The sequence below is a fragment of the Phacochoerus africanus genome, chromosome 10 (genome assembly GCF_016906955.1).
Source record: "Phacochoerus africanus isolate WHEZ1 chromosome 10, ROS_Pafr_v1, whole genome shotgun sequence".
Classification (NCBI taxonomy): Eukaryota; Metazoa; Chordata; class Mammalia; order Artiodactyla; family Suidae; genus Phacochoerus; species Phacochoerus africanus.
In genome coordinates this window covers 40,674,014-40,818,192 of record NC_062553.1, presented here as the reverse complement: position 1 = coordinate 40,818,192, position 144,179 = coordinate 40,674,014, and the positions used below count along the sequence as shown (strand labels likewise).

The following is a 144,179-nucleotide window of genomic DNA, read 5'->3' as shown; positions in this document are numbered from 1 at the left end:
CTCTTCCCCTTCGTCCACCGCCAACTCCCCCTTCTTCTTTCCTCCCCCTGCCTGGACCAACTAGCCAGTACTGCCCGGAGCGGGGCGGAGGGAACTGTCCCAGGCGGCGTCTGGCGTGGGAGTTTCAGCCGGGTTTCTGCCCGTTTAACTTGCAAACGTGAAGCCAAGCGTTGTCGATCTGACCAAAGAGACACTCTTTGGGCGTAACTTGCATTGTGGCCATCAAAAGCCCGCCAGCTTTGGATGAACCGAGACGTGCATTCAGCAGAAATGGGGCGCTCGCTCTCTTTTCAGGAGCCGGAGAGGCGATTGTTCAGAGGATATGTAGCCAGGGTGGAAAACGAAGGTCCCCAGATAAGGCTGTAACCTGCAAACAGGCTTGGGGGAGTTAAAAGAATCTCATTAAAGTCGAGGCTGCAATTAGCAAATACACACTCTCAGAGAACCCAAGCTCCTCTTGAAAAGCCGAGAGTCGGGATGAAAAAGGGCCTTTGGGAGTCAGCCCCCACATTCCCGCGCTGGCTGAGTGGCGAGGGGCTCAGCTGCCCCTTAGGGCTGCCCCAATACTGTTACTTTGAATGCACCGCCAGGAGAGGCTGGTCCCTGGAGAGGGCCTTGTGCTGCTCACCCAGCACCAAAAAATGATCTTGCCTTTCCCCAGTGTTTATTCAGAACGGATGGGCCTTTGAGAAACCTGAATTCGCCTTTGTGCTCACCGCAGGCGCAAGAGTTCAATTCGGCCCTTGGAGAAGGGGGTGGGGGAGGTTCTGGGAAAGAAGTGAGGAGTTTGGCTGAGAATTTCAGGAACAGCCTTCCGAACAGAACAGAGTTTTGACGGCGCCCAATCCCCTCTACTCCATAGCCTCTCTGCTTCCCGCTGCACCTTAATTAATATTCGTCCACCCCAAATCCAGAAGCCCAACGAGGCATCCCTCCCCCATCCTTAAAGCGCTCCTCTGTCATCGGAAAAAAATTTATTGAGCGCCAACTCCGTGCCCAGCGTGTGCTAGACGCCGCGGGGAGCAAGCCTGAAAAGGCCGAGACTGCATCCAATAGAATATTGTTTCATTTTAGTAACAATGGTTTGAGGTGGGGAACAATTATCCGGATAATTGAAGCAAATGCTGCACCTCCCTCCTTCCCTCTCCAGTTCTCGGCGCTTGCCATTTTTTTTTTTTTAAACTACGTTTTGCAAAGTTGGCTTTTTTTTTTTTTTCTTTTGGTTGGAAGCTAGGAGACGGGAGCGTAAGGGGAGGGCTGAGTTAGCGTCAGTTCTCCACTTCCCTTGGCCTAAAGCTGCTGAAAGCGTTAGGCCTAAATAGCTGCTTAGTGATGGGATTCGAGACAGTTGTTTTGTTTTTTGTTACCAAAAATAGAATGAACCTTTCTAACTTTTCAGCAATCTGGCCTATCTGGTGTTCCATCTTGGTCACCTACAAAAATCAACCGGAGACTACAAATGCTCTAGAGATTTTGATTTAAAGATGTGGCCAGAAGGCTGAAATTAAAAACAAACCATAGCCAACTTTCTACATGGTTCTGAGGCAGGTGAGGGTTGAGAAATAATGACTAAGTAAAACCTACCCTCAGTTATCCGCGATAATAGCAACCACTTTGAGCCTCATTCAGCAATTAATAGTTGTTGAAAGTGTGTCCTGAGCGCCTACTATCCACCAGGCTTGGTGCTCCGGGATTCCTTTGCACAAGGTGGGTCCCCAGGAGTTTCCAGTATGTCAAATCGACAAATCATCTCAGAGTTGGTGAATTACAAAAGGCCGCGTGAATATGAAAGTAAAGCCCTCACAGCTTTGGGGAGTGGATAAACCCCAAGTCTGAAGTGACCTGCCTGACAAGTGGGTATCAGCCTGGGACCAGGGGGTGGTGGGAGGAGGGGTGGGTGGTGTCGGGCTGCCGATGGGTGCACACAAAAGCCGGGAAGAGTTTCTTTTGACTAATTGCAGGAACTGAAAGGAGGCCAGGGAGATTGATAGAAGAATCTGTTTCGACCTCTGTGAAATAAGAAAAATGCACGCCGCTTTCTAGTCTTTGTTCGGCACTAAGGACAGCCTAGCACCGGCCCTGGTGATAGGTAAGAACTTGCAGCGTAACTAGTTTTTGTTATTATCAGCAACCTGCAGCTCCATGGGTCCTAAGGCTTGGGAATGAGGTAGTGAGAAGCCAGGAAGCAGAAGCCTACGCCCAATCGCCTCCCGGCCCCAGCACGCCTTTTCCAGGCTGTGGTTTGCCTGCTAAGGCGCCTCTGCAGCCTGTGTCTGCGCCCTAAAGGCGTCCAGCCCGGAGTTTCTCTAGCCCTCGGTTTCCAGGGATACCATTCAACCATCCTGTCAACCTGGCCCTGCCTGGAGAACCTTGCCACGCCACGTCCCATTCCTCACCCCCAGTCAAAGGCCTGTCCTGGCAGCCCCTATTTGGGACCACGACCGACCCAAATTTCAAGGCTCCTTTGGCCTGAAGAAACTTCCAGCTCTGCTGACTTATTTTACAGTAGAGGAAACAGCTGCCATTAGAGGGTATGGCAATCTCTGTAGCCATCACATCTCCATCTCTCACTGTGTGCCTTGCCCTAAATCAAGAGCCTTGCCCACAAGACCTCATTTAACTTGTGAAACTGCCCTGCTGGATAAAGCTCCGTTTTTATGGTTGTTTCTCCAATGAGAATCCTGAGTCTTATTAAAGTTCAAAGGCTTATCCAAGATAATACAGCTAAAGATGACACAGACAGGATTCCGACTGTCTGCAGAATGTAGAAGCCTGGAATTGTAGGCACTCAGCAATACTATTTCCTAATATCTAGCAATTATTGAGCACCTACTATATGCCCAGCTATGAGTTAAGCCTTTAATGCATTATTTCATTTTTCATGACCCTGAGGTAGGCATTTTTATTATTTCTCATTTGTTTATTGTCCACTCCTGGGTTAATGTTACAACAGCTAGTCTAATGTGGCTTATGTGACAGAAGGGGCACAGACTGGAATTGGGATGAGAGGGAATGTGATTATTTTTATTCACTTGCTCCCAGAACATAGAAAGTGCTGAAAGACATTTGAACAAGCAAAAGCAACATCTTACTCATTTACCTCAAAGGCCTTCATCATAGTCAATACAAATGTCTGCAGGCTTATTTCAGTCCTGGTTGATTACCTCCCCTCGTTGATTACTTCCCCTGCAAGAAGGGTCTGTTCATTTGCTAGTGTATACAAAACGTTCAGTATATATTAGAAGTGGAATAAATATTTGTTGAGTGACTAATCCCTCATTTTACAGATATGAAAAATGAGGTTCAGAGAGGCTATGCAACTTGTCCAAGACCACACAGCTCAGAAATGGCAGAAGGATTCAAACTGAGGACTTTCTAAGACCCTCCCCCTTTTCACCTTAGCCCACAACTGCTCGCGCTGTGTCCTCGGGGTGACAGGGACGGAGCCTGGGAACCAATCTGCGCGGCCAGGGTCTGTCCGAAGTCCGAGCTCAGTCCCTCCGCTCTCCAGGTCTGGGCGAAGCCGAGGGAGGCAGAGTGTGTACAAGGCCCTCAAGGCAGCGCCCCAGTTTTGGGTAAATAGGCTCTGAGACGGTGCGCGTGCGTCCGCTCCTCCCCAGCTCTCCGGCTGCCACTACGGGAGAACCACAACCTACTCCCCGGTGTCTGTCTCCCTCTCCCTGGCTAACTTATTTCTCTGTGAAAAACGAAGCGATTCTAAGAGATTACATTGAACCCACTGCCTGAAAACACTTCCGTGGGCAACAGCCCCCAAACTCCAAGCACACCAGCTTCCAAGCTACGCACAGCAGCCTCGCCTCCTGGCTTGGGCAATTGCGCATGCGCGAGCGGCTGAGCGAGCCCCGAGTGTGATTCCGTGTTTGCGCAAGCGCGAGTGAGGCGTGGGTGAGAAGGTGACGGGGTGAGCGGGCATGAGCGTGAGAATGGGTGTGTGCGGGAGGGTGTGTGTCAAGTGAATGTGCATGTCAGCAAGTGTGTGAAGAGCTGTGGAGTGTGAATATGAGCAGCGTGGGTGTAAGTGTAAAAGTGAAGAGTGTAGGTGTTTTAGGAGCTTGGGTGGAGAGGTTGTAAGCCTAAGTGTGCCTGTGAATATAGGAGTGTGTGGCTATAAGAATGTGAGGGTTAGACTGAGGGTGTGAGGATGTATGTGCTGGCGAGGGTGTATGAGTGGGCATATGAGTGTGAGAAAAGTGTAGGGTCCCATGAGCATGTGCCAGGGTGTGTGCGTTCGTGGAAGCACGTGTGTGAGCGCTCCAGAGTATATGTGAAGAGTAGGAGTGGTGAGTGTGAGCGTTTGAGTTTGTGGATGTGGAAGAGAATGTTTGGAGGGTGGGGGGCGGGACGCGCGGCTCATTCTACCCGCTTCGCTTCTCGGCTGCTCACTCCCTCCCACCTTTTGGCAGCTCCACAGCCTGGCCATCATCTCTCACTGCCAGGCCCTCTTGGAAACTGCTCAGCCAGAGGAGGAGGGGGGCAGGGACGGGAACCTCATTTTGAAGCCCGGGCGTGCTAAGTGGGAGGGCCTCTGGGAGCACCGCCTCCTGGGGATCCCCTCTTTTCTTCACTCCCTTCTGGATCATCTCTCCATCCATTTACTCAATGAGCCTTTATGGAGTGCCTGCAGTGTGACAGGCTCTGCCTTAGGTGCTGGGCAACCAGGAGAACAAGATAGCCTGTCTCACTCAAAGTGGAGTTTCCACAGGGCTTTCTGTTTGTGTGTAATTGCTCTGCCTAATGCTGATGATACAAATATAAATTTTGGTCTCTGCCCTCAAGCAGAGGGGTATGGAGGGCTTAATAAGACGGGAAATATGTTTCCTGAATTAGCCATGTACCTCCCTGGAACAAGATACTGTATAAACACCTGCAGGACATAATTTTTTTTTTTTTTAAGAAGGCTGTTTTATTAAGTTTCTTCTTTTGAAGTTGTAACTAGGATCACAAAATAATTTTACTTTCAACCAAAAAGGACATGTTCAAAGATTGAATTTCCTTATTGAGATTTTTTTTTTTTTAAGAACAAATAAATCAAAAAAATCTTGGGAGTTCCTGTTGGGTCTCAGCAGTAACAAACCTGACTAGTATCCATGAGGATGTGGGTTCAATCCCTGGCCTCTGTCAGTGGGTTAAGGATCTGGCATTGCCGTGAGCTGTGGCATAGGTTGCAGATGCAGCTTGTATCTGGCGTTGGTGTGGCTGTGGTGTAGGCCAGCTGCAGCTCTGATGGGACCCCTAGCCTGGGAACTTCCATGTAACAAAGGTGTGGCCCTAAAAAGACAAAAAAAGAAAGGAAGGAGGAAAAGGAAGGAAAGGAAGGATGAAATAAATCTTGAAAAGTGTGATAGCTGGTTGCTGCATCTATGTTTTGTTTTGTTTTTCTCTCTTTCTGGCTGTGCCTGTGGCACGTGGACAGTTCCAGGCCAGGGACGGAACCTGCACCACAGCCATGACTGGAGCCGCTGCAGTGACAATGCCAAATACTTAAACTGCTGCATCACAAGGGAACTCCCACATCTAGGTCCTTGCATTTAGCAGATGAAAGGGAAATTTGCCATTACCGAGCTGACCCTTCTCACCTTACAAGAGAAACTGCCGTCCAGGGAAATGAAGTAGTGTGAATGGTCAGCCCCTCTAGCAGTCACCAAGTAGACCATCTTACTTTTGTTCCTCTTTCCAGTTTTACATTTGCAGGAAGATGCCCTGCAACTCCGAGGAAAAAAAGGGGGAGGAGTTCCAGCTTCCTTACGCAAAAGCACGTCTCTATTGCTTGTACCTCTATTTTCTGGAGGGTCAGACCCAAACTCTTGGACTCTTTCTTGACTCCTTTCTTTCTCTCTGTACACTTAATCCATTGGGAAGTTCCAAGGGCTCTACCTTTCAAGGTATCCAGGACCTGATTGCTCTCAACCTTCCCCTCCTCTGGTCTATATCACACTCTAGCCTCCTGACCAGGGTTTGCCTCTACAGTCTGTTCTCAACCCAGCAACCAGATGATCCTCTAAAAATAGTCAAATCAGATCAGAGAAAGAACCAAAGATGTTACAATGGCTAAGAGCCCCCCATCTAACCCTGTCTTTTTCTTTGATCTGCTATTGGTCTCCTTGCTTGCTCCACTTTCCTTGCTTGTCTGGCCATTTCTTGCCCTGGCCTTCACCTCTGCTGAGAGTTCTTCCCCACAAGCTCACTTCCTCCCCTTCCAGTCTTCCCTCTAATGTCATTTCTCACTATTTAAAAAATACCAGGACAGTTCCCATCATGACACAAGGGAAACGAATCCAACTAGGAACCATGAGGTTGAGGGTTCTATCCCTGGCCTTGATCAGTGGGTTAAGGATCTGGTGTTGCCATGAGCAGTGGTGTTGGTCCAGACACAGCTCGGATCTGGTGTTGCCGTGGCTGTGGTGTAGGCTGACAGCTACAGCTCTGATTCCACCTCTAGCTTGGGAACCTCCATATGCTGCAGGTACACTCCTAAAACAAAAAAAGAAAAAAAATACCAAAGCTCCTGTTGTGTCCTCTGTACTTTCACCCCCTTTGCCACACTCTATTTTGTTCTCCATTGGTACTTATCACTTTCCAACATACTGTATACTGTACTGTGTCTATTGTCTGAATCTCCCTGCTAGAATGAAAGCTCCTAGAAGATATTTATGTCCATTGGCGTCACTGAGAACAGTGCTTGGCATGGTAGATGCTCAGTCAATACGTCTCGTGTCTCACACAATTGAAAGAAGAATGCCAGTGTTCTAGGTAGATGCCTAACAGCAACTCTTTCTTACCTCTGCGCAGCACTTTAGAGTTTACAAAGACTCTTAAATATGTTGTGATATTGGATCTGCACAATTTTAGAAGCTAGATAGGACTCCCCCCACCCCCCACCCCATAACTGTTATTTCCACAAGGATGTATTCAGAGGTTAAAGGATTTGCCCACATCAGATCTAGGACTAGGATCTAAATCAGTGTCTCTTGGGGTGAGAGACACTTGGCTCAATAAGGATAACTAGTAGGTTACTGGGTTCACTGTGGAGCCTTTTAAATCTTGGCCCCAGAATGAAGGCTGGGGTTCTCCCTCCACTGTCTGCCCTTAGTATTATGTAGCTGCTCAAGCCCCAGCTAAATGAGCGGGGTTTGGGGGAACATAACATAATGGCCACATCCTCTTGTGTTTATAATTTGCACAGGGTTGAAAACAAGAGATATTGTCTTGTTAGCTCAGGCTCATTTGGAGTCTGCCCTGAATCTCTGGACTTGGCTGGATGCCCTGCCTTGTCTGACTGCTCTGGGCAAACCACCATACTCTCTTAGTGTGTTACAGTTCCTTCCTCATGTTTGGGTTTTCTGTCAGTCCATCAGATTTAGCTGATGAGCTCATTGACTACAAACTGATTTAGCAAGACAATGTCCCTCATTCTCTAGGCATACACAGCACCATTATCTTCCACAGATACTAGTAATAATTGACATCTTTCAAGAACATGGATCTCTCAATGGTCATTCATCAATAACTGTTGTTAGAGCAACAGTGTCTTGTATTGAACTACAGAAGTAGTAAAAAAAAATGTAATGTGATTCAGAAAATAGATGTAAATATAAAATTACCAATTCTGAACAAATTTTTCAAGATAATACTTTTTCCTCAAAGATGTTCGCATGTAATAAAATAAATGACAGTTGCTTCTTTGTTATCCCTCGAATGGCATAAATTGTTACTTTTTTATCTGAATGGGGAAAATTTAAACATTTCGAGACAAGAAAGGGAAAAGAACAATTTAATTGTTTATTGAAATATTAATTCAATGTTTGGTTATTCACAGTTATCTCCATGCCATCTCCATTTAGAAGTTAATCCCTGTCTCAGTTATACACTATTTTTCAGTTCCAGGTGCTCTAAAGCAACAGAGATGTTAATTATGAATGCGGAAGGCATAGTTCAGAAAGGAACAATGGCAGCCAAAGTTAACTGCATCAGTGCCATTCTAAAGGGGGCTTTTCACCTGTGCTTTTTTCTGAGATCAGGCAAGTTCATGGAGTTCCAAACAATGGACCTAATAATGGTCACAATACTATTTATGTTGCCCGAGAATGACCCCTGTCCAGACAGGACTCTTGGTGTATTTAGTTGGAAACACAAGACACAACCTATCAGAATAATGGCCAATTTAAAATATGAGGTCTTGGAGTTCCTGTTGTGGTGCAGCGGAAACAAATCCAACTAGGAACCATGAGGTTGAGGGTTCAATCCTTGGCCTTGCTCAGTGGGTTAAGGATCTGGCGTTGCTGTGAGCTGTAGTGTGGGTTGCAGACACGGCTCGGATCTCGAGTTGCTGTGGCTGTGGTGTAGGCCGGCAGCTGTAGCTCTGATTTGACCCCTAGCCTGGGAACCTCCATATGCCACGGGAGTGGCCCTAGAAAAGGCAAAAAGACAAAAAATAAAATAAAACAAAACAAAATAAAATAAAATAAAATAAAATATAAGGTCTTGGAGTTCTCATCGTGGTGCAGCAGAAACGAATCTGACTAGGAACCATGAGGTTTCCGGTTCAATCCCTGGCCTCACACAGTGGGTTAAGGATCTGGTGTTGCCGTGAGCTGTGGTGTAGGTCACAGATGCAGCTCAATCCTGCATTGCTGTGGCTGTGGTGTAGGCCAGCAGCTGTAAATCCACTTGGACCCCTAGCCTGGGGACTTCCATATGCCTCAGGTGCAGCACTAAAAATTAAAAAAAAAAAAAAAAAGGTCTGGGCCATATTGCTAGAGGAACTTCTGGAAACAGAGCTATAGTTGCTATTGAAATTCATTTCAGTTTAATTCACGATCATTTGCTGAATGCCTTCTTGTGCTTGCTTGGTGCTCGGGTTAGAAAGATGGCTAGAACCTAACCACAGCCCTGGATGAATTGTAACAGAATGTAACCTATGAACTCATGGAGAAGAGAGTCATCCCTTCTTCTAGCTGGCATCAGATACTCTGGGATTGGGCCTTGAAGTGTTTCTAGAATATGCTCACCTCCAAAACAACACAGCGCTAACAACATCACTGTAACAGTGAAAGAAAGGACTTCTAGGCTGGAGGTCTGCCTAGAAGATGGCTGTGCAATACCTGGAGTGGAATAGCTGCCTGGAGCAGGGAGAAACACCAAGGGCTGCTTACCAGCAGGAAGCGAAGGGTCTGGGAATTCCCTGGTGGCTCAGCAGGTTAAGGAGCCAGCCTTGTCACTGCTGCGGCATGGGTTCAATCCCTGGCCTGGGAACTTCTGCGTTAAAAAAATAAAATAAAATAAAATAAAATAAAATAAAATAAATGGAAGGGTCTGGGTGGCAGGTGAAGTACTATGAGATGGCTTTATATCAGATGGGCAGTCTTGGAAGGGTGCTAAGCAGAAAACTGAAATGATTATATGGTGGTCATTGTAAAAGATGGGCTGGGAGAGAGAGAAACCAAAGGCAGTTAAAGTCAAGGGCAGTCCTGAGATGATGAGGATCATGTTAATCCGTGGTGGCAGGAAAAGAGAGGAGAGGATAAATTCAAGAGTCATTTGGAAGGGAGCACCCGCAGTCCTTGGCTACTAACTAGATGGGATGCGGGCAGAGCAAGAGAAATGAGTCAGGGGGAAATTTGGATTTTGAGCTCAGGTGTCTGTGTTGGTGATGACGGTGTTAACCAACAAAGTGGTTAGAGATGGAAGATAAGCAGTTTTCCATTACTTCAGATGGGCTTGTGGATAGAGTGGGCGGAAGAGGAAGAAGAAAAAGTATTCAGTTTTAAACATTTCAAGTTGTAAGTACGGCCAGAACAGCCAAGGAGAAATGTCATATGTATCATATGTATCGTAGTTATTGGAAATATGGATCTGATCTTAAGAGAAACTGCGCATCACTCTGTAACATTTAAAATGTATTTTTTTTTGTCTTTTTAGGGCCACACCCACGGCATATGGAGGCTCCCAGGCTAGGGGTCTAATTGGAGCTGTTGCTGCCGGCCTACACCACAGCCACAGCAAGGCCAGATCCGAGCCATGTCTGTGATCACAGCTCATGGCAACGCCAGATCCTTAACCCACTGAGCAAGGCCAGGGATCGAACCCACAACCTCATGGTTCCTAGCTGGATTCATTTCCGCTGTGCCACGACAGGAACTCCTAAACTGTATTTGTATAAGAGTTGCAGCATTAAGATGAAATTACTGGGGGTTGAGGTGATGGTTAGGATGGTGGTGACGAAAGGTTTCAAGGTCATTGTTTTAACATAGTACCCATCAGACTAATTGGCACATAGTATTTGACATAATTGTTGCAAGTTGGCTTTGTTCCAGAGTCTCACTTCCTTGCTTTCAGGAACTGTCTAATCTCTTGGACATTCTGTCTAAGGGTAATCAAGTTCTTGCCACTTGACAATGGGACTAGAATATGGTAGATTTGGAAACCAACCAAGGTTTTATGGTGGCCTGGTGGGAATACAGGATTGGAGTTCAAAATAGCCTCCTTTATCCTGAGATAACCAACTATAGTGGAGAGACTCAGATAAGGTTCTTTGGCTGAGAATAGCTTATTAAAATGTCCAGAGGAGAATCAGCTTCCATGTCAGACACCCTTATATTTACTGTGAAATATTTTATAAACTCCTTGGACATTAAAAAAAAAAAAAAAAGCCTCCTTTAACCTAATAGGGGTCTTAGAAATTTGGCCTGCATGCTCTTTTCTCATCCCAACCCATGTAATGGAAACAGAGTGGAGTAGGGAAATCCTAAGGTAGTATTCAAATACCCCGCCTTTTTTTTTTCTTTCCAAAAGACTTCCTTTTCCACGCAGACCTTAGATGTTTTCTGATTGACATGTTTAATCTCCATAGGACCTATTGACAATTTAGCATGCTAAGGACCCATCAAGTAGGGCAGCCAGATGTTTATAGCCTTGTCCTGAACAACAGCGTTGCTCAGTTTCCCAGTGTGAGTCAGAATCCTAAGTGACTGCTCCAGGTTACAAGATATTTGTGTTTCTCAAAGGACTTACAGTGATTGCAAAATGATCTCTCATATCCACTTCCAGAAAAGGTTGCTTATCGTTGAGATCCTAGGTAGATGGAAAAAGCAAGGAGAAATGGCACATCAGTGCATGAAATCATATACATTATCATCATTTATCATCAGCTACTGTAACTTTCTATTTATTTTCCATCAGTCACCTCGTTACCTATCTAACTGCCCTCATCTTAATACATTCTGAACCAACCTTTATTTATTTATTTATTTATTTATTTATTTATTTTTAGGGCCAAACCTGTGGCATATGGAAGTTCCCAGGCTAGGGGTGGAATCAGAGCTACAGCTGCCAGCCTATGCCACGCTATAGCCACAGCCCCTCGAGACAGAGTCTACACCACAGCTCATGGCAACACCAGATCCTTAACCCACTGAGTAAGGCCAGGGATCGAAGAACCCGCATCCTCATGGATATTAGTTGGGTTCGTTAACTTCTGAGCCACAAAGGGAACTCCCTGGACCAACCTTTCTGCTTTAACCGGGTAGGCCTGTTTGTGGTCCATAGCACACAAACCTTCCTACTGACATCTTTTTTTTTTCCATCATACTCATGGCATGCAGAAGTTCCCAGGCCAGGAATCGAAACTGTGCCACAGTAGTGACAACCCTGGCTCCTTAACCTACTGAGCCACCAGGGAACTCCAAAACTGTAGCTTTTTCATAGAGCTTTTTCCCTTCCTAATGGTGAAAACTCAAACCATCTAAAAATCCTCAGCGTTTACATATATGGTAACTATAAGTTTATATATGGTAACTATTAAGTTTATCTCTACATAGTATATCATGGGGCATAGTTTCTCAGGATCTTTTTATGCAGACACAGTCTTTCAAGAGCAATATCTTGGGAGTTCCCGTCATGGCTCAGTGGTTAACGAATCCAACTAGGAACCATGAGGTTGTGGGTTCGATCCCTGGCCTTGACTAGTGGGTTAAGGATCTGGCGTTGCTGTGAGCTGTGGTGTAGGTCGCAGACGAGGTTTGGATCCCACATTGCGTGGCTGTGGCTGTGGTGTAGGCCAGTGGTTACAGCTCCAATTAGACCCCTAGCCTGGGAACCTCCACATGCCGAGGGTTCGGCCCTAGAAAACACACACACACATACACACAAAAGAGCAATATCTTATAGAATAGCCCTCAGCAACACCTAGTGAGATGGTTGAGTTAAATGAACTAACTATTCAAGTCAAGTAGCCAATGAAAATAATTATATTAGTAATGTCTACTATGCCAGATTAAGCATTTTTCTACATTATTACATTTGATCACCAAAGTCAAGAGTAAGGAGGATATCATCCTCATTTTACAGATGAGGAAACTGAAGTTCAGAGAAGTTTATTTGAGGTCACATGATTAGTAAAAAGTAGAACCTGGATTCAAACCCATGTCTTTGAGTTTATAATCTTGCCAAAGCATCATATTTTAGAGCTTTTTTTTTTTTTTTTTTTTTAATGGCTATTCTTGCAGCATATAGGAGTTCCCAGGCTAAGGGCTGAATCAGAGCTACGGCTGCTGGCCTACCCCACAGGCCCAGCAAGGCCAGATTCAAGCCACATCTGAGACCTGTGCTGCAGCTTGTGGCAATGCTGGATTCTTAACCCACTGAATGAGCCCAGGGATCAAACCCACATCCTCTTGGATACTTGTAGGTGTCTTTATCCGATGAGTCACAATGAGGACTCCAAGTGTTCGGGTTTTTTTTTGTTTTTGTTTTTGTTTTTTTACTCTTTTTAGGGCCACACCCAAGGCATACAGAGGTTCCCAGGCTAGGGGTCTAATTGGAGCTGTAGCCACCGGCTGGATCTGAACCTCATCTGCGACCTACACCACAGCTCATGGCAATGCCGAATCCTTATCCCAGTGAGGGAGGCCAGGGATCGAACCCAAGTCCTCATGAATACTAGTCCAGTTTGTTAACCATTGAGCCATGATGGGAGCTCCCAAGTGTTTGTTTTTTTAAAGGGCAAAAATAGTTTCTGATAATTTTCTTTATCACTTTCCATTCCTCTTCCTACAGGGCTGTGTCCTGAATGCTGTAATTACATGGGCTTTTTTCAGGTTGCAGGAACACATGGATGCTTGGTTCTTTTTCTTATTTTTCAGGTTTTTTTGGCTGTGCCCATAGCATGTGAAAATTCCTGGGCCAGGGAGCAAAGCCACATCACAGCAACAGCCTGAATCACAGTGGTAACAATGCTGGATCCTTAACCCGCTGAGCTACCAGGGAGCTCCTGGATGCTCGATTTCCCTCAACAGGTTGAGTGTTTTTGGTAAGAATAGACCTGGAAGTAAAGGAAAGTAGGATATGTCTCAGCAACCACAAACCAGACCTCCTGGAGAATTGGAAAAATCTCTCTTCCTTATACCCACTTCCTCAGAAGGGGCTTACTTAGAGATTTAAGGATCTTCCTCCCTCTGACAATCAAGTTTGCTCATGGTCGTATAAAAGGCCCTTCATTAGAAATCTGTTCTTTCATTAATTCAACAAATAGTTATTGGTGCTTTTCTGTCAAACAGTCTTCATGACACTAGGGAAAAGAACAGGTCAAGTTTTCTCTTAATGGGGCTTATATTCTAACTGTTACTTATATTAAGTTTTAGGGATATGCAATAAATCTCTTGGGGCTGGTCTCCTCTTTTTTGTTTTTTGTTTTTATTTTTTTTTGCTTTTTAGGGCCCCACCCCCGGCATATGAAGTTTCCCAGGGTAGAGGTTGAATCAGAGCTGCAGCTGCCGGCCTACACCACAGCCACAGCAACTCAGGATCTGAACCGCATCTGTGACCTACACCACAGCTCATGGAAATGCCAGATCCTTAACCAGCTGAGCAAGGCCAGGGATCGAACCCCAAACCTCATGGTTCCTGGTTGGATTTGTTTCTGATGCACCACAATGGGTACTCCAAAGCTGGTCTCTTAATGCTTATATTCCAGGTTTGAAGTCTTCTTGATTTTCAAGACTGTACTTGAATTAAGAAACAGGTATGGAGTTCCCATTGTGGAACAGCAGAAACGCATCTGACTAGGAACCATGAGGTTGTGGGTTCGATCCCTGGCCTCGCACAGTGGGTTAAGGATCTGGCATTGCTGTGGCTGTGGTGTAGGCTGGCAGTTACAGCTCTGATTCGACCCCTAGCCTGGGAACCTCCATATGCTTGGGTGCAGCCCTAAAAAGCAAAAAGCAAAAAAAAAAAAAAAAAAAGAAAGAAAAAAAAAGAAAAGAAATAGGTATAAGTCAATATTTCCCAAATTTACCTACAGTGGATACCAGTTAGTTATTTCTATGGCACTCATGATGTTTTGTTTCAGCCTTGGAATTTCAGGGAAGCTGACACCATCTATGGTTCCAAACAGAAAAATGTGATCTAGGTTAAGCTATTCAGTATATGTTATCCCTCCTATAATGACTGGTTGGTACACAGCCTGTGACCCAAGAGGATCCAATAAAAGCAAATCTCAGAAATTTGGTGGGGGTGGAGTTTAAGAACACTAATCCTCTCTTGTGCTCTGGAGAGTGTGATGAGTGGCTATGAGAGCTGGATCTGCTGCAGTCATTTTGCAGAGAAGAGGAAGAATCTAATATACAGATATAAATAGAGTCCAGAAATGGAGCTGGAGGCCTGATCAAATTGTACTTTGCCTGCCCCATCTCTAGACTTTAATCATCAGTAACATCTACAAATGTCTACCTTTTGAATTCAGTTTTGTTAATTGCAACTAAAGCATAGCTAAACAATAATGATGACAAAAAGGAAAGAAGGAAGGGAAACGAAAGAAAGAAAAAACACATACTGGAGTTTTTTCTCTTTTTTCTTTTTATGGCCACACCTGTGGCATATAGAAGTTCCCAGGCCAGGAGTCCAATTGGAACTACAGCTGCCAGTCTATGCCACAGCCACAGCAACACCAGATCCAAGCCACATCTGTGACTTATGCCAAAGCTTGTGGCAACGCCAGATCCTTAATCCACAGAGTGTGGCCAGGGATTGAACTTGTATCCTCACAGAGAAAACTGTTGAGTCCTTAACCCACTGAGCCACAACAGAAACTCATGTAGGACTATTCCTTAATGGTATGAACCTAATCTGACTCAATTAAATCAGATTCAACAGCTCTTTTCAACATAACCCTCGAAATGTTGTTTTCAATCATTTTAGAAATGAGAACAGGAGTTCCCGTCGTGACGCAGCAGAAACAAGTCCAACTAGGAACCATGAGGTTGCAGGTTCCACCCCTGGCCTCACTCAGTGGGTTAAGGATCCAGTGTTGCCATGAGCTGTGATGTAGATCTCAGACGTGGCTCAGATCTGGCATTGCTGTGGCTGTGACAGCTACTGTTCCAATTTGACCCCTAGCCTGGGGACTTCCATGTGCCATGGGTGGCTGTGCTGTGGCTGTGGTGTAGCTCGGATTCGACCCCTGGCCTGGGAACCTCCATATGCCCCAGGTGCAGGCCTAAAAAGCCAAAAAAAAAAAAAAAAAAAGAAAGGAATGAGAGAACCGAAAATAGTATCTGACCCATTGCCAATGACATTTATCAAAATTGCATTCAATGCATATGTGATGGTAGGGTCCTAGGCTACCTAAAGTTTGTAAACTCAGTCAGTAACCTGAAAAAACCTATATTAGTGGGTATTAATTATACAATCAACATGTATTAGAGACCACTGTGTTGACTGGTGTCATTCATTGTTGAACTGAGATTATCATCTAAAGAGCTTTTGAGAGTTCCCATTGTGGCGCAGCAGAAACGAATCTGACTAGGAACCATGAGGTTTCGGGTTCAATCCCTGGCCTCACTCAGTGGGTTAAGGATCCAGTGTTGCCATGAGCTGTGATGTATGTCGTAGAAGTGGCTCAGATCTGGCATTGCTGTGGTTGTGGCAGACAAAAAAAAAAAGAGCTTTTTTTTTTTTTTTTTTTGTCTTTTGTCTTTTTAGGCCTGCACCTGGGGCATATGGAGGTTCCCAGGCTAGGGGTCCAATCAGAGCTGTTGCCGCTGGCCTAGGCCAGAGCCACACAGCAACGCCAGATCCGAGCTGCATCTGTGACCTACACCACAGCTCATGGCAATGCTGGATCCTTAACCCACTGAGCAAGGCCAGGGATCGAACCCACAACCTCATGGTTCCTCGTTGGATTCATTTCCGATGCGCCACGACGGGAACTACAAGAGCTTTTGATTTTGGATTCATTTGCCAAGTTACGTCATTCATAAAGCATCTGAAATCAGGCGGGACAGGATAGCACCACATGCTGATGCCATAGAGTATAAATGGGTCTGAAGGGGCTCTGATTTAGTCAACAGTTATGCTCTAATCATGAGTGATCAGCTTCTCTGTGATACTAACAAGAATGATCATCTCCTCATGTGACACGCTCTTAAACAACAGGTCCTCATGGTTGGCAGTGGGTGGCAGGAGGGCTGCTCCAAGAACAAACTTTAAGGGACCTGACAGATGGAGGGCAGAGTGAAACTACTTGTAAGATGAGCAGCAGTCACCCCATCTCTGCAAGGACATTTGGAGGAAGCATGTCCTTGTGGACAAACCTCTCACAGGCTAATCACTATGCTAATCCACAGTGAAATAATTTGTCCATTCCTTAGATGCTCTTTGCATTGCCACCTCAATGAGCCTCATATCACAGCAATGCCAGATATGAGCCGCATCTGTGACCTACACCCCAGCTCATGGCAACACCGGATCCTTAACCCATTGAGCAGGGCCGGGGAATTGAACCTGCATCTTCATGGATACTAGTCAGATTTGTTTCCACTGAGCCACAACAGGAACTCCTCGGTGAGCCTCTTACAGATAATGGGAGCTGTTCTCTAAACCTCAGAAAATAATAAAGTCAAGGTGATTGTTCTTTCCAGTTCAGCCATTGAATCTTAAGTTGCCAGGCAACCGTGTAGGTCTGAACGGATAAGTACTCAGAAAACCCTCCACTGTCCCACAGTGTGGCTTTACCCAGAATGGCAAAGAGGGAAAGACTGGAAGAGAGAAATGGTTTTCAGTATTTCTTATATTTCTACAAGGCTTTACAGGTGCCCAGAATATGATCCAGCATGGTAAATTGTTTCTGTAGAGGCAGCTAGGAAGAAATGTCTTCATTCTCTAGATAAGGGGATTGAAGGAATGTAATTTAGAGTAGGTTTGACTGCAATGCAGCATGCAAATGCATATCTACTATTCTTTAGTATTCCCTCCACCCTGATTACAATAACATCATCATTAATCATAACAACTAATGCTTACTGAGTACTTACTATTCTTAACATGTATCATCTCATTTAACCCTCCCAGCAATGCTGTGCAGTCAGTACTATAATTAGCTCTGCTGCACAAATAAGGCTAATATGTATTGAGTCAACCCAGTTTCCTGGTTCTTAAATATTGTCCTGGAATTGCTAAGTGTATGAAGAGCTAAAGAGCTTTTTAATAACCACTCAGCAATTCCTTCCCTATGTTGCGTAAAAATGGTGAGCCTTGTCTTCTCATTGTCTTTGTTTGATTCCTTCTTATTTATCTTCCCTTCCTTGTGGTGGAAACTTACCCACAGAAACAAAAGGAGCCTTAGGTCTTCATTTATCTCCGCCTTTTGGAGCCAGTTGAACTTGAGTAACTCATTTAACTGGGTTTATTTCAGAGGAAACTCATTCAGTTTCCTCTGAAATCTATAGAATGGGAATAATATTCCTCTGTTTATTTCATTGGAGTGTTCCTAGGGTCAGATGAGACATTCTAAAGGAAAATGTTTATAAAGTGATAAGTACTATGTAAACACAGATATAAATATTGTTTCTACTTACAGATGATCTTTTTTCTTCCTTGTTTTTCCCCTTATTGTTCTGAAGACTTTGCATTCTTTTACATGTTCATATCCAAATGACTTCCAAATGGTGCAGTTAACTACAGCATAAAAGACAATATCAAGACTTCTGAAGACGTGCACTTAGAACTATTTTGTTCTCCCGCGTCTAAAGTTATTCCAATGGAAATAACATGTCTTTTAAATTTTTAGAACCTCCAGATTGCCTCACAGTGCATTACATCTTCAAAGGACACATGGGTATCTTTAAATATATCAAGTGCAGAGTTACTAGATAACTTCCCAAAGCCTAAAATTAGTTATGAACCCCCTTAAATGTTTAACATCACCAGGAGCAACATAACGTCTTGGGTATTAAAGTCCTAAAGATAACTTACTTGAGAGAATGTGTTCTTTACCATTTTAGTTCTTTTCTTCTTTATGCTTTTTAGGGCCACAACCACAGCATATGGAGGTTCCCGGGCTAGAGATCAAATCAGAGCTGTGCCCACCAGCCTATGCCACAGCCGCGACAATGCCAAATCCGAGCCGCGTCTGCAAACTCCACCAGAGCTCACAGCAACACCAGATCCTTAACCCACTGAGTGAGGCCAGGGATCGAACCCAAAACTTCATGGATCCTAGTCAGATTTGTTTCTGCTGAGCCACAATGGGAATTCCCATTTTAGTTCTCTATAAATGTAACTCAGGTTTTAAGAAGAGGTTGAATCACACTAGCCAATAAAAGTAGGAAAAGAAAGAAATATCAGGAGTTCCCGCTGTGGCACAACGGGATCAGTGGTGTCTCTGAAACGCTGGGGCGAAGGTTAGTACCCTGGCCCAGCACAGCAGGTTAAGGATCCAGTGTTGCCATTGCCACAACTGTGGCACTGGATCTGATCCCTGGCCTGGGAATTCCATATGCCACGGGGGTGGCCAAAAAAGGGGAAAAAATGTATGAATGTAAAAAGCAGACATTTGAAAAGAAAATAATATGGGAAAATACTATAAGAAAAAAGTAGATATGAGTTATCTACTGGCAGTGCGAGGCCATTGTATATGTGCTGGGGGTTGGGGTGAGCTATGTGTGTGTGTGTGTGTGTGTGTGAGTGAGAGAGAGACAGAGACAGAGACAGAGACAGAGACAGCACACAGAAGCAAGTTCTCTCCTAAGTTCCCATGTGAAGCCGGGTGCTGCTTAACTCAATCACTGAGAAGTCTGGCAGGACTAGAACTATTAAATCCAACTCTTCCCTGTACCATGTTCAAACAAGTGTAGAAACATCTCAACATTGGTGAGTAGGAAGGCCATTGGCTCCCAGCGAGAGTTCTAGAAGGGTAAGAATAGATTTCACCACATCTAATTCGGGAGCAAAGACTGGTTGTGCCCCTCACATCTTAAAGATGAAACTCAATAGTTCAAAAGTTGTATATTGAGTGTCTCTACAAGTTGAGTATGGCACTATGGCAATATACAGAGGCATAAAACCACTAGAAAAAAAATACCAAACTTTTACACATGGATGTGTACACACATGCGCATATACACACACACACAAATCTCCCCTAAATTTTAAAAATGAATAGTTTAACCAAGCTATTGAATCTAGATGTTCCCTTCATGGCTCAGGGGTTAACAATCCCAACAAGGATCCATGAGAACATGAGTTTGATCCCTGGCCTCGATCAGTGTGTTAAGGATTCAGCATTGCTGTGAGCTGTGTGTAGGTCTCAGACAGTCGCTCGGATCCAGTGTTGCTGTGGCTGTGGTGTAGGCTGGCAGCTATAGCTCCGATTAGACCTCTAGCCTGGGAACCTCCATATGCTGTGGGCGGGGACCTAAAAAGACAAAAACAAAACAAAACAAAAATAAACTATTGAATCTATTTTTTTTTTTTTTTGTCTTTCTACTGTTCCTATTAGGGTCAAGAAAGAAGTGTTAGTCCCTTTATCTTTGGACTTGGCTGTAATAATCATCTATTGCAACGTAACATATCACCCAAAACTTAGTGGCTTAAAACAGCAATAGACATTTGTTACTTCTGACCATTTCTGTGGGTTAGGAGTCGGTGGTCTGGCACTAGGCTCTCTCATAATGTTTCAGTCAACCTGTTATCTGGGGCTGCAGTCAACTGAAGGCCTGATTGGGGTTGCTTTTAGGATGCCCACTCACATGAGCGGTGGGAGGCCTCCTTTTCTCTCTTTATGAGTCTCCCTGCAGAGTTGTTTGAGCATCCTCATGACAAGGCAGCTGGCTTCCCCCAGAGCAAGTGACTTAAGAGAATAAGATGGATGCTGTCCTGCCTCTTATAACCTAGCCTCAGAGAGTTTCCTTAGTGGCTCAGCAGTAATGAACTCAACTAGTGTCCATGAGGACTCAGGTTTGATCCCTGGCCTCATTCAGTGGGTTAAGGATCTGGCATTGCCAAGGCTCGGATCCTGTGTTGCTGTGGCTGTGGTGTAGACTGGCAGCTGCAGCTCCAGTTCAACCCCTAACCTGGGAACTTCCATATGCTGCAGGTGCGGCCCTAAAGTGACAAACGAACAACAACAAAAAAAACCCTAGCCTCAGAGATCACATACTGTCACTTTCACAAATCCTATTGGTCACACAGGTCCTCTCTGTTCTGTGGGAGGGGACTTCAGAAGGGCATGGACACCCAAGGATGGGGCTCATTAGGGATCATCTTAGATAGAGGCTGGCTGTCACACTGGTCAAATCACACTGTGTCTGGTTCTGAGCCCTAAATAATTACATGGCTATTGACCCGACCAAGTTGATAAATCAGATACAATCTCTGAAGAGTCAGGAACTTGAAACTACCTTCTTGGAGGAAAAAATCAATGAGGTAAATGGGCATGTTTAGCTCAAAGAACAAAGATTTTGGGTGGAGATATCTACTTATTTGAAGGACTGTCACATAGAAGAAAGCATAAACTGAATGTATGGCTCCCCAGAGACTGCAGAGAGAATTAACAGAGGAAGATACAGTGATGACTCTTGAATTCCTGGCAATATTAAAGGGCTTGGAATAAAAAAAAAAAAAAAGAGCTCCAGTCCTAGACTTAAAAAATTCAGCCATTAAGAACTGGGGAAGGGAATTCCTGTTGTGGTTCAATGGGTTACAAACCCGACTAGTATCCATGAGGCCATGGGTTCAATCCCTGCCCTCACTCAGGATCTGGCATTGCCATGAGCTATAGTATAGATCATAGATGAGGCTCAGATCTGGTGTTGCTGTGGCTGTGGAGCAGGGCAGCAGCTATAGCTCCGATTCAACCCCTAGCCTGGGAACATCCATATGCTCAGTATGCTACAGATAATTAATATAATTATTGAAAATGTTCACATAGAGAAGGAGGAAGCACATGATTTAGATTGAAGCATGACTTTGGTGGCCAGTGTAGACAAGATGCCTTCTGGGCTTCATTCTGGTTTTATGGGCCTGTGATTTTAGGGGTAGTGTCCAGACATTTGCGAATTTAACAGATGGCAGTGAGGGAAACACAGAAACAACTTTTTGTCATATTTACAGCATTGGTTTAAATCAGATAAGCAGCTGTAGATATTATTCTAGGGTAATCTAAGAGAATTCATATGGATTTTACAGATTTATTATAAAATATTTGGAGATAAACATTGAGTTAAATATGTACTTACAGTGTGAGATGATCAAAAGAGAAATGAAAACAATGTTTTCATATGTGTAGTCATTGTTTATTTTTATTTTTATTCTTGGTTTTTAGGGCTGCATCCGAGGCATATGGAGTTTCCCAGGCTAGGGGTTGAGTCAGAGCTGCAGCTGCCGACCTACACTACAGTCACAGCAACTTGGAATCCAAGCCATGTCTGTGACCTATACCACTACTCATGGCAACACTGGATCCTTAACCCACTGAGCGAGGCCAGGGATAGAACCCAAATCCTCATGGATACTAGTCAGATGCGTTTCCACTGAGCCACAACAGGAACTCCGGTTTAATATTTTTAAAGCACTATGTACGAGGCTCTGTTGTAGGTGTTGGGAAGATGTAAGTAATCTGAATATATCTCTGTCAGTGTTTAAGATTGCAGGGAGTTCCCTTTGTGGCTCAGTGGATATGAATCCGACTAGTATCCAAGAGGATGCAGGTTTGATCCCTGGCCTTGCTTAGTGGGTGGGGGATCTGGTGTTGCCATGGGCTGTGGTGTAGGCTGGCAGATGTAGCTGCGATTCAACTCCTAGCCTGGGAACCTCCATATGCTGCAGGTGCAGCTCTAAAAAGCAAAATAAAAAAAATATATATATATATATATATATATATATATATATACACACACACACACACATATAATGTGTGTGTGTGTGTATTGCAGAGCATAGTGGAAGATTGTGGGGTGAGGAACCAATGTTTAGGCTCAAATCCTGGTTCTCCTATTTCCTAATTGTGTGACCTCGGGCCACATTACCGTATTTCCTTTTGCCTCCGTTTTCATGTGTGTAAAGTAGGCATGGAACCTCCCTATAGCATAGGGACGCTTGTAAGGCTGAATGGGTTAACATACGCAAAGTGCTCAGAACAGTGTCTGGAATATATTTCTTTGCTCAAATAAGAGTCCCGCTCTCAGGAAGCTTGCAGTCTAGTTTAGATCGCCTTCTTTCCCTCACCCTCAGTCAGCACAGTTGTTAAGATGACTGTGGAAGCAGAAGACAATGATTGTTGCTCCTCAAAGGCCTTTCACATCCTTATATTGCACACGACCTTTCCTTAATCTTAGGGCACTGGAGCAGCAGTGCTATTTTTCATTAGTTATATTCTGAGCACCGCCATCTTGAACATTGGGACACATCCTGCCAATTTTATGTTAAAAAGGATTTTAAAAGTGATCAGTGTGGGTTGAGAGGATTCATTTCTTTTTTTGGCTTTTTTTTTTTTTTTTTAATATTTAGGGCCAGGCCAGTGGCATATAGAGGTTCCCAGGCTAGGGATTGAATTGGAGCTGTACCTGCTGGCCTCCGCCATAGACACAGCAATGCCAGATCCGTGCCATATCTATGACCTACACCACGGCTCACGGCAATGCTGGGTCCTTAACCCATTGAGTGAGGCCAGGGATCGAATCTCCGTCCTCAGGGATACTTGTCAGATTCATTTCTGCTGAGCCACAACAGGAACGCCAAATTTCATTTTTTGGAATTACACTTATGATTTTATTTATTTTCCCAGAAGGAAGAAAGAAACTCTCCTGATGCAATTTATTTATGTCTATGGCTGCACCTGTGGCACATGGAAATTCCCAGGCCAGGGATTGAATTTAGGGGCTGAATCAGAGCTGCAGCTGCAGGCCTACAGCACTGCCTCAGCAATGCCAGATCCAAGCTGAATCTGTGAGCTATGCCTCAACCTAATGGACTGATCAAAGCCAGGGATTGAACCCTTACCCTCACAGAGAATATATTGGGTTCTTAGCAACTATGTGTCGCTGAGCCACAGTGGGAACTCTCATGATGTGATTTAAAATTCTTCCTCTCACCTGGGAAAATGGGACTCATGGCTGGCACCAAGTATTTCTGCTCCTAAGGCCATGTTCCCTAATACTGCAACTACCCTATCCACATCAATTAGGCTCAAGAATATACAAAATCATAGGTTATTATTGGTATTACTGCCTCTATCACTCTAGACAGAGTAATATAAAAAGAAATAGTTAACATCTTCTGCATGATTACCAGATTCCAGGCACCGTATTCCAGATCCTGTTCCATTTGCCTTTTGTAGAAATTATGTGCTAGATATGATTCCTCCCTCAACTAATTTCTTAGGTTGGCCAACCCAATACTACAGGTTTGGTGTAAATTGAGACAGGTTTTCAAGCAGGTGCAGGCCTGGGGCTTTGATTTTTCTGCAGAGACCATTGTTTTCCCAACCCTGAATTCTAGGGGAAAAATTTTCCACATTGCTTGCTTGGCCCATGGGCAGAGTTTTTCTGGTTTCTTTCTTGCAGCCCTTCCTGGTTGGATGCCACGGTCCTGCCTTGAACCTGCCCAGGGCCAAGGTTCCTTTCACAGCATGTTAAAACTCCTGCCTTTAGCTGCTGGGACCTACTTGTGGTCCAGTAACTCCCCCCATTCCTTCCCCTCCCAGCCCTATGATGTCATCTAAGAGTCTATCCTTCAAGCTCTAAGCTTTATCTTTGCTTCTGGCACTAAAACATTTCTCCTTCTCTCTTCTGAATTCAGTATTTGCTGAATGACTAATTTTGAAAAGTTAGGCTTCATTTTTTCACAGCTGTTGTAGACTTTAAGGAAAAATTGAGAAGACAGTACAGAGAGTTCCCTATAATACTACATGCATTTTCTCTATTATTAATATCTGTTTGCTAAACTTAATGAACCAACATTGATGCTCTATTGTTAACTAAAGTCCAGAATTTATTCAGAGTTCCTTAGTTTCTATCTAATTTCCTTCTTCTCTTCCAGAATCCCATCCAGGATACACGTTACATTTAGTTGTCCTGCTTCCTTAGGCTCCTCTTGGCTGTGACAGTTTCTCATACTTGCCTTGTTTTTAATGACTTTGGCAGTCTTCGGGAGTACTGTTCAGGTCCTTTGTAGGATGTGTCACTATTAGAATTTGTCCAGTGTTTTTATCATGATTGGAAGGGGATTATGGGTTTGGGGGCAGAAGATTAGAAAGGTTAAGTGCCATTTTCATTATATCATAACAAAAGTACATACAATCAGGAATTCCCTTCGTGGCTCAGTGGTTAATGAATCTGACTAGGAACCACGAGGTTGTGGGTTCGATCCCTGGCCTTGCTCAGTGGGTTAAGGATCTGGCGTTACTGTGAACTGTGGTGTAGGTGGCAGACGCACCTCAGATCCCGCGTTGCTGTGGCTCTGGCGTAGGCTGGTGGCTACAGCTCTGATTTGACCCCTAGCCTGGGAACCTCCATATGCCACGGGAGCGGTCCAAGAAAATGGCAAAAAGACAAAAAAAAAAAAAAGTACATGCAATCAACATGACTTACGGCTGTGGATGTTGACCTTGATTAGCTGGCTACAGCAGTGTTGGTCAGGTATCGCCACTGTAAAGTCAGTCTTCTCCCCTTTCCCTTGGAGGGAAGTCTATGTATAGTCCACCGTTAAGGAGGGGAGATAGTTATGCTCCCTTTCATTACTGATTTTAGTGGTTATATTTCATTAAGGGGTTCAGCGTGGCTCTGTCAAATTACTGGTTGTAGACATTGAGTCCTTCCCCAGGATTTGCTGTGCTTCTCAATGCAGCAGACACCAGTTCCTATCTTACATCATCTCTGCATCATCTCACCTAAACCTTCACTGCCTCCTTCTTTTATGTTTCCCCTCCTTTATTTATAACACCAGCCTCTCTCTGTTTGCCTCTCACCACTTTGGCTTCTCTCTCCATTTCCTTTGCCTGTCCTTCCTCCTCTTCCCATCTCTGCTCTCTGACATTCCTTCATCCTGCATGCTTCCATCGTCTCCTTCTCTCCCTGGCCACCTCATCTCTTGGCTTTTGAGCCAAGATACTTCTACCATCTAGGAACTTATGGATCCCAAGTGTATTTATTTCCTGCCAAGACATTATTTTTTTTATTTAAAAAATTTTTTTTGTCTTTTTTGCTATTTCTTGGGCCGTTCCTACGGCATATGGAGGTTCCCAGGCTAGTGGTCTAATCGGAGCTGTAGCCACCAGCCTATGCCAGAGCCACAGCAACACAGGATCTGAGCTGCGTCTGCCACTTACACCACAGCTCACGGCAACACCGGATCGTTAACCCACTGAGCAAGGGCAGGGATCGAACCCGCAACCTCATGGTTCCTAGTCGGATTCGTTAACCACTGCGCCACGACGGGAACTCCAAGACTTATTTTTTGAGCCTCTCCCCTGACTCAGTCTCTCTCTTTCTCCATCCTTGTCTTATCTATCTATTCATTCATCTACCTACACATCCATCCATCTGTATCTAATATCTCTGTGTATCTATCTATGTTCTCCTGGGCACCTCCATTGGGTATCTTACATTCCACCAACTAAATCCATTATCCTCTGCTACAAACCTGAGAGATTTTTATGTGTAGCTGAACTCAGGGGACTCAGGACAAAGTCATCAGGACATGGTCATGTTTGCTTCATCCTTTGGATCTTCTCTTCTCAGTGCTGGCATCATTCTTAGACTGTTTCTACCATTGTAAAAACATCATGGCTCCTAGCAGATTCATAGAAAAAGAGATCCCCCTCTTCCCAATAGTTCTGTTAAAAGTCCTAGTATTGAGGAGTTCCCGTTGTGGCTCAGCATGTTAAGAACTGGACTAGTATCCATGAGCATGTAGGTTTAATCCCTGGCCTCACTCAGTGGGTAAAGGATCTGGCGTTGTCACAAGCTGTGGCGTAGGTCACAGATGCAGCTCACATCTGGTATTGCTGTGACTGTGGTGTCAGCCAGCAGCTGCAGCTCTGATTCAGTCCCTAGCTTGGGAACTTCCATATGCCATGGGTATGGCCCTAAAAAAAAAAAAAAGTCCTGGTATTGAATGTCATTGGTTCTGTATGAATCATGTATCCATTCAAACCAATCACTGTGCCCCAGGGTAATCTCATTCTCTCTGATTTGCCAACTTAGGTCATATGCTCACTCTTGGAACTGGGGATGTAATCAGCTTAACCCAATCACATTTCCTGAGAATAGGGGAGATATGGTTACCACAAATTGTCTGGGAAGGGGAGAGAGGTGCTGTTTTCAGAAGTGGGGGCTACATACTGGATAGGGTGGACTATTGGTCTCCCGTTTGGGGATTTAAAAATGTACATCTGTATGTCATGGCTTGCCTTCACATCTTCACTTTTAGGATGAATTTCGGGCTCTTTATCAAGGGCTTCAAGTTTCTATCAACCTCTCTGACCCTATTGCAGTTTGGCTCTGGCTTCCTTGCTGTGGTCCGATCACACTGGTTTTGTTTGTCACTGATTTGGGCCATGCTCTTTGCCGCTTCAAGTCTTTTTTTTTTTTTTTTTTGGCTGTGCCCAAAGCATAGGGAAATTCCCAGCCTGGGGATCGAATCTGTGCCACAGGAGTAATCAGAGCCACAGCAGCAACTACTCCAGATCCTTAACCAGCTGAGCCACCAGGGAACACCTCAGTCTCAGAATCTTTAAATATTGCTATAGACTGAACGTTTGTGTTACTCCCAGTTCCCTATATTGAAATCTTACCCCCCAATGTGATGGTATCATGAGGTGTGGATTTTGGTAGATGATTCGGTCATGAGGACAGATAAATGACAGATAAATAAATTTTGGTCGTTTATAAGCTGCCTAGTCTATGGTATTCTGTTACAGCAGCCCAAACTAAGACAAACGTGCTATTTTCACTGCCTAGAACTTTCTCCTCTCCTACTGCTCCACCCTCATACTTTTGCTTAGCTCATCAACTTAAATGTTGCCTCCCCAGAGAAGAATTACTGATTTCACAGAGTGCGTTGGGATAACTCTCATGGTCCCCTGTACTTCTCCACAGGATTGATCAAAATTCTAATAGTTAATTATTTTTATAATTATAGGACCCTTCCCCCGGGGGGTTTATGCTTCATGAAGGCAGATACTGCATTTCATTTACTACTGCTAACCCCTAAGTTCCTGATGCAGAGTATGGCACATGGGAGTAATTCAATGCATACTTGTTTAATGAGTGAATGAGCAAACAAATAAGGGTTTATATGCCATCTTAGTCAGCCTGGGAGGCCATAACAAACTACCATAGACTGAGTGGCTTAAACAATAGAAACTTGTTTCTTTCTTTCTTTTTTTTTTTCTTGGGCTGCTCCCGCGGCATATGGAGGTTCCCAGGCTAGGGGTCTAATTGGAGCTGTAGCTGCCGGCCTATGCCAGAGACACAGCAATGCCAGATCCGAGCCGCGTCTGCAACCCACACCACAGCTCACGGCAATACCAGATCCTTAACTCACTGAGGGAGGCCAGGGATGGAACCTGCGTCTTCATGGATACTAGTCAGATTCATTTCTGCCGTGCCACACGGGAACTCCTCTTGTCTCTTCTTATAAGGATACCAATCCTATCTTGAAGATCCCACCCTCATGACTTCATCTAAACCTAGTTACTTCCCAAAGGCTTTATCTTTAAATACCGTCGTCTTGGGGGTTAGAGCTTCTACATACACATTTTGGGGACACAGTTCAGCCCATAGCACATGCATCACCTTGTTTGACCCTTCATAACCCCATGACATAGATTCCCCCTTCAGGATGAAGAGAAGGAAGCTTACAAAGTTGAATCTGCCCACGGCCACTCAGCTAAGTAATGCCAGAATTTGAAAGTTTTCAAATCTAGGAATGTTTGCCTTAACAGCAACTCCAGATTTGTTGCCTCCTGTGGTCCTTAAGGCATTATGCTGTTTGGTTTTGTGCCACTCACTGGGTATGAAGGTGAATGTGAAAGTGTGTAGAGCAGGAATGTGAAGAGGCCCTTAAATGGAAAGGAAGCCAGACTGCAGGGCACAGGAGAGCACCTGGGAGCTGAGCCGAAAGACCTGGATGGGAGATTTGTGCCCAGGAAGAGAATGGGAAAGGCCTTTGACAGGAAGTTGGACCCTGGAGGGCCGGAGGTGGAGGTTGGCCCCAAAGTCATCAGGGGAATGTTCGACTCATCTTCCATCACCCTCTTGGCCTTGTTCCTCTTCCGTTACCCTCTCGGCCTTGTTCCCAGGTCCTACACACATTTGCTGGCTCTGACAGCTTTTTCAGAACAGGAAAAAGAAGTGCAAAATAGGAAGGGCAAAAATAAGGTAGTCCCCACCTTACACCGAGGTAGTGGGAGTTACAAAGTTTTCTCTGTTGAATAGATCTGAGAACATCTCTCCCACACGAAACCAAAGTTAAGGGTGAGGTTCTCACAGTCCTCAGAAGCTGCATGAACTCATGATGGTCTGGAAATAGCACCAGTCACAGTACATCTCAACTCAGATAACATTCATCAAGCTCCCTCTCTGAAGCAGGGTGTGTGGAAAGAGCTGGAGACTTAAAGTGACTTCCTCTGTTCTTGGGAAGTTGTCAGCTATATGAAGATTTACGTGCTTTGGGGCCCCAGTCCCTCATCTTGGCCACTATTTCCATAAAAAGGTGAATTCTCAGTAAAAGCACACAGGGTGTGGGCCATGCCTGGAACATGCTCACCTTCACTCCCGTGGTTCCCTTTTCTCGTCCTCCCACTTGCAGCTGTTCCTTTGACTGAGTACAGCCACTTGGCCTCCTAGCTCCTGCCAAGAAGGAAATTCAGGCAGGAGCTTGGCCTACCCAGTGCCCTGAATTGAAACCCCTGAGTTTTTTAAAATTTATTTATTTTTATTTTTTGTCTTTTGTAGGGCCACACCCATGGCATATGGAGGTTCCCAGGCTAGGGGTCAAATCAGAAATCCAGCTGCCAGTCTATACCACAGCCACAGCAAGGTGGGATCCCAGATGCATCTGCAAACTACACCACAGCTTATGGCAATGCCAGATCCTCAACTCGCTGAGCCAGGCCAGGGATTGAACCCGTGTCCTCATGGATACTAGTCAGGTTTGTTCAACCACTGAGCCAGGATGGGAACTCCTCCTTCATCTTTTCTTGACTAACTGTGCTCATTTTCTTGAACCATTACCAGTAGGAGGTTTTTGTTGTTTCCCCCTGTCCTAATTGCCCCACTTTGTACTTTCTCAGCTACTGCAATCTGCAATGACCCATCTAAACTGGTGGGAAGTGAACACTACATTTGGTGAACATTATGGCCAGCACTGAGTCAGGTATGACCATCCTTACCAGCTCTCACAGTGTATGCTCCTTATCCTGAACTCTCTCAGGAGCCACTCCTGCCCCTGATCTATTTGTATGCCTGGGCGGCTTATTGATTATGAAGCCAAGTACCCAGCGTGACCCTTACTTAGGCCTTTGTTGGTGGCCTAGACCATTAAGCAGAATCCATTAAACTCTTCCTCTGCTTCCCTCCTTCTTCCTTTCATTTCCTGGGAGGAGCTTAAGGAAGGGAAAGGTAGGCCCTAAGGTCTTAGGGGAGAAGAGGTTATGGTTGATGAAGAAGCTGGGGCAGGAAACTGCATCTTCTAATCCAGAATCCAGAGACATTATCAATTTTGTTTCACGGCATGACTACAATGAGCTTTCTTGTAAGGAAAAACAAAACAAAACAAAACATTAGCATCACTGGCGTCACATATTGGACTATTTTTAAGGTGGTGATGGGACAAGGTGTTTGAATTTGGACAGTTTTGAAAAATCTTGTATTATAGCGGACAAAAACATTTGCAGTCTGTGTGTTGGGTTCCTCAAATTGGAAAAGTAAAGACTCTGGTACTCATCACAGACTAAAAAATACTGACGAAAAGTGAGATTTGCTTTTTAGATAAACTGGCAACCGCATGCACAATAAATTCTCTATTCCGGCCAGGGTTTTCATTCTTAGTTGTTCTGGTTAGAGAGTACTTTGGGGAACTAAGGGCCCCTCTGGACACTCAGCTCTCTTTCTGAGTCAGGGTCAATGGCACCAGCCCTTAGGCACAGTCCTCTAGCGGGTCGGCGACCCCTCTTCTGGAGGGCGGGACCGCGTCGGGGGGCGGGGGGAGCGCGAGCCCAAGACACCCTCGTTGGGTGGAAGTGGGGGAAGGCGACCTTTGGGAGCGCGCGAGGCCTCACGTGCGCGCTCCCGCGCCGCCTGCCTGCGCGCTCGCGCGCCCACGCGTCCGCCCGCCCGCCCTCCCGGGAAGTCTCGCGATGTCGTAGCCGGGTGCTCCCGCTGCGGGTGGCTCTGGCTGTTGCTGTGGTTGCCTGAGTTGCTGCTGCTGCGGCGGCGGCGGCGGCGGCGGCGGTACTGGTGGAGGTGTCGGCCCTTGGGCGGATGTTGACATTGTGTTGTTGTTGTTGCTGACGGTAATGGCGGCGGCGGCGGCGACGGCCGGGACCCCATCTCCTCTGTAGCCGAAGCCAAGACAATCCAGAGCGAACTCCGCGGCCTCGGAGCCCGCGGCAGCGACTCCCCTCAGCCTCGGCTGCCTCGCCAGCCCGTATCCCGGCCGCAGCCCCCGGAGTCAGGCCCCTTCGGGCGGGGGGCCGCGGAGGCTTAGGATGGCGGATTTCGACGAGATCTACGAGGAGGAAGAGGATGAGGAGCGGGCCCTGGAGGAGCAGCTGCTCAAATACTCGCCGGACCCGGTGGTGGTCCGCGGCTCCGGTCACGTCACCGTGTAAGGCCCGGAGGAGGGCGAGGGCGAGGGCGGGAGGTGCAGGGCTGGGGCGGCCCCCGTGCTCCGTGGGGGCTCTTTCTCCCTGGGGTCTGTCTGGTGTCGGAGGCCTGCGGGAGGAGTAGGCGAGCAGGAAGTGAGAACTTGTTTTATTTTCATTTGTTGCGGTCTCCAGAGTGGGGCCAGACACTGCCCTGCCTCCCCCCGCTGCCTTCTTAGCAGGCCCTCCGGGCCTGGGCGCTGTGTCGGATCCCAGGAGGGAAGGTTATTCCTTAGGGTCTGCCCTTTCGGCCACCCTTTCGGCCTCGGGGTGGAAATCCACGTATTTCTGAGGCGCCTCCCCCTTGTTTTCTCATCCTGTTACCCTGTGGTTCTCTGTCTCCTCGTCTGTGCGGTTGAGCATAGTGACATATGGCTCAGAGGCCGGATCTGGGCCAGGTGAGACCCGAGTGACAGTGTGGGTCATGAGTAGTTCGTTGTCCCTGTGTTTGTATTTCACACACACCCACAGGTCTTCCCAGTCTCTTGCAGAGTCAGTTTCTGCGGATCGAATGCAAGTTCCTGTAATTGTAGATGATAAAAAAATGTATAGATGAGCATATATTTTTAAGATGCAGAATGATTAGGTTTACAGATAATTTTTTAAAAAAATCTACGTGATGGGCACACAGTGCCCAGTGAGGGTTTCTGTTATCTAAGTCCTTCTTTTGGGCAAGAGCTCCTGAGTGGCTTCTTCTTTTGATAAGGGTTCCCGTAAAGTCCCATTGGCAACCTATAAAAGGCTGATATTGTTCAAACAATAAGGAAGGAGAGCTTTCTGAAAGGTCATGACTAATAAAGGAATGTGAAGACTTGAACCAAATAATGAGCTGTCCGGAAGCAGGAAGTTTTGTAATGTTTCTCTGAGAAGTCCAGAGTTTTGTACAACTTGAAGTATTTATACTTTTTCATTTTAGGTCTCTTGTTCAAATCCTAGATCAAACTTCACACTTGTCAGATATCTCCACACTCCACCTTTTTAGTAAAACTAAAGGGCCAGTATGTCTAAGACTGCCTGGAACACTTTTCATTATATTTTTGGTTTAGGGTGAGTGGGGTGTGCAGTGAATAACTTTTGGTGAAACAGTAAGACTTCTCATTGAAGACTGTCAGCAAAATCCTGGCATTTCTCAATACATGATGTGACCAGCCATGCTGTTGTTTGGGTGTGCTTATGTAATGCTTTGATTTCTTTAGCACCTGTTAGTTTATATTCAGATGACTTAACAGGGTAAAAACACTGCACAATCACTGTCACAGAGCCATGAAAGGACAATGGAATTTATGGCCACAATAACTGTTACTTAGTTTTTTAACTGTCATCAGCAGCCACATTAAGAAATAGAACCACATATTTGGATATTAAATCTTTCTTTAACAGATATCATAGCCCACCATTTAATTTTTATTTCTTTAGGACCTTTTTACATTGTTTTAAACCTAAGGAGTTGTAGGGGTGCTTAAAGAAGGGCTTTTCAAATTTTATCATATGTGCCCACTCCTCCTCTTACATTCCTCATGTCAAAGAAGAGCCAGAAAAATTTTATTTAAAAAGGTGCAGCTATAGATGTAATGTTTCCGCTGTTGAAGGAAAAAAGCTAAGTACTTGTTGGGCATAATGGAAAATATAATAGGTGAGGTGCTCAGAACCAATGGATGATTTGATTTTGGTTGGCTGCTGAGAGGGGTTAACAGAGTGGGAGAGAATAATAACCACTAATTAAGTGGTTTTCAATCTCATTTGTCCATTAGAATCACCTGGGGAGATTTAAACGCACACCCTTGCCTTTGCCACAGGTCAGGCTACTTGAAAGCCAAGTATCTGAGTGAAAGTTCTAGGCTTGGTTAGTTTTTTTAAAAAGTTCCACAGGTGATTCAAATATGTATCCAGGATTGAAACCCACTATTCCAGAGCATAAGAGGAACTATATGCCAACGCTGAACAGTATGCCTTTCTACGTGGGGACTTAATGTTTCTATGAGCTCCCTCCTCAACTTCTCTTTTTTTCCTGTTACTTTGGCGCTAGGCTCTGGGTTCAGATGGACCCTTTGCCACTTCTTGGGTAAATTATTTATCTACGCCTCTTCATTTAAGATGGAGATAGTTACAGTTTCTAGCTTTTAAGATTATTAAGGATTGATGTTCCCTGGTGGCCTGGCGTTTAAGGGTTTGGTGTTGTCATTGCTGTGGCTTGGGTTCGATCTGTGGGTCCAGGAGCTTCCATATGCCTCGGATGTGGCAAAAAAAAAAAAAAAAGATTATTGAGGATTAAGTGAGATAATACATGCAAAAAATTCATCACATTGTACGGTACTTTGTGCAATAAATATTAGCCGTTATTGACTACTGTCTACACAGCGTGTTCCACTTTGAGAAACTTAGGTGTAAAGCACAGTACTGAGAAATCTGAACTGCCATTTTCAAACCTAATAGTGATTCACCTTAGTCTTATCTTTCCATTTCTAGATGATTTGTATGAGGCTAAATTATTGTGTGAAGTCTTTGGATGAGAATACTATGATTCTTTTGAAAACCTAAGCCTGTTTTGTAGTGACATAGATAAGTATAGTAATAGTAATACAAAACTCCTTTTTACGTGATTCTGTCATGTATAATTCACAGGCATACCGAGGTGCTTGGAGCCCAGTTAACACCTGTAAAGGATTTTGAAATTGGTGCTTTTGGGTTGCTATGACTGTTGAGCATGTTCAATTTTTTTTTTTTTTGTTAGGTATAAATGGGAAGACCTATTAAAACAGTTATAAAAAGACTGGTTAAGTTTATCATTGCCTCTGCCCTACGTTCTCCCTCTTTTTTAAAACTAAAGAGCTGTTCAGAGTAGTTTTCCCTTGCTAATTTAAAAATAAATTATAAAGTATAGAATCATCTATAATCCAGATAAATCTGAAAAGATATAGATCCATCCATGTGTTTTTCATAGATTTCACTTTTGAGTAGATCTTCATAGTTGAATATTTCCACTCTTCCCCTCCACTTTAATATATCATAGTATTACTCTTATTTTAAAAGTCACTATATTCTCACATGACATAATTTGGCATATCATTATAGTGATATAAGGAAGTAAGTTATCTCCCATTTTCAATTACGCAGTCAGGTTTTGGTTAGTTTTGGGGCCTACCCAGACTTTTGGGACATGAGGATTTAAAATGTGTAATTTGCCTAAATGAAGTGTGCTTTAATGTGGTTTTAATAAAATATTTTCATATCGACCCCAAATCAAACTTAAACTTTGTCCTTACATTAAGATCAGTATTCTTTCTTGATATTCTTCTAGATGAGTATAATTCCTTCAGTGTTAGAGTGGCCTGTAGCAATATGGATCAAGATCGTAGCTCCAACAGGGAGAAATCTTGTGCAGAAGCGTATTTTGAGGAAGAATGGTATTTGAAGGGAGAGAGGGAAATGATAAATCTCTGTTATTGCATAATATTTATGTACATGTAAGTTAAAGGGCTTGAGATCGTAGTTCAATTAAAAGCAGATTTCCTGGGAGTTTCTTGGTGGCTCAGTGGGTTAAGGATCTGGCATTGTCACTGCTGTGGCTGTGGTTACTGCTCAGGTACAGGTTTGATCCCTGGCCTGGGAACTCCCATATGCCATGAGTAGCTTAAAAAAAAAAAAAAAAAAAAGATTGCCTTTGTGTGTGACAGGGGGAGGAGGGATTGTGCTTAACATGAAGATGAGGGAAAAAGTGATTAACATATTTGGGGGTATTGGCAAAATTGGTCAATATGTTAAAATTATGGCATTCTTTGCCCCTTAAAATAAATTTGTGTAAAATATAGAGAACATTTGTTGAAGACTGATTTTCCACAATGATTATAGTGATATGTTAATCTAAAAATTAGAATTTAAAACTCGTTTTAGGTCATTATTTCCTAGTTAATCTTTCATTATAACTGACATTATTTGCTCCCATCTTATTTCATGCCCTCCTATATCAGAAGCAAACTTGGAGTTTTCCTAGGGCACTGGAATCTTTGACTTCTAACATAAGCCAACTTATTTTACTGAGGTTTATTTCTAATATATTCTCTTCACTAAATTACTGTGTCTTCAGGTACTTTCTTCTGAGGTATAATCTTCCTACCATCTCCACAAATAATTCCTCATCTTTTACCAGTTTTTATCAGTGGCTGTGGGAGATTACTCTTTTTGTTTGTCTTCATTGCAAGTATGCATTGGAAAATGGAAAGATTTGGAAATGTGACTTGAAGAAATATGGAAACGTTTTGGGATACAATAGGATCTCTGCGTAGGAGACATCACAAGAACGCTTTAGTATCTATTGACCTTTCAAATGGAGGAGTTGAAAAGAATTGTCTATCTTAAATGGTATTAATATTTCAAGATTGCTGCTAGATGCTGTGGTTAGCAACAAGAGACTTGAACATGATTTGCCCAGATAACAAAATCACTTTAATTAAAACATTTTTTAAACTTTGTTAAGTCCCATCTCCTTTCCTCTACCCAGAAAAATTATTTCATTTTTAAAGATTAAGTTTTTTGTTTGAAATTTTTGAAGACTTTATTGATATTTCTCCACAAAGCTGTATATAATTCTTTGATGCCAGGAGTTAGGCTTAGTGGTCTTTATTTCTCCACTACTTAATATAGCATCTGGAATATTATTGGTCCGGAAATGTTCTCTAAATAAGTGAGGTAATTGCATATATCTTTGGATCTTGTCAGATTTATCAAAGGAATAACTGTTTTCTTCCGTTTCTGTATCTCCTAATTAAGGCAAACAATATTTTACAAAAAAACTATAAAATTCCATTCAAATGATAAATGGCCTTTTTTTAAAAAAAAATAAAATTTGGTGATTTTGAGGAAATTGTTAAGTTAAAGTAGATATTTTTTTCCCAGTGATTTTTCTTACTCTATAATTTGAAAGAAAAATTAGTTTGATTTAAAACATAGCATTGGACATATCTTTGATAACATGAGGAGAAAATGCTAACCATTTTAACTGGACCGACTGCTAAAACTTCTCAATGGGTAAACTTTCTTGAAGAAATGAGAAATATGGTAGAAAACTGAAGTTTCAAAATTTTTACTGGCGTTCCCGTTGTGGCTCAGTGGTTAACGAATCCGACTAGGAACCATGAGGTTGCGGGTTCCATCCCTGGCCTTGCTCAGTGGGTTAAGTATCCGATGTTGCCATGAGCTGTGGTGTGTTGTTGTGGCTGTGGCCTAGGCCAGTGGCTACAGCTTCGTTTAGACCCCTAGCCTGGGAACCTCCATATGCCACAGGAGAGGCCCTAGAAAAGGCAAAAAGACAAAAAAAGTAAAAATAAAAATAAATTAAAAAAACAAAACACAAAATTTTTACTTTATTTGAATTTGATATTTATGGAATGTTCCAGTCCAGACAGTTTAATGTGGGATTTCTGCCTGCTCACATAACGGGAAATTAAGTAGTACTTTGTGACTTGCTAAGTGGAATATAGAAACTAAATGGTAGATAATTAAATTTACTATGATTATTCTAAATAACATTAAATAATAATACTACTCCAAAGAATATTTTTGAGAGCTGCTCTTGAATTCCAGCTTGAGTTTATATCCTAACAGGTTAAACACCCAGGTTTTTAGACCAACTGTATGCTTGGAAGGGAATCTTTTTAAGTCTCTAGTATCCATGTCTGGTTTAGCTTTCTAATCTACTCTAAAGCTTAAGATTTCATTCTCAATAAAATTAAGCTTTAAAATATAACATGTAACAACAGATGCTGTAAGGTGTCCTAACTCTAGTTTCTTCTGTGTAAGATTTGTTGGTTACTTTTTATAATTTGTTTCAGAGTGCATTTATAAAATCAGATCTTGTATCAGTGTTCCATGTTCATGCAGTCTGCTTAATCCAATTCAGTATTTCTTAAACTTACCTGATTGACATAAACCACAAAGAGCATTTAAAAAAAATATATGCATTTCAGGTTCTCAGCCAAGACATCCCCAAGAGTCTAGGAATTTTTATTTTTTATAAGAGTTTAGGTAATTCATATGTGAGACACATTTGCCAAGCAGTGGGTGGTACTATGGAAAGAGTGTGGTCTTTGATGTCAAGCAGATTGATTTCAGTTCTCAGGAACTTCCTGACTGTAACCATTAACCTTCCTGAACTATAGTTTTCTCATCTACCTCAGAGATTATGGGTGAGAGGCAGAAATAATTTATCTCGTGACCTGGACCCATAGTAGGCATTCAGCAAATTATTGCCACATATTTTGATATTTATCCTTTCATGCATATTTTTTGGTTAATCCTTATTACTGTTTTCTTGGAAATCAGTCTAAAAGGTGATATATGCTTTCCTGCTTTAAAACAAGATTCTGAGTATAAATCAGAATTATCTGATTGAGTAGAGGAAACATTTAATCAAAAGAAGATATTATCAGATTGATACACAGTGATGAAGGCTGTGGAAGTATTTTGGGGTTTGAGGATCTTCTCTGGATGATACTTTCTTTTCAATTTCACGTATAGGGGGGCTTTTGCTTTCCTTTACCTTTCTTTCTTTCTAATTAATCAGCTGTAGATTGGGAATAGACAACCAACCTTATTAGAACTTTGTATAAAGTAAGAGAAGCTTGTTTTGGGGGCTGGATTTAGATGTTTGAATTATAGTACTTTGGTTTTAAGATACTTATTTCCTCAAAGTACTTTTGATTATTCCTTCATTATCAACTGTTTTATTGAGGTTTCCTGATAAATCACCTAGGAAGTATGAATTTTTTTGGGAGGGGGTGGTGCATGCCTGAGGCATGTGGAAGTTCCTGGGCCCGGGATCAAGCCCATACCACAGCAGCGCCCCAAGCCTCTGCAGTGACAGTGCTGGATGCTTAACCTGCTGTGCCATGAGGGGACTCCAAAAGTTTATTAAATTTTATGCTGAGTATTATGTGAGGCTCTTGAGTGTATGGTTATGAGTGAAACATGCATAGTTCCTCTGCTCCCTTGGAGCTTACAGCTAATAGACAAATTACATCAGAAAATTGCTGGGAAGGAGACAGTTTTAGAAAGTAATGTGATCAGGGAGAACTTCTTTCTGAGAAGGGAGAACTTCTTTCTGAGAAGGTAACAGTTAGGAAGGATGAAAAAGTCCTATGAGGAGCTCTGGCAGCTCTGGAGAAGAGCAAAATAAGTTTGGCTTGCTTGAGAAAACGAAAGGATACTACCGCTGTATTGTGGCTAGAATGCTGTAAAAAAAGGAGATAGTGCCTTAATGGGGTTGGTAAACTCAGAGGAGCCAGCCAGGACTGGAGGGGGATTAGAATGAAACTGGGAAAAGTAGTTAGGAGCTATTGGAACAGTATAGAGAGATGATAGTGGCTGGGTCCTGGGTGATGGATTTCAGATAAAGGTGGTATTGCTGTTCTGGTTGTACGCCATCAAATTTATCAGACTTTCCTGTGAGGTATGGTGAAACACTGCATTGGCCTCTTTTGCCATCTCACTCCCCACTTGTGGTATCTTTTGTTTTGCTTTGTTTTTGGTTTTTGTTTTAGCTTTGTGGAGGGTGAGGTCAAAGAACTGTGGCGCTGTCCTTACTGTTGGCTGGAGACTGTCTTGATGACATACCTGCATTTCCTGTTCTGTTGCCACAGGGCAACTAGAATGCCAGGAGAACTGCATGTGCCGGAAGTGGGGAGGGGCTTTCCCACAAGATCATAGATTTTAGAGTGAGGGAAGACCTTTGTACCTTTTAGCCACAGCATGTGTGAAGTTTGATAGTGGTCTGTGTTCATTAGATTTGAGGAAACGACTGTGCTTTTTACATTTTTATACTTTAAACTGTGTAAAAGGGCTGAAATTTTCTCAAAAAATCTGGAAAAACGACTTTCTTCTTCTTAAGCTCTTTTCCATCTTACATATAGTAAATGAAGTTTACCTAGGGTAGAGTTGGTTGGACTTTGGGTTAACTTGTCTTTGTCTTTGTTTTTGTTTTTGATTTATAAGTGAATGTGGGGAGTTCCCTCGTGGCTCAGTGGGTTAAGGATCTGGCATTTTTATAGCTCTGGCCCAAGTTTGACCCTGGCCCAGGAACTTCAGCATGCTGTGGATGTGACCAAGAAAAGGGGAAGTGAATATATATGTATTTCTATCTGTCTGCCTATCTGTATGCTTCCCATGAGAGCACCTTATTTTATTCTCTTTGGTCTTGCATTGTAATTACAATGAAGTCCTTGATTAGTCCAGTGAAGGAGCTCCTATGTATCTGGCTTTCTTTCTCTGCCCTTTCTAAACTATTCAATGATAAAAGTTTCTTGAAATTGATATTTTGGTGATCTATACTATTAACCAATTCATCCATATATTATTTCTTTCTTTTGATGGGGAATGGACAAAGGAAAAAAATTAGCTTTATTGCTTTGCCAGGCAAAGGGGGCTACAGTAGGCTAATGCCCTAAAGACTGTGTCCTCCTATATATTGTTTCTTAAATTAACCTAATTTATCTTCATTGTGCCGCTCATAATATTTATATAAGTATGAAAAGTGTTCTAGGATATGTATAAATTAGTGACATAAAATCTTTTTCCTTAGTCTGGTACAGATAATTTAAAGTAGTTGAGTTGGATTAGTTGAATCCCTGTATCATTAGAAGTTAATACCATGATGTTTAATCTGTATACATTTATATAACTTTCACTGCTTAACACCATATTTAATTATCTGTTAATATTTCAAAATTTACTAGTATTTGAAAATTAGTAAATTCGAATGTCAGAATATTATAGAACTATGTATAATGGTGAGGTTTTTGATAGAGTAAATATAGTTAATGACTTAAGTTTTTGATAATCCTAGTTTATGAATGAGATTTAACTCACACAGTTAAAATTTTTGGAATTGTGTTAGGAGACTCTATGTCTCCAGCTCCAGGGGTTCTTGAAATTGATATTTTGGTAATCTGTGCTATAAACATAGTTCATTTGCAGTTCTATCCTTTCATGAGCCACGTTGATATTCAGATGTATATTAAGGCAGCCAGATGAATTTAAAGTGTGGTTTTTTTTTTTAAGCATTAATTTCTTCTGTGGTTATAACTTCATCTCAAAATAGCTAAAAAGCTGATTCCATTAAAAGGTCAGAGTTAAACATTAGGAAATAAGTGGTGTCTTCACTTGCCATCTGCATAACCCATGTGTTTAGATTAAATCTGAAATTTCTAATTCTTATGTCCACATACGTTGTCATTACCTATAGGATGATAAAATTCTCTGAGTCTAAAATATCCAAAACTGAATTTATAATTTTTCCTCCAAATCAGCTTCAATTGCAGCCTTCCCATTTTCGGTTGATGGTAGATCTGGCATCCTGTTTGCTTAGACTAAAAAAATCTTAGACACATCCTCGATGTCCCTTTTTCTCTTTCACTGTATCAGATCTGTCAAGGAATTACTCTATTGGCTTTCATCAAAATATATTCAGAATCTGGCCACTTTTTACCATCTGTACTGCTGAGTGAGTTATTGTTTCTCTTGTGCCTTGTACTTGATACGTTTCTTCTCCCTGCTCCCACCTTTGTCTCTCAATCTTAATAGTCTTTTTGGTACATCTGCCACAGTGAATCTTTTAAAAGGTAAGTCAGATCATGTCTCTTTTCTGTATCAAGACTGCCCAAGGTCCCCATCTTCATAGTTAAAGTTCCTTTGGATGGCCTACAAGACCTCATTGTTATTTCTCTGACTTCTTTTCTACCATTCTTTCACTTGTTTACCCCAGTCTGCAAGCATCCTTTCCATTCCCTGAATTATTCAAGATACATTCCTGGCTTAGGACTTTGCACTGGTTGGTCCCGCTTTCTGAAATAGTCCCCCCAGATATCCAAATGGTTAGCTAGCTCCTTCACCGTCTTCAAATCTTTTCATACTTAATGAGTCCTTCTCTTCTTTGTACTTGAAATTAAAACTCATCTACTTCCTCATACTCAGTGCTATCTTTTTCTTTTTTTCATAGTGCTTCCTCTGTCAGAACGTGAGATGAGCCAGACTTGACAAAGAGTACAAACTTTAGACAACCTTCTCTTGCAAGGAGAAAAACTCTCAAAACTTTTTTGGCAAGAATAAAGTTTTATCCTGCTGCATAGCACAGGGAACCATTTCGAACTCTTGTTATAGAACGTGGTGGAAGATAATATGAGAAAAAGAATGTGTATATATGTATGACTGGGTCAGTTTGCTGTACATAGGAATTGACACAACATTGTAAATCAACTATAATAAAAAATTTTAAAAAAGAATAGGAGTTCCCGTCGTGGCGCAGTGGTTAACGAATCCAACTAGGAACCATGAGGTTGCAGGTTCAATCCCTGCCCTGGCTCAGTGGGTTAACGATCCGGCGTTGCTGTGAGCTGTGGTGTAGGTTGCAGATGCGGCTCGGATCCTGTGCTGCTGTGGCTGTGGCTGTGGCTGTGGCCGCAGCTACAGCTCCGATTTGACCCCTAGCCTGGGAACCTCCATATGCCGTGGGAGCGGCCCAAGAAATGGCAAAATAAAAATAAAAATAAAAAAGAATAAAATTTTAAAAGTTTCTTGCTGTTCTCTAGCAGCTGACCCATGAATAAAAGGTGAACCCAGAAAAGCTTGCTACTTTTTTTTCTTAAAGTTTGGTAATGCATTTGACCTTTGAACCATAAATGACCCTGAGAAGCAGGTTGTTTTACCTGAGAAAGTAGGTTTAGTTAGATAATATACCTAGTTGATATCTGAACCAGGATTAGAATTCAGGCATTGTGTCTCAACATCCTGTTGTTCTTTTGCCTTCACCACAATAACTTCTAGGTGCTTTTCAACCTTTGTCTCACCTGTCTAGATTCCTAGCCTCATGCTTGTCTGTATTAGCTATGACTGTTTAATTTTGCCTGGCTTTCCTGAACCCAGCATCTCTATGTGTACCCTGTTTCCTCCATATTACCCCTGACCTTGAAGAGGTTGGCATAAAGTTTGAATATCTTTGACAGTTAACATTAACCAGTTTTATCATTAGCTGTTCTATTGGCTAAGCTGCTTGAGGATATTTGTGGAGTCATTGAGATTTAGACGTTATCTAATTTATAGTTATCTATAGTGGGTATTAAATGATGATATTGCCCACTTTATTAGAAGGGTGATAACGCAATATAAACATAGCATACATTTACATTATCTTATAATAATAAAAGCAGTTAAACATACACAGTTGAATATACAGGGTTTATGCTATGTACTCTTGGTGCTTTATGTATATGAACTCATTTAATGAGTTAGGGGTTGTTTTTATCCTTGGCCTGTAAATAGAGAAACTGATGGCTCAGAAAAGGTAACTAATTTGCTCAGAGTAACACATCTAGAAAATGGCAGTGTCAAGATTTTAGTATAGGCAGTCTGGCCTCAGAGTCTTGTTTGTTTAATTGTTCTTATTTTATTGAACCAAAGCAGCAAATTTAAGTGTTCTATATATTATTCATCATCAGAAACATTGGTAACAAAATCATGTATATTTTGGGATTTTAGATAGAAATGTGAAAAACTCAAAACTAGATTTTTTTTTCTTAGATCCATATGAGAATGTTAACATTTGTTATGTATTACTTTTAATTTTATAATTTCTCTTTGATGGAAAAAATTTTTTCCCTCCAATTCTCAAATATTTTCTCAATTTAAAGTTTCTAGTTCAAGAAGATAAACATTTTCTATGCTTACAGAAAAAGTTATTAGAGGCATTGTCCTGTAGTAGAAATTGCCTCAGGTGTGGGTTCAGGAGAATAAGGATAATAGCCTAAATCCTGCATATTAATTAGCCGTGAGACCCAAGCTACTTGCCTTTTATGCATCAATTTCTTCTCTGTAAGAATAAATATTTGGATTAAATGATGGTTGTGGTTCTTTCTAGCTCTGAGATTCTGTTGTTATGGAATGAGAAATTATTTTTTTCTATTTAATTTTAAAATTCTTTACAGTATACTTAATATTTAAACATACTTTTAAAATCCTTAAACTCTAAAAATACACTTTAAAACTGGTAGAATTATCTTGAAATCAAGACATGTCAAATGTACATATATTTCTTTAGGCTTTCTTAAAAATAAAAACAAAACCCCTTTAATCATGTACTTTTTCTTCAGGCTTAATCCTTTTTCTAATTATAATGAAAAACATAAAGGTTATTAAAAAATTGGGAAGTAGTACTTCCCAGTGAAGCAGAAAATAAACCATCTATAATCACCAAGAGGAAAAGGTCATTTAATATTTTGATATATTTGTTCCTAGTCCTTATTAAAATATTTTGTTTAGTTTAAAATAGTAATATATGTAATTCATGAAATTTTGGAAAACATGAAATTATGAAAATGAAATATCACTCATAATATTGTTGCCCAGGGTTAACCACTGTTAATATTTTGATGGATAAACTTTTTCTGTTTTTCTGTGTATATATAACTTTTTATTAAAAAAATTGAGACCTGGAGTTCCCTTCATGGCTCAGTGGAAACGAATCTGACTAGCATCCATGAGGATGCAGGTTCGATCCCTGGCCTTGCTCAGTGCGTTAAGGATCCGGCGTTGCTGTGAGCTGTGGTGTAGGTCGCATATGCAGTTCAGATCCCAAGTTGCTGTGACTGTGGTGTAGGTCAGTGGCTACAGCTCCGATTGGACCCCTAGCCTGGGAACCTCCATATGCTGCAGGTGCAGCCCTAAAAAGCAAAAAAAAAAAAAAAAAAAGACCATACTTCTAAAGTATTTTGTACTTTATATTTTTCATTTAAGATGTTGGGAACATTTGCCGATATCTTTATAGGTTCTTACATAGCCTGAAACATTAGGCACTGTTAGATTTCAAAGAACAGAACCACTGAGGGGGTCTTAAGCAGTGCAAGTTTTTTGTAAGACTGCATGGAGACCAAGAAGACAGGAAACTTGGCCATTGTGTAGACAGGCTTCAAGGAGACAGGAATATTATTATTATTATTATTTTTTTTATAATGATTTTTATTTTTCCCATTATAGTTGGTTTACAGTGTTCTGTTATTTGGACTGAAATAATATTGTTTTGGATACTCAAGTGTGGCTCTGTGACGAAGTTGTTCTGTCATTTTTCTGAGCAGCATGTGTCCTTTGATCAAGTGGTCTGTCACAGTTACTTACCTTCTTTCATTTTTAGCTTTTGCTGTTGCAGAGTGAGCTGGCAGACAGCTTTTTCCCTCTATCCCATAGTTTCTGCTTATTATTGGTTTCAGCTTATTCTTCTATTTATTCATGACTTTACTGTATCTTGGCTTCAGTTTAGCTTCATGTTACCAACCATTGCCTCTTATTCAGATACCTCAAGAAAGAGGATCAGCTTGAGTTAGTAAATGTTGTGCAAATTGGGTAGGACTCTGCCTTCCCATATGTTACTAGCCAGCCCAGGGATTAGCTCTTCTTAAAGCAGATGCCCATTTGTGGTCTAATTCATCGGAGTTTAGGGAGCTCCTAGTCAGACACACAGGGTTAGCAGGCTGCTCTCAGGTGTGCAGAGTTTTGAGCTGCGTAATATTTTTCAAATTAATGTGGTCATAATTAATTTCATACAGTTGTAGTCTTTGTATTGTTTTAAGACTTTCTTTGTTAAAAATAGCACCGCAATTTAGAAGCAAGGAAAATAAACAGAACAAAACAAAGTTGAAATCAGATTCTTGTAACTAAATATTTAAAGGGCAAAATTCACCATGAGTTCAAAATGTATCTTTTTTTTTTGTCTTTTTGTCTTTTTTGTTGTTGTTGCTATTTCTTGGGCCGCTCCTGCGGCATATGGAGGTTCCCAGGCTAGGGGTTGAATCAGGAGCTGCAGCCACCGGCCTACGCCAGAGCCACAGCAACGCGGGATCCGAGCCACGTCTGCAACCTACACCACAGCTCACGGCAATGCCAGATCCTTAACCCACTGAGCAAGGGCAGGGACCGAACCTGCAACCTCATGGTTCCTAGTCGGATTCGTTAACCACTGTGCCACGACGGGAACTCCTCAAAATGTATCTTAATTCAAAATAACAATGCATTAGTGAATTCTAAGAGACATTAATATGAGGAGATACAAGCAGCATAGAAGAATTACAAATTGAAGATTAAAAAGAGGATTGGGGATTATAGGAACTAGAACTGAAGAAAAGGTTGAAGTGCATTCAAGAAAGCTATTAATTAGTGAACCCCAAACTCCTTTTTTACCTACAATAACATAACTAGTTAATACTAAATAAAAGAATAGAGAAAATTATGTAGATATTACTATACATTATAAAATACTTTTAATGTATTTACTTAGCTATTACTATACATTTATTGAAAAATACTTCCTGTTTTAAGAAACAAGTGAAACAAAATGTCTAATACTCCCTCAACAAATTAGCATTGCAGAATACTTGATTATTCATGAGCACATCTGTGCCACTGAATTATATTCTTCTGATACATTTCTAGAAGTAGAATTGCTAGGTCAAAGGGTACACATTTTTTTTTTAAGGGCTGCACCTGTGGCATGTGAACGTTCCCAGGCTAGGGGTGGGATCGGAGCTGCAGCTGTACCCACACAGCAACATCAGATCTGAGCTGTGTCTGCAACTTACACTGCAGGTCAAGGCAATGCGGGATCCTTAACCCACTGAGCGGGGCCAGGGATTGAATTGGTGTCCTCATGGCTACTAGTTGAGTTCGTTACCATGAGCCACAGTGGGAACTTCCAGTATGAGTCTTTTTGTTTTTTTAAAGGAAGCAAAATTTTTATTATAGGAAAGCAGATAGCTCCCAGGGCTGCTGGGAGGTGGGAGAAGGGACCCCCCCCCCACAATTGTCCTATAGGGGTTTTTTATCCCTTAAAGATGGGGGTGGGGGGTACCATCATGGGTCCAGAAAGATGTGGTTTCTCCCACTGGCCTTGTCCAGTTACCTATGTCAGTCCTTGTCTGATAGGGGTCTTAGGGATGGAAATGTCCCATGTCCCATAAGTCTCATAGTTTCTCTGCCCTTTTCTTTCCGTAAACTGAGTCACAGTGGTTAGGGATTAATGTCCATCTGGGTGTAGGTACACTCCCTATGGTAAACAGGGCCTGTGGGGATGTTACTCCCTATAGTAAACAAGGCCTGTGGGGAATTACTCTCTTGGAGCCCTTGAACCACAAATGTTAATGATTTTTTTTTTTTTTGTCTTTTTGCCATTTCTTGGGCCACTCCCGAGGCATATGGAGGTTCCCAGGCTAGGGGTTGAATCGGAGCTGTAGCTGCCAGCCTATACCAGAGCCACAGCAACGTGGGATCTGAGCCGTGTCTGCGACCTACACCACAGCTCACGGCAATGCCAGATCCTTAACCCACTGAGCAAGGGCAGGGATCGAACCTGCAACGTCATGGTTCCTTGTCGGATTCGTTAACCACTGTGCCATGACAGGAACTCCAATGATTTTTTTTTTTTTTAAGACTTTTTACTTATCATCAAATGGTATGCTTGAAGGGTCTATCATTTTGTGTTTTTCCTTTACCTTCTAGATCGTATGTTATATGTATATTTTTGTATTTTCTTTTTACTTAACAGCGTATGTACTTTCCATGTTATTTGTAATCTTCATTTTTGTCTAATATTCTGTTATGCTGAGATACTGTAATTTACTTAACATTCCCATAATTTTTTAAAATTTTAAATAAAAATATTTTATCTTATTTTGTCTTTTTAGGGCCACACCCATGGCATACAGAGGTTCCCAGGCCAGGGCTCGAATCAGAGCTGCGGCTGCCAACCTGTGCCATGCCCACAGCAATACCAGATACAATCCATGTCTTTGACCTATACCACAGCTCACAGCATTGCCAGATCCTTAACCCACTGAGCAAGGCCAGGGAATTGAACCCAAGTTCTCATGGATACTAGTCAGATTCGTTACCACTGAGCCACCACAGGAACTCGTCCCATAATTTTTTAATTTTGTTTATTTTTCTCTATTGTGATTACAGTTTCATGGGAACTTGTTTATGCATATATTTTTATGCAAACTTCAGACTTTTTAGGCAAGATCCTTAAAGGAGAAATTACTGGGACAAAGGTATATATATAGTTATTTTTTGCTTTTTGGGGCTGCACTGCGGCACGTGGAGGTTCTCCGGGGGTCAGATTGGAGCTATAGCTGCCGGCCTATGCCACAGCCACAGCCATGCCATGTTCGAGCTGCATCTGTGACCTACACCACAGCTCATGGCAATGCTAGATCCTTAACCCACTGATCAAGGCAAGGGATCGAACCCTTGACCTCATGGTTCCTGGTCGGACTCGTTTTTGCTGTGCCATGATGGGAACTCCAAGGTATGAATGTTTTTAATGCCAAATTGATTTCTGGAATGGAGTTCCACTGACATACATGATATTTTCCATCTTAAGATTTTCTTGCCATCATACAATGTTTTTCAGCTTTATTTAATTTATTAGTCTTTGTAGATAACTAAATTGAGATGCTACCAACCTTGAATAATATCTTTTAAAATTTTTAAGTGCTACTCCCAGCTTTTTTGGATTAATAGAATGTTAGGTTATTAGGTTTGAAGGGAGTTTAGCTTCCTACCCATTGCTCTTCTTTCATGCTGTAGCCTATACTAAATAAGACATTCCCCACCCTGGTACTCAAGCTCTCTGTTATTGCTGGCAGAAAATATGCTGTATGAAGTAGGACTTAGTGGAAAAAAATTGTTTCCAACTACTGTGTTGAGCATAGCTTCGTCAGTAAAGAAATGTGGATTAAATTCTGGATTGTAGTAGTTTGAAAAGTGAATGAGAGGTGAGATAAAGAAATGAATGTAGGAGTTCCTGTCGTGGCGCAGTGGTTAACGAATCCGACTAGGAACCATGAGGTTGCGGGTTCGGTCCCTGCCCTTGCTCAGTGGGTTAACGATCCGGCATTGCCGTGAGCTGTGGTGTAGGTTGCAGACGTGGCTCGGATCCCGCGTTGCTGTGGCTCTGGCGTAGGCCGGTGGCTGCAGCTCCGATTCAACCCCTAGCCTGGGAACCTCCATATGCCTCGGGAGCGGCCCAAGAAATAGCAACAACAACAACAACAATAATAACAACAAAAGACAAAAAAAAAAAAAAAGAAATGAATGTAGAGGACTCTTTCAAGGTCCTGGATGAGGAAGGAAAAGAGATGGATGCCGTTATACACTGAGGGAAAAGAAAATAGGGGTTCAGATTTTAGGGCTGGGTGAATTTATGCAGATTTGTAGTCTATGTGTAAGGAGCCAGAAGAGAGGGAAAATGAGTGGATTGTAAAGAGATGCAACCAGGAGCAAAGGGTTAGTTTGCTTCCATTGAGAAAGATGGTAAAGATACTGAAGACATTGGTAGATCTAAAAATGAAAGGGAGAGAAGGCTAAGCAGTATGTTCATTGGTGTTTTTTCCTCTGGTTGGAGTTAATGAACTATGATTATCTGCAAAAAAGTGGATTGTGAGGATAAGGGTAATAAGCACATGTAAGCACATATGAAGTTGGAAAAGGGAGTTGATTAGGAATGAATAAAGATTACTATAACATTATGTTTAATTGAAGTTAGAAATTTATGTGGTTTTTCTGTTGTAGCTCCAGGCCATGGTAATTGAAGTGAAGAAAATAAACATTTCAGCTGAATTGAATTGACAAGAGACAGTAGAGATACAAAAAATAAAAAGTTTTGTTGGAGTATGGTTAAATGATTGACTAGATCTGACAGATAAGGAAGAAAATAGAGTCATAGGAAGCTGATTTGTAGTGGAAAAGCAAGGAGGAGTGGTTAAGAGTAGGTTACAACCAGAGACTAAAGAAAAAAAAAATTGAGGGAGTTTCTGCTGTTGCAGTGGGTTACAGATCCAACTGCAGCATCTTAGGTTGCTGGGGAGGTGCAGGTTCAATCCTCCACCTAGTACATTTGCCTCAGCTGCAGCTCGGATTCAGTCCCTGTCCTGGGAACTTCCATATGCCCCAAGTGTGGCCATTAAAAAAAAAAAAAAAAAAGGTAAGGGTAGGAGATGAAATTATTGATGGTAGTGTTAAGAGGAGAACTTTACACTTCAGAATTTCAGAGGTGATATAGTTCCAAATGATGACTTGGGTTGCTGAGTTAAATAGAGGTGAATTTCCTCAGAATAGGTGAGGTCAGTTAATTAATTAGGTTTTAGCACTAGATATTGAATTAATTGGGATGACGAAAAGAGTTCCTGTAGAGAGGAAAAACTGTGATGTGATTATCTGTATCCTAAATAAAGAGTGTGAAATTGTGCAGAAAAAGCATAGCAGACTTGAAACTGCCATCCTTAGAAAGTCTTACTTTCACTGTCAGTTCTTGGTTGATACCTGGGAATTTGGACTTTGGGAGGGTTCCCAGGATTCCCAGAATTGATAAGAATGGTTCACTGGGCCTAAACTGTCCAAACATTGTGGTCTATACTGAACACCTACTTTCTTTCTGGGATTTTGGAATTTTGGTGCATGGCAAGTTGATGGGGCCTTTGTGACCAGTCCCTGGTAAAAGCTTTGGGCACTGACTCTCTAATGAGCTTTCCTGGTAGACATTGTATACATGTTGTCAAAACTAACTGCTGGAGGAATTAAGAACATTCTGTGTATCTTCACTGAGAAGAGACTCTTGCAAGCTTGCTTGTTCCTGATTTCCTTTGGACTTTGCTCCATATGTCTTTTCCCTTTGCTGATTTTGCTTTGCATCCTTTCCCTGTAATAAGTCTAGTCGTGAGTACCACTGTATGTTGAGTCTTTTGAGTCCTCTTAGTGAATCATCAAACCTGAGGTTGGTCCTGGGGACCCCCAGTACAAAAGTAGTGAGCTGGAAGACTGAAAAAACTGCTCTTGGGGCTTGGAACAGTGTGGAAGTCATTCACATCAAAGAAAGAACAGTGGTGTGGAAGTTTGCAAAGAGGAGTTAGTGGAATGTAGACATTTCTTCTGGCTTGAAAGTTACTTTATTTAGCAAATATTGAGTATTTGTCAGGCATTGAGCCAGACATTTAGGGTATAAAGATAATTAAGATACCATGCCTACCTATAAATAACTCATTGGTTATTAGGGTAACATGTTAGACTTATGACATAGTTATAGTGAGATATGATAAGGATTATACAAGAGATATAAATAGTCAAGCATTGTGAGAATATCGAAGATGGAGTCTGGCAGATGGACTCTAAGGAATGAGCTATAGTTGAGAATTTCTATGGAAAAAGTGGCATTTCAACAGGATTTTTGGTTAAAGGGAAGAAAAAACAATTTTTAAAGAGAAGATGTAGACAGATATCCAGGTAGCAGATCCACAGACTAGAGGTTCCAAAGTTAAATATTAAAAGAATTTGGAAGAGAGAGGATTTGTCAGGAAAGGGGGAGTTGTAAATTGGATGAAGATGAGAAGGGAGGGTAACAGATTAGAGTAGCTTACTCTGAGTTTTGGCTGTAGGTTTAGAAATGAGGTGACAGTGAAATGGAAGTAGATGGGATATGAGTAAAACAAGCCTATTTCAAGATTCCATTTAGGAGTAAGTTGCAGTCCCTTTCCAGGGCTTTATCACGTATATTATAAGAACTTTCAAAATTACCTCAAATTATCTAAAAATAAAAATTGGCCTTGTGCATGCTTTCTTAAAAACATTTCCTTCCCTCCCTCCCTTCTCTCTCTCTCCCTTCCCTCCCTCTCTCCTTCCCTTCCTTTCGCCACAGGTGTGGCATATGGAAGTTCCCAGGCTAGGCAGGGGTCGACCTGGAGCTGCAGCTGCTGGCCCACCCCACAGCCACAGCCAAGCCAGATCCAAGCCTAATCTGTGACCAACACCGCAGGTCATGGCAACGCTGAATCCTTGACCCACTGAGTGAGGCCAGGAATCAAACCTGCATCCTCATGGATGCTAATCAGGTTTGTTTCCACTGAGCCATGACAGGACTCCAAAAAATTTTGTATAAACCTTTTGCTGTAGGACCTTGTGATCATGAAGCATTACATAAAAGTTGTTCAGTAGTTTGATTCGAATGAATTCTCTTTTTCTCCAAATATTAGTAGACTTGTAAACTTATACTAGGTTAACAGTAAAATAGGTTAAGTTTAATGTGTTTTATCTTGTTATATTTGCTATTCTTTGAAAATAGTTTAAATCTTTTATCAATTCCAAAGCCACGAATATTTTAACAGTGATTTGGGACAAGAGCTTTTAGGTAACAGGAAGAGAGATAGATGTAGCACGTGTCTACATTTTCTTTCAGATATTGAATGGACTGACAATAGGTATTGAGTGGTAACCAGATAGGACAGTTGTTGGTAGTACTTTGCCAATCCTTACTTTTTTTTTTCTTCCATTTCTTCTCTCCTTGTTTTCTCTACTCTTTTTCAACTTTGCCCTACATTTTTTTCTTCTCCTGCTTTTATTGCTTAGGTGTACCAAGGACACTTGTTCAAATTCACAACCATTGCCTATCTCCATCAATAACATTTAAGGCTAGGAATAAAGTCATCTTTTAAAATAATATGCTTTGAAGTTAGTTTTTAAGGTATAGGCAGTAGCTCAAATTAAATCAACCGCTTTTTCTTTTTTGGCCACCCTGAGGCAAACCTCCTGCGGCATATGGAGGTTCCCAGGCTAGGGGTCTAATTGGAGCTGTAGCTGCCAGCCTATGCCAGAGCCACAGCAACGCAGGATCCGAGCCGTCTCTGCGACCTACACCACAGCTCACAGCAATGCCAGGTCCCCAACCCACTGAGCAAGGCCAGAGATCGAACCCACAATCTCATGGTCCCTAGTCGGATTCGTTAACCACTGAGCCATGACGGGAACTCCTGAAAGAATCTTAGTAATTTTGACAAAATTGGGCAGTTGTGTTGTTTTCTATTACATTAATATTTGGCTTACAAAGATAGTTCCGAAGAAGTCATATTTTTCTGCAGTCTTAGCCTCTTATATAAAAGCTTTGGTTCAGCTGCTAAAATTGCTTGTTACATTTCATAAATTGCTAATTAAGTTTATGTCTCAAACTTTGTTACTCTGTATATAAAGTTGCACTCTATTTACTTGACCTTTGACTAAGATAGTCTATCTTTGCAACAATGACATGTAATAATAACATTTTTCTTCTTTTTTTAAAAACAGATTTGGACTGAGCAACAAATTTGAATCAGAATTCCCTTCTTCTTTAACTGGAAAAGTGAGTATCTGTTGGTTATTTAGGTATTGTTTTTATGCCTTAGAACTAAAGTCTTTTCCTAACAAATTAGAAAAAATTATGCTAATGAGACATATTTATTCACATTAATATTGCAGTGTTATTTCTTAAAATTCTTCTTTAGGTAGCTCCTGAAGAATTTAAAGCCAGCATCAACAGAGTTAACAGTTGTCTTAAGAAGAACCTTCCTGTTAATGTACGTTGGCTACTTTGTGGCTGCCTTTGTTGCTGCTGCACATTAGGTTGCAGTATGTGGCCAGTTATTTGCCTCAGTAAAAGAGTAAGTTGAATTATATATTTTAATTTAAATTTAGAAGTAGACATGTCAGATCTTGCACTTACCTGGTTTTTATTTTTTTGTTTTGAATGAGTCACACTATTCTGAATACCATAGAAAAATAATTTAATCCAGTAGAGGAATGATTAAGTAAATTATGTCCACATGATGCTATATGAAATAGCTATCTAAAAATTATAGTTATGATTCTTATGATACAGCACATTATGTCAGGATGGAATACAGCATGCTCTCTATACATTATGGTATAATTAGTGATTGAAAATGTTGGGCTCAGGTATACCGCTTACCTCTGTGATCATAGGCAGGTTTCTTAACCTCTTTCAACTAGTTAACATATCTGTAAAATGACAGTATTTACCTCCCTACTTGAATAGGACTGTTGTAAGGATAAGATCAAATAGTTTGTAAAGCTTTTAGCTAAATAGTTCAAAGTAAGAACCTAATGCATATTGATTAAAACGTTATTACTGATATTTCAGTACCAATGGAAGAAATAAAATCTGGTAATTGTTATTTGTAATTGGTGAGATTGTGGAGAATTCTGTTTTCTTAAAGAATTTTTTTTTTTTGTATTTTACAAGTTTTGCTGAATACATACTAATCCTGTAATCATAAAAATGATCTAAAGAGTAATAATTTTGACTTTTTATAGTAGGAAATTTCCAAGATCTGGGTAAAGGTATGGCAAATTAGTATAGATTGAATGTGTTATATTTTTGTTAAAAAGCTTTAAAAATTAAATGGTAGTTATATGTATAAAAATGAACTACCATTATGTTGAAATTGAGTGAATAGTTTGTGTGACTACATTTCATTTTATCATCCAGTAATAACAGGAAATATGGAAAAGCAAAGCTTATGTTTGTTCTTTGTTATAAAACAGGATATATATTTCTACTGGAAACAAATTTTAACTAGTGCATTTTATTGATAGGAAGTAGATAATTGCCTCTGTAATATAATTTTGTAATATTTATTGTAATATTTGTAATATTTACTTTTTTATATTCCAAGAATATTTCTTTTTTCCCATAGTTCTCAGCAGATGATCTTCCTACCATAGTTTTTTTTAAAATCTGGTTTCTGTTGCATTTGTAGCTCTTTGTAGTTTAGGTCCCTTCACTCGCTTCTACTGTTCAGGCATTTCCATTGTTTAAATGATTGCTGAGTCTCACTTGCTTGGCAGCTTACTATTATTTAACCCAAAGAATCAGAGTTTTATTACTGTAGAAACCTTTGCGATATAGTTATTTTTGTTTCTGAAGGTTTTGAGATCCTGTTTTTTTACTTTTTATTTTTTTATTTTTATTTTTTTTATTTATTTTTTGGTCTTTTTGGCATTTCTTGGGCCACTCCCGAGGCATATGGAGGTTCCCAGGCTAGGGGTCGAATCGGAGCTGTAGCCACCAGCCTATGCCAGAGCCATAGCAACGCAGGATCCGAGCCGCGTCTGCAACCTACACCACAGCTCACGGCAATGCCGGATCGTTAACCCACTGACCAAGGGCAGGGATCAAACCCGCAACCTCATGGTTCCTAGTCGGATTCGTTAACCACTGCGCCACGACGGGAACTCCTTTTTTTACTTTTTAAATGAGTAAACAAGATGTTGAAATGTGTGCACAGTGTTGGATGTAGAAAACAAAAATAAACTTCCTGCCCTTCTCCACACTTTCTTGGTAATAAGATCATTTTCCAGATGCTTTCATTAAATTCCTTTTTGAGACATAAAGTATATTGACTTTTTTTAGCTTATTTCAGTCTGTGGTTTCAGAAAGTACATTTCATTCAACTTTGTAATATTACACTAAAGTCTCTCTTTGTGTGTGTGTGTGTGTATATATATGATTTAATTTTATATAGACTACCATCCAGCGAGCGTAAACAAATGCAGTTACTGCTTAAAAAGCTGCCTTTACCTGTCGTGGATGTAAACTATTAAATCATTGGAGAGAGTGACTCTACATGCAGGTATGAAGGGCATTAGAGGCCCTGAAAAAAGGAGTGCTTTGTAAGATGGGGCAGGATAATTTAGAGCAGGGTTGACCTTTTATTTGTTGTAGACCCTTCGATAGTCTGGGGAAGCCTATGAACCCTTTCTTAGAATAATGTTTTTTATTTGATTTGGAGAGGTTTAGTATATATTAAATTTGTAAAATCAAATACATAGGATTATAAAGGAAATCAATTATATAGTTATCAAAATTCTAACACCCCTCAAATATATGATTTATAAATATTTTTTTCTTTCTTTTTTTTTTTAATGGCTGTACCCACGGAAAATGGAAAATCCCAGGCCAGGGACTGAATCTAAGCCACAGTTGTGACCTATGCTGCAGCTGCTGCAACCCTGGAGTCTATAACCCCCTGTCCTGGGCTCAGGGATTGAACCTGAGCTGCTGCAGTCAGATTCCTAACCCACTGTGGTGCAGCGGGAACTCCCTAGATAATTCTTTATCAATGCATGCAGGGGATTGCATGGTAATATGATGTGATAGGAAAAATCTATGATTTCTATGAATGTTAAAGATACAGGTCCTGTTTATTGGTTAGTTGCATACATTCATAATCTAAGGAAATATACAACATTTCAGTTAGAGGTTAGTGAAATTAAAGATGAATTTTTATTCTCTCCATTTTCCCGGACTCCTAGAATTCTACCTAGATATTTCATGTTAAGAACCCTTGATTTAGAGGTAGTGGGATAAATAAAAGCTAAAACCCTGCCAGATTGCAAGCTTCTGAACGTCTCTTTTGTCCTCATTTGTGATGTGGAATCCTCTTATACAGTTAGAATTGTCTCAGACTCTAAGGCAAATCAGGACCAAAGGCAAACTCGCAGCTTAGCATTTTCACCTTCCTAACAGTATTCAGTAGTTTGGATAACTAGATTATCTGCCTTGCCTTTGAAACCAATCCCCGACTGAGTGATCCTTTTTATGAACTGGTCTTGTTCTGGAAAACTTATTTTTAATCTGTTCTATTACTGTTTTTAGCCCTTCTAAATTGCCTTAGTTACTGCAGTCTATTTTTGAAAATTATTTAACATACAAGAAAATTCACTCTTTTTGATATTCAGTTTTATGATTTTTGGCAAACACATGGAGTTGTGTAATCAAGATACATTACATTTCTTTCACTCCAAAGAACTTCCCTTTTCTGTCCCTTCAACTCTGAAATCCTGGCAACATCGATCTGTTCTCTATCCCTATGGTTCTGCTTTTTTTAGAATGTTCTATAAATGGAATTATACAGTGTATACGCATTTTGAGTATGGCTTCTTTCATTCAGGTAGTGCATATGGAATCATCTGTTTTGTTTCATTTATCAATAGTTTACTTTTTTATATTGATGAGTAGTAGCCCATTGCATGGTTGTATCACAATGTGTTTACTCATTCACCAACTGAAAATCATTGGGTTGTTTCCAGGTTTGGTGATTTTGAATAAAGCTGCTGTAAATATTCACATGCAAACTTTTGTGAATGTGAATTTTAATTTTTATGGGTGGGATTGCTGAGTCTTACAGTAAGTGTATGCTTAATTTTAGGAGAGACTTCCAAACAGTTTTCCAGAGTAGTTATATCATTTTATATTCCAAGCAGCAATTTATGAGAGTTGCTCAGCATCCTTTCCAGTACTTGGTATTGTTAGTTTTAGAAATTTTAGTCATTCTGATAGATGTGATGGCATCTCATTGTGGTCTTAATTTGCATTACTCTCATGACTGATGAGAGTAATGCAAACACCTTTTAATGTGCTCATTTGCCACTCATTCTTTTCTAAAGTATTTATTCATATATTTTGTCTATTTTTAAGTTATTATTTCTTACTGTTGCTTTTTGAGAGTTCTTTATATGTTCAGATTAAGTCCCTTGTCAGATATGTAACTTGGCAAATATATTTTTCCAGTCTGTAGTTTGTTTTTTCATTCTCATTCTATCTTTGGCAGAGCAAAAGTTTATTTTGAATGAGTCCAGTTTACCAATTTTTAAGAAATTGATTGTCCATTTGGTGTCATATCTTTTTTTTTTTGTCTTTTTTTGAGGGCCGCACCCACGGCATGTGGAGGTTCCCAGGTTAGGGGTCTAATCAGAGCTGTAGCAGCCAGCCTACACCAGAGTCACAGCAACGTGGGATCCAAACTGCGTCTTCGACCTACACCACAGCTCATGGCGACACCGGATCCCTAACGTACTGAGCGAGGCCGGGGATCAAACCTGCAACCTCATGGTTCGTAGTCGGATTCATTTCCACTGCGCCATGATGGGAACTCCTTTTTTTTAAAAAAAACCCTCCACACTTGCAGCATATGGAAGGTCCCAGGCTAGGGGTCAAATCAGAACTGCAGCTGCAGGCCTGTGCCACAGCCACAGCAAACTGGGTCCAAGCCGCATCTGTGACCCACACTACAGCTTGTGGCAAAGCAGATTCCTTAACGCACTGAGCAAGGCCAGGGATTGAATCTGCATCCTCATGGACCCTATGTCAGTTTCTTAACCCACAGAGCCACAATGGTGTTACATCTAAGAATTCTTTGCCTAAATTAGAATCACAACATTTTTCTCCTATGATCTCTTCTGTGTTTTACTTTTAGATCTATGGCCCATTTATTTTAATTAATTTATTTATTGTTTTGTTTTTTGCCTTTATTTTTTATGTATTTCTTTTATCACATCTGTAGTTGTGTAATGATCATCACAATCCAATTTCACAGGATTTCCATCCCACAACCCAAGCACATCCCCCCACCCCCCAAACTGTCTCCTCCAGAGACCAAAAGTTTTTCAATGTCTGTGAGTCAGCATCTGTTCTGCAAAGAAGTTCAGTCTGTCCTTTTTTCAGATTCCACATGCAAGTGATAGCATTTGATTTGGTGTCTCATTGTCTGACTGACTTCACTTAGCATGATAATTTCTAGGTCCATCCATGTTGCTAAAAATGCCATGATTTCTTTCCTTTGAATGGCTGAGTAATATTCCATTGTGTATATATACCACATCTTCTTGATCCACTCCTCTGTCGATGGACATTGAGGTTGTCTCCATGTCTTGGCTATTGTATCTAGTGCTGCAGTGAACATTGGAGTACACGTGTATTTTTGAGTCATGGTTCTGTCTGGATAGGTGCCCAGGAGTGGGATTGCTGGATCAAATGGTAGTTCTATTTGTAGTTTTCTGAGGACTCTCCATCCTGTTTTCCACAGTGGTTGCACCAATGATTTACAATCTCACCAACAGTGTAACGGGGTTCCTTTTTCTCCACACCCTCTGCAGCACTTCTTGTTTGTAAGACGTTTTGATGATGGCCATTCTGGCTGGTGTAAGGTGGTACCTGATGGTGTTTTGATTTGCATTTCTCTCATAATGAGTGATGTTGGAACATCTTTACATGTGTTTTTTTGCCATTTGTATGTCTTCTTTGGAGAACTGTCTATTTAGATCTTCTGCCCATTTTTGGATGGGGTTGGTTGTTTTTTTGGTATTGAGCTGTAGGAGGAGGTTATAAATTTTGGAGATTAATCCCTTGTCAGTCGATTCATTTGCAAAGATTTTCTCCCATTCTGTGGGTTGTCTCTTCATTTTGTTTAGGGTTTCTTTTGTTGTGCAGAAGCTTTTAAGTTTAATTATTAAAGTCCCATTTGTTTATTTTTGTTTTTACTGTCATTACTCTAAGAGATGGATCTGAGAAGATGTTGCTGTGGTTTATGTTGGAGAGTGTTTGGTCTTTGTTTTCTTCTTAAGAGTTTTATAGTATCTGGTCTTATATCTAGGTCTTTAATCCATTTGGAGTTTATTTTTGTGTAAGGTGTTAGGGAGTGTTCTAATTTCATTCTTTTCCATGTGGCTGTCCAGTTTTCCCAGCACCACTTATTAAACAGGCTGTCTTTTCTCCATTGTATATTCTTACCTCCTTTGTCATAGATGAGTTGGCTGTAGGTGCATGGGTTTAATTCTGGGCTTTCTCTCCTGTTCCACTCATTTGTATGTCTGTCTTTGTGCCAGTACCACATGGTTTTGATGATTGTTGCTTTGTAGTATAGTCTGAAGTCCGGTAGCCTGATTCCTCCAGCTCCATTTTTCTTTTTCAGGATGTCTTTGGCTCTTCTGGGTCTTTTGTGCTTCCAAAGAAACTTTAAAATATTTTGCTCCAGTTCTGTGACAAATGTCCTTGGTAAATTGCCTTAGGTAGTATAGTCATTTTGATACTATTGACTCTTCCAGTCCAAGAGCATGGAATATCTTTCCATCTATTTGTGTCATCATCTTTGACTTCTTTTGTCAGTGGCTTATAGTTTTCAGAGTACAGGTCTTTTGCCTCTTTAGGTAGGTTTAGTCCTAGGTATTTTATTCTTTTGGATGCGATGGTAAACAGGATTGCTTCCCTAATTTCTCTTTCTGCTCTTTCATTGTTAGTCTATAGAAATGCCATTGACTTCTGTGTATTAGTTTTGTATCCTGCGACTTTGCCAAATTCATGGATGAGCTCTAACAGTTTTCTGGTAGCGTCTTTAGGATTCTCTAGGTATAGTATCCTGTCATCTGCAAATAGGGATAGTTTTACTTCTTCCTTTCCAATTTGGATTCCTTTTATCTCTTTTACTTCTCTGATTGCTGTGGCTAGGACTTCCAAAACTATGTTCAAGAGTAGTGGCGAGAGCCCGGACGTCCTTGTCTTGTTCCTGAGCTCAGCGGGAATTCTTTCAGCTTTTCACCATTGAGAATGATGCTAGCTGTGGGTTTGTCATCTGTGGCCTTTATTATGTTGAGGTAGTTTCCCTCTGTGCCCACTTTCTGAAGGGTTTTTATCAGAAATGGGTGTTGGATTTTGTCAAAGGCTTTTTCTTCATCTCTTGAGAGGATCATATGGTTTTTATTCTTCAGTTTGTTAATGTGGAGCTTTACACTGATTGATTTGTGGATGTTGCAGAACCCTTGCATCCCTGGGATATATCCCACTTGATGATGGTGTACAATCTTTTAAATGTATTGTTGGATGCGGTTTGCTAGTATTTTGTTGAGGATTTTTGCATCTATGTTTGTCATTGAAATTGGCCTGTAGTTTTCTTTTTTTGTGGTATCTTTGTCTGGTTTTGATATCAGGGTGATGGTGGTTTTGGGTTTGGGAGTATCCCTTCCTCTGCAATTTTTTGGAATAGTTTCAGAAGGATAGGTATTAGCTCTTTTCTAAATGTTCTATAGAATTCGCCTGTGAAGCCATCTGGTCCTGGACTTTTGTTTGTTGGACGTTTCTTGGGTTTTTTTTTTGTTTGTTTTTGTTTTTGTTTTTGTCTTTTTGACTTTTTTAGCGCTGTTCCCGCAGCCTGTGGAGGTTCCCACGCTTGGGGTCAAATTGGAGCTGTTGCCACCAGCCTCCACCAGAGCCACAGCAACGTGGGATCTGAGCCACGTCTGTGACCTACACCACAGTTCACGGTAACACCGGATCCTTAACCCACTGAGCAAAGCCAGGTGTCAAACCCGCAACCTCACGGTTCCTACTTGGATTTGTTAACCACTGCGCCATGACATGAACTCCTTTTGGAAGTTTTTTATTTTATTTTATTTTATTTTATTTTATTTTTTTGTCTTTTTGCCATTTCTTGGGCCGCTCCCGGGGCATATGGAGTTTCCCAGGCTAGGGGTCGAATTGGAGCTCTAGCCGCCGGCCTACACCAGAGCCACAGCAACACAGGATCCGAGCCGCGTCTGCGACCTACACCACAGCTCATGGCAACACCATGATCCTTAACCCACTGAGTGAGGCCAGGGATCGAACCCTCAACCTCATGGTTCCTAGTCGGATTCATTAACCACTGCACTACAACGGGAACTCCTGGAAGTTTTTTAATCACTGTTTCAATTTAAGTGCTTGTGATTGGTCCATTCATGTTTTCTATTTCATCTTGGTTTAGTCTTGGAAGTTTGTAGCTTTCTAAGAATTTGTCCATTTCTTCTAGGTTTTCTGTTTTATTGGCGTACGGTTGCATATAGTAGTCTCTTATGATCCTTTGTATTTCTGGTATGTCCGTTGTTACTTCTCCTTTTTCATTTCTAATTTTATTGATTTGAATCCTGTCTCTCTTTTTCTTGATAAGTCTGGCTAAGGGCTTATTACTTTTGTTGACCTTTTCAAAGAACCACCTTTTCATTTCATTGATCTTTTCTATGGTTTTCTTTGTTTCTATTTCATTGATTTCTGCTCTGATCTTTATGATTTCTTTCCTTCTACTAACTTTAGGTCTTGTCTCTTCTCTCTCTTGCTGCTTTAGATGTAAAGTTAGGTTGTTTATTTGAGCCTTTTCTTGTTTCCTGAGGTGGGCCTCTATTGTTGTAACCTTTCCTCTTAGAACGGCTTTTGCTGCATCCCATAGGTTTTGGAGTGTCATATATTTGTTGTCATTTGCTTCTAGGTATTTTTTAATTTCCTCTTTGATTTCCTCAGTGATCCATTGGTTGTTTGGCAGCATGTTTAGTGTCTATCTGTTTGTGTTTTTTGCAGTTTTTTCCTTTTTGTTGATTTCCAGTCATATAGTGTTTTGGTCGGAAAAGATGCTTGATATGATTTCAAGTTTCTTAAAGTTACCGAGGTTTGATTTGTAGCCCAGGATGCGGTCAATCTTAGAGAATGTTCCATGTGCACTGAAGAATGTGTATTCTGTTGCTTTTGGATGGGATGTCGTATAAATATCTGTTAAGTCCATCTGGTCAAATGCTTCATTCAGGGCCTGTGTTTCCTTATTGATTTTCTGTCTGGATGATCTGTCCATTGCTGTAAATGGGATGTTAATGTCCCCCACTATTATTGTGTTATTGTTGCTTTCTCTTTTTAAGATTGTTAGCAGTTGCCTTATCTATTGTGGTGAACCTATGTTGGGTGTGTGGATATTTAAAATTGTTAATCTTCTTCTTGGATTGATCCTTTGATCATTAGATAGTGACCTTCCTTGTCCCTTAAACTAGTCTTCATTTTAAAGTCTATTTTGTCTGATATGATATGAGTATTGCTACTCCAGCTTTCTTTTGATTCCTGTTGGCATGGAAATTTTCTTCTATCCTCTCACTTTCAATTTCTATGTGTCCCTAGAAGTGAAGTGGGTCTCTTGAAGACAGCATATATATGGATCTTGTCTTTGTATCCATTCAGCCAGTCTACGTCTTTTGGTTGGGGAGTTTATTCCATTCACATTTAAGGTAATTATTGATATGTATGTTCTTATTGCCATTTCATTAATTGCTTTGGATTTGTTTTTGTTGCTCTTTTTTCTTCCCTTCGTCTCTTGCTCTCTCCTCTTGTGGTTTGATGACTGTCTTTAGCATTGTATTTGAGTTGATTTTTCTTATGTGTTTGTGTATCAATAGTAGATTTTTGGTTTGCAGTTACTCTGAGGTTTTAATATAAGAGTCTGTATAGAATACAAGATTGTTTTAAGTTGTTGGTCTCTTAATTGCAAGTGCATCTCCAGTGTCTTGCATTTATGCCCTCCTCATGATTTCTGATTTTGGTGCCATAATTGTGCATGGATGATTTCATATCTTTACTGTATATATACCTTTACTGGTGAGCCCTGTCATTTGTTGTATTTTTGTTTCTGGTTGCGGCCTTTTCTTTTCTGTTTGGAGAAGTTCCTTTAGTATTTGTTGTAAGCCTGGTTTAGTGTGTCTGAATTCTCTTAGCTTTTGCTTATCTGTGAAGCTTTTGTTTTCTCCTTCAAATCTGAATGAGAGCCTTGCTGAGTAAAGTCATCTTGGTTGGAGGTTTTTTCCTTTCATCATGTGAAGTATATCATGCCACTCCCTTCTGGCCTGCAGAGTTTCTGCCGAAAAGTCTGCTGATAACTGTTTCCTTGTATGTTATTTGTTTCTTTTCCCTAGCTGCTTTCAAGATTTTCTCTTTGTCTTTAATTTTGGTCAGTTTGATTAATACCTGTCTCGGGGTGTTCCTCCTTGGGTTTATTTTAAGTGGTACTTGTTACGCTTCCTGGATTTGAGTGAATGGTTTCTTTCCCATGTTAGGGAAGTTTTTGACTATTATCTCTTGGAATATTTTTTCTGTCCCCTTCTCTCTCTTTTCTCCTTCTGGCATCCCTGTAATACAGATTTGGTGTGTTTAACGTTGTCCCAGAGTTCTCTGAGACTTTTCATTTGTTTTCAATGTTTTTTCTCTTTTCTGTTCCACATCAGTGATTTCCACTAGTCTCTCCTCCACCTTGCTTTTGCCTCCTGTATTCTGCTGTTGGATGCTTCTAATGAAATATTTATTTCAGTTATTGTATTTTGCATCTCTTCTTGCTTAAGTTTTATATCCTGTATTTCTTTGCTCAGTGTTTTCTGTAACCTATCCATCTTTATCTCCAGTTTATTTCCAATGTCTTGCATCATCTTTAGCATCAACAGTATAAAGTTTTTTTCCTGGAGGCTGAGAATCTCCTGATCACTTAGTTGTTATTCTGGGGTTGTTTTCTTTCTCCCGTACCTGAGTTATAGTTCTCTGTCTTTTCCTTTGCATAGGTTTTTGGTTTGGTGACCTTTTTACAGATAATAGAGTTGTAGCCTCTCTCACTTCTGGTGTCTTGCCCCCCTTGGGACTGAAGTTGGTAAGGGGGCTTGTTGTAGGCTTCCTGATAGGAGGGACTGATGCCTGCCCACTGGTAGGTGGAGCTGATTCCTATTGCTCTGGTGGGTGGGGCTTTGTCTTTGGATGAGATTAGAGGCAGCTGTGTGCTTGGGTGGTCTTTAGGCAGCCTGGGTGGGGCTGTGATCCCACCTGGATTGTTGTTTGCCCTGGGGCTTCTCAGTGCTGATGGGTGGGGCCAGATTTTCCCAAAATGGCCACCTCCAGAGAAAGGCAGACTGATGAACATTCCCAAGAGCTTTGCTTCCAATGTCCTTCCCCCACAACAAGCCACATTCACCCCTGTTTTCCCAGGAGGTCCTCTAAGAACTGCAGTCAGGTCTGACCCAGATTCCTATGGAGACCATGCTTTGCCCTGGGACCCCAATACATGTGAAAGTCTGTGTGCGCCTTTTAAGAATGGGGTCTCTGTTTCTCCCAGTCACGTGGAACTTCTGCATACAAGCCCCACTGGCCTTCAGTGCCAGAAGCTCCAGGGGCTCTTTCTTCCAATACCAGATCCCCACGTGTGGGATTTTGGTATGGGGCTCAGAACTCTCACTTCTGTAGGTGAGTCTCTGTGATACACTTACTTTCCAGTCTGTGGGGCTTCCCACCCAGGAGGTATGGGGTTGCTTATATTGTGTAATCACCCCTCGCCTACCTCTTGATGTGGCCTCTCTTCTTTGTCTTCTGGAGTAGGATATCTTTTCAAAGGTTCCAGTCCATTTGGTTGAAGTTTGCTCAGCATTTGGTTGTAATTTTGTTGTTTTTAGAAGCGAAGTTGAGCTCCAGTCCTTCTGTTCCATGATCTTAATCCTGTCTCTCTGTAGATGTCCTTTTATCTTCATTTTTTTTAAGGGCTGTAGGTGCAGCATATAGTTATACTTTTTAATATCGCTTTAGTTTCTTTGAACATAAATACACTTAATTAAAAATTATTTTATTATAGTTGATTTACAATGTTCTGTCAATTTCTGCTGTACTACACTTAATTGATTAATTAATTTTTTGCTTTTTAGGGCTGCTCCTGCTGCATATGGAGGTTCCCATGCTAGGAGTCCAGTCAGAGCTGCAGCTGCCAGCCTATACCAGATCCAGGCTGTGTCTGTGACCTACACTGCAGCTTGTGGCAACACCATGTCCTTAACCAGCTGAGCAGAGCCAGGGATTGAACCTGCACCCTTATGGATACTAGTTGGCTTCGTTTCTGCTGAGCCACAATGGGAACTCTTCCTTTTATAATCTTGAGGAAGTTTTATTCTGATAGTTTGTAGAGGGTTTTTATCAAATAGTTTGTGTTAAATTTTGTCAAATACCTTTTTTGCTTCTGTTTTTGTTTATTTGTTTTTAATTTATAAATATGAGGAATTGATTGAATTTTTGGCTATTAAACCAATCTTACATTCCTAGAACGAACCTCACTTTGTCATGTCTATTTTTCTTTTAATATTTTTGTTGTACTTGATAGACTGTAATTTTGTTTAGAAGTTTTACAGATGTGTTCATGAGTGATATTTTTCTATAGTCTTCTTGTACTGTCTGATTTTGGCACTAGGGTAGTGATAGCCTCACAAAATGAATTGGAAAGTATTTACTCCTCTTCAGTTTTTTGGAAACGTTTATGCATTATTTCTTCCTATATTTTAGAATAATTCACCCGTGAAGCCATCAGGATCTGGAGTTTTCTTTGTTGAAATTATTTAAACTACAAATTCAATTTCTTTAATATATATGGGGCTTTTCAGGTTGCACGTTTTATCTTTGTCTTTTTAGGGCCACACCTGCGCCATATGGAGGTTCCCAGGCTAGGGGTCCAATCGGAGCTGTTGCTGCCAGCCTACGCTAGAGCCATAGCAGTGCCAGATCCGAGCCGCGTCTGCGACCTACACCACAGCTCACGGCAACGCCATGATCCTTAACCCACTGAGTGAGGCTAGGGATCGAACCTGCAACCTCATGGCTCCTATTTGGATTCATTTCCACTGTGCCACAAAGGGAACTCTGAATATTTAATCTTGCTTGAGCTTCATAGTCTCTGTTTTTCAAGGGATTTGTCCATTTTATCTAAGTTGTCGAATTTTTATACAGTTCATAATACTCTATTCTTTTATTATTTGTAACATTTCTTGTGATATCACCTCTCGCATTGCTAAAATTGTTTTTTCCCTTTTCTTTCTCTCTTTTTTTTTCAGACCATTCTGGCTAGAGTTTTATTACTTTTATTAATTTAGCAATCACCTTTTGATTTTATTATTTCCATTGATTTAATGATTAATATTTCAGAAGTTTCACTCTATTACTCTTTTCCTTTCTTCTTACTCTGGGTTTAATTTATTCTTTTTCTAGTTTTTTAAGGTAGAATCAAAGGCTGTTGATTTGAGATCCTTCTGGTCATTATGTTACAAATTCCCTTTCTGAGTACTGCTCTAGTTGTATTGCCCCAAACTTAATACTCGATAGGGACTATCTGCAGATTTTTGGAGTTCTTTGCAGCACTTTTCTTTCTGGTTACTGTCTGTGGCTACTAGGTGCCTTGTTCTCCTCAAATCCTTAGCTCTGTGTCCTTAACTCAGTGAGTCACCTGGCTTTGTGCTCTTCCTCCATTTGCTGTGGCCTGGAAGCTCTCTTATATCAATCTTGGGAAATTGTAGGGCCTTTCTCATTCGTTTCTGGTCTCTCAGGAATTCTGGTCTTTTGTTGTCTTGTCCATTGTCTTGAAAACAGTTTCATATGTTTTGGGTTTTTTTGTTGCTGTTGTTTCTTTGTCTTGGGTGGTTTCAGGCCAGAGGGTACATATGGTGCCTATTGGTAATCTTTGCTGAAAATGAAAGTCTGAATGACCTGTTCTTATAGAAGCTTTTTGACATATAAGTACTTTGCTGAGAATAGAAAGACATATTAATGCTATACTCAAAAGAGCATATGGATATTTGGCTAGGTAAGTACAGAGAGAGTTTAGGTTTTTAAGTACTTGTTGTATTTCTCATGAAGTAGCTCTAATAACAGAAGACAATAAATATGTGTCTTTAGGGTCTAGAAATATGAAGTAGCTACCTACAGTTACGAATTATATTTCAGTCTTAAAAAACGCTATGTGCAGACATTCATTTGATTTTCACATTCTATATAACATTTATTTTAATAGGCAGTGTTTAAAAGGATTTATTGAATAAAGTTGATATTCTTGGAATATAAGCATATTTGTCTTATGAAATTGCTGGTTGTAACTGCCATTTCTTTTTGCTGCTAGTATGCCATTCTCTGGAAATTACTTATTCATGAATTCAATTAATATTTCTAAAGCTGCACTGTGGGCTTGGTACTGTTTTAGATGCCATTTAGATACCATTTAGAGGTTATGTGTTTCTTAAAAGACAAAAGGCAATGAGGTAATGACAAATAGTGATAAATGCTTGGAAAATAAGACAGGAAACCCCAATCTTTTAGTAGGTTCTTTCTAAGAGCATGTGGCACTTACAAGCAAATGAAATGCTTCAGCTTCATTAAATACATTTTATGGCATGTACTTTGCAAAAGCTTATTTTTGTTTATACTTTGCTTCTTATTTGTGTATTAATTGTTTTATTATAGTTTCAAAAATTGATGTCTAAGTAAATGAACTACTTATGACTTGTATTGCTTTCAGCCTGGCTCATTTATTGAGGAAACAAGTTTCATAATTTCATTCTGTTGTGTTCTAGCATGTTTTGGTTTGTTTTGGTTTGTTTTCCATCCTAAAGTAACTATTAGTTTCAGTCTTCTGAAATTTTGCATATGTGTGTGTGCATATATATGTGTGTGTGTGTATGTATATATAATTTCCCAACTTTAGTGATTTTATGGACTTTGTTTATATATATGCCTTCAGCCATATCCTTTCTGACTAAAAAACCTTAAGTTTGATAGTGTTTAAACACCAACTTCTTAATCTTGTGAGTTGTCTTTCCTCTGTTTTAGCGCTTTAATCTGTCTCTTACATATCATGACCAAAATTGCAGGGCTTTCTAGAAGTGCTCCTGTATGGATTTGTTGTAAATAGTGTATATTTTCATTTCCTTTATACTATATTGTATTTAGTCCTATATCAGGGAATTATTTCTTTAGGAATAGGTGAGTAGGTGGCAATGTGTGGTAGCTGGGACCTGCATTTTGGTGCAAGAAAACTGGTTTGGAAAAACTAAAACTCCATTTTTTTCTTTCTAAAATTGGGTTAATCTCTTCCTTGTAGTGTTGTTTTAAAAATTAGAGCAAGTGCATGTAGAGTATGTAGTATAGTATTTTGGCTATAGTTGTGCTTAGTTGCTATTAATATCATTATTTAATTATTATTCTTCCCAGTGACTGTCTTGTTAATTGCTATGTCCTCAGGGCCTCTCATGGTGTCTCTCATCTACTTTGTGTTCAATAACTATTTGCTGGGTGAATGTACTTTTCGGCTTTTGAAGTTCTTGAAGAGTAAGATCATAATATTTTAGAAGATATGGTCCTCACCATTCAAAACAAGATTCCCAAGTAAATAAAAGCATCTTGTCTTTTTTTTTTTTTTTTTTTTAATGGCCACACTAACAGCATATGGAAGTTCCCAGGTCAGGGATTGAATCCAAGCCACAGCTTCGACCTATGCCGGATCCTTTAACCCACTTTGCTGGGCTGGGGATTGAACCTGCATCTGTGCAGTGACCCAAGCTGCTGCAGTTGGATTCTTAACCCACTGCACCACAGCTGGAACTCCAAGCATCTTGTCTTTTAGAGTAAATAACAGACTTTTTCTGCAGAGGCATTGTGATAAAGTTTAAAAGATAGCAAATCACTGTTTAAGCTGAGTGACCTCAAGAAAGTCACTTAAAACCTCTCTGAGCCTGGATTTTCACCACCCCACTTTCTTTTTCTCTTCTCAAAAAATGCGAGGCTGGCTGATCTCTCCAGATACTCTCTAGCCCTGAAAAATCTGTAATTCTTTGAAAACTGAGCTGTGTAGGTCTATAAAAGATCTATTTCCAAGCTCTAAGTAAAGAAGTTTTCAATATTGATTTTTATTTCAAATCTAAAGAATTAACATTTTAGTAAAAAAATTTTTTTAGTTTTTCTTTTGCTATTTTAGCTTCTCTGAGGGTTTTTAGATAATTGCTATTTAGTTTTGAAATTTTGATTTTAATAAAGGCTACTGTATTTTAAGTTGTAGCATGCTTAGATTTACTTCCATACCTTTTCTCTCAACCTCAGGTTTAGTTATCCAATAATTTTGAGTTACTTTGGTTGGGGTATAGTAGGAGTGGAGAATCCAAATGGGAGAGGTCAGGAATAGAGAGTTTTGATGGAGAATGTAGCCTCTTAAGACTTAAAGGAATTCAAGGGAAAGTGAACCTGAAGAATCATAACCAGAAAGCTACAAATATTTGTATGTGTGAGGAATTTGAAATATACTTACTAAGTGATACTGACAGTATTAGAAGTTACCTAGAACTTTCAGAACTCTAATTTACTCTGTGTTTGGGATTTGAGCATTTGTAGTCAGTAGCTCTGAATCTTAAGATGAGAATGGTAGTGAACATTTGGATGAAGAATTACATAAGAAAAATGCTTCTAATATATTGTAGCTAATGAAAGCAGAACAAGCATATTCATGAACTTTTTGTGAAGGGGGGTCTTGAAGAGTTTCTGGCAAACAAGGGAAGATCAATAAGTGTGGCAGTCATTATTGATTGAAGATAGAGGAGAATCAATGATAACTTTTTAACAAGGAATGCTATCCAATTGCTTTATTTCTATAAATATAACATTTATAAGGGCTTGCTTATGTTCAAGATGAGTAGTTACCTATGAAACTTATTATAAACAATGCCATAAACCCAATCATAGCTTCCAAAAATTTACTCCTTTCCTCCCATTCTTTTTTGTGTAAGTGTGTGATAAGAACATTTAACAAAGGAGCTACCCTGTGCATTTTCCCCCCAGCTTTATTAAGATGCAGTTGATATATAACATTGTGTAAATTTAAGGTGTACAACATGATGATTTGATATTGCAAAACCTACGCATTCATTCTCTTTTAAGTTTTACAACAATCCTTTATGGTAAATGTCATGATAACATCTAATACTTATTGCGTTTTTTTTTTTTTTTTAAACATTTGTCCCTAATACTTTATTGGTAACCAAAAGGCCTGCACCCAGCTATGTGCATTCCAGGGAAGGGGGACACCATTCACCAGCTCCCAGCTAGGAGCTTGAGAAGGCCTTGACCTAGCCCTCTAGGGTTATGGACTGTGGAGTCTTAAGGGGCCGGTCTGGCCTCACCTGGGTCGGTACAGGGCACCGAGGCAGGGGCACAGATAGAGGCCAGAAGCCCAAGCTTGCCATCCATCTGCCAGCCTAGTTGTGTTTGGAGAAATATTTCTTGCTGTCGCCCATGTTGGGCTTGATGGTGTCACTGCCTGGCTTCCAGCCAGTAGGACAGACTTGAAGGCTTGGATCAGCCACAGAGCTTCAGAGCTTCATCCACGGAGTGTCCCACAGGCAAATCATTGACCATGATCTGGCAAAGGACACCCTTGAGGTGGATGATAAAAAGGCCCCTGTAGGCGATATCTTCATCGTCCTTTGGCACTCCATAATCAGGGGACAAGTTTCTGGTTACATCAGCCAGCAGGGGGATGTTCAGGGGGCCCAAGCCTCCCTCCTCCCTGGGGGTGTTGATCCAAGGCAGGTGGGTAAACTGAGAGTCGACGGAGACACCCAGCACCTCGCAGCCTAGATTGTGGAACTCCTCAGCTCGATTCCTGAAAGTGATATGTGTGGGGCATACAAAGATGAAATCCAGTGGGTAAGAAAAGAGGACCAAGTACTCCCTTTGGAGTCAGAAAGCTTCTCCTCCTTGAAGGCGCCATTCCCCACAGCAGTGGCCTGGAATTCCAGGGTGGGCTTTCCTATGTGCTGGTTGCCAGACCCATGACAGAAAGCTGCGTGGACAAGGGTGGGACACACCTACAGCGAGACTCGAGTACTCCATTTCTCCAGGCCTCATCTAATAACTATTAAGTGTTCACTATGGCAGCTATTGAGTTAATTGATTTACTTGTACTGTCGTTCATTCTTCTCCAAATTCCATGAATAGGCATTCATGTTTAGGGCTGCCCCCGTGCCATATAGAAGTTCCCAGACCAGGGGTCAAATTAAAGCTGCAGCTTCTGGCCTGTGTCACAGCCACAGCAACGCCAGATCCGAGCTGCATCTGTGACCTACACCACAGCTCATGGCAACACCAGATCCATAACCCACTGAGCGGGGACAGGATTTGAACCCACATCCTCATGGATACTAGTTGGGTTCGTTACTGTTGAACTATCAGGGGAACTCCATATTATTCCTATTTTAAGAATGAGAAAACTGAGGTTCTGAAGTTAAATAGTCTATTTGAGATCCCACAGTCTATAAAGCTAAGCCATATTAGAACCTCAAGCATGCTACAAATCTCATGCTTTTTTTTCAATTATTTGATAAGAATATAAAATCATGCTATTTTTTAATGACTTATAATTCAGTTTTATACCTAGAAGCAAGGGATTTTAGAGGTTTGGAAGAAACTTAAAAGATCATTACTTCACAAATTAGGAAATTTGTCCATAGGATGTTGTTTATCCATTTGATTTATAAATGATAACAATGTTCAAGCATTTTATGTCAGCTTTTGCAATATTTTATTTTTTTCAGCAGATTTTTAGCTTTCCAGTTATTTTTCCCTAATATTTAAACAAATTCATATTTCTTAAAAATACAAACTCACAGTAAAGAAAGGAGGTTATAAAAGAGGTAAAGATGCAGGAAAACAGAATATTTTATTCATAATTTGTTACGAAATTCCAGTTGGTAACCTTCTGCTTTATAACAACAAAAATCAACATCTCTGTCTTTGAAAAATCATCAGGTTCTCACTTCCTAATAAATAAGTACACATTCCTGGTAGGGTTTTTTTTTTTTTTTTTTTAATGTTATTATACACTTCCTTGAAACTTGTATATTTACTCTTAGAGAGATTGAGCATGTCATGTATTGAGTTAATGCAGTGTAGGAAGGACAGGGGACTCTAACTGAAGGTAGAGTTGGATTTTCTACATTTACCCCTAGGTGTTCAGTTTGTAGTTTCTTGCCCCTTCTTCAGTATCTCTCACATTATAAAATACAGGATAAGGAAATAGGTTTAATCTCTTTGAAGTCTTATTTCCATTGCTGTGGAAAAGGGATTGCTCTGGTTTTCTATTTCTTGGGTATGATCTTGTTGATGTTCGATTGAGGCCCTGTCTCCTCTCCTCAAAAGGCTGTGTCCTTAGGATATTTTGAGTTGAACTTTTGAGCCTTCATCTAATGTAGGTTTAAGTGTTTTGAAGGGAAGACCAATCATGAGTTTGTTGCCAGTCCTTCTCCCACTCACAGCATTTTTGTCTCTTAAGTACTGGGGAGACTAGGAGTAATATTTCTCTGCTTTTTTTGGCTTGGTGCCCCACTTTTCCATACAGCCCTAGAATTCAGTAATGTCTCTAGGGGAAACTGGCTTTTCACTTTAGGATACATCTCATTTCCAGTCCATTGGGCCAGCCTGTACAATCTATGAAAGCTCTCTTGATTTCCCTTTTCCCCAAAAGAGTAGCACTGGTTGTGCCAAGCCTGATTCTTAACTGACCCCTTGAATCACAAAGACAGAAAATGGCCAGTATATAATCATCAAATGATTTAGAAAGGACTCTTTCTTTTCTAAAGAAATTCCTTTCTGGATTTTATTTCATCTAGCCTTTATTGCTTCCACTGATTTCTGATATTTTAAAAAATAATTCTTTTCTTTTTCAATTTATCCATTTCTCTTTGTGATGGGAATGTTGGCTTGAATGTTGATATGCTACCCAGAAATATGTCTCCAATTGCCTTTACATAAAGATTTATGTTGTTTTGCATGTTGGGAGGGAAAGAATGGTGTTATTGTTACTATCTTGTTCTTTAACTTAAAAAAAATTGTTTTTCATATTTGGAATTGAAGAAATTGTATTTTAAGGACATTGTATTCATCTTATGTTTTTGCCATGAGTGGAAGGATTTACAAATTGATGTCACTTAATTAAGTAAAGATACATATGCTCACTGATCCCAAGTAGAAAGAGCATTAGATTTAAAGTTTAGAGATCGAAACTTGAAAGTCCTGTCATTACCCTTACTAGTTGTGTGACCTTGGACAAACCATTTAATTTCTATAAGTCTGTGTACTTAGTCTGTAAAATGGAAATACATCTCAATTCATGTTTTATTGAACAAAGCGAGGTATAAACAAAAACAAAATATATTTTGGATATATCTCATTAAGATTTAATAGAGTAAAATGACTATTTGCTAGACCTTTGAACCAGAGAGTATTCGAGCTGGAGAAAATTTTGTTTTGGATTACGTTGGCTGTTCAAGGCTGATAACCTAGTTAGTAGCTTAAGATACCTTGAATGTCATAGCATGTTATTCTACAAGTTACAAATTCTTGGAGCGATCATGATGTTGAAGGCCATACAATCCTGGTTTCAAATCCCATCTCCACCATTTCCTAGAGTGGCTTTAAATTTCTCAACCTCACTAAGATGCAATTTTCATATGTAAAATAAATTATACAAGCTGCCTTATAGGTTGATTATGAAGATTAAATAATGTAACAGAAGGAAGACACATAGCATAGGGTCAGATCCAAAATGAGGACCAACTGATACTATTTGTGTGTGTGTGTGTGTGTGTGTGTGTGTCTTTTTATGGCCTGTGGTGGCAGGCTAGGGGTTGAATTGGAGCTGCAGCTGCCAGCCTCTAGCAATGCAGGATTTGAGCTGCATCTGTGACCTAGGTTGCACCTTGCAGCAAGGCCAAATCCTTAACCCACTGAGTGAGGTCAGGGGTTGAATCTGCATCCTCATGGATACTAGTCAGGTTCTTAAACCACTGAGCCACAATGGGAATTCCAACAGATATTTTTTACTCCTTTTTGTTTCTCTAGTTGTCCATTGTAATCAATCAGCAGGTAGGAGTTCCCTCTGTGGCACATTGGGTTTAGGATTTGGCATTGCCACAGCTGCTGCATAGGTCAAAGCTGCTGCTTGGATTTGATTCCTGGCCTGGGAATTTCCATATGCTGTGAGTGCGGTTGGTCCTAGCCAGTGATTCTTCCTTGTGTAATTAATATAGGTTTTTAAAACCCCTAGTAGTAATAGGTTTGATTGCATTTGCTTAGGGAAATTCACTTGTCTTTATGAATAATTTTTCTAATTTTCTGCTGTAATCGAACTCAGTTTTAGTATTTTGAGATATTATCAGTATTTTTTGAAATATTCTCAGAGGTTTGTGGATAACCCCTTAAAATTGTGTGCAGCACTGTATATATTGGTACATAAATGCTTTTTTCATCATTCACAAAGTAGTCAGAGTAACCTTAAAAAGTTAAGAACCATTAGCATATGTCATAAATTCTTGATTAAATTTGTATTCAAACTTACCTCATTTAAGATTAGTACCTGTAAGTCACTGCTCAGTACTATATTCAGAGGACATTTTTGATACACAAAATCCACAGTGGTTTAGCTTATCTTCATCTATAGATAGTACTTGTAACAAATAGTATGAAAAGGATTGTTTTAAATACATTTTGGTGGATTTTTAGTTTATCTAGATTACTTAAGATTACTTAAAAGCTAATATTACGTGAAATTTTTAAAAGGGCGCTTTAAGTACAGGAAGGGAATTTGTTTAAAAATCCTTTTGAGTAATCTAATCATATTCTAGTTTGTCTTTTGGTGAACCTAGATTTTTTTTTTTATGTATCATAATACCGAGATATGCCATTTAATTTTCTGTATATAACTATAAGATTTATATAAATCTGGAACAGAAGTGAATCAAGTAGTTTTTTAAGTTTATATTTAAAATTTTATGATTTCCTTCTAATGACTTATAACTAAGAACATTTCGTTTCACTCATTTTAATGATTTTAATTTGCACAGATGTCAAAAGGGAAGCATAGTTCTTATTTAAAAAATACTTAAAAAAAATACGTACAAAGCATTATTCTAGTTAAAGCTTAAAGCTTAATTAAAGCATTATAAATGTAGTTAAAAATTAAAACTTGTTTTAAATGAGAAACTGAACATTTGAAATTGCACTTTGGTCTTCTGTGATGTTATGAATAAGTCCTTTTCAAAAAAGCTTTACTGAACTTTTACAAATAGTTATTAGTGAGATTCTATTTATACATTTTGTTAACATATTTTAGCATCTTTACGTTATAAAGACTGGCAAGAGTGTTATTTCTTTGGGGAAAATTCAGAGAAATACTATTACAGCATCCATTTAACATTTTTCCTTTGGTTTTGAGTCCTGTAAAATCCTTGAGATTTCTGTAGATTTTGTAAGGAACTTCTAGAAAACCTCTTCTTTGAAAAACCACTTTTTCAGACAATTGATTGTGAGTAAATGAATCATTGGTAATGAGCATACTGTTAAGTACTAGTGGTAGCAAAGTAGGGAAGTGATACATTGAAGATTTTCTGAATGATTCTTATTGATCTGAAAGATTTGTATCTAGTGGCAGATAATTTGTTTATAGGGAATAATAATTTATTCCTTATAAAGTTATGATATTTATAAAAAATTACAAAAATGCTTATTAGTCAAATTTGAATTTTCAGGATACCCTGAATTTCAATTGCAGTAGCTTGCTAGGTGTTTCATATGTATTTGACTATTGTAAGCTTACTTTAGATGCTTTTTTGGAAATTTATAGTGATACATCATTACTAATGTTGATTATTTATTGATTAGCTATTTTGTGAATTGTCCAGGCTATTTTACCTCTTGCAGTTTTCATATCTTGACTTAATTTCCAAAATTCTACCAGAAATTTAAAAGGAACCAGAGAAAGCCAAATTTCCTATCCTGCTGTTACTGTACTTGTTACTCAAGTTGTCTATTTAATACATAAGTTTTTTATAATTGAAATGAAATTTTTGAATCTCTTATTTTCACTTAACATTGCTGAATGGCTATATTAGACATAGTTTACCAGTGAGAAAAATATAATTAGCAAATGGGGAAAAGTGTGAATAAAAAAATTAAAGGGAGGTCTGTGATCAGGGTAGAAGTCCAGATGCTTAGAACAATCCTTTTCCCAAGTTAGTTGACATGATGTTATTCTTATAAAAAAACTTATTTTGACTACATGATGTGGATTGGTGATCTTGGTCCTTTTAATTAAGGATAAGAATCCATGATAAAAATTAGATTTTTCAATGATCATCGTATACAGAAGGACTGAGGATTCATTGGTTAAGAACCGCTAACCTGTCCTCTAGCCCCTAGGGTGTGAGCACTGAAAGGGATTAAGGCCCACTGTAGGGAAGCTTGCACGGAAGCCTGCACTGCCCTTTCCCCTGTTCTTTCAGTTAAATAGAAGATTTTCAGTTCCCATGACTATCAATCTGGTGCTTTTCACAAGCACCAAATTCTTTTAAGAAAATTAAGATGACTTATTTTTAGAAATCCATTGGCCTAGGATACTGCAAGATGATTCTTTTGGTATTTCATCTTGACAGATCCTATACATACTGTTTTTTTCTGATGGATATTAGTTTGTTTTAATTTATGTTAAATTTGTTGATAAATATAAACTTTTAAAAATCAAGGACACATTTTTATGTGGTTAGTTTTTTTTTTGTCCATTAGTAATTATAGAGTTTGGCAGTGTTGAATCTTATATTTCATTAGAAGTAGCTATCTGACAACCATGTGGACATAAACTCTTAACTTTTCTTTCTAGATTATTGCGATAATAAGGTGCTTTCTCTTAAAGTTTAAAGGCCTTTAAATAGCTTTTGTAAATGCTAAAGTGTTGTGTATTTTTTCAATATGCCAAATTGGTACTGTATTTAATCTGAAAATATCTTTTGATTTTGTTAACTAAAAATAATTGCAAAGTAAGTATTAAACATTCTCAGTAGTTAAAGCTTTTTTTTTTTTTCCATTTAATTTGAGCTTTTGTTATTACTAACAAATAATTTGTGGCACAGTTTCTTTTCTTTTCTTTCTTTCTTTCTTTCTTTCTTTCTTTCTTTCTTTCTTTCTTTCTTTCTTTCTTTCTTTCTTTCTTTCTTTCTTTCTATGACTGTTACAATCTATATACTTGTCACCTTAGTGTGCTAGAAATGTTCCACTCAGATCAAGGGTTCCTTTCTGGTTTTGTATGTTCTCACCTGCTCCTCACTGTAAATCATTGAGATGTCAAGTGCAATGATTAATTAAGCTGCACGTGCAAGTGCTTTTTTTTCCTTCACCTGTCAAGCAGGAAAGAAGTCTTATAGCAAGATTAGATGATGCTAATTCGCAGCTATTACTCCAGATTGTCAAGTGCGAGGAAATATTTTATATTTACATGCTTATTTAGAATATGGCATACTACAGTTTTGTTTGGTTTAGAATTCTTAAATATTGTAAGATACAATTATTCTATCAAACCCTATCATTAAACTCCCAATTAGAGGCAAAGGAAAAAGCCTAAATTTCTGCATAAATATTTTGGAATTTAAGGTTCACACTTTATAATTAACATTACCTTTTATTCAAGTCCTAGTAGTTGATTTGAATTATTTATAGTAAATATTTTAAGTGTCTAAATTGATGTGTATGTGTCATATACACCATTAAATCCATTCATAATAATATTTGTTAATATAGTATGGGATTAAATTTGTAATGATGATTGTGGTACATATACTTTTTTCTTTGACTAATGAATGTAATGTAAAACTTTTAATTTTCATACATTAATATGAAACAACAGACATGGAGAGCTTGTTCTCCCCACCCTAGTTCTTTCATACCCCCTGCCCCCTTTTTAAACCATCAGTAAAAGTAAAACCTTAAATTGTATAGTAATCTTAATCTATTATTAAAAGGTCCTAGAAAGGAAGATTACAAGGTAGATTCAGGTTTTGAATCAGTTTTGCCATTGGTTTAGCAGCGGGTGGGCAGGCAGATGCCTGCTCAGAGTAGAACCTATTGCCATTTTTCACCATTGATAGAGTAGCCTTTCAGAGTCAATGAGCTCTGTCAATGTGAGCTTGTCAAGGCTACAACTTCATAGACCTGAGAGGCGGTTTGAGAGGTCAGCCCTTTTCAGGTTCGCTGTGATGCAAATGAACTTTAATGCTTAAACAACTATTGGAATTTTTATGTCTGCTCCTTGTTCTTTTTTCTTCACAAAGTCATTGACGAGACATTCAGTGCTTTTTAAATTGGAAGTTGCATTGTGCTAAAGACCTAGTACAGATTTACGGAGGGCTGAAAGCAGTTAGATCATGTTCTTTTCATGGTGCGATTAGAATCAAATCGATTTCCCTACAGCCTTCAGCATTCAGATGGCAATTTTAACAAAGCTTGGGGGCTAGACAAGGGACAAAACGACTGAACTGAATGTTAATTACACTCTGCAGCCTTATTTTCTTTTGATTTGGGGCTGACTGGCAACTAAATTAACAAAAAGTGTGACCATAACTGCTGCCCTATTTTCATTTAAAAGGAGAGCTGCCTCTAAAAGGCTATCTTTACAAAGAAACAAGTGAGGTCTGCTGATCATTGTTAACAAGGGCACTTTTTTCCCTTTAAAATTCTTGCCCAAAAAACTGTTCAAAAAAAGTAGTGTAATAAATTAGTCATTGGCATATTATTACCCAGAGAGTTAGTTGATTTTCTGATTTTTATGACATAAGTTTGGAAAATGTAAGGCAGTAGTAGTAGTTATGAATTATAATTGGCACCTCTGTGACTGTGGTGTGTCTCTAGCATGTTCAGCATGCTAAAAGGTAACATGGTAACTAGATTACAGTAGATACTTTAAATATTAACACATTTTATAACACTAAGCTATTCAAAACTAGCTGATCGTAACAATTTTCACCTAGCTCATCCTTGCTTGACATGCACATTTTCATATTTGATGATTAATACTTACTTAGTTGTGCCACATTAATAGAGCTAGATGCTTTTTCCCTTTCCTTGCAAGGAAGCTGCAGCTGCAGCAAGTTGCAGTTGATTCTTGTGGCAAAACTGTCCTGTTTGCACCTGCAGCTGTGTTGGTCTCATCCTAACACCTGGCACCATGAATTATGCTCCCTTTTATTCCTCCCAAGGAAGAAGCATTTCATGCTTCATATATATTGCAAAAATCAAGTGATCCTAAACATAAATTTCTTAGTTGATTCCTTTAACAGTAATATTTAGTAAAGAGATTTTTCAATAAAACTCATTGTTTGAAAACCACAAAAATGATTGGTTTAAATGCAGTTTTGCCTCTGCTTGAAAGTAGTTACCTATGGAATAATAAACCAGCTTTTAAATTTGGTCATCATTCTTATAATGTAAAAATTAGTTTGATTCGATAGCAAATTGATTTTAAATTAACTTTCAATTATTTCCTTCTTGAATTTATTCTAAAAGCCTTTTGCATCTTGTTACCTAATGTTTAACCTTTGTTTTAAAATATATATTAAAAAATAGAAGATGTATAAGGAAATCTTATTACTATTTAAGCATTACAAAAATATTTCTGAAAGAAATTGGGATTAAATTTGTATCATATGGTGAAAATTAGCTTTTTAGACTTTGCTGGTTTTAAATCAGAGCATAGTGTGTTTGAAACAGTTAAGAAACGCAATGGCGAAAAACCAAAACCATGTCTTAATCAAAATAGTGTTCTGTTTCTGTTCAGGCAGCTATTTAGTGCTCGAATGTTGATAGTGTTTATAGACCACCCTATACTCAGTCACTGTCTTATACCTCACTCCTTTTCACACAAAAAGCAGCTGCAAAACAAAGTTTTTCTAAAACCAGTCAAGAGTAAACTTTTTCCTCATTTGTCTTCCAGACACGAAGATCGATTGAGAAGTTATTAGAATGGGAAAACAATAGGTTATACCACAAGGTGAGTACCACAGGGAGCAGCTTCGTACTGTTGGGGTCTGAATTGCACAGTATGGAAACAGATGCTTTTGTTGAACTAAAAATATGAAAGGTGGATAAATGGGTTAGTCTGTGTGCTGCAATAAAATAGAGCTCATTTTTCTTCTTTTACTCTCCTACTTGTCTAGCTGTGCTTGCACTGGAGACTGAGCAAAAGGAAATGTGAAACGAATAACATGATGGAATATGTAAGTTAAAGGGCTGTTTTGTGAGTTTCTCTATTAAATGATCATTTATTTTGCTTCTGATCTTATTCTTTCCATGATTATTAATCAGCAAAGGTGTCAGGAGCTTAATCTCCTGAGCGCAAGGATTTTCTACGGTTCACAGATGCATGGTTTCATGTGCAAGACTGATTTATAAAGTTATGAATGACTTGAAAACAAGGCTTCACTGTGTTCTGAAAAATAATAAATTAATTGCCAAGATAAAATAGCCTGAACATGTGTTGATGGAGTGTGAAATTTTAGATGCTGTATAAAGAATAACCACAACTTTGGTTACGCAGCAAGTCAGATATGGCTTTTTTATATAATGCTAATCAGGTTTCCAAGTATGGAAGAAAACCTTTCAGCCAAGCCACTGGAGCTTAAGAAACCTTTAGCCTTTATAGATTTTAACTGCCCATACCTCCGTGGCCTTTAGAGAATCTTTCAAAGTGTCATTGGAATATTATTCTGTAAAAAGTATCTTAAAAGTAAACGGGAGATGAGATGGTGCTTATCCTGTGTTTATTCGTTAAGTTATCTAAATGGGCATGTATATTCAATGGATTTTAGAATGGGATTTAATTTGCTGACTACTTGATTTACTTTATTTTTCTCCTTTTGAAAAGTTCAGAATGCTATAGAAAATTGTGACTCTTTATTCTCCCTTGAGTTTGGGTGTTTCATTTTAAATATGGAAAGGTTATTATATTAAAAGAAAAAGATCTGAGGAAGAGTTAAGTACCTGGAACATCATTTCTAACAAATTTCATCTATTCTTTGAAACAATATAGCCATCATAAGTAGTATATATGTATGTGTATATATAAAAGATTGATTAAAAGAGTGCTTAAATAGTTGGAAATTATCATACAATCATTTTTCTCTGTAGCATTTTCTCTTTCATTATCACACAGTAAAATCCCATTTCTAGCCTTGAACATAAAAGATGTCTTAAAGATGTCTCTTTTTTTTTTTTATAGAATAGCTCTATTCAGTGAACCAAGTAATGAAGATTTTATCATTATTACATCAAACATGTTAATTTATGATGATAAAAAGGCACTTGATACCTCTTTATATAATAAAAGCACATTCAAATAACTTATTTTGAGATAGACCTCTGAAAATGCTGGATTTGAATTTTCATCATAGATGATGAGAAAGTTTATGTATTTTGTGAGGAGGGATGGATATCTAAGAGATTTAAAGGCTTTTGTGAAAAAATACTGACTATAAACCCAAACACTAAGCTCAAAATTGAGGCTTTTGTTTATTTACTTATTTTTTATTTACTTATTTTGCACATTTCTAAATTTACTTTGAAAAGGAGAACAACTTATTCCCAATTTCTAGATAGAACTGGAAGAATGTCATTCATTTATAAAATATGCTCATTATATTCATGTTTATTTTTTATTGTTATTCATTTACATAATTTACTTCCAAAACATTCTGAACTATGTGCTCTGTGTATAAAATAGTTTCCTTTAATTTATCATAAATTTTTAGATAAACACTTTTCCTAGGGCCATTATATTTTTCACATCATCATAGAAGATATCCAGAAGAGTAGCTTTAAAACATTTGCTTTAAAAATGTATTTTTTCTAAATTTTCACAGAGTATATATGTGTGTGTGTGTGTGTGTGTGTGTGTGAGAAAGAGAGAGTTGAATGAAGGGAAAACATAATTTTTAAAGCTTCCAAAAATAATTCTGAAAACTTAAGATAGTAAATGATCTATCAGGTATATATATATATATATATATATATATTTGACCTAAACTTTTCTTTGTTAAAGGGAAATAATTCTTTGTTAAATAATTCTTTGTTAAAGGGAAATAATTTTCCTCTATTATATTTGAAATATTGGAGTCAATCTAAGAACGTGCAAACTTGATACTAACTTTATTTTTATATGTGGCTTCTAAAGAGAAAAGTTTGTAGGATACATTCTTTAAAAACTAGTAATAATTCAAATATAGTCAAAGATAGCTTTTATTATTCATTATATAGTATACACTATAAAATATAATTTAATCAAATTTTAGAGCTGCAATGAGTCTTGTCATCTAGTCCAACCCTCTTATTTTATAGATGAGGAAACTGAGGAACAGGAGAATCTAGCTCAAATGAGGAAGCTGGATAGGAAGCTAGTAAACATTTTGTCGGCAAATAACAGGTCAAAAGAGTGGCACAGGGGGCACCTGATAGTAAATCAACTAAGAAGGGGATATTTTTGAGCCATGTGTAGAAATACCTTCTTTATTGAGATAGATCAAAGCCCAGGAAAACTGAAGAGTGAAAATGAAGGTTTCTGGCCCAGATGACTAAATGTGGAAGAGTATCCAAACCTGGAGGTCATATCAAGACACCAGTTCTGAAAAAGAATGAAGAGTTGGAAACTGTTCAAATCAAATAATTTTTTTGTTTAGCATCTATTCCATACAGAGTTTGAACAAAGGGAAGAATCAATTACAATTTAGGATAGTTTCAAGTTTGGAGTGAAAATTAGTTCTGGTCAACTAGTGTCTTTCTGTGTTACTATGTTTTGTTTTTGTTGATTTCCTGTAGTTTCCTAGTGAAAAGTTCTCTGCAACAAATTTTAACCTTTAATTTTGCTAACCCTAAGAAGAATAGGATATTAAAAAAAAATTAAAGAGGTAAAGGACCAGTAGTCTTTGTCTAGCGATCCCATATCCTGGTACTGTAAAATGAGAGCAACTCTAGAACCCTAAAGACCCATGGAATTGGGCGTTAGATAAAATGAGAAAGCCTGAGGAACTGGGTCAGCTGCAGCTACATAGGGCAGTAGAAAGAGCAGAGCTCTGGAGTTAAGCTAGACCTTTGTTCAAATGCAATCCATGGTGTGACACTTCTCAGACCATTGGTTTTCTCATCTGTAAAATGAGGATGGTAGTGTTTGAATCGTCGAAAGTTGTTGTGATTAAATAGATCTATGTAGAATGAAACACTTTATCAAGTTTAGGTAGTTCTCAGTAAATGCTAGCTCCTTTTTTCATTCATGCATGCATGCATTTTCCTGTTTGTCAGAGGCACTATTAAAATTGTTTGTAAGTGATGGAATGTAACTGAAGTTTTTCTGAGATAAAAATCTTTTAAAGTCTTTTTAAAACTTTTTTTTCTCCTCCTACAGGTCATCCTCATAGAATTTTTACCAAAGACACCGATTTTTCGACCAGATTAGCATTTGCTTTATTTATAGAGACTTTCCAAGTATGTTGTCTTTCCAATGGTGCCTTGCTTGGTGCTCTCCTGGTGGTGACATAGCATTGGTTCTACAGAATCGTGTGGTGTTTTTTTGTTTTGTTTGTTTGTTTTGTTTTTTAATAACCGCATGTTCTAAGTGTGCATTTTTGTTAAACTTTGCAACAGTTATTTCATACAGATGTTTAATACTTAAGTTATTGTGCTCTTTTCTGTTATGTATTCTGATTTTCAAGGATTACTTTTTTGTATTATCAAAAAAAAATACATTTGAACTTAGCATAAAGAGTGGCCAGCCTTTTTTATTTTACCACCAAGGTACATACAATCCTTTATTTATTAATTCCTTAATATAGAAAAAGACCTTTATAAGGCTCTACTTATCTCTCTAGCAAGCACACACTTTTTATTATTTTTCTTGTTTTTTAAATTTATTGTAGTCATTGTTATAAAATAGTAAATTTTCTTTGATAGCTTTTTGAACCCTAATATATTCTTTCTCATACAATTCCTAATGCTCTGTTTACAGCAGAAATACCTGTAACATTATGAAGACCTATTAAAAAGTTTTGAAAGTATTTCTGTCTTCAAAAGTCATAAGGCAAGAGTAAATTATTTTCATTAGAATAGACAAATCAATGAATGGTATGCATGCATCTAATGGTTACTAGAGCTCAGGATCACAAAATATAGTAGCATTACAATCTGTATATTTTTGATCAAGATGATTAAAATGGCCTTATTTGTGTTATTTTTTTATTGTTTATCAAATATTATATACAAAACTGTAGAGATACTCCTTTTAAAAATTTCTAAGGAAAATATTTCTCCAGTCTAACCCAATTATAGAATGGATCTATGTTTCCAAAAAGTTTTTGAAAGAAAGCAAAAGTTCTAGCATTAAAGTAAGCTGATATGTAAATACCCCATTGATATTTAAAGCAGATGATTACTAAGAAAGGGAGGACATATATAGTACTGTTTTAATCTACTAGTTTGCTTTCAGGTCAGTTATGTATACTTTTTTGATTGAGGGTGTGACCTGTAGGTTTGAGTTAGATCAGTTTTGTTTCTTTAAAATACATACAAACATACTTTTTTTTTTCTCCTTTCGGTTGTACATAGCTCCATGCATTTTTAAACTTGCTAAATTTCTGAAAAGCCTATGTATAAATTTTCATTTTTATAAACCAGAAATTATACAAATTTTGTGTGTGTCAAGAACTTGTTCCATACAACTGTGGTATCGAGCAATAATGTGAATAACTTTTGAAATTATATAAACTATGCTTAATTTGTATTTAGAATTGGTACCACTCTCTAATACCCTTTTTCCTTGTATTAAATCTTTTAAGTACAAATTTCATTAATTTATATACATGTATTTTTAAAAAGTATTTCTTTGTACTTCCCCAAAGTACTGTAAGTCTATAAAAATTTGAGTAGTTGAATGCCGATATCTTACATCCTATATCGAACATTAGGAACTATCTTAAAATCTAGGATTTTTTTTTCTTTTGTTTGAGATATGTTTTCATTGCGCCTCCTCCCCCCATAAAAGACCAACTTGAATTTATAAAACACTTTTTCCTGTGAAAAGCTCAAAGTACAAAGAATTCATACTTTTCTCATTTTTACTTACCTGGTGTCTTGGGTGTGACTGTCACCTTAAAGTAGTGCAATTAAAAGGCTGTGCCGTTCATAAACTCTAGTGTTCCTTGGTGGTTTCCCTGTGACAGAGTGTTGCACGGAGAATGCCAGTTCTGCCTCAGGATTCAGAAAGAACAGAAAAATATGAAGACCATGTAGACCATGCAACACAATTTTCCAAATCTAAAATTTTATAAATTTGTAGAGCATTGTATTAATCAGCTTTATAGGAAGAACCATGACTATTTAGGCATAATTTTTTTCTCCTATTATTCTTCTATAATATATAATATAATGTAATTTTAACACTATTATGTTCCCATAAGAATATTTTAACAGTCAGGTAGTTTTCATGCTTGATAATGTTAAGGATAGGATTTTTAGAAGCTTTTCTAATTTTATTGAGAAGTATGTCAGTTGTTTAAAGATCCCCTAGAAATGGGCACTCTTACAATTCTAATGAATATATAGAAAAGAGCTATCTACGGTGCTTAAAAAGTGGCGTTACCATAAGCCAATTATGCTTTGAGCAGTTAGTTTTCCTTACTTGGGTTTTCATTATCAGCCCCCAGTGTAAGGCCTCTGGTTATCCTTTCTTGAATCAGGAATTTAAGTGCCCATGTTACTAGAAATTAGAAATGTCGGAGATGGCTATGTGTTATTTGAACATTAGTCCAAAGGAAATGTTTAAAATGATGACTGTTTTTCAGTTTCTGTTTGTGAGATATGAACCATAGTACTTGGCCAGGAAAAGGTATTATTGGCAGAAAATTAGTATAGATTTTATGTAGACTAAGTGAATAACTCATGATCTTTGTTCATATGATTACTAGCATTTTATAATTAGTCCAGCATTCCTGTGTACGAACATTCCTTTATCAAATAATGTACTTTGCAAACCATACTATATTTTAGTACATGACTATTTTATACCTAAGTTAAAATATATACCCCAAAACCTTATATATTGTAGTAAAACTGAAGTGACACATTCAGTTTTTAAGGTAGATATGCCCCTCTCTCACAAGAAAGTTACCTTCCTTATATAAAATGATCTTCAGATGCTTTATTAGTACACTCTTTAATGACTAGATTTCATCCATTTAAAACATAAACATGTGGACTTCCTGTCATGGCTCAGTGGTAATGAACCCAAGTAGGATCCATGAGGACATGGGTTCAATCCCTGGCCTCGCTCAGTGGGTTAAGGATCCAGCGTTGCAGTGAGCTGTGGTGTACGTTGCAGACGCGGCTTATCCCTCGTTCCTGTGGCTGTGGTGTAGGCTGGCAGCTGTAGCTCTGATTCAGCCCCTAGCCTGGGAACTTCCATATGCCATGGGTGTGGCCCTAAAAAAGTAAAAACAAAATAAAATGTAAACATGTATTTGGGCCTAAAATCAAGAAGTGTTCAAACAATGAATAGTAGGAATCAACAATTCCTTTTCTTACTAGAGAAACCAGTTTTGTAATTGAATAATTTTAAATTAGGAAAAACCACAACTTTCTCCATGGTTGTATTTTCAGTGTTACTTGTAGAGAGCTTCCGATTGCTTCTTTGTATCAGCAGACACAGGGCAACCATATAAAACCTTGACAACATTCCACATCAATCTTTGGTTATAAAAAATGATATTAAATAGTAACATGTACAGTTAGTTGGATCCATAGTTGCATGAGTTCAGACTCTACTAGTTTTAGTTAATATTCTGTACATATAGACTATTTCAACTTTTATGGTATTTTCTTCGCAGTTATAACCATTAGTTGCTTACCTGATGTTTCACTGTAAATATTTGCTTTGGCTCAACTGTTGGTCAGAAGTACATAGAGTTTAAAATTGTCTTTGACTAAATTTCAGCATCTAGTCCTGGACTCTCTTTCCTTCTCCTATCGCACTGAAGTGCTCTGGGTCCTTTTGCTGCCCTCTTGATGTCCAGAGTCTTCACCTAGCATGGACATAGTTCAGAATTGCCTTTGTGTCTTCTTCCTTCCCCTAAGCTACCAGTAAGAATGTTAATTTTTTTGCACTCTTAGCTAAGTGTTTAGAAGGACAGTTAAAGCAAGTCAGTCACATTAAATGATGAATGGCTGACACTCTGAATTCTGCTACTTACATTTTTATTTTTATTTTTTTATTTTTTTGTCTTTTTGCTATTTCTTTGGGCCACTCCCGCGGCATATGGAGGTTCCCAGGCTAGGGGTCGAATCGGAGCTGTAGCCACTGGCCTACGCCAGAGCCACAGCAACGCGGGATCCGAGCCTCGCGTCTGCAACCTACGCCACAGCTCACGGCAAGGCCAGATCGTTAACCCACTGAGCAAGGGCAGGGACCGAACCCGCAACCTCATGGTTCCTAGTCGGATTCGTTAACCACTGCGCCACAATGGGAACTCCTTACTTACATTTTTAAAAGGGAATTTCTTAATGTAAATTTCCAATTAGTGCAGTGGTACAATTGGTGTTTTCCTTTTCAGCAGACCCTATCGATAAGTCTAGACCTTTGAGGAAGGGAGTAATAGAATGGTTGCATATGGGGCTTCTCAAGCCGCTATTTCTGAAGAAAGCTGATTTATGTTTCGTATCAGGGCAGAAAGAATAGGCTCAAGATCAATCCCAAACCAAACTGTTAGTTATCCCATAATAGTTTGTGTTTAAGTAAATACCCTTTTAAAAAAAAAATAAAACAACTCTTAATTTTCTGTAGATAAAATAGCCAACTTTAGGTTGTGTTTAGGAACATACCTTTTATATAAATCGAGATTTGAAGATTTGTTTTTAAATTTTAAATTATCTTTTCTGTACTTTTACAAAGATTTTTAGATGGTAATTTTAGAGAATCATAAAGATATTGTTTATATTATTAGTCATAATTCTGTTTACTTGTTTCTGTTCTAGGAAGCAATACTTATCCCTACCCCCACCACAACCCCATGGTAAATTAAAACAACAGAGATGGTTTATAGCCTTAATAAACAGTTCTGAAAATAGAAATTCAGATTGCTAATCCTGATTTTGAATTAAGATAATCAAATTGTTGGCCTCTTTGCTTTTCATTTCTATGAAAGGATACTATGACTACCTCATATTTTTTAATTATGTTGCTGTTATTTATTAATCCTATATGGAAGTAAGTAGCTAGATGTTTAATAGTAATGATTGAATAGCTTTTTTGACTTATTTACAGTATCAGCAGAAACTTGAGTTATCAAATTTTGCATTAAAAAGTAGAGTTAAGTACTCCCTATATGTAGAGTAATGCTTTGCTTGTTTAAAAGTCAGGTAAACATTAAATATAATATATGAGAAGGGTTTCTAATAAGACTTTTAAAATATAGTTACATGTAACTCTGATATTTAAGCAAAATCACGCTCTTTTGGGGGGTTTGTTTTTAGCATTTACTTCATAAACATGGTGCTCTGAATTTGAGAATTGACTGGTTTTTTTCTTTTCATGAAAAATAGTATATTGCCTTCCTTGTTCTGTATCTCAGAAATATTTCAATGACTAATAACTAGGGTAATTCTTAATTTGAGCAGATGAGCTGTCTTTTTTTTTTTTTTTTTTTTTAAGAAATATCAACCAACCTTTAACAGAAGGTAAGTGTTTTGGCTACTCTGCTCTATTGGACCATAGTGTACCTCAAACTGCAGATTTTTCTCTTCTGTTGTTTCTCCTACTGGTTCTTAATAAAGCTAGTTTTGATTCTTTCTTTCTCAATATAAATGCTATAGATTTTTTTTTTTTTTTTTTGCCACCACTTGCTGTGACTTGGTGTGGGATCTCAGTTGCCAGACCAGGTATTGAACCCAGGCCATGGTGAAAATGCCAAATCCTAGCTACTAGACCACCAGGGAACTCCCAGTGCTATTAGATTTAAACTGTTTTAGAAGAAAAGCACATTCTAGTTCCTCAAGAAATCTTTTGTACTAAGTAAAAGATCACTTTTTCTTCCTTCTTCTAATAGCAGCTTATTAGGTAGTTACTACAATCTCATTGCATTGCCATGAAGTATTCATAAAAAGAGTTTAACTCAAGTTTTCAAAGCCTTTTTAAAGTCTCTATTTCTTTTTATGTTTTTTAGAGCTAATGACATTTTGACCTCTCAGAAGAGTTAAGCATTGTGAAACTGGCAGGGGAAGCAAGAAGGTAGATAGACATGGTTGGAAAGCAATATGCTGAAATCTACTGGCTGAGAGAAATAATTGTATTGTTATCATACACTTTGACTTACAAAGGGGAAAGTTACACAGTGGCCAGGAATTGTACACAGCTTTATGCTCCCTTTATAGATGTCTTCTGTATTGCAATGGATATTATTTTTAAAAAGTATTAGTCTAGATAGAGTTTTTCTCTGCTATGTAATGTCCTTTGAGAAGATAGTGGAAGGTTACCTTGAATACAGTATTCTTCTATTTATCTTTTGTAATTTAAGTGTGATAAACAATTTAAAAAGAACCAAATAAAGGATTTTAGGCATTTGTTCCTAAATAGTTTAGGAATAGTTTTCAAATAAAATAACTCATTAGAAATTTTTGATCGGTAAGCATTTATGCAGACCCAAGATCAGGGTCCCTATATATGCTTTTAGGTAATTCTAATTACCTCCAACCAACTTTAGTAACATTAACAAAAATGAAAATAATTTTGATAAAATATACAGTTGAATTTTTAAATTATGTATTTTTTTTCTTTCATTATTAAGAAATTAGAGCCATTGGCAAACAAATGTCTCCTGTTTCTGTTAAGATGAGATTTTTCTTTTGGTTAGGTAAAAACTTAGTGGCTTTTATAATGTGAAGAAATATGTACTCAAGGTGGCTTGGTTTTTGTTCCAGTGTTGGTTGCAGTGTATTTTGTTATTTTTATTTTTAAATTTTTTGGCTGCACCCACAGCGTGTGGAAGTTTCAAACCTGCACCACAGCAGCAACTTGAGCAGCTGCGGTGACAGGCATAGATCCTTAACCTACTGAGCCACAAGAGAACTCCAGTTGCAGTGTATTTAAAGGCAAGTCTTCATTGACATGGTTTTTTGTTTTTTTTTTTCGGGTTTTTTTTTGTTTTTCTAGTAAACAAATCAAGAGGATTTTTTTTTTTTTTTAATTTGGCTTCTTTGCTTTGCCTAACTGAGTTTTTGTTGTTCTTAAGTGAGTTCGTTGTAACATATGACTTCAAACATGATTCCATACTCAGAACTGAGATACAGGCTAATTCATTTGATCTCTAAAGACTATATAAAATTTTAAGCCAATTTAGGTGAAGTCGGGAAAGGGATTCTGGAATTTAGTAATCAAATCACTTTAAAGGAAAATGACCAAACTTAATGTCTGTTGAAATGACCATGTGAATGAACACGCGCGCGCGCACGCACGCACGCACGCACACACACACACACATTTCTTCTGTAGCCATGACCTGTACACATATCTAGGGGAGTTCCTGATGTAGCGCAGTGGGTTAAGAATCCTACTGCAGCACCTCTGGTTGCTTTGGAAATGCAGGTTCTATTTCTGGCCCAGCCCAGTGGGTTAAAGGATCTGGTGTTGTCACTGCAGTGTCTTGGGTCATTGCTGTGGCATGGGTTCAGTCTCTGGCTCCAGAACTTCTGCATGCTGTGGGTGTGGCAAAAAAAATAGTAACAAGTGGGAATAAAATATTTGAAATTGTTAATATTATTTAGGAAGTATTAGCAATAAACTTATTAAAGAAAATTTTTTATTATTGTGTTCATGAACTTGCTTTATAATTGGACTACCTTTTTTTCCCTCCAAAAATTTTGTTTGTTTGTTTTGCCTTTTTCTAGGGTCGCTCCCATGGCCTATGGAGATTCCCAGGCAAGGGGTCTAATCGGAGCTGTAGCCGCTGGCCTACGCTAGAGCCACAGCAACACAGGATCTGAGCCATGTCTTCAACCTACGCCACAGCTCACGGCAACGCCGGATCCTTAATCCACTGAGCAAGGCCAGGGATCGAACCTGCAATCTCATGATTCCCAGTCGGATTCATTAACCACTGAGCTATGACGGGAATTCCTTTTTTTAAAAAATATTTTAAAAAACTTCTATGGCCACACCTGCAGCACATGGCAGTTCTCTGGCCAGGGACTGAATCTGAGCTATTGTAGTCAGATTCTTAACCCACTGTGACACGGCAGGAACTCCCAAAGGTCTTACTTAAGTTGTCCCTAAGTTTTTAAAGCCAGTACAGTTATTAAGGTCTAACATTTGTTTTTAAGTTTTTAGGGGGGAGGGGGGAGCAGAAATAATTCTAATCACTCCTGTAAATCCACATATTTAGCATTTAGCTAAGGTTTATCTGTCACATTATATCAAATAACTGTTATACAAACTTTTATTTTTTCATTTTACTTTATTGATTCAGATGCCAGTGCAGACCTTAAAAAAATAGTTACATATATATGAAAAAAAGTGTATTCACATATACACACATACATGCATACTTCTAAGATAAAGTAATTATAGCTCAGTTCACTGAGACATCTATCTCTGCAATAGGCAGTAAAGATGCTTTTACACTGTCACTTGGAGTTTTTAGTTAAAATGCAGAATAACAATTGATGCTATTTGAAACATTTAAAAACTTGAGGGAAATTTTGTATTTATGGATTTTTATGTTTCCTTTGAATCATCTCATTATTACAGTCTTAATTGATTTCTTATTTTCTGAATTTCTGTTCTTTTAATCTTTTTTTTTTTTTTTTCTTTTCATCCTGACAGGAAAAAATGTGAGAATTCTCAGAACTATATTAAGTTTCCCTTTCCACACATGGAGACTTATGCAAAAATGCCATTACCGCTTGTGGTAGTTACTATCTTAGAATCCATCACAGAAAGCCCAAAAGATAGCCCAACCTTTTGTACCTATAGTTTCAGATATTGTTAGGTAGCCATTCAGTTTTCTTTACATTGTGTGTGAGATGAATATTTCTTGAGACTTTTTTGTTTGCTTTACTAAAGAAATCAAGGAAAGGAAGAAAAAAAAAAAACACCAAAACAAAACAAACAAAAAACACCCTGTAACTCATGTGAAGCATGCAGGGTGTTGTAATTTCAGTTTGCAAAGCAGTGTGATACAATGTTGCTGAGCCAAAAGCATACCATAGATTTAATGTAGCCAATTGTGTACTTTTGAAAAAAAGAGTAACTGTTCCCTGTGAGTTAATTTTGGATTTTTTCAAAATCTCTCTTTTAGGCTTTGTGCCGGATTCTTCCAGACAAATGCGTATTCCATGTGGGCCACTGTTCTGCTAAATGCTCTCAGTTCTCCTTTTGCAATCAAGATTATGTTGCTAAGGAGATTTTGCTTTTATTGGTGCCATTGATTTGTGTTAATACGTTTTGAATACCTCTCCGTATTCTTCCGTAGACAAGGCCAAAAGAAAAACTTCCCCGAGTTTCCCAATTTACATTACAAATGGAGCGGTGGTGTAATGAAGCCGATATAAAGTGGGCAGTTGAAAGGGAACTAAAGAAGGGCACTCAAGTGAGAAATGAAGAAATGTGCCGAGTGTAGTCTATGGGCTGCCTTCGGTCCAGCTGCAGGAACTGGCTCTGGCCAGAGGTAGAGTGAGTGAGCACCTCCCTTTGCAAAGACCACCCACTTTTTGGAACTCAGGCTGGCATACTATAGATTACCTCATTGACGAATATAGGGCCATTAAAAAAATAAGAAATTCTTCTTCCCACTCACACCTAAATCTCTTTTAAATCCTTCCTTGAGTATGACCGAGTCTAGACTTTGTATACCTTATGACCTTAAGTTGTCCATTAAAGGAAGCCCTATGGATGATTATGAGGATTAGGATATTCAGATACTGTCTCTCAGTGAGAAGGATGTTAACTGGATTAAGTTGAAGGTTTTAGTTATATACTCCTTACTTTGTATCATATTTTAGACTCCAAAGACGTCCTCTTGCTAAAAAAACTCATATGTTCTGCTGTGAATGGAAGGAGAATCCAACTTGGCATGTCTTGAATCAGTGATTTACTTACATTATAGTATCCAAAAGTGCTAAAGAATACCTGCTTTATGGCACAGCCATACCCCTTTAGTGGGCTACATTGTTCAGTCAGGCTGGTGTTAACCTTTATGCTTTTGTTTGTTTTTTTAATCAAAGCATAAATACTGCATTGATAGAACCTGAAGAATTTTTAGTCACTTTAATAGAAATGTCAAAAATGATATATTAAAAATTATGAAAAAAATTTCTGCACTTACCTGAGGAAATAAGCATCTCAAGTGTTAAAAGAACAAGCCTGCATTATTTGGAGATGAAAATGACTCTGTCAAAATAACTTATTAATTACTCAGCAAAAGAAAGTCTAAATTATCAGTCCTTTAATGTTGTATGATCTGGGCAAGAAGCATAAATTGCAGAGGCATTCCCTTATCATAGGGAAATAAAAACATAAAACATAAAAACATCTGAAAAGAAAATCTATCATTCCTATATTTAGTGTCTCAGAGTTTTTTCCCCAAAAGATGCTTGTCAAATACTGTGCTTCATGGTTAAAATCCCAGTTTCCAGACTAAATGTGGTAAGAAATTTGTCTTATATCCCAAAATCTTGGTATACTTGTACTTCTGGGGTTTTATTTCCCTGTAATTTTTTAAAGCTTTTAAAAGTTCTTAACTACAGCTGAAAGACTGAAGTCAAAACATACAGGTAGGCATTTATATTTCAACTTGGTATTTTGGAGGTGTGTTTGTCAATGATTTCTATATTAATAATATAATTCTTTCATGCTATAATGTTAAATTTAAAAAATTGTATTATAGGTAAAAGGTAATATAACATCAAATATTTTTGTACTCTATATTGAGAGCTTTTTTTTTTTTTTTTTTCCAAATTGGAATTAATCTATTGAAACCTAAGAGGTAGGCAAATGTCTTCTGTTGATGTACATAAAAATAGGCAATAAGTTTGGTGCTCATGAGCATCAAACTTCTAACAAAAGCTAATTAAACTGTTTTCCAAAGATAGGTAAAATTTATCAGAGGTATTTAAGATTTATAAACTCTGAAAAGCCAGCTCTTCCTAGTCTTCTGTTTGTAACTTACTCTACCTACTGCAAGGTATTTTTGTAAGAGAATGCCAGTGTAAGAAATCAACCATTCTTCCCAGATGGTCTGATCAGTATTTCTTTTATCTACTGCTGAGAGAAAAGATGAGTTAGGTAATCTATAAATATATAGTCTGCATTTAAATACTGTCAAAACCATCAATAATTAGGCTGTACCAGGAAACAGAGCTTTGCAGAAAGTATGTGTGTAGGAAAGCACTATCTTTTCCAGTTCTGCCAGCACTAGTCTTGCTCTTTAGCCATATAGCACAAGGCCATTTTTAAAAAAGACTCTCAGAGCCGGAAGAAACCCCAGTGCCTAGTGGGGCCGTGCCTTGAAGTCACCTTGGCAGCTTTTGCTTTTGTTTTTTTCAAATGCGCTTGACTGTGCCCCCCTCCCCAGTTGTAATTGGAAGGAGAACATATATATATGTAGAAAGATTTTTCTCAATTATAATATCATCCCTCCCACCTCTAACCTTATAATGACCTAAGGAGTTTCTCGTTTATTTATGCTCATATTGTTAGTGACAGAGTCATGTGAGGTCTTTTTTGCAGTAAATACTATAAGTAGAATCTTCTGTTTTACATACTTAGCTATTAAAAAAAATCCTAAAACTATCATTTGAAATCCAGAAAGCATTATGAAAATCGATTCTTTGCAACTGAAAGATTATCCCCTGTGCCTAGAGTATCTAAAGGTAAAAAAATTTACAAAATTGCTTATCTCCCTCAGTGATGAAATTCTAGCTCTATCTGCTGCCCAACCTGAGAACTGTGACTTAAACATTTAATTATTTATTGTTGGTCCGTGTGAAAACATTTAGAATGGCTGGCAGCCTACCAGACCCTGAGTTAAACATTCTACAGCCTGACTAGACTGCTGGGTAGCCAACTTCACATCAGATTAAACACATTCTCTTCATGATGAATAGCTTGGAACCCAAAAACTTGATTTTGTTACAAAAAAAAAAAAACACACCCAAGGGGTGTGTTGTTTTCTGAATTAAAATTATTTTATGTTTTACTGCCACCATTCTAATTGTGATTGTCAAAAGTATTTTCTCTGGTGGTGGTGAGATGGAGAAGAAATGGACAGTGAGGGACTTTTGGTACTAATAAAATTTTAAAAGGACTCCAACAAGGTTGGACACAATGCAGCCTAGAGATGAACATTCATGAATTTTGTACAGAAAAAATTTACATTTCATTAACATTTTAAATTACAAAGGCAGGTCTACAAATACTGATTTGTGTGTGTGTGTTCCCATTGCATTTTCCAAGCGAATGGTGAATAATGTAATGCTAACTGTATTGTTTTCTTACTATTAGTTTCTCTTTTTATTTTGAAGTGTAAGCTAACTGTAATGTGTTAATTCCAGCGAGGCATACATGACATTATCTATGAATTTATGCATGTAAACTTTATCATGTTCCCTTATGTAATAAATGCTTCAGGGTAATGAAGGGTACTGTGAGCATCATTACTCAGCTATGTAGTAAACCAGTTCTTCACAGACTTGCCATTCTAGTTCTTCAGCCCATAGATAGAAATCACCTGTCTTGATAATGAATGACAATATGAAAATGTAATCATTGATGATTAACATTCACTAGACTAAGAAAGAATTCAATTCTTTGCCATTCTTTCAAATATGTTCTACTTTGGGAAATTCTGTGAAATTACAAACAATCTGAAAGGGTTTTGGAGGAGATGGTGGCTGACTGTAATGAATTGAAATGTTGGAACTAAGAACTCTGTGCTCAAGGGAGCTGTCTGTCCAGCCGGCTGCCAGTTGATGGTAATTGATGAGCAGGTGCTTGAAAAAAATGACAGGAAAGACCCTATTTTTAGTTATTGGCATCAGTGATAATGACATTATGGCTTTAGGCCATGATTGAAGAAGATACTTTCTGAGAGTAGAGTAGTATATCTTGAATTTAAAGTGTGTTGATTTTCAACTGCAGGAAATTAATAGTGTCTAAAAATTTTTTAATGACCAAAAGAAAGCCTTTTGACCAGAATATCTCATTTAAGACCCTGTTCTTGTGCAATTTGAAATTTACCTGCTTTAGATACATTTTTGATCAAGGAAAACTATAAAGTATACTTTGAAAATCACAGAATGTTTAAGACTTGGAGTTCCCGTCGTGGCTCAGTGGTTAATGAATCCGACTAGGAACTATGAGGTTGTGGGTTCGATCCCTGGCCTTGCTCAGTGGGTTAAGGATCCGGTGTTGCCGTGAGCTGTGGTGTAGGTTGCAGACGTGGCTTGGATCCCGCGTTGCTGTGGCTCTGGTGTAGGATGACAGCTACAGCTCCGATTCGACCCCTAGCCTGGGAACCTCCATATGCCTCAGGAGTGGCCCAAGAAATGGCAAAAAGACAAAAAAAAAAAAAAAAAAAGACTTGTATGATGTGCTTTTTCTTGTACTGAACATCTGGAGCGCGCTCAGAAACTTAACATGGTTTTGGACTTCTCTTCTTGAGGAATCAACCCTTAGTAAAGAATACTGATATTGCAGGATTACTGAACTCTCACAGTTGTCTGTCTTGACATTATCCTCTAGCAGTGTGGAGTCTTTATGCTTCAGATGTGCTATGGTTTCTCAAGGCCACATTTTCAAACATGAAAGGGTAAACATGAACAATTTCTTGAATATCTCCTTTTTTTCCCCTTGAACTACCCTGATTTACTCATCAAAATTGCATTCTTGGAATGAATTTGTATCATGATCACAAATGAAATTCATTAAATAATTCAAAATCAACTGGCGAATGTTTTTAAGTAGGAAGATAAAAGTGCAGGAGCTGGCAATGTTGAAACCTAGATTCTTAAATAGTATGTTAAAATTGATATAAAGTATGCTTGGGGGTAATATTTTTAAATAGCTTAAAAACAAAAGGAAAAAAATGATTTTTATTTTTAAGTAATTCAAAATATTGGCCAGAGATAGGAAGTCAAGGCTAGTCCTACCTTGAAATAATGTTTAGAAGGTTCCATTGTGGCCCCGTGGTAACCAGCCTAACTAGTATACATGAGGATGCAGGTTTGATCACTGGCCTTGCTCAGTGGGTTAAGGATCTGGTGTTGCTTGTGAGCCGTGGTGTAGGTCACAAACGTGGCTTGGAGCCTGCATTGCTGTGGAAGAAAAAAAGAGAAAGAAGGATGGAAGGAAGGAAGGGAGGGACAAAGAAAGAAAGTTTAGATTTCAGAATTTGAATTTTATTTATTTATTTGCTTTATAGGGCCACACCTGAGACATGGAAGTTTCCAGTCTAGGGGTTGAATCAGAGCTACACTCTCCAGCCTAAATCTCAGCCACAGCAACGCCAGATCCCGATCTGCGTCTACAACCTACACAGAGTTCACCACAATGCCGGATCCTTAACCCACTGATCAGGCCAGGGATCAAACCCAGATCTCATGGGTACTAGTCGGATTCGTTTCCATGCACCACAACAGGAACTCCCTTGAGTTTTATGTTTGTTTTAATGAAAAGATTATTTTGCTTTCTTCAACAAGAGAGGGTTTAAGGCTTTGCACTTTGTGAAACCGCTAGATGTAATTAAGTTTTTAAAACAAATCCTATAGAAATAGAGAATGTCAAATCTATTTCAAACAGGATAGAATTTATTATTACAGCAGATCTATTTATTCACAAAATTACCTTCCAAAGATACCTATGCTCAAAAACAAAAGGGAGAAACAAATTTTTAAATACTATTGTTACTTTAGTGCTACTTTAATCATATGTTTTGACCTCAATTTTATTCTTAACAATTAAAAAATAGATGATTGGGTAATCTTTTTCTTGAAACACAAAGGAATCCAGCTCAACTTTTAAAATCTGCTCTGTCAATGCACTTTTCTTCATAGGACCATCCATTACATTTAAGTAGATAATTAAGTTGCCTAAAAATGTAGATAATTAAGTTGCCTCTTAATTATTTTCACACTAGCTATATGACTTTATTTTTGTTACTTGCAATAATTGGAACGTCGGCTGAAATTGAAGAGAACACTATGTCAATACTTTATAAAAAGTATTTTAAATAATACTTTTAATAATTTTTGCATCAATTCAAATATTCAGAAAGTACTGAAGAGTAGTAGCTAGTTTTTATTCTCTTCAGTTTGCTTCCACAGAGTAATTCTATTGCGAGTTTTATTATTTTTTATTTTCCTATTAGTTATCAAAGAGATTTATTACTGCACTGTGTCCCCAAGTCATGTAAATAGTGTCCTGGAATAGTAGATGAAAACTTTCTTTAAAATATATGTTTAGTTCCAAGAGATGACACTGCTGTAATGTAAAGACCTGTTGAGAAAAATAATCCAGTTAATAAGTTATTTTCCAATCCGCAGTAGATCTTTAGGAAAATAATCTGAATACCAGTTGTTTGCCACTATGGCTAATGCACAGATTACTGAATCATTAATGTAGTTTTCTTGAGTACTAGGTAACAGAACTAAAAATAATGTTACTAATGAAATTGGAGACATTTTGACTTTATCTCCTTAATACAGCCATTCTCTCACTGGTTCCTGTCGTGGCACAGTGGAATCCGACTAGTATCCATGAGGATGTGGGTTTGATCCCTAGCTTCACTCAGTGGGTCAGGGATCCTGCGTTGCCTTGAGCTGTGGTGTAGGTTGCAGACATGGCTCAGATCCTGTGTGGCTGTGGCTGTGACTTAGGCCAGCAGCTGTAGCTCCCATTAGACCCCTAACCTGGGAACTTCCATGTGCCACAGGTTCAGCCCTAAAAAGCAAAAAATAAATAAATAAATAAATAAATAAATAAATAAATACTCTGAATTGGTTTGGTGAGGGAATCATTTAAAGAATATGTGTTAAGCTTGGTTCATTCCCAGGCATTGTGCCAAGTGCAAGGGATAGCAAGGGAATTAACATTACATCTGAAGTAATTGAGGCTGGAGGAATAATGTGGTATAATAATTGCCAGTAATCAAGGGAATTGGATTGTGCAGTGGGAGCACAAATGAGCAATAAATTTTATATTTGGAGAGACGGTCAATGAAGTTCTCAGAGGAGACAGTCAAGGTGACTTTGAAGGATCGGTTTGAAAATGGGTAGATGCAGAGGCACAGAGAGTGATATAAATATGTCACATTTAAAAATGTTTTTTGCATGACTGGAAAATAGGGAAAGATTATTTGGTACATAGTAGTTATCTCAAATTAATGGATTATGGGGAAACATTAAGAGATAAGGCCAGAAAAGGGAGAAGGAACATGTGTATCATGCTGAAATTTTAACTCTAACCTGAAACTATTGAAGCTTTTTAGAAGGTCTGTGGACTTGCTCGGATCTCTCACTGAAGAATTTACTATTTTAGCAGTAAGACCAAATAATAGGTAAGATGGGAAGTATAGTGGTATAGAAAAACAGTTTTGGCCTTTGTTTAACTGAAAGACTATCCTAACAATTCTGGCTGTTATCTGGAACAGTATCAAGGAATCTCTTGAGTCAAACCTGGACTCTTCTGACTGCCACTTTCTGGCTGTGTGACCTTGGAAGTGTTACTCAACAGTTCTGTTCCTCTGTTTTCTGATTTATAAAATAGACTTATAGTAGCACTTGTTTCAAGAAATAGCTGTGAGTATTAAATAATGTAATGCATGTATTCTATTAGCAGTGCCACCCAATGTAAGACTACTAGGAACACAAGGGAGTTGAACAAAAGTGGGTTTATTTTTTGCTGAAACTAGAGCACACATGGTAGGGTTTATCAGTGGAGGTGTTCTGCAAGAGGGTGCTCAAAAGGTCTTATTGCATTGGGGCTTGTGTTAAGTGACTTAGAAGTTCAAGGAAAGAAGAGTTTGCTCTGGATTGCATTCTCTCAGGCAGGGGGGTAATTTTATGATTGGGTATCTTAATAGAGCTTGTTCAGAAGGTGGAAAAAATGAAGGGGAGTTAAAGCTGTAATTGGTAAAGAAGCAGTAGTCACTTAGGTGGGCAGGGGACATTTGGTATTTTGTGCTCTGTGTTGTAACATGGTTTTTATCTGTACTTAGACAAAATTATGAAGAGATCTTGTCTGTCTTATTTCATCAGGGTCATAGAGTGACCCTGCCTAATACTGATGTTCTGTGGAATTAAATTTATGTTCTGCAAGAGAACAGCAAGACCTCACTGATAGTCACAAGCCACTTCCCAGATGCCAGGGGCTGCTTTTCTCCTCTCATTGTAATGCTTGTCATAAACTTAACACCTAAAAAATACTTCCTGAGGAGTTCCCGTTGGGGCACAGTGGAAATGGTCCAACTAGGAACCATGGCGCTGCGGGTTCGATTCCCTGGCCTTGCTCAGTGGGTTAAGGATCCAGCATTGCCGTGAGCTGCCCTGTAGGTTGCAGACGAGCATCAGATCTGGCCTTGCTGTGGCTGTGGCGTAGGCCGGCAGCTACAGCTCCGATTCGACCCCTAGCCTGGGAGCCTCCATATGCTGCAGATGGGGACCTAAAAAGACAAAAAAAAAAAAAAAAACTTCCTGAGGAATTGTAATATTGAGCCCAACATTACAGGATCAAATATATTTCAGTCCAAGTTTATGGACAGTTTGGTCTGTTTTCAACCTACCCTATCGGCCTGCACCTTCTTACTCCTTTTCTATGTGAGAAGATTTTTCTTATGTTTTAGATTTTTACTCTGAGTTAGTATTTCTCACACACAAAAAGAATAAATCAGAATGGTAAACTTCGAAACCACAGGTTCTTTAAACATTTTTATGAAGGTTTTAAAATTTAAAAACATAATCATTCCAACATCTGCATTTTATGTTGGTGTAACACTGGTCAATCCTTACAGTGTTTCTCACGACTGAACTTAAATGCTCACTAAGTGTAGTTATTTGTATACTATCTGTGTTCCCTAATATTACCATAAAACCTGTTAGCCTTGTCTTATCTCTAGTGTTAAGTGCAGTGCCTGGCACAGTAAGTGTTGAAGAAATGGTTGTTGAATAACAGAGGAGGAAAAGAAAAAAAAATTGTGCTTAGGAAGCAGTACTGCAACTAAATTATATTGAGCAATTACTCAATGCCAGGTACTATTTTTAGCACGTTACAAAAGTTATAAGGAAATGACCTAAAGTTTAGTATTTATCTTCTGTGAAGGAAATTTTGACTTAAGCTGACGGTGTGTAACTTGCTGTTCTAGGAGGTGATAAAGCTCCATTCCAGACTTGTGTCATGCATCAAACATTTAATAAAAACACTCATATTGCGCTGGGAATTGAATTTATCAAAGCCAGTCATTAGCAATTGCTGCTTTGTAATTAAATGGACTCCTTCAGCTACCCTCCCTCTGTTATAATCACCTGGGAGTCTCAAATTGGTTTAAACACAGCACCCCCCCCCCACCCCACCCCCACCCCCACCCCCACCCCCGACCCTGTGCTGGCACCTAACAGCTGAATGGGGCTGGAGAAAAACCTACAACTGGTGCTAATTTCCTTTTCGGTTTGTTGTCCCAAATGTCAAATAGGTACTATGCAAAGATCTTGCCATACTTCACAAATAATCTTGTTCTCTTACTCTCCAAAATTACTTTGTCATACCTTCATTTCCCACGTCGGCACCACCATTCTCTTACTACTGGATCTTTCATCAGCATATGAATATTCTCTTTTGTCTTCTATCTTTAAACAAGATAAAACCCTTCCTGAGCCTCACAGCCCCTTCTGCCGTGTCTCTCACACATCACAGAAAGCATCTTAAAAGCTCCCTCACATTTCAGCTTACCTCTCCTGACCCTAACTAGGTTTTCATTACACACTCCCCTGAAACCGCTCTTGTCAGGATTACCAAACACCTCCGCTTTGCCAAGGCAATAGTCAGTCCTCTGGGTTAGTCTGAAGCATTTACTCAGTTGACCACTGCATCCTCTTCATGCATACGCTGTCTATCCGTGGCTTCCCTGACAGCATGCTCTCCCAGTCTCTTGCTCCTTGCTTCATCCATGGGCTGCAGCTCCTCCGTTTCACCCTTAAATGTTGGGAATGCTCCAGGGCTCAGGTCTGGGGCTTGACTTCAGCTCTTCTCTTTTTTTTTCTACTCTGTGTCATCGAATCCCTGGGTTTAGATACCATCTATATGCCAACTTATTTTGCCAGCTCTGACCTTTTCACTGAGCTATAAATTTAGATATCTAGATGTCAGCTTAACACTTCTCTTCTTGAATAACAAATAGGCATTTCAGGAGCTCCCTCATGGCTCAGTGGGTTAAGGATCTAGCATTGTCACTGCTGGGGCTCTGGTTACAGCCGTGGCATGGGTTCTATCCCTGGCCTGGGAATTTCAGCCAAAACAAACAGAGGCATTTCACACTTAAAATGGCCAAAGCAGGAGTCTTGTGAAAACTCTTTTTTTCTTCATTCTTCCTCACCTCAGTATGTGGCACCTCCTTTCACTCAGATAGATATTCAGGACAGGAACCCCAGAGTGGGCCTTTTCTCTCCATTTCCCCTGCTCGCTATACTCTACCTCAGACATACATCCTCAGTACATTTCTCTCCATATCCATTGCTTTCACTTGCGTCTAAGCTTCCATTATCTTCTGTCAGTTCTTATCTGAATTATTATGGTAACCTCTTAACTATTCTTCAGCTTCCTACCTCATCTGGCTGTTGCTTAGCTTTTGACATTTCCTAGCACCCAGCACCCAGTCTCACCCACTGCAGTCTGGCTGAAAAAAAAAAAAAAAAAAAAGGCAAACTCCTCCTTTGGGGCCTTTGGTTCAGTATGGACTCTGCTTGGAATGGCTAAGCCCTGACATTCAAGTCTCGGAACTAGTGTCCCTGGATCGGTGAAAGGTGAAAATTTACCTAACCATACACTCTGAGTTAGCACCTTTACCCAGTCAGCATCCCTCTGTATGCTCTCTATTATACTTTTCACTGTCTGGATTGATCTCAATCATATTTTTGTCATTTGGTATGTCTGCTATTAGGGTATCAGATCCATAAATCGGGGACCTTACCACTGTATTCTTAGCACTAAGAACATTGCCTGACACATGATAAGTACTTAGTGGATATTTGTTGCATAAATAAATGTATAACCTTATTTATTTTAATGTAAAACTGATTTCACCCCTACAACTTTGACCCTAGGAAAATATGCCTCCCGTGTTTCCTATGGCTTCATTACCTCATTTCTTACTTTGAGAAGCTTTGCCACAGCTCTTTACATCTATACCAAACCCCTTGGGAATGAAAAGAAGAATGATATGGTATCTTTGAATAAACATCAGTGAGGAAGCTCATCAGTAAGTGATCAATATAGGCCCCCCCAAAAAAGAGAGACGCCTGTCATAGAAATCGCCCACACAGTTGAATACTTGGCTTGACCCTTGATTTAAATAAGTATACTTCCCCGGTAAGTCTGAGAAAAGGTAATGCAGTATTATGTGATGTGAAGAGCGATGAGACAAAAACTTGAGTCTACTTTGAAAATAAGTAAATCTGGAGTTCCTGTCATGGCGCAGTGGAAACGAATCCAACTAGGAACCATGAGGTTGCCAGTTCGATCCCTACCCGTGCTTAGTGGGTTAAGGAACCGGTGTTGCTGTGAGCTGTGGTGTAGGTTGCAGATGTAGCTTGGATCCTGTGTTGCTGTGGCTGTGCTGTAGGCTGGCAGCTGTAGCTCTAATTTGACCCCTAGCCTGGGAACCTCCATATGCTGCAGGTGCAACCCAAAAAGAAAAAAAAAAATGTAACTCTTTGGTCATGATTTTGGATCACACCCAGACAATCCTATGAGGAAAAACACAAAAAAGCAGCACAAACATTTCTACTCTTTTTGTGTTTGTCCAAAGCAGAATGTAGAGGACAGTCCCAAGGGTGCAGTACTCTCTTCTGAACACAGAATAATCTTCGTCTTTCTCTAAACTGTCTTCTAAACATTTTTTTCAAGTGAATGAAACAATGAAACTTAGTCGTAATTCACCCAGATTTCCTATTGTAAGGATGTGTATGTGCCCAGTAAGCTTTACTAAGCATTTAAAAGTAGAAAGTGGGAGTTCCCATGGTGGCTCAGCAGGTTAAGGACCCGATATCTCTGTGAAGATGTGGGTCTTGATCCCTGGCCTCACTGAGTGGGTTACGGATCTGACCTTGCTGTGAGCTGCAGTGTAGGTCACAGGTGTGGCTCTGATCTGGTGTGGCTGTGGCTGTGGCATAGGTCAGCAGCTGCTGCTCTAATTCGACTGCTGGCTGGGAAATTCCATATGTCACAAACACGGCCATAAAGAGGAAAAAACAAAAAACAAAACCGAATCTGATTTACTACTCTTAACTCATCTCTTTTCCCTTCCTTAGTCAAAATTTGGTTTCAATCATAGAAACTCTTGGAGTTCCCTGGTGGCCCAGTAGGTTAAAGAAGAAAGCAAACAAACAAAGAAATATGGAAATTCTTTGTATCCTAAGATAGTTAATCTTAGGAAATAACTCATGGGATAAAATGAAATTTAGCAGTTCCTGAATTGAGGGTTGTCTCAATCTAATCAATTACAGTGCTCATTTTTGCCATTAATCTTTACTGCATCTCTGCTTCCTTTCCTGTAGAAGTGGATAGTGTCAGTATTGTTAGGGAACTAAACAAGTGGTACCAAGACAGATTAGAAAAACTTGAATTGCTATTCATCTACTCACCTGATTATCTATAAACAAATGACTTTGAAAAGATTTGGAATTTTACTATGTGTTCCAAACAACGGAGTGGTTTTTGCAAGATAGGTTGGGAATGAGTCATGCCAGAAAAAAAAGAAAAAAACAACAACAGGTTTTAACAATTAGTCATGAGATTTTAGTTACAACCAAACACTTTGTTATTCCTATGAGTAACAATGGAAGATAAAATAAGCCTGTTTTCCCTCTTTTCTCCAATATTTGCCAATGAATTAAAATATAACAAACAAAAATTTAAAATAATTCTGAGTGTCATTTATTACTTATCACTTTAGTTCAAGAATAGTGAAGTTACTGCTGGTACTGCTGACCAAACCCTGCTTGCTAAATAATAGCGGGTAGTCAAAAACAGATGGGACCAGTTTAGGCTGTGGCCTGGGTTTTAGCCACCTCTTTCAACACCCAGTTGCCTAATATCATTATGCGAAGCTAATCTGGTAACCAGTTAGAGGGGGCATTACATCAGGCTGACTCATCGGTTACCAGGGAAACTAGCAGAGGGGCACGCACCCTCACCCCTCTGCTAAGAACAGTCACTAGCCAGGACCTGGGGCAGGTGTGTAGGAAGGTCAGTCCTGTGAGTAAAGGTGTAGATTGAACAGGAGGTGTGCAGAGAGCAAGAGAACAGCCACCTCGAGTGGCCTGACCGTGCACTTCTCCACAACCGAAGCACCAGACAGAGACAAGTTAGGAAGTCACTGAAGTGCCCTTATGTATATTCTGAACATGTACATCTCCCAGGCTTTGCTTCTGTCCTCTCTGAAAGCCCTTACAGTCTTTTCGAGGAGAGAGCAGAAGAGAATGGGGAGAAGGAGTGAGAGGCAAGGGCTTGCCTTCAGTATCTGGTGGTGTATTATCCTCAGCTCACCACGAGAACGCCGCACAATGAGGCTCCTATTAGGAATGGGAACAAGTACCTATTGTTTAGAACCAAACAGCTCTAAGTGTCTCTTCTAGAGATAATTAATTTAATTAAAATGATCCCCGAAGCCAAACCAAGCTTCATATTGAGCACTGCACACATTCCTTCCAAATGCCAGCACAGGGCTATTCAGAATGAGCAAGGCGTCAGCCATGGAGCTCAGCAGATGCGCTGGGCCTGGTGAAAAGGCCCACAGACGGGCCTCTCCACTTCCCTTGGAATGGAGGCCCCAGGTCAGGGGCTAAGGCAGGGGGCTCTTCCTGTGCCGAGTGGAGGGCTGTTAGGTCTGATGCAGTTAAAGAAAAGATCATCTTTCATCTGTGAATTTAGTTCCAAAATCACGGGGACATTTTTTTCCCCTAGTGGTTCAAGAGAGAAATTTGGCTTATTGGCTGTATCCAGATCAAGAGTCCCCACACAGTATAGCCTTAGTATGCTGGTGCTCAATAACCATATGCTGAAGGAATGAAGGGGTAAATGAGTGAAAACCAACCTCCTTGGCTGGCTTTTCAGCCTGTTTCTTGTAAAAATGAATAGCATCTGATCTTCAATTCAAATGAAACCAAAAATACCTCTGACTCAAACCCAACCTAAAGCCAGATTGGGACTTGAACCCACATTATTTAAAATTAGAACCACTCACCTGGTGTCTGGACTTACTGAGGTTCAGGTTCTTTGTCTCAGTGCAGAAGGAATTCAGCGAGAGACAAAGTGAAAGGCAAGAAATAGATTTATTAACATAGGACACTTGTGAGAGATGGAGGTGGGCAAGCCAAGAAGTTCTGGCCTGAGAATTAGGGGGGCTACATTTTTATAATCCAAGGAAAGTGGAGTGTGAGAGAAGACTGCCTTCTTCCTCATTCTTCCAGTAAACTTAAGGCTTATATCATTAGCTCCTTCTTTGTATCCAATAAGAGTGTATTTGACCCTATGAGGTTAAACTAGGACTGTCATGATGCTTGTTCAAGTCAGCAGAAGAGCGGTAACATATGCTAAAATATGTTGAATCATCTCACATTTCTGTATAATGAGGGTCTCCTACTTTGGAATTTCGTCTTTCCCTTAAATTCCTGTCCTTGATCCTAAGGATCATTATCTAGCTGAACACGAATCCAGGCCTCATTTTGTCTTTCACTTAAAGCATAGCTCCTGCTTTTATTTATGGTTTTATAGTTAAGCAAGCCCTCCTTGTTCCAAGATGTTCTGATGGCTTTCTTGAGTGATTATTAACATACAGTGGTCTCCCCAAATTTCCTAGTTTCCCTCTCTATCTATGGTCTCTTACTGGGACTTCCAGAACTACAACTACCTGTGTAGCTATCCTACTCCATCCCTATTGAAAACTCCGAAACTGTCATGTGCCCCCATGGAACATAGTAAGATGCTGTGTCACTGGATGGTGATATATTTGTGGTGGATTTAATTCAGCGTTTGGGACATTGTTGTCATCTAGCTAGGGTAAGGGAATGGGAGGCAAACAAGAACCATAAACATATTAAAATAAACCTGTGATATGTTAGAAGTTCTTTGTGCTAAGAGAAGAAGAGTAATGCAGGGTAAGAGTTCCCAAGGTTGAATTGGGGGATGGGAGAGGGTGAAAGTGGGCTTGCAGTTTTATCGAGGGGAGACGAGGGGAGACAAGGTGGGCCTCTTTGGGAAGGTGATGCTTGAGGTTGATGAGAAAGTAAGCCATGTGTGTATCTAGAAACAATCCTAGGCAAAGGGTAACCAGTACAAAAGGCCAGAGGCAGGAGTATACCAGGCATATTTGAAAGCAAAGAACAAAGGAGCCAGTGTGGCTTAGAGAGGAAGAAGTAACTGCGTCTAGGTGGAGGCACAGGGAATTCTAAGGCAACTGGCAGAGAGGCAGAGAACATGGGTGCAGCTGCTGCTGGTAGGTGGGTAGCTTGGTTGTGGGAGTCTGTGGAAGTTTTCTTCTGGTATTCTCAAATGTCTTAGAGATGAAGGAAGCAGAGTAATCAGCTGAGACGAAGGGTATGAACTTGCCCTCTAGGAGAACAGGAGAGTGAATGAACCGCGGGGGATATATGAATGCCAGGCAGCATTGTGGGCCCACTTAATGGTTAATGATCACAAACTCAAAATGAGGCCAGTCAGCACAGTTGAGTCTCTCCCCAGGCATATTCAACTGTTCTGGTACAAAGAGTTGGTTTTGCTGATAACCAAGAGTGACAAAGCTAGAAAGGGGCAAGGGACTTCAAGAGTTCTGAAGTAATTACAACATGATGGTTGACCAGATAATTTAAGCTGAGTAAGGAGAGAAGATAGGACCTCAAGTAAAAACAGGGAAGGGCCAAATGGATTAGAAATCCCCAGGGGAGTTCCCATCACGGCTCAGCAGAAATGAATCTGACTAGCATCCATGAGGATGCTGGTTCGATCCCTGGCCTTGCTCAGTGGGTTAAGGATCTGGCATTGCCATGAGCTGTGGTGTTGGTCACAGATGCAGTTTGGATCCCGAGTTGCTGTGGCTGTGACGTAGGCCTGCAGCTGTAGCTCTGATTTGACCCCTAGCCTGGAAACTTCCATATGCCGTGGGTGTGGCCCTAAAAAAATAAAAAATGACTGGGCCTATGTTTTGTATTAATAAATTTATTTTGATTGACTATTATGATCCTGCTTAAACTGGTAACAGAAGGTTTTAAAACTTTTTCCCAAATCAATCACAAATATGTTAGTATCTATCAAATTTGGTGCAACCTCACAGGTCAAATAAGTTAGAACAACAAGGTCGGGCTGAGTTCATACAAAGTTTTAATGAAAGTACTTATGAAATGCTGCATTATGTAATTAAATTCAAGTTTATTTTTATAATGGTTGAGTGTTTCCCAGTAATGTTAAGCCATGACTTGCTTTGGTGATTGGATGAGGCAGGTTTTTAATTTAATGCATAATGTCATTTGCATATGGTGTGCTTATAAAATGCTGAGAAAGTGTCCTTGCAATAGATTAAATACATCCCTTGCTTTTGGTTGCTCTATTCATTATCATAACAAATCCTTTGTAGGTGCAGCAAAGATAAATGTCAGTCCAGCTTTGTCCAATTATCATATATTCTCCAAGGAAGCGTTCCAATATAGAGCTTGCTTTCTGGAAATGAGCACAGTTGTAAAGAATGGAGCAAAACTCCAGATACTGAGAAATAGAATGTTTTGCATTTTCTATTATATTTTCTGGAAATAATGGTAAGATATAACTAGTTTAAAGCAAAAAGGCCCCAGGCTCTTCCCCAAATCCATCTTCAGCCCAGTTCGTGCCACTGAATTTCTGTCCACATACCTAATTGTATTGATCCTGGATTTGAGTTTGACTCAACGATGTGTTTGCACTTCTTTTACTCAATGGTTTTTCTCCTTCACGTGCTCTTGGCACCCTTCCCTTTCTTTTTGCTGAGCTCAATGCTATGCATGCTTTAATACCTGGGTTAGGTGACATCATTTTTAGGAAAGTCTTTCCTATTTCCATCACCACCAACATTCCCAAGGCTAGCGTGGGTGTCTTTCATAAGTGCTCTTGTGGTTAACACCATGTATTCCCCATTGTAGAGTGTACCTCTCTCTCTCTTTTTTTGTCTTTCGTCTTTTTTTTAGAGCTGCACCCGCAGCGTATGGAGGTTCCCAGGCTAGGAGTCCAATTGGAACTGCAGCCACTGCCTTACACCACAGCCACAGCAATGCAGGATCCTTAACCCACTGATCGAGGCCAGGGGTTGAACCTGTGTCCTCATGGATGCTAGTCAGATTCGTTTCTGCTGAGCCACGACAGGAACTCCTATAGTGTGTACCTCTTTAGCATCCACGAAGTTGTCTTGATCCCTCACTAGGCCATCGAGTGAGGATCGAGTGTGTCTCACACCATTGCTCCTTCAGGGCCTCCCTGTCTTAAGCTAACTAAAGGTTAAGTTTATGGTTCCAGAAGGAGGCCTTCATACTACAACCCCCGGAACACAAAGCAAGATTTAATCCCACTCAGCTCTTCTGGAGGCCAAAGAAAGGAGGTGGTTCCCTGGCTGGAGAGAGAAGTATTACAGTTCCTCAGGACTCCATGTCAAAGGAAGATGGAGTTGTCCTTGCATCTAATTGGCCCCTGGGGAAACTAGGCCCTTTTTCTAGCTGGGAGAGAGAGCATTCTTCTTAGGAGGCCTCAACAAGTCAAAGAGGAAAAGGGATATAAGAAAAAGATTCCATTTTCAAGGCATTCCCTGAATAATACAACAGATATTTTCCAAGCACCTATCCAAACAGTATATGGCCATGTCTGTCTAGAGTTATCCTCTTTGGGGGCCTAATTGCTCTAAAGAAATACTAAAGAGACTCAGGTCAAATAAGATGACTATCTGGCCTTATTTACAGGGTCAGCTGTGTGCACCTCTGATCTTATTAAGAAAGGGGTTCAGGAGTCGTCTGGTGGCCTAGTGGTTAAGGATCTGGCATTATCACTGTTGTAGTTTGGGCCACTGCTATGGCACGGGTTCAATGCCTGGCCCAGGAGATTCTATATGCCATGGTTGCAGAAAGGAAAAAAAAAAAGACAGCAAAGAAAGGGATTGGTCTGTGGCCTGCCCAGGCACACACTTATTATTATTATTATTACTCAATGAATTTCACTGTATTTATAGTTGTACAATGATCATCACAACCAAATTTTATAGCATTTCCATCTCAAACCCTCAGGGCACACACTTTTAAAGACACATCATTCCACTACATACAGATAGCTAAACACTAACTACACTCTTACATTTCAAACATAATATTGGCACCTAAACTCAAATTGCTGTATTACAATCAAATTGCATCAGCCAGCAGTAGATTTAAACCCCACAGGATTCAACTAATTAAAGAGACTCTGGTGACTAAACAAAGATAGTTTCTTTCTTGTGTGTGTGTGTGTGTGTGTTTTGTTGTTGTTGTTTGTTTTTGTTTTTAGAACTGTACCTGTGGCAGATGGAAGTTCCCAGGCTAAGGTTCGAATTGGAGCTACACCTGAGGCCTACGACACAGCCGCACCAGATCTCAGCCTCATCTGCAACCTAGGCCACAGCCTGTGGCAATGTAGGATCCTTAACCCACTGAGTGAGATCAGGGATTGAACCTGCATCCTCAAGGAGACTATGTTGGGTTCTTAACCCACTGAGCCACAGTAGGAACTCTGAGAAAAAGAGTTTCATTTTATTTATTTATTTATTTATTTTGTCTTTTTGTCTTTTTAGGGCAGCATCTAGATTCCCAGGCTAGGGGTTGAAAGTCACTTCTGCTACATTCTCTCAGTTAAAGTTGGTCACAAGGCTAGCCTGGTGGGATGGCCTTCCAAGATTGTCTAACCAGCTGCCACACTCAGTCATGTATTAGCTCTTTGACTTGGGGCAAGATACTTAACCATTCTGCACCTCAATTTCTTCTTCCTTTAAAATGTAAATAATAATACCTTTTTCATAGGATTATATTATATGAGACAAATAGTTCTAGTGACTGGCATGTAGTTAGCATACAATAAATGGAAACTTTATTGGAGTGACTCAAATCCTGCATTGCTGTGGCTCTGGTGTAGGCCGGTAGCTATAGCTCCGATTCAACCCCTAGCCTGGGAACCTCCATATGCCGCAGGAGCAGCCCTAGAAAAGGCAAAAAGACAATAAATAAATCAATAAATAAATAGAAACTATTATTGTTGACACATAGCTGATTGTTAACACATAGCTGAAATGGGTGTCTTCTCTCTAAAGCCTTCTTTCCAGCTCTGCATAGTGAGTACTTTTAAGTGGCTAAAGCATTATATTCTAACAGGCAGGTTTGAAAAAGCGCAGAAAGAAGACATACGTGTGTGTGTGTGTGTGTGTGTGTGTGTGTGTGTGTGTGTGTGTGTGTGTGTGTGTGTGTACATGAATGAGGTGAGAACCCATGACTGATAAAAGAGACTAGATAGGAATTCCCATCATGGCGCAGTGGTTAATGAATCTGACTAGGAACCATGAGGTTGTGGGTTCGATCCCTGGCCTTGCTCAGTGGGTTAAGGATCCGGCGTTGCTGTGGTTGTGGAGTAGCCTAGCGGCTACAGCTCTGATTAGACCCCTAGCCTGGGAACCTCCACATGCAGCGGGAGCTGCCCTAGAAAAGGTGCAAAAAAAAAAAAAAAAAAAAGAGAGAGAGAAACTTTAGAGAGAAAAATTAGATGTTTGCTATGCATGATCTATAGATATGGGGCCAAAATTGACCTTACAGCTCAAATCCATCAATTAGTCACATTCTTTCTATTCTCTGTGTGCTCTGAAGACCAGCAGCATCAGCATCACCAGAGGTTGTTAGACATGAAGAATCTTGGGCCTCAGCCCACACCTGTTGCATCAGAATCTGCACTTGAATGAAATCCTAGTTGATTCATATTCATGGCAGAGTTTGAGAGGCAGTGCTATTGAAGAACCACTTGCCACTTCACTAGGTCTGCTGTGTCTGAACTTTGGTGGAGCTATTTGGGAACAAACAAGACTGCTTATATCTAAGTTGTACCTAGTGGGAAAAGAAGAAAGCCCATGTCAAATTTCCCTCATCTTGGGAGACAAGGTGAGTCATTTGATGGGGAACATTTTGGTTTGGAGCCATCACTTTGATCGAGTGATAGGCAGAGCCAGACAAAGGCAAGGGAAATAGGCACGGTTTCATTAGATGTCAGTTATGTATTTATAAGGGTCATGGTCTGGTCAAAATGGAAGAATAGGAAAACATTCAAAATAGAATCAGGCATAAATAAGCTATTCTAGCCAATAAAGTGGTGAGCAAATGGGCGGGATCTGCATTATAGATAAACCAAGTAATGACGTATCTTGAAACTGAAAGACCAATGCCCTCAAAAAATTCACTGTGTTGCTCATCATTGTTCAGAATAAAATCTCACACTTTGAGATTTTGGCCCCAAACCTCCAGCCAATATGAATGCTCATTCCACTAGAGTGGTGACTTCTCCTTGTTTGGGGACAGTGTAGTTGTTTTCTTAATGGAGCTTTTAATCCTCTTCAGACTTAGTAGCATTTTTGTGTAAATTCAGGAAGAGATTTTTATAATCTTGAGGATGATGTGTGTTGTTTGGTATTTCAAATATTTGTAAGGGAGGATTTAACCTGTTAGAGAATTATGATCCCAATTTAAAGAGTGTAATTTGTAATTTTTAGCTGAAATGTATAAAGAGATCTTTAAAAGCCTTTTGACTAAGATTCTAAACCATTTTGGTTTAAGAATCTGGAGATTAGTCACATTTTGCTAGAGTCATATAAGTATTTGAGAACATTTTGCTTGTTAGAGGCATTTGAAGGACTAAAAAAGATCCACTATATTAAATATATATTGTAGCTTGAAATTTTTAATGGAATTTAATTAGTTGAGTATTTAAACAAGACTATTTAGGAGAATTTATTTCCTGCAGCCTTAGTTGACAGAACTTTAATCCTCTTGCAACTGATGGTTAAATTTTACTTGACTTATAAATAGGATAATAAGGTTTCTACATTGAACTTTAGGTTTAAGGAAAACTAAATTTTATTTATTTTTTAAAAATTTTATTTGTTGTCCTTTTGCCATTTCTAGGGCCGCTTCTGTGGCATATGGAGGTTCCCAGGCTAGGGGTCTAATCAGAGCTGTAGCCACTGGCCTATGCCAGAGCCACAGCAACGCGGGATCCGAGCCGCGTCTGCAACCTACACCACAGATCATGGCAACGCCGGATCCTCAACCCACTGAGCAAGGGCAGGGACCGAACCCGCAACCTCATGGTTCCTAGTCGGATTCGTTAACCACTGAGCCACAACGGGAACACCAGGAAAACTAAATTTTAGAATTACTTAAAATGTCTTCCTTTAATAAATTTCATATTCCTTAAAAAAGCTCAAGGTATCTGCAAATAGTCTGTCTTCATTATGCTCTAAAGCTCCCATTAAGGACACCAAAAACATATTGACATAAATGCTTTAAATTGTCACCAGTATGTGGTAAGTTTAGACATTATAAAGCCAAGAGCATGTTTTTTGGTAAGCGTGGGACACTCCTCTTGCACCAAGACTTCCAAAGCCATAACTATCAGGCTCCCTCCAGTATACCATCCGTAGATAACTGGCCAACAGACTGTGCCAGTCGTCCCTAGAGCGGTTCCCCTGCTAGTCAGTGCCACTATCAAACGTTTGTGTTAAGTCTCCACCACTTCACACCTGGAAACCCTTGACAGCAGAAGTGGAAAGCCAGCCAATGAACCAAGAGATGATGTACTTCCGTGACGTCTGTTGATCCACATCACCGATTAGAATCCCACAGTTTGCTCCCCCTTCCTTCTCCAAAAACCCAGAAGTGAAGTCTGTATTACAAATTGCAGAAGGTTTGGAAAATTCTGTTTTAAAAGTGACACTTGGGGCGTTCCCTTGTGGCTCAGTGGTAATGAACCCAACTAGTATCCACGAGGACACAGGTTTGATCCCTGGCCCTGCTCAGTGGGTTAAAGATCAGCAATGGGGCCATGAGCTGTGGCATAGGTCACAGATGTGGTGTGGGTTTGGATGAGGCCCTAAAAAGACCAGAACAAACAGACAAACAAAAAGGTGATGCTTGGCATTCAGAGGAGTGTACTTTCCTTGGACATAAGGCTACCTTCCTGCTGATGGCGATGTCAGGGAGCCAGCTAGATATCCAAATTCAAGGAGCTGTGGGCTTCCACAGTCGTCCAAAAATGCCTCTCTCAAACTCTGATTCTGTTGGCTCTTCTGCAGACTTTAAAAAAGAAGAAGAAGAAAAAAAGATTTACCCTCAACCCTTCCTCTAGAAATCGCTCTGCAGCCAAGGGCTTGATAAATCCAGCTGGCTTAATAACAGAAGTCACCTTGAAACCAGTCTGCTAGAGCCCCATTGGGCCCATTGTGCCCATTGGGTGCTGGATGTTGAGAGTTCTGTCCCTTTTCCCACCTTTTGGAAGAATTGGAGCTAAGGAGAGAAGGAAGTCCATGAAAACAGCCTGCATTTTCCAGATGCATTTTCTAGATGCATGACTAGATGCATTTTCACCTAGTACGGTGAAAAGCAAGCTCAGGAGGCTTTTGCTTCTCTAAATGGATGATCTTGGTGCAGAATTCATCATCATTGTTGCTGTACCCTCTGCCCTTTCTTCCTGAAGCATTTCCTAGTTTCTCCTTGGGTACCTCCTTAGATCACATAGTACTGTAATTTGTATATATTTATTTATTTACCCCCAGCCCAGAGTACCTCACAGCAAAGCTTGTATTTTATTCATCCTGTATTTCCCTGTGCTTCTTCCAGAGCAATTTTCACATAAGTGCTGAAAAAGTATCTGTATAGTGAACAGATGAATGAACTGTAATAGCCGCTAATTACAGGAGACATTTACAGGAAGGAATATGGAAGGGTTGTTTTCTTAGTTTGCTTCAAGTGCTAACTTTTTTTCCTACTTTGAATTTTAAGTATAGGATGAAGTTCCCTGGTGGCTCAGCTGGTTAAGGATTTGGCATCATTACTGCTGTGGCTCTGGTTACTGCTGTGGCATGGGTTTGGTACCTGGCCTGGGAACTTCTACATGCTGCAGGATGCTGTGGGCGCCACCAAGAAAAAAAAGAAGAAAAATAAGTGTAGTATTTACCCTAAATTCCTGGCTTTAGTGCATTATCATATATGTGCAAATTGGGGTTCCTGCTGTGGGGCAGTGGGTTAAGAATGTGACTGCAGCAGCTTGGGTCGCTGTGGAGGTGTGGGTTTGATCCCTGGCCCTCAAAGTGAGTTTAAGTAGGTCACACCTGTGGCTCAGATTCGATCCTTGGCCCGAGAACTTCCATATGCTGTGATTGTGGCCATTGAAAACAAACAAACAGGAGTTCCCGTCATGGTGCAGTGGTTAACGAATCCAACTAGGAACTATGAGGTTGTGGGTTTGATCCCTGGTCTTGCTCAGTGGGTTAAGGATCCAGCGTTGCCATGAGCTGTGGTGTAGGTTGCAGACGAGGCTCGGATCCTGCACTGCTGTGGCTGTGGCATAGGCCGGCAGCTACAGCTCTGATTAGACCCCTAGCCTGGGAACCTCCATATGCCGCGGGAAGCGGCCCTAGAAAAGGCAAAAAGACAAATAAACAAACAAATAAACCACATATTTTATAGGTAAGTTCTGCTTGCACTAGGAGAGAAAGAATCCTAGAACTTAAGCAGAAAAGGTGTCAGAGATTATCTAGTTGACTGTAATAATGATGATGATGATAATAATATCGGTATTTACTATACGGAGTTCCCGTTGTGGCTCAGTGGAAACAAGCCCAGATATTATCCATGAGGATGCAGGTTTGATCCCTGGCCTTGATCAGTGGATTAAGGATCTGATGTTGCCATGAGCTGTGGTGTAGGTCGCAGATACAGCTCAGATCCCCAGTTGCTGTGGCTGTGGTACCGGCTGGCAGCTGCAGCTCTGATTCAATCCCTAGCCTGGGAACTTCCCTATGCCTCTGGTGCAGCCCTAAAAAGCAAAAATAAAATTAAAAAAGTGTCTTAGTTCCTTCAGCTGTCGTAACAAGAATACATAGACTGGATGACTTAACAGGCATTTATTTTTTTACCGTTCTGGTGGGTGTGAAATAAATGATAAAGACATTGGCAGATTTGATGTGTGGTGAGAGCCAGCCTCCTGGTTCCCAGATGGCTGTCTTCTCACTGTGCCCTCACATGGTGGAAGGGGAAAAAGAGCCCTCTGAGGTCTCGTGAGGGCACTAATCTCCTTCATGAGGGCTCCACTCTCATGACCCAATCACCTTCCAAAGTTTCTAGCTCTGCATACCATCACACTGGGAATTAGGCTTCAGCATATGAAGTTTAAGGAGGCACAAACATTCCATTCATGACAGGCAGCATTCTTTTTTTGTCTTTTTAGGGCTGTATCCGTGGCATATGGAGGTTCCCAGGCTAGGGGTCTATGGGAGCTGTAGCCACCAGCCTACATTACAGCCACAGCAACGCCAGATCTGAGCCGAATCTTCGACGTACACCACAGCTCACAGCAACACTGGATCCTTAGCCCACTGAGTGAGGCCAGGGATAGAACCTGAAACCTCAGGGTTTGAACCTGAAACCTCAGGGTTCCTAGTCAGATTCGTTTCCTCTGTGCCACAACGGGAACTCCAAGCAGTATTCTTTTACTCTGGTGTTCAGCCTGCATTTAGTCTCACTACACATCACCCTTGAGTGACTATACTGAATCCAGTGGACTCAACCTCTGTCTCTATTCAGGTCGGCATAGACTAGCTCTAAGAGTAAGTACCAAGTCTGTTCCCTGAGCTCCCTTTGAGCCCCAGGACACAGTGCTCATGCTCTCTATGGACAGACATGTCCAGAGCAGATACCTCCACACAGACATGCCACAGCACCTCAAGTGGCACAAATCAACTCTTCCCTCATTCCCTAGTCTGTTATTCTCCTGACTCCCCCATCTCTAATAATGGTACCACGCTTCACACACACACCCAAGGATGCAATCTAGTCTCTCTTCCTTATGTCCAGTTGGCAGCTTCTTGTCTAAGCTTTACCCTTGAGCTCTCTGGGACCTGTTTCTTGTTCATGCTCTCTGCTTGCAGCTCCTACTTGGACTATTCTAAGGGTATCCTAAGTCTTCCCGTCTTCAACCTCTTTTCCTTAAAATTCACGCTGTAGGAGCAAATTTCACAAATATCACCAATGCGTTATCACTCATCTCCATCATGTGGCGGGCAGAGACCATGCCCCTTAAAAGGGCAATCACAGCCCTCTGGTCTCTGGCTTCAGCCTTCACTCCTCTGTAGCCAGACTGAGTACTGATCCTACCCGACTCCTAGCAACTCCCCCCTCAGACCTTTTGTATGGTTCCCTCCATCCAGAATGCCCCTGATCCCTGCACCCTAGAGAACTAATACCCCTTTGAACACTTAAATATTCCCGATGTTTCCAGGCAAGGTGGGTGTGCTCAGAGTGGGAGACGTTCCTACAGGGTCCCACTTGGTCCCATTCTCCTTTATATCAAAGGTTGGTTGGTACAGAGAGGCCCTAGTAAGTGGCAAGAGAGGAATGAAAATTTAACCATCTCAGGTTTTTAGCCTAGTAATTTAAGCAACAAGGGTCCATGAGGGGTTAGATTTTTATTTTATTTTATTTTTATTTTCTTGGTCTTTTTAGGGCCGCTCCTATGACATATTGAGGTTCCCAGGCTAGGGGTCAAATTGGAGCTGCAGCTGCCAGCCTATGCCACAGCCACAGCAAGGCCTGATCTGAGCTGTGTCTGTGACCCACACCACAGCTCACAGCAATGCCAGATCTTTAACGCACTGAACGAGGCCAGGGATGGAACCTGTGTCCTCATAGATACTAGTCAGATTCCTTTCCACTGAGCCATGACAGGAACTCCTTAGCTGTTTCATTAATTCAATGATTCTTACATATACTCAAGGGTAGTTTTCATGGCAGCTAAGACTCACTTTTTCCTCCTGCTAGATTCCTCCCCGGGGGATGGCATGAGGGAAGTGAAGACACTCTCATGGGGACAAAGCAGGCTTTTAGGGCCTCTGCTGTCATCAGCAGCCTCTTCCACCTCTGCGTGCAGTATCTCTGCTGTGTTAGCCGCTCAAGGTACTGGCTCCCTATCCCTTCACCCCCCCCCCCCCCAACCCCCGGCCCCACCCTTCCAAACCCCCCATCCCCCAGCCTTAGAAAACGAAGCTGAGAAGCAGGTTATTGACTCTTTGAAACGTCACTTCTGTAGGTGATCTGCCACCTTGCACAGAGACGGCTATTGTTACGCAACATCATTAACGACAGCAGCCTTCCGGCGGATTAAACTGTTATCCATCTTTCATTTCTAAGAATGCGTTTGCTTTGAAACACGGAAGAGTGAATTTACAACATTTTAGAAACCAAATAAAAGATGAGAGCAATTAAATGAAAACCGCCACCAATTAATTTAAACTAGACTAAAAAAACTGCAAAATGGTTACTAATACTGATCATAATTACAATGACATTAAGGCGCCTTTTGGGGTTGTTTTTGTTTCTTTGTAAATGGGATTTAAGTAACATACCCTGCGAAGATGATAAATCTAACTGCATGACTACCAGGTGCAAGAATTCTATTTGTGTGGCATGAACGGGGCTGCTAATCCCTCGCTTGTTCTTTTCTGTTTGGCAGCTAAACATTTCCTGGTGTGCCCTGTAATAACAGGCAGCTGTCCTGTCAGTTCCACTGAAAAATGAGATAATAAGGCAGGCAAATGATGTCCTTTATGTCCCGAATCTACCACTTCCTGCAGTTTTCTTCTCAAATGCTTTAAGTAACAAGAATCTGTGCAATTTTCACACTGTTTCTTCTTCCAAAAAAGTTTGTCCAAATTCTTGGTGCATGTCATTTCCCTTTGGACATTTGGTGGAAAAAGAGGCAGCCTGCTTCATTGCCCCAGGACAGAAGGCTTCCAAAAAGCCTCTGAATGGGGTTTTGTGAACGGAAATCTCCCCTCATCAGCCAGTGAGGTGATCAGAGCTGTCGCTGGTGTCTGGAGGGCTGGGGTTGGCTCCCCTAAGATAACTGCCGTGGATCTTTCCATTGTGCCCCTGGGATAACTGGCCTTTTTAGAAGCTGTAGCAAGAGCAGTGACATCCTGCCATTCTTGAGAAAGGCTGTCCAGTGGCCTCCTGGCTGGGAAAAGTGTGGGCAGATGGGTCAAGGCGGACATCCATTGGGGGAGCCCAGGCGGTGCAGGATGTGTGAGCTTTGAGGCATCATGGAGGTTGTCTGTATCTCCCCCATGTTTCACCAGAAAAGAAGTGGAGGCTGAAGGGTAAAGTTAAAACTTGAACCCAGTCATCCTTCTGGCCAGGGTGGTGGTGACTTTTCCTAAACAGGGGTGTTTCTTGGCATTCTTTATAATCCACACTGACCCACGGCCTATAACAATTGAATCCTACGGAGTTTCCATCGTGGCTCAGCAGAGACGAATCTGACTACCATCCATGAGGACGAAGGTTCGATCCCTGACTTCGCTCAGTGGGTTAAGGATCTGGCATTACCATGTGCTGTGGTATAGGTCGCAGATGCAGCTTGGATCTAGCGTTGCTGTGTCTGTGGTGTAGGCCAGCAGCTACAGTTCCAATTTTCGACCCCTAGCCTGAGAACCTCCATATGCTGCTGGTGTGGCCCTAAAAAAAAAAAAAAAAGGCAAGCAATTGAATCCTTCTATCAAATTCTGTGTGTAATGCAGAAGAAGGTTAATGTTCAGATTGTGTATTTTAGAATGTTTTCTGGGACTCCATTCTCTGTCATTCATTCATTCCTCCATCCACGAATCACACTCTGTGCAGGGGTTAGAGAGACAAATAGGTCAGTTGATCTTGCTGCCTGCAGTGGTGTCTCAGGAGGTGTCAATAACCAGGGAAACACATTCCAAGCATTCTGGACAGGATATGTGTGTGTGTGTGTGTGTGTGTGTGTGTGTGTGTGTAGGAGGGAAGAGCTAACAGCCCAAATGAGTCTGTAAACTCTTAAACAGCCTGGGCAGGAAAGACTTGCTTCACTTCATCAATTCATTCTATCTACCCTGACTCTCTTTTCCCTGTGGAAGAAAGATCCCACCTCCGTGACAAAGTTAGATTCATCTTTCCTGCTCTTTACTGGTATGAGCCTTAAAACAGCCGCGGGACCTTGGCTGCCCTGGGGGCTGGGAAGACTGTGCCTGCTGTTCACCCGCTGGCTAGGGAGGCCTGGGTGGCCACCTGGGCTCAGAGGTGGCTCAGAGGCAGAGGCCTCAGGGGTGGCTGGCCTTGAGTGGGGCTTTGTCTCAAAAGGCCTCAGGCAGGGTTCAAGCTGGGCAGAGGGCTCCAAGCATCTCTGCAGGGAGGGGCCCACTGGGGAAAGGAGGAATTCAATAACTGGCTGACCCTTCATTTCCAGACCAGACTTTTTGCCCCCATCACTGAGGGCAGGTCCAAACTACACTGAGAGGCCTCCGCAGTTTGTTTGCATTGCTGGCTCACCTTTCCTGGGAGAATAAGAACCCCCCCCCCTTTTGTCTTTTTAGGGCCACACCTGCAGCATATGGGGGTTCTCACGCTAGGGGTCAAATCGGAGCTGTAGCCACCGGGCTACACCACAGCCACAGCAATGCCAGATCTGAGCCATGTCTGCAACCTACACCACAGCTCACGGCAAAGCTGGATCCTTAACCCACTGAGCGAGGCCAGGGATTGAACCTGAAACCTCAGGGTTCCTAGTCGGATTCGTTACCACTGTGCCACGAGAGGAACTCCAGTACATACCCCTTTTATTCACTCAAAACTTCTTCTCTCCAGTCTCCTCCCCTCAAGTTTTTTTTTTTTTTCTCTTGTATTTGCTTTCTTAGGGAAGAATGGTATATCTGCTGTTTACTGAGCACCTATGTGCTCAAGCACTTGTTCAGTTGCTTTACAAATACTAACTCACTGAACCCTCAGAACAACACAGTAGGGTGTTTCCCTGGTTATCCTCATTTTACAGATGAGCAAACAGGCTCAGAGAGGTTGAGTAATGCGTTCAATGTAACACCACCAGTAAGTGGAAGGAATCAGGGTTCAAGTCCAGGGAGTCTGGCTTCAGAGTTTCTCTGTATACATAATGGTTCACCCACATTTCCTAGAAATGTGCTGTTCAGTAGAGTTCCCGTTGTGGCTCAGCAGAAGTGAATATGACAAGCATCCATGAGGACGTGTGTTTGATCCCTGGCCTCTCTCAGTGGGTTAAGGATCCGGCGTTGCCGTGAGCTGTGGTGTAGGTTGCAGACACAGCTCAGATCCCGTGTTGCTGTGGCTGTGGTGTAGGCCGGCAGCTGTAGCTCCCATTTGACCCCTAGCCTGGGAACCTCCATATGCCACAGGTGTGGCCCTAAAAAGACAAAAAAAAAAAAGTGCTGTCCAATATGGTAGCCCCTGGCCACCTGCAGCTGTTTCATTTAGCATCTAAATAATCCAAAGTAAGTAAATTAAACATTCATTTTCTGTGCTATACAGTAGGTCCTTATTGATTGGCACAGGAAATGCTACTCAGTATTCTGTAATAACCTATTTGGGAAAAGTATCTGAAAAGGAATAGATATATGTATATGTATAACTGAATCACTTTGCTATACACCTAAAACTAACACAACATTTAAGTCAAACTATACTGAAATATAAAATCAAAATTTAAGAAAAGGAATTGGGAGTTCCCACTGTGCCACAGTGGGATTGGTGGTGTCTCTGCAGCGCCGGGAGGCAGGTTCAATCTCCAGCCTAGTTCAGTGGGTCAAAGGATCCAACGTTGCCACAGTTACGGCATAGGTCCCAGCTGGGGCTCAGATCTGATTCCCCAGCCTAGGAATTTCCATATGCTGCAGGAAGGCCAAAAAAGTAAAAGGAAATTGGCTCACAAAAAACCCCTGCAAAAAACCAAAAAGTCTTCATTTCCTCAGTAGCCCTAGTCTCATTTCAAGATCTTAGTAGCCACAAGTGGCTAGGGCTACTGTGTTGGAAATATTTTGGAATATTTCCATCTCGGGAGAAAGTGATAGTAGACAGAGCTGCCCTAGAAAATCCCTAACTTGCTGTCGTTTTATTCTGTTTGAGAAAGACCAAGGACAGTAACACAAACAAAGGTGGTCTGTTAAATGTATATTAACAGAAATTTAACTTTTGAAGTTAAGTAAGACTACTTTTCATGTAGTCTTAGTAGACTGAAAAATAGGTTCTTCCTGGAAAGTTGTTTGTAAGGCCAGTGAGTGAAAAAATCAAATATAGGTTTCCCCTACTCTCTGAAAGCAGAGCTTTCTATGAAACCTTTCCTAAGCTGAAATGGCATAAAGTGAAGAAGCAGTCGCCTAAAGACTTATCTTGCTAACAGACACACAAAATAAACTGGGATAAAACACAGATGCTCAGACACAGTTCAAACTATGGTGGCCTGATGACAAGATGCTGAGCATTGTTCCCGGCGAAGGAGCTTGGCGGTACCACTCTCTCTACTGGGGTGTGGCTGCCTCTCTAATGGCTGCTGCAAAACCAATGCTTTTTTGGTTTTGTTTTTATTTTTTGCTTTTCACTTTTCTGCATAAAAACGAAAATCCTTTGGATTCCTTTCTGTTGTAGAAAATAGGTATTAATGTAGAAGATTGGTGGCATAAATTGAACTTTTGAAAAGTGAGAGATACCTGTACCACCAAAGTGTGTAAAGTGCAATGCACCTTTGTTTAAAACGACACACCTCTACGTCCATGTATGCACACGGCAAGAAACACCTGGAAGGACACACTTAACCATGGTTATCCTTCCTTCAAAGTAAATGCAAGGAGATGATAGGTGGGTAAGGATCAATTTCCTTTACAGTTTTGTTTTATTTAAAAAAAATTTTTTATGGAATTCCCATCATGGCGCAGCAGAAATGAATCCGACTAGGAGCCATGAGGTTGTGGGTTCGATCCCTGGCCTAGCTTAGTAAGTTAAGGATCCAGCATTGCCCGTGAGCTGTGGTGTAGGTCGAAGACTCGGCTCGGATCCCGCATTGCTGTGACTCTGGCGTAGGCCGGCGGCTACAGCTCCAATTAGACCCCTAGCCTGAGAATCTCCATATGCTGCAGGAGCAGCCCTAGAAGGACAAAAGACAAAAAAATAATAATAATTAAAAAAAATTTTTTGACAGCATTTATGACTTGCTGCCTGTCCTGGGGAGTGCAAGGAGCAGAGAGCTGGGGGGGTGAAGGCAAACTGGGGAGAAGGCAGCACAGAGGCCCAAGCATGGGGAGAATGCCCTGGGGTAGTGCTTCAGATCCAGCAGCACAGAGTTTGCAACACTGGTTCAGGATCTGCATGGCCCCTTTGCCCCATCTTATCCCCTTTGTGGTCCTTTCCCCCCCTCCTGCCAGAGCCAATCAGGAGTAAGCTGCCTCCAGGACAGGAATTTATTCTTTGGCGCCTATTTTTTTTTTCTTTTTTGTCTTTTCCGCACCCGAGGCATAGGGAGGTTCCCAAGCTATGGGTCCATTCAGAGCTACAACTGCTGTCCTATAGCACAGCCACAGCAATGCAGGATCTGAGCCGCAACTCCGACCTACACCATAGCTCAAAGCAATGCCGGATCCCTAACCCACTGATAGAGGCCAGGGATCAAACCTGAAACCTCATGGTTCCTAGTAGGATTTGTTTCCGCTAAGCCAAGACAGGAACTCCAGGAATTTATTCTTTGAATTGATTCTTTCCAGAGTGTAAGCAGGCTTCCAATCCAGTCAGGATAATTCTGGAAGGGTCAGAAACAGACTAAGTGCCAGATAAAGATTTCCCTCTGTTGGTGACTAGATCAGACCCTCTAATCACCAAGGGGGAGCAAGGACTCCCTTGTAAGCCTCTGTCCACCCGTCTCTGCCCTGCATGCAGCTTCTGCTTTACCCTGCCCTCACTTGCTCCCTGGCTTCCCCACCACCTCCTCTTACCCTCCTGCACTCTCTCTAGGCTTTTCCCTATTCCCAAAGAAAGTCCCGGAGTTCCCATCATGACTTAGCAGTGAAGGAACCTGACTAGTATCCATGAGGATGCAGGTGTGATTCCTGGCCTCTCTCAGTGGGTTTAAGGGTCTGGCATTGCTGAGAGCTGTGGTGTAGGTTGCAGACACAGCTCGGATCCAGCGTTGCTGTGGCTGAGGCATAGGCTGGCAGCTACAGTTCTAATTCGACCCCTAGCCTGCGTACCTCTGTATGCAGCGGGTGTGCCTTAAAGAGATAAAAAACAAACAAACAAAAAACACCCAAACCGCGAGCGTGTGCGCACACTTGCCACACTTGCGCGCGCGCGCACACACACACTCACACACAAACGAGCCCTTTTTAACACTTGCTAAAAATATTTGCAAAGACAATTTAAAAAGAAAAGAAAGAATGAAGGAAATCTGCACCGTGATAAATCCTCCTGAATCTACACCTGTTGACTCTGGGGTCAAGCACAAGTGGGGCTGCCTTTCTGGTCCACCTGTTGTGTTATGGCTGTGTTGTCTCCCCCATTTCTCCCTGGAGCAGCATCTGGGTTTTTGGGGGTCACAGCAACAGGCTGAATGAGACTTCTCAGACAGGCTTTTAACATTTTTTTCAACTTTTTTTTCTTTTTAGGGCATATAGATGTTCTCAGGCTAGGGGTCGAATCAGAGCTGCAATTGCAGGCCTATGCCACCGCCACAGCAATACCAGATTCAAGCCACATTTTTGACGTACACCACAGCTTGTGGCCACACTGGATCCTTAACCTACTGATCGAGGCCAGGGATCAAACCTGCATCCTCACGGACCCAATGTCAGGTTCTTAACCCGCTGAGCCACAACAGGAACTCCTCCTGTTGCATCCCCACACAGGCTTTTTAGAGGATGAGTTATAGTATGCCCTCGGCAGGGAGAGAGGCAGGCATGCCTGGAATCTGGCTGAGGGCCGAGGCAGGCCTGCCTGCTGAAGATGCCAGGCCAAGCTGAGGGATGGCTCCTTGGTGGCAGAGAAAGCTGTTCCCCTCTTCCTTCCCCCGTCCCCACGTGGGCAGACTGCCCAAGCCCTCGTCTGAGGCAAAGACCACAGTGCTGCTCACTTGCACATCCTTTTGACATGCAGCATATTGTGGTTTATAGCTTCTGCCGAGGGATTGAAAGGTCTGAGGTTCAAACTCTCAGGGTCTCAAGGGAAAAGAAAAGGACTCTTGTTAAGAAAACATTTCTAGCAGCTCATCTCCACGGATGCATGTGTGAGGCCCCAACTCTCGACCCCTGTGTGAGAAAGCGTGGCACTGAGTAGAAAACCGGAAGGCATTTGACCCCAGTCCCCAGTTACAAATTCCTGCCAGGACTCAGCCACACGCTCTGTGCTGCTCAGAGCTGCCGAGGCCACTTTCGAAGGCCCTGAGGGAAGCCAGGCTGCGGGGCGGGGGCGGGGGGGGGGGGGGGCCTGGGTTGGGGGGAAGGCTGCACTGAGAGGCCTTTCAGTTCCCTTCCGTGAGAAATGTGTGTCTGGGAAGCAGAGCTCAGAACTGGGGCATTTCAGGAGCTGGGAGTGGTGGGGAGGGGAGCCTCCTTTTTATCCCTTGAATTTAAATGCAAAGAGAAGAAATTCCCCCCCCCCCCGGGGGGAGGAGGGGGGGAATGCAAAGGAAGGAGACCCCACATCACCTTGAAAGGTCTTTCCTTCCAAGAGAGCAAAATGCAGCTAACATTTGGGTTCCTTAAATCCTCTGATACACTTTAGCAGCTTAACTAGAAAGTGGATCATCTGGCATCTCTGCCTTTTTTGCTGTTGTTGTTGTTGTTGTTCTTTTAGCGGCACACCCGTGGCATATGGAGGTTCCCAGGCTAGGGTCCAATCAGAACTGTAACCCGTGGCTTACGTCACAGCCACAGCCACATCAGATCCGAGCTGAGTCTGCGACCTACACCACAGCTCATGGCAACGCCAGATTCTTAACTCACTGAGCGAGGTCAGGGATCGAACCTGAAACCTCATGGTTCGGATTCGTTTCTGGTGCACCACGATAGGAACTCTGGTATCTCTGCTTAAAGACGGACACAGGCTCCTGGTCCTAGACTGTGTGCCCTAGGGATTAAGCATCCTTACCAGGCATCTGTGTTAGCCATGGTCTCCAGGCATCCTTTGAACTGATTCTTTCCAGAGTGTAATCAGGCTCCCATTCCAATCAGGATAATTCTGGAAGGATCAGTAACAAGACTAAGTGCCAGGTAAAGATTTCCCTCTGTTGGTGACTAAATCAGACCCTCTAATTTGCCAGAGGGGAAGCAAGGACTCACTTATAAACCTCTGTTGGAGTTCCCGTCATGGCTCAGTGATTAACGGATCCAACTAGGAACCATGAGGTAGTACGTTCGATCCCTGGCCTAACTCAAGTGGGTTAAGGATCCGGCGTTGCCATGAGCTGTGGTGTAGGTCGCAGACGCGGCTCGGATCCTGCATTGCTGTGGCTGAGGTGTAGGCCGGTGGCTTCAGCTCCGATTAGACCTCTAGCCTGGGAACCTCCTTGTGCCGTGGGTGTGGCCCTAAAAAGACAAAAGACAAACAAAAACAAAAAACAAAAACACCTCTGTCCACCTGTTTCTGCCCCGCACTCAGCTTCTGCTTAGGATTCCACATGGCAACTCTGTGTGAACACTTTTTAATGAAATTGCTTATCACTTAGGAGACCCTTTCAAGAGTTTTACATTCATATCAAGAATCTGTTGGAGTGGGGGGGAGTCCTCCAAATCTGTAGGACAGTAAAAAATTTCAGGCAGAATTACTATAGAGCTTCTTTTTATCTCAATTTCTGGAAAAGCACATCCAATCCTAAATGGGCCATCGCATTCATGGCTTGTCAACGAGAATTTTCGGCCATGCCTGTGGAAAGGTTAAGAAGTCAATCCTGAAACATGTTTCCTAATATTTTCATTGGAATTAGTTGCAACAATCACGTAGGAGGTCCCTGTAAGCATTTTCTAGTAATACTTTTAGGATGAGGAAGTGTTTGGGGATGGACCAAGTACAGCCCATTCTCATTATTCGTGGTAGTTGTGATCTAGAAAGTCACTGTGAACAAGGAATTAGTAAATGCTGAAGTATTGCTCCTGGGGAAATACGGAGTTACCTTTCTTCGAGCCTATGGTCACATCAGTAAGTACATAATCTTGTTTCATTGGTATTTCCATTTAAAGACACCTTATTTTTGGAGTTCCCATAGTAGCGCAGTGGTTAACAAATCTGACTAGGAACCGTGAGGTTGCCGGTTCGATCCCTGGCCTTGCTCAGTGGGTTAAGGATCCAGTGTTGCTGTGAGTGGTGCTGTAGGTCACAGAGGTGGCTCAGATCCCGAGCTGCTGTGGCTCTGGCCTAGGCTGGTAGCTATAGCTCCGATTAGACCCCTAGCCTGGGAACCTCCATATGCCACGGGAATGACCCTAGAAAAGGCAAAACGACAAAATATGTGTGTGTGTGTGTATATATATATATATGTATATTTATATATAAAGACACCTTATTATATATATATATATTATATATATATACACATATGTATATAAAGTTGGAGTTCCCGTTGTAGCTCAGGGGTAACAAACCTGACTAATGTCCATGAGGATGCAAGTTCGATCCCTGGCCTTGCTCAGTGGGTTAAGGATCTGATGTTGCTGTGAGCTGTATTGTAGGTTGAAGATGCAGCTGGGATCCCAAGTTGCTGTGGCTGTGGGGTAGGCTGGCAGCTGCAGCTCCAGTTCAACCCCTAACCTGGGAACTTCCATATGCTGCAGGTGGGGTTCTAAAAAAGACAAAAAGATGAAAAACGACTATACGTGTAGATATTGTTGATTCAGTCACACTGAATTCATGGCCAGTAGCACCATAACTCACGCCTGAAGGAAGCTTATCTAACACATGTATTTTCACCTTAGAGCGTGTCACAGCCTTCTTGAGCTTGGGACACTAGACAGCCCTTCAGCAACAGGTGTGGGGGCCACTGAGCAGTGAAATCACCAGCAAAAGCACATGAGTGCAAAACACGGAACTGCATAGTCCCTGAACTTGTTCGCTGAGAGCTGAAACAAGAAGGCAGAGCCATGTTTAAAGATGCTATGGGTGGGACTAGGTGGGGCTTAATTTTTTTTTTTTTTTTTTTTGCCACTAAGCATGTCTGCAAATGACCACACAATCCCTGTCATGTGTTGATTTGGGGGTTACAAATGAATTTTAGTGGGAAGGCAAAGTCCCAAATACAGAATCTATGAATAATGAAGACAGTCTGTATGTCCTTCAGGGTGAGATCTCATTACCATGGTTCCAGTTCCATGATGCTTCCTCGATGATGTAAAATCATCAGTTAGCTTGCTTAAGAAAAGGCAACAACCTCTGGGAAAAGAAACTAATGATTATCTGGAGTTCCTGTCATGGCTCAGCGGTAAGGAACCCAACTAGTATCCATGAGGATATAGGTTCAATCCCTGGCCTCGCTCAGTGGGTTAAGGATCCGGCGTTGCCATGAGCTGTGGTGTAGGTCGAAGATGTGGTTTGGATCCTGAGTTCCTGTGGCTGTGGTGCAGGCCTGCAGCTGTAGCTCTGATTTGACCCCTAGCCTGGGAACCTCCGTATGCTGTGAGTGCGGCCCTAAAAATACAAAAAAAAAAAAAGAAAAAAGGAAAGAAAGAAAAGAAATGAAAGTGATGATTATTTGAGTCATCTGTATCTCATGAATTTGTTTATCAGCTTCCTTGCTGGAAAGGACCTGTCTAAGAGCAGATTTGGCAAGGCCAATATTTAGAGAGTTGACAGGGGCTAGAGGGGATTGAGAACTAAAGCAAACTTTAGTGTGTCTTCATTCTCCTACAAGGACAGTGGGACACTGAAAGTTCACCTTTCTATGGCCAGAGTGTCACCCTGCCCAGCTCCCCACCACCCTCCCCTCCCCCGCAGACAATTTACCGGAGTTCAACGCATTTCCATTCTTTGTCTTCAATCAGCCAGAACCATTCTCCCAAATGCAGCCGATTTGCTTACTCAGGAAAACACTTCCTGCTTTATCACCAGGGATGGAATCATCTGTTCCAAGACCAGGTTTAAGTCCGCCTGATGCAACAGCCATTTCTGAGCCTCAGCACCATGCAAGGTGCTGTGAGTTGATTCTGAACAGGCAGGTGAAAGGCTGATGGGGACCCCAAACTTCCCTTCAACCTGGACTCTGAAATCTTTGTCTCCTCCCTGGATCTGCAGCTTTATGAACCGAGGACTCTGTGGCCTGGGGCTAGACTTCCTGGCTTCCGTCCCTGCCTTGTGACTGACCTCTGCCCTCAGAATTCTCCGTGGTCCTGTCCTGATTTTCCAGTTCCCTGACCTTTTGCTTGGCCTGATCTCTAGCAGCCCCAGGCTTTGTAACCCCCAGCTTGGCTGCTCAGCAGCTCCCTAGGGCAGCGAGTCCTGCTGGTGTTGCCTGCTCCCTGCCCCCAATGTGATGCTCCAGTGGTTCCAGTCCCTCTGTGCGCAGGATCCCAGACCTGGCATGGAACATTCTCCCAAGTGGGTAAACCAAGTAAGAGCCAAGACTAGGAAAATAGCCTTGCTAGTTTCAGGTTTGTAATTGGCCAACTGTGAACTGCATCAGGAGTGTTTAATATTCTCTGGTCAATGATAATCATGGGCTATTAGAGCCAGAAGTGACACTGTATTCCCTCATGTCAAAGATAGAACAAAACCGAGACCTGGAAGTAAAAGGAACGGCTCTGGAGTCCCTATTGAGGCTCAGTGGAAATGAATCTGACTAGCATTGAAGAGGACGCAGGTTTGATCTCTGGCCTCTCTCAGTGGGTTAAGGATCTGGCTTTGCTATGAGCTGTGATGTAGGTTGCAGATGTGGCTCAGATCTCGAGTTGCTGTGGCTGTGGTGTAGACCAGCATCACAGCTCCAATTCGACCTCTAGCCTGGGAACCTCCATATGCCATGGGTGTGGCCCTTAAAAAAAAAAAAAAAAAAAGAGCTGCTCAGAGTCATGTAGCTACTAAATAAAAGGGGTAAGACAAGAACCCAAGTCACCTGGTCCCTGACACTATGTGGCTTCTCCTATTTAGCTGCAGGAGGCACCTGAGGAAAAGGAAGATTACACTGCTTATGATGATATGAGTTTAAGTGCAGATAAGAGAAATGACTTTAGTTGGTTTAAGCAAAAAGGGATTTAATAAGGGGACTAAGGGCTTAGCATCATTGCTAGAAGGGCTGGAGGAGCCGCCAGAGACTGGCCTCTGGGAACGGCTTCTAGGAGGGCACTGCAAAGGGGCCTGTGGAGGAAACAAAATTCTCTTCTTACAGGAGGAGGTTCTGGAAATTGCTATGCCAGCCCCTGGGTCCAGGACCCCCTGTCTTGACTCTGATCTGGGGGTCAGGAAGCCACTCCCAGAACTTGTAGGCACCAAAACGTCACAAAACTACAATCATCTGCAAAGCCCAGCCTTACATGCCACCTCTTTTCCCTGCCGAACTCTGTTTCAAGATCAAGTCTCAGGCTTCTGCGGCTGATTGATGGACACAAAATCCTATCTCGAGCCTCTTTGCAAAGGAACTTCAGCTTTCCAGGCTATATTCCTTCCATTCCAGAAGGAAACTGGAATGGATGTTGAGTGAGCTAATCTATGGAGTTCCTGCCACACTGGACCTCAGTTTCCTCATCTGTAGAGTGGGAATAACAATTCTATCTACTTCACACCTACTTCATAGAGTTGTAGGCAATTAATAAACTATATTGCATGTGAAAACAACTCCCCAAAACAAAAAAACAAAACATGGCCTGGAAGGGTCCACATCTGCTTCATGGAGGTGGTCGTCTCTACAGTGGGAGGAAGGGGAGTGTGCCAGAGACTTAGAATCGATTTGTTACACTTTACACCTTTTCCTAAGACCCAAGTCTGAAGCAACTATTTCTTCTTCTTCTTCTTTTTTTCTTCTTGTCTTTTTGCCTTTTCTAGGGCTGCTTCCCGCGGCATATGGAGGTTCCCAGGCTAGGGGTCGAATCGGAGCTGTAGCCACCGGCCTACGCCAGAGCCACAGCAAGGCGGGATCTGAGCCGCATCTTCGACCTACACCGCAGCTCACGGCAATGCCGGATCCTTAACCCACTGAGCAAGGGCAGGGACCGAACCCGCAACCTCATGGTTCCTAGTCGGATTCGTTAACCACTGCGCCACGATGGGAACTCCTGAAACAACTATTTCAAATGTTAGTATTTAATAATATGTGGTAGGCGGTATTATATTATTCTCTGTAATTTTCTGTTTTTGTATTATTTTTTTCAAAAAAAAAAAAAAAGACTGAGGGAGTAGTGGAGTCTGCGCTGCAAGATATTTTGAATTCTCAATAATTAAGAGCATCGTTTTGCCCACAAATAAATCAATGACGTTGAAAAGAAAGCTCAGAAACAGACCCAAGGGGAGGAGGTGTTTGAAATCAGTGAGGCGGAGTTCCTGTCATGGCTCAGTGGTTAACAAACCCAACTAGTATCCATGAGGACATGGGTTGGATCCCTGGCTTTTCTCAGTGGGTTAAGGATCTGGCATTGCTGTGACTGTGGTGTAGGTCGCAGACACGGCTTGGATCCTGCATTTTTGTGGCTGTGGTGTAGGCCAGCAGTTATAACTCCGACTCAACCCCTAGCCTGGGGACCTCCATATGCTGTGGATATGGCCCTAAAAAGACAAAAGATAAAACACACCCACATACACACACAAATAGCAGAGGTTCTCAGTGATGATCTCACCATCCTGCATCAGATTTTTTTTTTTCCCCTAGAGAGGTTTAAAAACAAGCAAAAAATGAAACCATGAAAGAGCAAAAAGAAAATACTGTTTCATGTTCATCTGATTTCAGGGTAGAGTAGTTCAAAATTTCCTCATGAGACCTCTTCCCACCCCAGGACCTTTGCACAGGCTTTTTCCTGTCTGGAAACATTTTTGCTCTCCTCTTTCTTCCAGCAGACTAAGGATCCAGCGTTGTAACTGTAGCAGCTGGGGTTGCTGCTGTGGCACAAGTTCGTTCCCTTGCCCAGGAATTTCCACATGCCATGGGTGTGGCCAAAAAAATATATATGACTGAATGTAGAGAGGCTTTTTGGTTCATGTGTTTTTTCAATCAAGGACTTAAAAATATATAATTATTTTGTTTGGGGGGAGTCCTCCCCATTTTTGGATGTACATAAAGGCTATTTGATGTCACCAAAAAGTGCAAGGAGTCATTGATGTAGATGCCATGACTCAAATGACCAAACCCTCCTTCCCACCCTGTCCTGAGTAATCAGTCAGAGGCAGCTCCACCCTGTAGAGAGGGGAGCTCAGCCAGGCCTGAGGTATAATAATAAACAGTTGCCACCATTTATTAAATGCTTACCACATGCCAGGCGCTGTGCCATGCATAAATTATCCTATTTAGTCTTGGTGACAATGCCATGAGGTAGTATCATTTGTTTTGCAGATGAAGAAACTGAACATGGAGCCCAAGGTCAAGCTGTAAGTGATGGATCTGGGGTATTACAACCCTAAATCCACATTCCTGGCTGCCATCTCCCATTCAGTCCACTGGGCACCGTGCTCGGCCCTGGACCCTTCTGGCCTCCAAGTGGAGTCGCTGGGCCAAATGTGTGAACATTTTCATCTCTCACAGGAGTGGCTGGAGACCCAGGAAAAGCTAATATTTCAGTTCGGGGCTGAAGATAGGGAAAAAGCCAATGCCTTAGTTCAAAGACCTGCAGGCAGGATGAATTCTCGCTAACTTTCTGCTCTATTCAGGCCTTCCAGTGACTGAGGAATCCTTGTTTTGATCTCACCTTAGTACCTACGAGAGCTGACCAAGAGACACGGTCTGTCTACATCTTGGTGTTTGGAGCACGAAGTGAGGTTGGAATTCTTACTTCCCTCCCACCCTTTGGGGTTGGCTGGGACCCTGTGATGAATTCAAGGTCAAGCTTTTTTTTTTTTTTTTTTTTTGTCTTTTTAGGGCCACACCTGCAGAACATGGAAGTTCCCAGGCTAGGGGTCGAATTGGAGCTACAGCTGCCAGCCTACACCAGAGCCAGGATCCGAGCCTTGTCTGTGACCTACACCCCAGCTCATAGCAACACTGGATCCTTCACCCACTGAGTGAGACCAGGGATCGAACCTACATTCTCATAGATACTAGTCAGATTCCTTTCCACTGAGTCACAACGGGAATTCCCAAGGTCGAGCTTTTAATTGCTGTTTTGAGACCCTCAGAGCTCTTTTTCGTGTGTGTTTCTGCCACCTTTCAGAGAGTGGGTGTTTCATTATTGATCTCCCAACATAACACATGACACATGTGTAGCCCTGTAATAGACATGTGGCACAAGCAAGAAACAGACTTTTGTCATTTTTAGCCATGGAAAACATAAATCTTGGGAGTATATTTGTTATTGCAAAATAACTTTGACTATCCTGATGGACGCACACTCTTTGGAGAGGGCAGAGGAGACGACTGCTCTTCAGAAAGCCTCCTTGCCCACTGTGGGGAAAGCCATAAACACCCTGCTTGCCCATAAACACCCTGTCCTAGCCCCATTCCGTGTCATTTTCTGCCAGTACTCAAGGCGACAGTCTACCTTAGTCTTCCTGCTTTAAAGACGGCCAGTTCATCAGAATCTCGCAAACCAAGCCTTGATCCACAAGGTTTAATGACCAATTTCCACATAACATTTAAGATTGTTCTAGAAAATCCCGCCTCACCGAATCCAGCCTGACAGCTACTCATGTGGTGCCTGTGCTAGTTACCAAAAAAAAAAAAAGTAAAGAAGAAGAAAAGAAGAATCATGAACTATTGCTGAACAGTTATGAAAGAGTCTCTAGTCCCTAATGGCGAATTCATTTTCATTTAATAACAAGTTATTGTGAAGTATAATGAAAAATAGAGTGGCATGCAAAATAAGCTGGCCTCTGTTTCCATTGACGTTGTGCCAGTTTCTTGGGTGCAGTTACAATACTATCCATCTTCATAAAGCACTCCTTGGAAGGCATTATTAAACAGCGGGAGGGAATGGTGGGTGACAGCTTCATTAGTCATGACTAGGTAATCCTGGCCAATTTCTCCTGGGAATTATTAACACATTCCTAAACACCCCTTGGTTGATGGCATTCAAGAAAGAAGAGGAGGAGAGCAGATATAAGATCTTGGACCTTGTCCAAATCTGGCTACACGTGAGCCGAAGAAGTCCCCCTTTCCCAGAGCTCCCTGGAATGCTTCTGGGAAATGGGCCCTTCCGAGCCAGGATGGACAAGACGTCCATCTCTTGCCCATCGCTGAATCCCTAGTGGAGAGAAAAAAATCAGGATGGGGTCTGTATCTGGCAGACAAATTTCAACGGTACCACTTTGTAAATGGATGAATTAGCCCCAGAGTCATTCTTATCACTGGTGAGAAAATCGGAACTCCAAGAGGGAGTCTTTGGGAGCCCAGCAGGTGCACAATAAACACCGCAGATGCCTGGCAACTGGGGATCCCACGTTTGCCAAAAATGACCTAATTCCCCCCTGCCCCCTCCAGCGTGATCACTTAGCCTGGAGGCTTGAAGGACAAGGTGGTGGTTGCCAGTCAAGATTTCCCATGTGTTTGTGACCTTTTCTATTGATACCCGCCTTTTCAGTTTCTTGGTGAGTCAGCTGGGTGGGGCTGTGAGAGAGGCTGGCAGGGACATGGCTTGTTCTGCAGGTCAACAGAGCTTTAACTGTGGGTGAAGACTCCCGTTAGCCGTGTTTTGGAAGCTCCCTGGTGCTTCACGGTGTAGCACAAAGGCTTGTGAATTGGAGTGAGTGAGACTTAGGTTCAAGTCTTTTTTTTTTTTTTTTGGTCTTTTTACTATTTCTTGGGCTGCTCCCGCAGCATATGGAGGTTCCCAGGCTAGGGGTTGAATCGGAGCTGTAGCCACCGGCCTACGCCAGAGCCACAGCAACACGGGATCCGAGCCGCGTCTGCAACCCACACCATAGCTCATGGCAACGCCAGATCGTTAACTCACTGAGCAAGGGCAGGGACTGAACCCGCAACCTCATGGTTCCATGTTTTAAGTATTTTGTATCATAAGGTCTGGCTATTGTCAGAGTTTTTTCCCCCCTCTGCTGCCTCTGGCTTTTGTGAAACAGTGATACACTTTCATTTGTAGCCGTCATGAAAGAATCTTATTTATCCTGATTGCTGATACCAACTCAATTTTCAGCAGTGGCCATTGTGAAACATTTTAAAATGTTTTCTTTGAAATCAAGTGAAGAGTATCCTTTTCTTGGTTTTATGGCCTTTGGAAGTAATGTCAGCGATTTCTGTAAGAACAATGTTATTTTTTTAATCCAGTTGGAATTTAGTACCTATTATGATCAATCTGGTAGATCTTTATTAAGTACTTAATACATGCGTGGCACTGTGCTGAGCCCTGGACCCAAGACTGAATAAAGATCACCTCTGCCTTGGAGGGACCTCTAGTCCAATCAAAGCTCCTCAGACTTGGGGGGGCAGCGGTCTCTTGGGAAGCCTGTTAGAAATTTGCCTGTGGGTGTTCCCATCATGGCTCAGCGGTAACCCAACTACTATCCATGAGGACTCGGGTTCAATCCTTGGCCTCGCTCAGTGGGTTAAGGATCTGGTGTTGCCACGAGCTGTGGTGTGATCGGCAGACTTGGCTCGGACCGGGCATTGCTGTGGCTGTGGTGTAGGCTGGTGGCTACAGCTTTGATTTGACCCCTGGCCTGGGAACCTCCATATGCAGCAGGTGCTGCCCTAAAAAGACAAAAAAAAAAAAAAAACTTTGCATGTGTGGGTTCCACTCCTGGACCACGTGATTGGGTAGGTGATTCTGATGTATCCTAACATTCATGGCACACTGGCTGGGGGCAGGCACCATTTGTACCAATGACATACCCCAGCTTTAGAGCTCCAGGACTCTGAAAGCTCTGGAGACCCTCTGCTACCCTGTTTCTGCACGCAGCTCCGAGGAGCTCAGGCAGGCTCCACCCTAAAGGGGGCGGCATGGGTGGGCTAGGTCCAGAGACAGATCCCTGTATATCACAGCTGATGTACAACCGAGTATTCTTGTTAAAATTTCTGGAGGCCCAGAATTAACCTTGGGTCCCTGGGGAACATCTTACTTTTAGAGTCTTTAAAATCAGAAAAATTTGATTGGAAAAAGCTACTTTTTTTCATGCTTTATCTTACCTTATGGATCAGAGAAGCCTTGTCACTGACTTCTCCTTCTTCTTTTTTTTTTTTTTTTTTGCTTTTTAGGGCAGCACCTGCAGTATATGGCAGTTCCCAGGCTAGGGGTCAAATTGGAGTTGTAGCCTCCAGCCTACACCACAGCCTCGTCTGGGACCTGCATCACAGCTCACGGCAAAGCTGGATCCTTAACCCACTGAGCAAGGCCAGGGGTTGAACCCGAGTTCTCATGGATACTATTTGAGTTCGTTAACCACTGAGCCACAGCGGGAATTCCAAGCCTTGTTTTCTTAAATCAAACTTTTCCATCTCTGGAAATGCCAAGCATAGTAAGTTCACAAGTGAGGTGATAATAGAATACACTCTTGTGCTACTAAATGGGCAAAGTGCTGATGGGAAAATAGTCCCTAAATTCCAATAGTTTCCCGTTTTTTAGCTGCACATTTCCATAAACTGTTTCTATGATAGTCTTCCTGCCGCGCCTTATTTTCTTTCTCTCCAAAATAAAACAAAAGCAATGATTCAAATTCAAATGCATTTCTAAGTAACTTGGGTGAGGTCACCAGAATGAGTTTTGCTTTACACAATTTGAATCAGGTCAATCTGAAAAACAAGAGCAAGATTATGCAACTAAGATTGTGTGTGTGTGTGTGTGTGTGTGTGTGTTGAGGTAATTGGAACCATTTTAATAGAGTAGTGAGTGGTTAATAGAGAAACTAGTTGGTGAGACTTTTGCATCGAATTTGAACTTGTTATTTTTTTAAATTACTCAATGAATTTTTATTACATTTTATAGTTGTACAACAATCATCACAACCAAATTTTATAGCATTTCCATCCCAAACACTCAATGCATCCCCCCCATCCTCCAACCTGTCTCAATTGGGAACCATAAGTTTTTCTGAACTTGCGATTTCAACAAAGCCATTCTGAGCGCTTGCTGTGAGGACAACACTTATTTCAAGGGCATATATAAGTATTCTTTTCCCACATAGAATGCAAGCTCCTTAAGGGAAGATCAAGATTACATCTTTCTTTCCTATCCCCTAAAAGAGGGGCAAAAAAGAAAGAAATGAGGGGGAATGAGGCAGGATTGAGGAAATAAGGGTCTAGCCCTGCGGGTTAAAGCAGTGTGTTTTTAGCACGATAAAAATGTCAGTCAGTGGAACTGGCTAGAGAGCTGGTCATAGATATAAAAATACGGAATAATTACAGGAGTTCCCCTTGTGGCGCAGGGGAAACCGTGAGGATTCGGGTTCGATCTCTGGCCTCACTCAGTGGGTTACAGATTTGGAGTTGCCATGAGCTGTGGTGTAGGTCACAGATGTGGCTCAGATCCTGAGTTTTTGTGGCTATAGCATACAATGCCGGCTACAACTCCAATCTGACCCCCAGCTTGGAAATTTCCATGTGCTGCAGGTAAGGCCTGAAAAAGCAAAGGAATAATTAAAGGATTAGGTGAGCATCATGAAGGGAAAGCAAGAATTAGTTAATAAACGGTTTTGTATCCTGAAATGCATTTAACCTGGCAGTTGACAATTGTTCCTTTTTTTTTTTTTTTTTTTAACACCATGGCAGGAACTCCAACAATTGTTCCTTAAGCTTTTCTCTTTCCCTGTGCCAGTATTCAGAGACCCACTCTGGCCCCACACTGAAATGAGCTGATCATCAAGTTGGCTACTTTGTTACAAGTGACCCATCCCCTGTGCCATGGCACTGAGGCTGACCTGGGAACCAACCCGGCTGAATTCTAGCGTGATGTGTATTTGCAAATTTACAAATAGACATCAACTCCTGGGAAACCAAAAGAGGGTAATTGCGTTTATGATCTGAAAGGACAGGGAGCATTTGGAAACCCTCAGCCACTCTGTTACTCTAGCGTCTAAGAGAGTAGCTGGCATTTAGCAGGTGCTGAACAAATGTTTGTGGACTAAATGACATTTGTGTCCTGGTACTTTACCGGGGAGACCTCCGTGCTGCTGGCTGTGGCTGTTATCGCCGGAGTCCAGAGCTCCTTAAAGTATAAAGTCTTTATACCCAAGGTTCCCCTGGGAGCATTTCTCTGATATTTCCAGAGTGGAACCCTGGACCAAGAGGGGCGAGACTGAGGATTAAACAGAGCATATTCAAGACACAGGCAGAGACACTTCTAGCTTCCAAATGGCTGGCTGGCTGCTGCCTCTGGCAGCAAACACGGCCCTTTCCCCCAGGAATGGAATGGCACAGACAACATTGAAAAGAAAAGGGAACGAGGCGTTCCCACTGTGGCACAGTGGGTTCAGAGGCACCTTGGGAGCGCTGGGAAGCAGTTTCAATCCCCAGCCTGGCACAGTGCGTTAAAGATCTGGTGTTACCCCAGCTGTGGCATAGGTCACAGCTATGGTTCAGATTCGATCCCTGGCCTGGGAGCTCCATAAGCTTCGGGCAGCCAAAAAATTAAAAAAAAAAAAAAGAAAAAGAAAGAAAGAAAGAAAGAAAAAAAGTGTAATGAGCATTGGGCCCAGGGCCTTCCTTCCTCATGCTGGCTCAGCCAGCTGTCAGCCCGCGTTACGTCCTGTGTCTACCCAGAAAACTGTCTCCAGCCACTGCCTCTCTCCTGCCCTCCCCTCTGCCTGGAGTGGGAACCCAGCTTTCTCAGATCCCTGTTGCTGGAGCAAGGGGGATGGTGGACACGTGTGTGCCAAATGCCCAACGTTTTGGTTGATCCTGGCTTGGGAGAGATTATTTGCTGGTTGGGAGGGGGAGAGGAGACGGGGAAGAAAACTCAAGTCTCATTCTTTAGTGATGTGGAAATGTATTGCCATTGGCTCTTATTAGGTAGCTCTAAGCCAGTGATGAAAAAAATGTTTTCATTGGCAGGAGAACACTTTTTTTTTTGGCTTTTTGCCATTTCTTGGGTCACTCCCTCGGCATATGGAGCTTCCCAGGCTAGAGGTCGAATCGGAGCTGTAGCTGCTGGCCTATGCCAGAGCCACAGCAACGCGAATCCGAGCCGCGTCTGCAACTAACACCACAGTTCACAGCAACGCCGGATACTTAACCCACTGAGCAAGGCCAGGGATCGAACCCTCAACCTCATGGTTCCGAGTCGGATTCGTTAACCACTGCCCCACGATGGGAACTCCAGCAAGAGAACACATTTTACAGCCACATCCATGCATGTCTGCTTTTGGGCAGACTGCAGAAACCTGTGGCTTCGGTCCCTCCTACTTCTCCGTCTAGGGAACCTACCAGTGGTTCAGGACCGAGCCCAGTGCTTGCATTGAACATGAAGATTTTCTTGGCCACTCTGGTCCACACCGATTTATCCATGATCTCAGCCTTGTTGCAGTTACCATCTTCACCACAGTCAGAGCAGATGTACTGTAATGTGAAGGAGGCTTAGGCGTTAGAACTTCTAATAATGTGGTCCTTGCGTAGGCTCATGTGGTCATATGCTTTTGATAAAAGTGCAAATGTTGGACTTCCCGTTGTGGCACAGCGGAAATGAATCCGACGAGTAATCATGAGGATGCAGGTTCGATGCCTGGTCTCGCTTAGAGGGTTAAAGATCCAGCGTTGCCGTGAGCTGTGGTGTAGGTGGCAGATGTGGCTCCAATTAGACCCCTAGCCTGGGAACCTCCATATGCCATGGATACAGCCCTAAAAGGCAAAATAAAATAAAATAAAAATTGCAAATGTTAAAATATTTTAACTGCCATGGGCGTATTGTCTCCACCCACTTGCTTCCCCCTCCATCACTTTTCCCTCCAGCAGATGTGTGTCGATGGAGAGGCTCTGGTATTTGGGAGACTCCAGCTCTTTAAGAAGTTAAGTTGGAGCTATATTTGTTTGGAGTTCAATGGATCTGTGCATGTGGTTCACACATTTCTGTGTTGGTTATTCTCGGGTAAGAATTACTTCCAGGAATACTCGGGATGTCCTCGATACATACTCATCTGCCAGCACGAGTCCGATTGCAGTATCAGCGTGTCCCATTGCACCTGACACTGGAAGAGAAAAAAAAAGAGTCCACATGTGCAGAAACAGAAACTAGACTGGGGAATTTTTTTTTTTGTCTTTTTGCTATTTCTTGGGCCACTCCTGCGGCATATGGAGGTTCCCAGGCTAGGGGTCAAATCGGAGCTGTAGCCACTGGCCTACGCCAGAGCCACAGCAAGGCGGGATCCGAGACTCGTCTGCAACCTACACTACAGCTCACGGCAACGCCGGATCGTTAACCCACTGAGCAAGCGCAGGGACCGAACCCTCAACCTCATGGTTCCTAGTCGGATTCGTTAACCACTGCGCCACGACGGGAACTCCGGGAATGTTCTTTAATCCTTAGAGGTACAAAATTATAAATGGAATATTTGGTTCTGATTGACGTCCGCTCAAGACAGAAATTACCTTCAGCTTTGATCCCCGGCCTGGCTCAGTGGGTTAAGGATCCGGTGTTGCCAGGAGCTTCGGTGTAGTTGCAAAAGCGGCTTGGATCCTGTGTTTCTGTGGCTGTGGTGTAGGCCTGCAGCTGTTAGCTCCAATTCTACCCCTAGCTTGGGAAACTTCATATGCTGCTGGTGCAGCCCTAAAAAAACAAAAAATAAAATAAAATGAGAATCAGGAGTTCCTGTCATGGCACAGTAGGTTAAGAATCTGACTGCAGCGGCTCTGGTCACTTTGGTGATAAGGGTTCAATCCCCCAGCTGGTGCAGTGGGTTAAACATCCAGTGTTGCCATAGCTGTGGTGTAGGTCAAAGATGCGGCTGGGATTCAACCCCTGGCCTGGGAACTTCCACATGTTGTTGGTGTGGCCATAAAATTAGAAAAAACGAATTGAGAATCAACTCAGAATAGAATTGACCAGAGTACTTGTGTGGATAGGGTACAAAACTGTAGCAATATTATAAACTGTGAAGTAGCATTTTTATGCTGCCAAGTTGCATTTTTATGCCTCCCAACATAAAAACTGATGGCGATCCCAACTGATTCCCACGGACCAGTCTCAGCATATGAGACACCTCCTGATGAAGCCTGGCAATTCCAGGAGAAAAAATAAAAAAGGCATTCAAAAGCACTAAAATCACAGCAAAGCAACCTAAGTGTTCTTGTGACAAAACTCTCATGCATATTCATGTATAAGTTATTGTACACAGTTTAAGAGTAATTTGATTAAACAATTATGTAGCTCAATCCCATATAATGGCATTCTAAAATGCATTTGAATTGCTTTCTCTTCTCTCCATGACAGTGATATTACAGAATTATTGTCATTTGCAGAGATGATCATACAAAAAGTATACAACCAAAAAAATAGGAAAAAGTATAATAGAGGTATACTATGTAATTTTTCATGGTTTTGTTTTCTGTATTTGTCACTTTCTAAAATTTCGTAATTTGTTGTGATTTCTTTTTTTCAATCAAAATGTATTTTCCTTTCATACCTAATTTTATCTTCCCACTTCCAATTCTTTTTCTTAAAGAACCCTTTCCTCCTACCATGCATAAACTTCATGACCCACGTAACTTGAATCTGTCCTTGACCACAGCTGAGCAATCTCTTAGACTCTTTTCTATTATTCTTATTAAAGTTGTTGAATATTAAAGATACCCGTAATTGTTTATGTTTGGGAAATAATTTTCAACAATGCAGAGCTTTGTGCAGAATGTAAATAATGTCGTTGCCTAATGCTTCTCACTCTCCAGGAATATAATTAATGTTCATTTGATGTCCACCCTCACCCTCAAATGCCTTTTTGTTTTTTAAGCCAATTCATGATGACTCAGTGTGGACTTTGGAGCTCGCTGCCTGGGTTTGACTTTCACCTCTGCCCCTGTGACCTTGGGAAAACTACTAAATCTCTTAGTGCCTTACCTGGAAGGAGAGGGTTTGACTATTGTGTGCACCTGTCTCTTAGGGGTGCTGAGAGAAGCATTTAGGGCTTAGAGCAGTACCTGCCATGCTGTACTCACCCTACGATGGTTTTATTTGGAAAATGAATGTATTACAATTTCTTATCAGTTATTTTGTGACCAAGTATATCGCTCTCCCTTCCCCAAAGATTGTAAGCTGCTTCTTTTTTTTAATTAAAACAATTTAATTATTTTTTATTAACTTTTTTTTATTATAGTTGATTTACAATGTTCTGTCAATTTTTTTCTTTCCTTCTTTTTTTTTGTCTTTTTGCCTTTTCTAGGGCTGCTTCCTGTGGCATATGGAGGTTCCCAGGCTAGGGGTCTGATCGAAGCTGTAGCCACTGGCCTACGCCGGAGCCACAGCAACTCAGGATCCAAGCTGCGTCTTCGACCTACACCACAGTTCACTGCAACGCCGGATCCTTAACCCACTAAGCAAGGCCAGGGATCGAACACGCAACCTCATGGTTCCTAGTTGGATTTGTTAACCACTGCACCACGACGGTAACTCCTGTTCTGTCAATTTCTGCTGTACAGCAAAGCGACCCAATTATACACATATATACATTATTTTTTTCACATTATCCTCCATCATGTTCCATCACAAGTGATCAGATACAGTTCCCTGTGCTATACAGCAGGATCTCATTGCTTATCCACTCCACACCCAATAGTTTGCATCTGCTAACCCTAAACTCCAAGTCAATCCAAACCCTCTCCCTCCCCCTTGGCAACCACAATTCTCCATGTCCATTAGTTTGTTTCTTTTCTGTAGATAGGTTCATGTGAGCCGTATATTAGATTCCAGATATAAGTGATATCATTTGGTATTTGTCTTCTTCTGACTGACTTCACTTAGTATGAGAATCTCTGGTTCCATCCATGTTGCTAAACTTCTGTTTAGGTACTAAGGGGAAAACCTCTTTCAGATCGCGTGATTCCTTAGAATTGTGAGGATGTGAGCGCCCTCTAGCTGCATTATCTGTGGTTCCACTGACCGCCATGCACACTTCCACTGATCTGGCTGTTCTGACTCACGGAACAATCTTAGATTTGGTAGAAACTGGAGGGTGGCTGTGGCTGTTCTGAAATTCAAAACCAACGTATCAGGAGACACTCCTGAGAAGCTAGAGATCATCGGAAACAGAAGACCCTCTCTGAAATGCGCGGAGATGATGTCCAGGAGAAAACAGGGTTTACACAAAGCTCCGAGGAGCACAAGTAAGCGCTTGCCGCTGCATTCCATTGCAATAGCACCCAGAAATGTGGCTTACGTGCGTGGTCCTTAACGACAGCCTGGGGAAACAGGGAAAAAAAGAATGGATTTTCTCAGTATTACATAGCTCCACAATTATCTACAAGAGGAGCTGGGGAAAAAAAAAAAAAAAAAAAAGAAAAGGAAAGAAAAAAGGATGAGATAATAAAAGATTAAGGGATGAAGAGATTGGGCCAGGACAGATTGTTTGGGTGTGTGTGTATATCTTTATTATCTTAAAAGGCTCTCCTTAGGAATCAAATACTCCTGGATTAATCCATCACGGGCTGTGTAAGGGAGTACAGAATAGTTCCTCAGCCCTCGCAAATTCACAATCCGATATTGAGTAACAAAAGCTTGGGACTATGAACCCAGTTGTGTTTAAAAAAATTTCTAAGTGCACAAGGCTTTTAGGAAAAAAAAAAAAAAAGAAAGCAAAATAGTGAAATGTAAACAGTGGTTATTTGGGGGAATGCAATTTTGTGGGAAGCTTTTGTTCCTTGTGTTATTGGGGAGTTCCTTCCTCTAATTATAATAAACATATATTTCTTCTTTAATTAGAACAATACCTGTTTTGATACAATTCATTAGATAGCTTTTAATTTTCTTTAATCTTTTTTTTTTTTTTTTAGGGCTACACCTGTGGCATATACAGTCTCCCAGGCTAGGGGTCAAATCTGAGCTATCAGCTGCCAGCCGACGCTCCAGCCACAGCAATGCCAGATCCTTGACCCACTGAGCGAGGCCAGGGTTCGAACCTGCGTCCTCATGGATGCCAGTCAGATTCATTTCCCCTGAGCCACAATGGGAACCCCAGATAGCTTTTAACTTAATGTAGTTCTTTGGCATTCTCGTTTCTATGTAATATTTTTTATTATTTGGTCCTGTATTAAATTGTAATTACAAGAGTTTAAAAACAACTTGGCTCACAGCAGTATTTATATGTTCCCCCACACCAAATGCAGTATAATGCTCCACATAGTCTAGAATCATTCCCTGTAAATCAAAACTCTGGACTGACCTATTGATATATGAATAAGAAACGTTTGTAGCATGATATAAAACCAAACCCCACCAAAGATAGATGAAATTTGATAATATAAAAATTTAAATTTCTGTTCAAGAAAAAACTACCCATAAAGAAAGTTGCAAAATAATC

The 144,179-nt window shown here is 40.8% G+C and overlaps 1 protein-coding gene and 1 pseudogene across 1 annotated transcript; one reads left to right on the top strand and one right to left on the bottom strand.

The window, feature by feature from the left end:
• The first annotated feature begins 30,630 nt into the window (after positions 1–30,630).
• CHIC2 (cysteine rich hydrophobic domain 2) lies at positions 30,631–83,031 on the top strand. The gene is made up of 6 exons (XM_047799623.1): positions 30,631–31,122; positions 52,298–52,352; positions 52,495–52,650; positions 79,216–79,272; positions 79,439–79,498; positions 82,675–83,031. Exons 1-6 carry the CDS (start codon positions 31,004–31,006, stop codon positions 82,723–82,725), a joined length of 498 nt encoding a protein of 165 aa, XP_047655579.1. The 5' UTR covers positions 30,631–31,003; the 3' UTR covers positions 82,726–83,031.
• On the bottom strand, positions 69,659–70,377 carry LOC125138101 (peroxiredoxin-2-like; annotated as a pseudogene).
• Positions 83,032–144,179: the final 61,148 nt, after the last annotated feature.

Bases quoted from the DNA above. Each gene is read 5' to 3' on its own strand.
- CHIC2 (XM_047799623.1), top strand. From the start codon at position 31,004: ATGGCGGATTTCGACGAGATCTACGAGGAGGAAGAGGATGAGGAGCGG. The intron at 31,123-52,297 runs GTAAGGCCCGGA...TTTTAAAAACAG, and splicing joins GGCTCCGGTCACGTCACCGT to ATTTGGACTGAGCAACAAAT. The intron at 52,651-79,215 runs GTAAGTTGAATT...TTTGTCTTCCAG, and splicing joins TTATTTGCCTCAGTAAAAGA to ACACGAAGATCGATTGAGAA.